This window comes from Haemaphysalis longicornis, unplaced genomic scaffold (genome assembly GCF_048455015.1).
Source record: "Haemaphysalis longicornis isolate Haplotype H1 unplaced genomic scaffold, Haemaphysalis longicornis Haplotype H1 scaffold_7, whole genome shotgun sequence".
NCBI classification, from domain to species: domain Eukaryota; kingdom Metazoa; phylum Arthropoda; class Arachnida; order Ixodida; family Ixodidae; genus Haemaphysalis; species Haemaphysalis longicornis.
The window spans coordinates 67,875,678-67,976,800 of NW_027526422.1; the positions used below are offsets into that span (position 1 = coordinate 67,875,678).

Genomic DNA, 101,123 nt, shown 5'->3' on the forward strand with positions numbered 1-101,123 from the left:
GACGAACTGAATATGCAAAGAAAAAAAATCCCGGTTAATCGATCGAGAACTGTGCCGAGACGTGAAAGCAACGTTAGACTTGCCCATACAGATCAGTGATGTTCGCGATGTGTTGACGAGCTTTCTGCGCCAGCTACGAAAAACTGAAATTGCATTGAGATTTCTGAATGAGGAAATGGAACAGTTGATTGATATTGGACACTTGAATGAGGAATTCGCAACCAACGTAGAATACGATGATGAAATTACTCATGTTATGATCCGTATATACTATGAATTGAAAGATAAGAAATGTGGCATGAAAGAACAGTGCCAGATCGACGAGATAATGGACTCATCTACAAACTTCAATGAGTTTTATACATTGACATTAAAATTGCATGACCCACGTGATTCACTAAACTCTGAAGACGACTCGATGGCAGAAACTTCGCATGCGTCAGATTTCCAGCCACAGCCACAGCATGAGATTGAGACAGCTTTGTTGGTCACTCGTTACATTCCAACAGAAGCTGCCTAGCTCTCGTATGCATTCGAAGAGTCTGCCGAGATGACCGCAACAAACAAAAGCTGCTCATTGAGTCCCACCGTAACAGCACAATCTCCGTGGGGCGAACGCCTTGTTCGACCTGAAATACTAAAAGTGCAAGATAAAACACAAGCATTTCAACTAAAGAACCAGAACAACCAGAGCGCCAAAGAAACGAATCCGGACGGTTTTCCAACACATCTAAAGATTGACGTTGCATTGACCAGACAACGCAATGTAAAAGGAACAATTCGCGGTAGTCACCGTTCCAAGTACCAGAAGGCCTCTGAAACGATGCTGGAATAATTAAAGTACAGAGCTCCAAAAAAGAAGCGCGAGCTTTCAAGACACAGTTCTCACGCCGCAGGGCAAAATATTGAAGAACTCCTATCCGTGTGCGAGACCGTCGAAGACAGGCTAAAGATTTCAGCGTGGCGACGTGGACTGCAAAGACACACACTACGTGTGCTCAAACGGTGGCCCCAGTGGCGATTTCGCCATATGACTGCCTCACCGGATTGACAAGAACGAACTAACTGTACCAGCTGAACGCGGAATGACCAGGCTTCTTTGTGGCCGGGGAAGATGTTGAAACTTTACCATCATCGCGGCACCGATGAGATTATCATGATCGGTGCCTGCCATCACGCGGGCGCAGATTCCGCTCGAGCTGCTTCGTCATCGACTATCCGCCATCTTGTAAAATATAACCACCATCTTATCACCCCGACGTCGCGGCCTTGGCCTTTCCTCTTTTTTTAAAAGTTATAGTTATGAGATAGACATGGTGAGTCATAGATTGAGTGAAAATTCAAAGTGATGCTACTAGGGCTTGTTGAGTACCAAGGTAAACGTCTCGATGAGAGAAATTGCATGGAATAGATAAGAAAATTCGTCCTCCTTATCATGTGATATAGTCATGGCTAGTCATAGATTAGGTTAAAATTCAAAGTGATGCCGATAGGGCGTGTACGGTATCAAAATATTTTTCTCCGGGAAGGATGGTGGATGGATGCAAACATCGGAAATCATGGCACTGAATAATGACCAGTTCTGCAAAACACTCTTATTCAGTGCCCCATTGATGTCATTGTGCTCGTTAATTGTTGGCACGCCAATTGGAAAGCGTGGTTGGATCGACACATTGTAGCACTCAACAAGCGTCAAGAAGCGTGCGTTCCCATGAAACAGCTTAGGAACTATTGGGCTGATATATTTTTGCAGTTCATAAGGCGTCAGTCACGCCTATGAATGGCTGGCTTGACCATAAATTGCGTTCACGTTCTACACTGTGTGCCCCGTGAAGGCGCAGGTTGTGCCGCTAATGTTGCACCATATATTCTTGACTGATCTGCCACCCTCTCATGATTTTCTGCTGCGTTACGTAAATACAATTCAAACGGCTCCACTGCACCAAATATGCATCAGATGCGGTATAAAAAATATGTGGATAAGGAAAAGAAGCATGTATGTACCACACAACAGACGTTGTCATGTTTCGTCATGTTTTAACAGCGGAGGTGTTTTATAAACCGTAAGTTACAAATTGCAGGAAAGTACACCAAAAGGCCTTTCGCTGTGAGCGCGTGCCTCGTAACGACCGCCGAGCTTCCTCGACTGGCGCAGTATGTCTGGCAAAAAGAAAGAAAACTACAGCGCTGTCTTCAAGCGCTGCGTGCATGTAAAGACAAACCTCCAGGGCTAGTGCTAAATATGAAAAGACACCCTACTTGGGAGAGGTCACCGCGGCCGCCGCATTCTCTAGAAGTCATTATGGATAATTGGAAACTTGTGCCAATGCTTCCCGTGTGCCAATGCTTCCCGAGACGACTTGCAGATCCCGCAACCGCTTCCTCGAGTCGATGACGAAGAGCTGGTCGAAGTGTACAATTCTGAGGAGGAATTTGCATCCACCGCTCACCGCGAAGTAGACGACGACCTCTTCGACGCATATGATGGCGATTAATATCACCGCAACTTAAGAAATACACAATGATAATGAAGCTTAGCCACGTGTCCGGAAATGCTCACCTACAGCAGCTTCACCATTCGAGTCTTGCGGGTGAGCGCAAGCTTACCTGAATTTTTTACTGCAAAGCAGTATATGTCTAACCCCCCAGCTTTCATTTCGGTGTCATCGATTTACTCGGCGCCGCTCCGGGACCGCTCCTCACCACCGCTGACACCTCTTTCACAACTATTTTCCCCCTCGCCTCCCCCGATGCCCCTTTGGCAATTTTCACAGTCGGCAGCTAACGGCAGTACGCAGTTATCAGATTATTGCGAAAAAGAAACAGAAGCACGGATAGGCGTAAAAATGCATTGACGATTACTACACCCCCTAATATGACATTTGTGCGCAGCGCGAGCTGCAGCCTTCTCCGTCATGGCGCATATCTGCTGCGTCTCGGGAAATGTTCGCGTGATCAGCGAACGTACGGCGGCGTGCGCTACTCTGCTGCTACTTCGCAGGGCGCCGCCGCGGCCAGCATGTCGCAAATCGTGTTTGAACCTCCCGCGCAAATGTCACGTGATTTGGATTAGCGGAGAATGGAACAGCATCTGGGGAAAGTGTCATGGGGAGGGCGCTTCTTGGTGGCGACAGATGAAACATGTGTGAGGAAAAGGCAGTGAGAGAGGTGACGCCGTAGCTGCACGTGTCATACTCCACCCTTCGCTAGACGCTCTTCTCCGTTTTCTTTCTTTCGTCGCTGCTCCGTTCGCTCACTCGGTTACGCGGCACAGACGCCGCTCCCGCGATGCCCAGGTAACGGCTGCCAAAGGGCTTCCCCCTAAAACGACCGAAACCCGCCATCGCCGTTTCCGCTCAACATCACTTCGCCAAGTAGCTACGAATCCCTCCAGGCAGAAAAGAAACTTCTCCAGTTGGAAAGTATGCTTGAGCCCATATTTCATTTTCAGCTTGGAAGGCCTTCCTAGCGACAATTTCGCCGGTGTCTTTCAAGCCTATGTGCCATCACCGGTTGCCGGTTTATGCGTGCACGGTTTGCGGGTTATGCTTTCCCGCTATAGCATGATATTTGTAGTGCAGTTTTACTTGCTTGGGATAAGACGGGGACTGTATAGTCTGTAAAGTTAATAAGGAGGTTTTGTTTCGTTTTTATTGTAATGTTTCCTATGTGTATTCTTGATCTGTAAAATGTGCATAGGCTTTTTAAATGTTTCTGTTTTTTCTTCAGCGCGCCTAAGGTTTCCCCTGCACAATTGTGTTAACATGTACGAACTTTCCACCATGATAGCAAATTTTAATCATTTGTAACTATTCTTCATTGATGCTGTTGTGGTTGTAGTGTTCTTAGCAACAGTACAATGTCCATGAGCAGATATTATCTTAAACACAATAAAATAAACGTGAAATAAAACGATGCCCAATGTGCTGAAAAAAAAAAACGACGCCACCAGAAATGTGGTGACGTAGAAAAGCTACGGATACCTATGTTTAGGCATTTACATGGGAGACCTGATACCGTCACTTCGTTATAGAGGGACCATTTTGAAATAGAGTTGCGGTATTCACCATCCATGCTGTCCAAGTGCTGCTTGCGAGGTAAGAGAGTGAGACTAGCAGCAACTGTATTATAGGCACCCTGCACTGAGCTGAGGCCGCTGAGAGCACCCCACTGAAATGCAGGCAAGCTAGACCTTCAGTAAACAAGCTGAAGTTTCATGTCAAGTTATGCCCCAGTGTATGAAGCACTGAGCCAGTGTTTTGCCCCGCACGCACTAAATTCTTTTCTAAGGTTTGTAAAAGCTGCATGTATGTCTCATTTTCCTTTTTTATTGCTTACAGCTTGATTGGCTGGGTGCAAAACCCGCTATTGCCTCCTTCTGATGTTCGCCACTTAAGGAAACCTCCGTTTAATCGCGGTTTTAGTTATCACGCCGTTAATCTATATGCCTTATTTTTTCAGGGAAGGGAAGGGGGTTAGTGCGTTGACACCTGAGAAACTTTTCTCAATACAGGATAGAGACAGCGACGAGCACCTGATCTGTCGTAGCACAAATTACGACCCCCATAACCATGATGTGTACTAAGCTGTTGCGGCTCAGGCGGCAAACATCAGTGCAACGGACCTATCCGGCGCCGCCCACGATAACAATGACTCATCGGCGCGAGCACCGACAGGGGAAAACTAACTTCACTGTGCGGGTGCGCCGCTTAGTACAGTTTTGAGGTGTGACAATTTTTCTAGGGTTCAGTTATACTTGAAATTGTCCGGGTCATATGAATTGTAGAAAAAAGGGGTCTATTAAATCAATATTCCAATTATAATTTTTCAAACTTAGTCCCAGGAAGCCACTAAACAAAGTAATTTTATCTGATGTCCGCCTCATATCTGTCAGAAAAAAAACAAATAAAATTTGTTAAAACGAGTTACGGGATAATTTAATGCGGAACTCTTAATCGTGGGCTAGAAGTGGTAAGGTACTTGTGATTAAATCTTGCTCTAAGATATGAGTAGAATTAATGGACGTCCCCATCCATACGCAGTGTTTCACCAACACGGGTTAGTGTTATGTCGACCCCCTGGTATGGTGGGACAGTTTGATCATTTCAACTAGTGACTGGTAATATGGACACTTGCCTTTGGAATGTCTGAACTTGACTAGCATTGCGGCGCGCAAATGCCAAGCTAGAAACCGCGTTTCTTGTTCAGTTTTGGGGGTTTAACGCGCCGAAGCTGCACTTGGGCTTTGAGGGCCGCAGTAGTACAGGTATCCTGATTAATTTTGACCTTTTTGGGATCTTTAACGTGCACCAAAATCTCGGCACACGGGCGATTTCGCTTTTCGCCTCCACCTAAATGACAGCCGTCATAGGCTGGGGTAAAGGGATAGTTAAAAAGCACAGAAAATCTTAAAGGGGGTTTGTCACTGTGGTTGCGATCGTCGCCCGCAAAGCACACGAGACATGCAGTAAGCTGGCGTCGTGTTGCTTCCAAAAGACGAACCTCAACGGTAACTCGTGGAGCGACGAGGCGAACTAGTGAAGGGTTGGGAAGTAAAGTGATGCAGGGCAAATGCTCAAGCAGATGGGCGGGTGCCTTGTGTGACGCCCTTCCTGGATAACTTGCAGTGATTTCGCACACTTTTTACAAATTTTTATCCCGTCTGTGTACCCACGAGCCCTATTTGGGTCTTCTATAGTTCCTGGTCTCTCAATATTTTCATCGCTGCAGCGGTGTGTAGTGGACCAAACGCTTTTTTTTTGGATTTGTAAAGGCCAGAATGGGGTGTTATATTCGGCAAATTTCTTCTTTATTAGCTTAATGACATTGCGTCTGGAAGGAATAGAGACAGCAACGCCAAGACCCACAAGAGTGCGGTCATTCAGATGGTGACCCCGCGTAAAGTTATGGCTCTTTCCTGGGTGACGAAACTGTGAAAAGGAAAAGAATTTCTCCACTGCGTGGACCGATTACTTCATCGGCCAACTTCAGTAACTAGTAACAAACGACTTTTGGCTTTGAGAGACCATTACCTATCGTCATCGGAGGCAAAAAAATGTGTACCACGTCCTATTTTTATTCTGCAATATGTTAAAGAGATGTTTTTAGTTCACAAGAAAACGTATTTTGAAGCACTCCTAGCGGTGCGTTCTGGACCAGCGCTGCTTGATTGAACAGAGTACAAATTTCTGCACGTCCTTTTTCTTTAATCTTCTTTTGCGTGACGGGCCACAGGAACGGGCTGCCCAGGTCCAGCGGTTGCTGAAATATTAAAATAAGAACACGATTGTATCACAGACATGTCTTCTGCGCCCACTTGTTCAAGTCTAAAATGAAATAGCTGTTGCTTTTCGATTCCAGACTTCTCAATTGGTTCTACAGCTGAGAGAATCGACATGGATAAATGTAAGAAAATTGACGAGCACAGCGACATTGAATGCGACAAGGCGAGAACAGATAGTTGTGTAAGATGGGTATTACATTTGCGTGTTACAAAAGAGTGGAAAAATAATAAAGACCACTGTACTGTTATAATCATGAAGGCCCGCGGTTAACTACACCTGAATTTTAGTACGCCTTACTCCGCAATACATAGAATTAAAAAATATTGTAGAAAGAAAAACTACAAGAAAGGAAGCAAGTAAAACAGAAATAAAGCAAAAGAGAAAGGAACAAAGAAAGAAACGTGGGAAAGACTTCTCAACCTGAACCCACGACTTTCGGAATGCGCGTCCGATGACGTACCAAATAGGCCATTCGCCGCGAGATCGACATGTAGGTGGCGACAGCGTCGCGCTGATAGTGTGGATGCTCCACTGAGCGGCCCGGGAGAATGCACACTGTGGGCGCGCTTCGTGCCTTTTTCGCGCGTATGTGCGCACGAAAGATGCAAACAAGAGTGGTATGCGGTAGTTCGGTTCTTCACGTGCAATGTATGGCATAATAGCGGCAATAAGTTTTCATTATACGACAAAAAACGGCGACCCATCGGGAATCTCAGAACGGCCGCAATAATTACAATGATCGTTTACGCCGTGGCTCGTAGGAAGCTCGATCTTTCCAGGCTATGGCTTTGAGCGTTCAATAAAACCATAAATAGAAACAAATCATGAAGCCTCAATCTCTGGAATTCAGTTTTCAACAGCAATTTCAATCACTTTCACTCGTAGCATGACGCATTCTTGCATTTAAGGGATGCCCTCAAATGGTAACACCACTTAACTGCCCCGATATTCTTTCTAAGAGCTTACGATATTATTTGTGGGTTCGAAAGGCCACACAAAATTACTGAATTTTAACCAGCGCAGGAATACAAATGCAACCGTTCTAACGGGTCTATCGCGCGCAGCTTTATTTAATGAAAATTTTGACGACTCTGTAGGCAGGTTTGATGAATAACGGTGTTGGATCACTTATTTACGGCTTTCGTAGCAAGTTAACTTGCGAATTAAATTGCCAACGCGCGCAGTACAACCAACATCTCATGTTTAGTTACACTTGCAAAGTACCAAGCAGGTTTACAGTGTGTGAACCAAGCTTCTGGGACCTCACAGTGAGCACAGATTTTCTGTTACGGCTGCGCTGTTGACCATTTGCGTGCCTTTTAAAATCTAACATGGGCCTAGAACAGTGAGATGTGTTTGAATTCTTGTGTAATGTCACTTGCGAACCATAAATATGGCAAATGAAGTGGCCCTGTTGCAAAAAAAAAAAATGCTGTAAAACGTACGTTCTTTTTATTCTCGTTACGAAACAGCGCAACGGGTTCCCGGTAGCTATATTGTTTTGTAAACTGAATCTCGTTTTTGTCCTGGCATTTAATTCTTGAGGATTGGTTAAATGAAAAATGGCAAAGATGAAAGTTTTCTGTGCATTTTGTGTTTTATCTGGGCGGGGAAGGGGGAGGGGGGTTCTGCCAACGTTCCAAGAGCAGCGAGAAGAGAACGCGTATAACGCGAAAATCGAAACGTTGGTTATCAGTATTACTTGCAATCGAAAGCACGCTAGGTGTCGTGTTCCATAGCGGTGAAAAAGCAGTACTTCAACAAGTAGAAACCAGTATTCTTAAAACTGATTAACCCCACTTTTGGTCCGAGATTGTCCAGGAAATTTGGGTCACCTTTTTCGAAACGGTATTGAAAGCAAGCATTTTGGGAAAATAAAAAAAAATCCAGCTCGTCATGGCACACACCCTGCACACATGTGGGCAACAACGTGCATTATATTGCGCGATGTTTTCTCTTTCTTTAAACTTAGTTCCACCTTAAGGCATTAATACGGGACCATATAGGGCATTTGGTTATGCTGAGTGAAACACATTCCTGGACAACGTAATTAATGTCGGGATTTGAAAATGGGATATATAAAAATGACACATGTAATGCCACAGGACAGACGCAAACTCGCAACTGCTTAATTTTATCGAGAACTCCTCCCTAAATACTCTTGCGCATCCACAGAAAGGTATTTTAAATAAGGCGTAAAATTAGCAAGACATTATATGCAACGACTATCCAAAAATGGTATTTATTTTCGAAAAGATACCGGAAGAATTTGATCGCACGGGCGCTTGCGGGTGTAGAAATACGTCTCCGGTAATGTATGGGCGATAGCGCACGGGTCGTGCGCAGAGTAATTGTTTTTGTTTGTTTCTTATTTCTATAAGGACACAGCGCAATTTTGCAAGGGTGTGGCAAATGCACGGGTATGCACAGGTCTCGTCGCTTCTTACCCGTTTCGTGTACTAAAATTTTATCCTTTCAATAATGCACACGTCACCTTCAGAAAGCACCCTTTGATGTTCCCGAAACGGCAGACGATTGGGCTAATAAGAAGAGTGCAATGTGTCGAAGCAATGGTTATAACACGTTTCACACTCAACTGGTGACCACGGCGCAGATGTTTCAGGAATTAAACCAGCGCATTAACTCGCAACGGCCGCTGATTATTTCGTTTCTAGAGGGAATTCGCAAGTACAGGTAACTATGTCATTGCTCACTGCCAAACAAGTACACATATTGGTTATTTTATCGTGTGCAATACGCGTCTTGCGCCGCGCGCAATGTGAACGAACAGACGACGCGAGAGCGCCATCCACACTAGGAGCGGTTCGTCGCGCCGCCGCCAGGGGCTGATTGTGTTTGACCTCGTGCGAATAAGGAGCTAGGCTTTCCTCTGCGCTCTTCCGTCAGTCAGGTACGGTCCATTCGTGGGTAGTATTAATGCTGTCAGAACCGAGAGAGAGAGAAGAAACTTTATTTAAGAGTCGTTCGTTGCGAACTCCACACTGGACGGAGGTGGTTCCCTGTTCACGGGAATCCATATGCTGCTCTCGCCGCCTGGCCCCTGGTGACCAGTAGTAGCTGATCCTCCAGGGCGGGGCTGGTCAGCAAGATCCTCCATCTCTCGTTAAAAGGTAGAGTGGGGTTGGTGGGGCGAGACTCGGGTAAGGGGGGCGGGTGCTCCGGGCTAAACTTACACTCTCCTATCATGTGCTGGAGAGTGCCTAGTTTTTTACAGATTGGGCAAGCTTCTTCGAATTGGTTTGGGAACATGCGGTTGAGTAGACGGGGGTGCGGGAAGGACTCTGTCTGGATTTGCCGGTATATAGTTTGCTCCTCCTTGGTGAGTGCTGCGTGGGGTGCTGGTAGCGTCCTCCTGTCGTGCCTGTCCCTCGCTGTGCCCCTCATTCTCAATTTCGATTGCCCCCTACGGCACATGGGTGATTTTTGCAGGGAAGGCTGTATATGGCCAGGGTTTCGCGGATTTATCACCTGCGTGAGCAAAAACTCTCCAGGCTACACGTCTCCAAAGCACGAGGTGTTCCATAGCGCGGGGCGTTCGTGTTTGTGGTTTTTGTTAGCTTGCGTGACTTTGTCTGGGCTCCGTACGTGCTTAACTCGACAAGTTTTCATTCTCCGTTGCGAATTTTCGTTCTTACTCATAAGGGGGAGGGCGGCGTATACACAGTCCGTACTGCCGACGGGCAACGCGCACGCGAAGCGCTACGGCAGGAACAGAGGCAAGAATGAAATCGCCGTCGGCTGGTAGCAAACCGCAATGAAGGTCGTGCAGACAAGGCGAAGCGCACGCGGGAAGTCAGACAAAACCTTTAATTTCGCTCCAGGAAACCCGCCACAACGGCGCAGGTACCATGCTGCTAAATTAGAAAACATTATGGAGCGTGCGCTAAATTTAAAAGGGGCTTTGTGGAGAGACAGCTTGGGTGCAGTTGTACGGTGTGTGATCGACTGTGGATCGAAAAATTTTCCAAGGTCGTCAATGTGCGTGAGACTGAAACGGGGGGCGTGAATTTCAAGCGATTTCAAGCGTTGTCGATTCACATTACGCCAGGGACGTCTAAGATTTGAAAGTGTGCGGAACGTGCGAGGAATCTGGGCCTAAAGGTGCCGGAAAGAAGGTTAAAAACGTCGTATATATATATATATATATATATATATATATATATATATATATATATATATATATATATATATATATATATATATATATATATATCAGACAGACATAAAGTTTGGCAGTCAAGAAAACCTCGGAAACCAAAGGGGAGGATATGATAGGTCAAATTACATTGACATAAATACCCCAGAAAGTGGAGGGGAAAAATAGCTCCGCCGGTAGAGTAGTGGTTATCGCACCAGACCGGTATTCGGGAGGTCCTGGGTTCGGACCCCACCTGGCGGGCATTTTTTCGGCACTTTCTTTCTTTCCAAATTCTTTATCTGTTTCAATGACCGAGTGGTCCGAGTGGTATTCTGGAGGTCGTGGGTTCGGATCCCACCCGCCGGGCATTTTTTCCCCACTTTCTTTCTGACTCGAAAAATTCTTCATCTCTTTCTCTGACCTACCGCATTCACCCCTTTGCTTTCTGAGGTTTTCTTGACTGCCAACCCTTATTCTGTCTTAATTCAACGAGCCCCTCATTTCCCATTTATGATTCGCTATATGCAGAGCGAGGGCCTCTGTTCTGGCAGTCTTGGTGCCAAAGGTAGCTTAAGGGGGTTCAACGCTGGTCGACACCTCTGGACATGTCGTAGACACTCGAGTCATGGCCCGGGGGTTAAAAAGAAGGTCCCCCTTCACCCCGAGTAGTCCGAGTGGTGCTGGCTACCACCCCCAAGTGCAGAAACAACAAATACTTTAACATAAATACCCGAGAAAGTGGTGGGGAAACAGCCACGCCGGTAGCGTAGTGGTTATGGCACCAGACGGGTATTCTGTGGTCGTGGGTTCGGATCCCACCCGCCGGGCATTTTTTCACCACTTGTTTTCTGACTCGAAAAATTCTTCATCTCTTTCTCTGACTTACCACATTTCCCCCTTTGCTTTCCGAGGTTTTCTTGACGGCCAACACTTATTCTGTCTAATTCTTAATTCAACGAGCCCCTCATTTGGCAGTAATATATATATATATATATATATATATATATATATATATATATATATATATATATATATATATATATATATATATATATATATATATATATATATATATATATGATTGATTGTAGGGTTTAACGCGCCGACGCAACGCAGGCGATGAGGCGCGCCGTAGTGGAGGGCTCCGGATTAATTTTGACCACCTGGGGATCTTTATCGTGCGCCGAAATCTCGTACACACGGGCGTTTTTGCTTTTCGCCTCCATCTGAAAAGCGGCCGCCGCGGCCGGAAATCGAACCCGCGACCCTGTGCTCAGCAGCGAAACGCCTTAGCCACATATATATATATATATATATATATATATATATATATATATATATATATATATATATATATATATATATATATATATATAGGGTTTGGAAATGAGGGGCTCGTTAGGAAATACAGAAAGAAAGGCCGGCAGTCTACAACGCCAAAGAAGGCATAAGGGAATGGTTATACCATTTTTTTTTACCGTTAGTGACGTTACATTTTTTATTTGATAATTACGTGAGAAAGAAAGAAAAACACGCGCCCAGAGTGGGGACCGAAAGGCGTGGGTTCGGTCCCCACTCTGGGCGCGTGTTTTTCTTTCTTTCTCACGTAATTAATAAATAAAAAAATGTAACGTCACTAACGGTAAAAAAATGGTATAACCATTCCCTTATGCCATCTTTGACGTTGTAGACTGCCGGCCTTTCTTTCTATATATATATATATATATATATATATATATATATATATATTTGTCGTGGCACGTGCCACCAGGTTGATTGTTTTTTTCCAACCTCACCTTCTATTTTTCTACAAGTTCTGTTTTGTGTTTCGGCACTATTTGATGATTTCCATGCCTACGTTTGGAAGGAATAATTTTTGAGGCGAGAGCAATAGCGCCTATATTCTCCCGATTTCTTCCCAATCCCTACGTCGGTACGCACCAACACTAAGGAATGTAAACTGCCATATTTACTTTTTTTTTAATATCATTGTAGAGAATACCCAAAAAACCCAGCGACGTCCAGGGCAATGGCCGTGACCGTATTGTGTAGGTAAGTCAGAGCCCTTCAAGCCGGCTCCTAGAGAGAGCAGGAGGGGAAAGGGGGAAAGGGTCGCGCGGACACTCACATACGGAGTGGAAAAGTGTACAGCGCACCCCATTAGGGGCAGTGAGTGGAGGAGAATTGGTGTGGGTGGGTGTGCACAAGGAGAGTGCGGTGTGGGTTAGTGTGCGTTTGTAAGAGCCACCACATTTGCGCTGCCGGCGGGGTAAGGGAAGGGTGCGGGGAGCTAGCTTCCTGCAGAGGAGGCGATAATGTTGAGTTCTGTTCCTGTACGTGAGAAGGATCGAGTGGGATATTTCGAGGATACCGTGTGTCGGCGTAAAAGAAACGTGGGCCCGAGATATCAAAGCTTCGGCATGTTGGTGGGCCGTCTCATTACAACCCATGCCGGTGTGGGCCAGAGTCCACAGAGGCATCACGGGAAGGGTTGCCAGGTCTGGCTATTTGTCGCCAAAGTGGCGACTCTTCGAGTCTCGTGGCGACGAAAATTTCGGCGTGGCGACTTGGCTACTTTCCGCCTTCATTGAGGATTGGTGATCTATTTCCGGGCACTTCTGACGTCCCCTATTCAAAAAAGGGTCTTTTATGACCTCTCAGTGCACATAAGCCGTCGAGACAAACTGAACAAACAGGACCGAACAAACTTTTACGCCGTGGACAGTGATCTGGCAAAGTCTAGAATAGGTCCCAATGAATCACTCACTGATACACACCACCGTTCAGATCTACTTACCGGCACAAATCAATATTGGCCTTGTTCTTCATACTATCCGACACCTGGCGTTGTACGAGTAGCGTCAAAGCCTTCCAGAAACGCTGTCGGTTTACAGTGTGGCGCTTCAGCAGCTTACGTGAGCTTGAGATTTCATGCAGGGTGTTGGGAAGTGTGTATGACTGTGTATAATAGATGCAGAAATCCAAAGAGGAGGCAAAAGTGGTAAAGCATGGTGTGCAGCGCAGGCCCGTTTTAAGTTATTCATATTCTTCGTATGCTTTACCCAAACCTGCACATTTAGCTTTTTTGTAGACAGTTGTAAACCACTGCCGCTTTCCCGCACCACAGGAGAAGAATAAAATTTGTGATACGGTATTCTACTTCTCGGAATTTGTGCATTTTTTCCGCGCAGGTAATCCAAAAAATTAGTAGTGGCTTAGCTCGGCTATGCCAGGATATACGTAGCGTGAGCTAAGGTTCAGCTGGGTATTCTTAGGTTTCCAGGTTGTCTAAGAATAGCTGATTATAATGCTTACTGCTGCTAAAAGGGTTTACAATCCAATCAAATTCAATTGAATCCAATCGCGGCGGCGGTGGCTCCGGCGCGCTAGCTGAGCGCCGTGATACGTAACTACGCCTCGCGCATGCGCAGCACGTCTGTCTATGAGCCACGGGAAACTGCTCAACCTCGGCCAGTGTAGCTCACGCTACAAAAGTACTTACTAGCATCGCTTTGCAGAAAATGGTGACTTTTCTGGCTCCTTTTCAAACAATCACTTTACAATGGCGACTGTTTGGCTCCTTTCGGCAATTTCCTGGCGACATTTCCTTTTGAGGGCCTGGAAACCCGTGATTCACGGGATGGGCATTGAGGACAGCAACGGAACCGACGCCCGTTATGTAATTGCGTGTGGCAGTTTGGGAGTCAGATAAGAGAGAGAGAATAAAATATTTTTATTTATCCAGCAGAGGCTGATGTGTGGGCCTCGCCCCGTGGATGGCGTCCCTATTCCGGGATGCCTTGACTTCGGCTGGCTGTCCGTGCTCGGGTCACCAGCTTAAGCTGGATACCAGAATATGGGGAGAAGGTAACAGAGTAAACGCAACGGAAATGGCCGCTTCCTCCGCCGTTACTGAAGAGGTGGTAGCTATTGTAGCTGAGACGAGAGGTGATGGTAGAAAAGCGCCTATTCCAGCGAGTGCGAAGTTAGGGCGTAGTGGGTAAGCTGCTGCCTTTACGTCGAGGGTGTGCTCAGAGGGAGGGTAGCGGGAAAAGTGTGCTTGGGCGCGGGCGCGGTCCGTGGTTGTAGATTGGTGCATATTGCTCGGTATCAAATAAATGTGAATACGTGCGCGGAGTTACATGGTGAGTGTTTTTTATCTCATTTTTGTCGTCCCTGTATATAAAATATTTTTTTTATTCTTTAATTGCTGAGTTCCCAGGACACAATGGACATACGACCGCCCCCCCCCCCCCCCTCGCAAGTGAGAGGGTTTAGTACCTTCCGTTTCACATGAAATAAATATTAATTCCTCCTTCTTGGCTTTACGTAATTGCTTATTTATTGAGTAATTGGGCGATTAAGCTGGAAGAGTTCGTTAGCTGCTGTACAAAGCATTGTTAATACACTTCTGGTGGTATGGCCTTTTCTGGCAGCTGAGCAAGGTTTGAAACAACGGCATATTCATTTTCTCATGGGCGGGTTCCTGGTCATAAAAGGATTAAAAGTAAAGAGCAGGCCAAGAGAATCTCGCGGGAGCGACTTCGTATTCACCAGGAGCAGGACTGTGTACAATCCACTGATTCAGGCGCGGAGGCAAACATCGTCGCAGAGGACGGTACCGCTTTGGCGAAGGCAGAGCGAAAGGCAGTTCTTCAAAACTAAGTGCAGGACCCCAACGCGTTGCCCCTGGATTCAACTATAGGGCAACAATGTGGCTAAGGCACATGAGAACCAGCATGGCGCTTACGCTTAGCATGGCTAAATATTTTTTTCCGGCACGGCAACCCTCAGGACTCTCCGAACTGCCAGACGTGAGATACCGGGGCGCTATGCAGTGCGCTACACCTCCTGTGGGAATGTTCAGCGGTGAATGTTCACAGTGGACGCTGATTCATGAGGACACTTGGCCCGCTACAATTGTCGGACTACACATTTTGGGTCCATCCGCTTGGAGCTTTACCGCACAGAAAGTAACTGCTTGGCACCCTGCTGATCTTGGTCAGCTTCCCTCCTCATACCTAACCATTGACTTGGCGCTCTTTGCCCCAGTTGGCCTTGCGCCATAAAAATCCAACCATCATCATCATCATCTTCATCAGAGGAGCAGCCATTGAGAACTGCTATTATGTCTGTTCTACAGGCTGTTTCAAAGGCATTCTGAAGGACGTTGAACTAATTGTCTATCGAGTGGCCCACTGTAAATACCCAGGCCGCAGTTACGGGCGAGAGTTCAATTGTCAATTGAAAGTTACCGTGTAGCACGGGCATTAGGGGCGCCACTAATACTCATGGTGAGAAATAAACATCCGTTTCTTTCTCACCAAATTGTTCCCCACCCATTACTTCATATCCCATTTCCGACTCTTGATCCAGGCCTTGAGCCATGTCAAGTGGGCGGGTAATTTTCAGATAAACGTATATTGAAAAGCGAAGATTCGAGGCAGCCTTTTATTCAGGCGATCGGGGCCGAATAACACCAAATCACACCATGATGATGACAATATACAAAATGACGAAGTGGCTGAGGCCACTGTGTGATGATGGGGATTTACAGGTGATGCATAGAAATGAGCCCTTGCGAGGGGATTAGCCCTCACACTAGTTCATCTCTCCAAGCGAAGCAGCCGCGTGACTCAATCAGTCCTCACACTATTTCCTCCCTCTGGGTGAAGGCAGGCGCCCGTCGCCAACAGTCCTCGCAATATAATTAATTAATTACTGATAAATTTATACATTCATCAACAAAGTTATGAATTCTGAATGATGTGACTCTAAAGTGCCAGTCTGCAGCGCGACTTATCCAGCCTCATAGGCAATTACCGTGGAGCTTCGATACTTCGTTCCCTTTCACTGTCTCCTTGAAAGCATTTCGAGCATTCACCCACCACGGCCGCTCGATGGAAACTAGTTTCCATCGAGCGGCCGTGCACCCACTCTCGCAGGTGATTTAGGCGGCCTACTTAGCGGTGTCACTATGTAGGTTTTCCGTCGTTCGCGTGGTCGATAGGTCCATCGGCAAATTGGGGGTGGAAAATAACCATTACTGTTGTAATGATCCGGATGTCATAAGGAGCTAAATATCAACCATGCGAACTACCGAGTTGTCTTCGTATACGCATAGTGGATCATTATCGAGAGCAAACATCGTAGTTCTATTTTTTTTCGCTGACGCATGACACTGCCAAGAAGCTCAATATAAACCATTGAATTTATCGCCGTTGATCATGATAACTATACATACCCTCTGCGTTGGCGCAGCAGTTTAGCCAAGCAGCTAACGACTCAAAATTTTGTCTGTAGCCGCCAATGCTAGAGATTAGCGTTTAAGCGAGGTGTAAACCATTATGAATTACGCCTGTTACAACACAAAAGTTGTGCTGGGCTGCTCACAGTTGGCAGTCAATCTCAACTTAAGTCATAGGCAACCACAGTTCTGCAGAAATCGCAACACAGCTTTTTTGATTGCCTACCCACATTACTAATCGACCTGACTCTGCTGCGTTATCAACTATACCAGGCAGCAACCCAAGGAACCTGAATACGAAAAAAAAAAACAAAATGGGTTTTACACCCTCACAGTCCGAGTCTAACACGCGTTTGAATGATTTGTCACCACATATCTGGCATGCTCTAATACACTGAAACTGCCCTTCATTATTACTTTGTTGTCTCTTGCTGAATCTATAAGGGGCACAGCTTGACGCAGCGTCGCATAACGGTGAACTTTCTCTCCGGAAAAAAATTCAGATACCCATTAAATCTACGAAGACAGGATGAAGAAATCATTTCGGGTCAATAAATGCGGACAATTTCACTTATTGCCAGAAAGAAAGTGCTGAAACTACAGCAACAGCATGCCGAAAATGTCAGTTCTGCTTGCCTAGGGCATTGCATAGTTATAAGGGTTGATTTTTTTCCCCGCAAAGCATCTCTTGAACTGATTACCAGCATTCCGCGATGACTCTCAGCCACGAATGTATAAATTGCATGTTTTCGTCACAAGTAGGCCAAGTATAAATTAGGATAAAAAAGAGCAGCTTACGTTGGAGCGTATCATTCAGGGGAGTTTGTGGCGGCTGGACATCAGGTGGGAGGTCCATAGGACCATTTGAATTACCGTCAGTATTAACGGGAGTCTCTTTCTCAGAAGGGTCTTGAATAGATGTCGCAGAAACGGCCATTAGGAATGCAGCAATAATTACAATCATCGCCATTGTATAAACGTAAGTTTGAAGCGAGTACGCAGATTAACGTCTAACAGGCAGTGCCCTCGCAGTCAACAATAAATGTGCGCGGACCGGGGCTGCTTAAACAAACAAAATAGCATAGCTGGCGTGCATCAAGGAGATTGGCTCTTTCTCCTCCGGCCTTTTGTGGAGGCACTTATGGAGGCGTGATAGATTGGCCTGAAGCAACAGTGCAACTGAATGTTACTTTATTTTAGTGCACGTGCCAAAGTGCAGGACATGTCAAGCACTGGCCTATGGGCTTACCGGCGATGGGGGCGAAAAGGCGGTGTCATTAACCGTAAAAGCCATGAGAACGACATTTTCTCAAACAATGCAAATTAAATGCATGACGCAGTCTACAGTAAACTCACAGGGATCAAATACCAGTGTTAATACAGAGATGGGATCCCGGGTCTAGGGTGTAAACCGGCCCTGGAGGCAAGAATGGTGGTATTAAAATGTGAGTGACGGTAATCGGCTATTAAAAAAAAATTACTGACGACGCTTAGAACTTTCTTCAAACGTGTAGGCGAAAGCCAAGTTAGACCTTTTGTTGATATCCTCTTGAACTTTCTATTGAACTTTGCTGCCGCGCCCGTCATCAATTGACCTGGACACCACACTGCAACGCTTGTTCCGTTCGCCCGCCTTCAGCCTGCTGTTAATGTGCGGTTGAACTTTCTGTTGAACTATAGGGCCGTGCACATCGCCATTTGGCCATTCCTCTGAACAGCACCACCGAAAGCTCATTCCACTCACCAACCGTCGCCACGAGCATCTTGTTTGCCCTCGGCAGTGCTTTCGTCCCTCAATGCGGCTCGTGGTGCATGCGCGGTAAACACCTACCCCCCTTTGGCGCAGCTGCTACCCTTACACGCCGGGCGCTGCGTTGCCCATTCTCAGAGCCGTCGTCCTATTTTAAATGCAGAGCATTTCTTAGCCTCGCCTGTTCCTGCGTCGCACGGCGTCCACAGCTCCGCGTCCGCAGCAGGTGCGCGCATGCGTCGTAGTCAGCCCGTTCGCTCCGTCGCGGTATCGGCGTAACAGGTGCGTGATAGCAGCGCGGTGGCGCGTGGAAGGGCGCGCGCTGCTTGCGCATGCGCGCTCTCCCCCCGTACAGCTCTCCCTCTACTGCGCGCGCTGCAAATATAAAGCGGCTAGCGGACGCTCGTGCTTCAGTCACTACGTTGCTCCTTCCTTCCTTGGTTGACGCTCGCTCCCACGTTTACTCGTGTCTGCTACTCCAGCATCACGGAAGAAGCGATGGAAGCAACACTGCCTTCAACCAGTACTGAGGCCCCAATGCTCTGCATTTACTCGTGTTCCCCTCGCGGGAAGGCGCGGGAATTTTTTTTCTTCCGCCCTGCTTTTCCCTTTCCTGGCACGGGATCCCGCTCCCCGGCTTGAACTTTCTCCTGGTGCGTGATCACCGGATCCCACTCACTGGCTCGCGCAACGTTGACTTTTTGAGCCGGCTTGCGCCGTAGGGAAGCGACTTGTTCGCCTCCGTAAATCGCAGTAAGCGAGTGGTACGCTTACGACGAACAAGAGTCAATCGATCGCCTGTTCATTTTGCGCTTCGGCCTCAAAGCGCATGTCATGATGATGTGTTTGTTCGAAACCATTTCTTGATTGTTTTGAAGTTGAAATAAATGTGTGCGTCAAACCGGGTCTCTCGATTCAGGGCGTTGTGTGCTGCTATGCTTGCACTACTGTGCGTACTTAGGTTAAATAATATTTGTACCATGTTTTGTGCGTTTTTCATTCCATGCTGGCGCCGAGTAGTTTGTTAATAGCTGTTTGGGCGCTCGTAAAAGCTATAGGCACAATTCTGGCCTAATAGACAACTCAATTCGGAAAACATTCAACCGATGCCGCATAAGCGTTACCATATTGCGACGGAAAACTGACGACGCGTTCCACTAAAATTCACGTCGCGGTGTCGACGTAGCGGACCGCACAAATTCAGCGTTGCGCGCTGTTACAGGGTGAACTAACAGACGGCGCCACACTGTTAGGCTCAGTCAAAACCACCGTGGTTGGCCGAGTGCATCCAAGTCACGAAAACCCGACTATCCATAACGAGAATCAATATAGCGCCCGTGTCGTCGTTCACGCTGCAGTTGTGCTGTCCGCTTGACGTTTTGTAGGTAAAGTGAAAGGCCGTGCGGCACATTTACACTGTTTTACCACCATCTTACGTCCCGTGCGGCGCCAAGATTGAACTACAGAAAGTGGCAGGTAGCGGAAGTGTAGGCGGGCAAGTTGTTTTGTCCTATCCACAAAATGCGCGACCAATGGCTCCTGCGGCCGCGATGGTTCGCTTGGTAGGTTTTAGTTTTCCTGCTAGACCACACCGCTGCCTTATTCGCTTACGGCAACCGTTGACGTTACGCGAAACGTCGTGAAATGGCGCGAGGAATGAAATGCGATTTTCAATTGCTAATTTCATTGCAATTAAAGCACATTTCACCGCCGAATAAAAGCTGGGAGGGCCTTGGGCCAATTGAACTTTTGTCTGAGCCCAACTTGCTATTTGCCTTCAGTGTCCCTTTAACGCTTTTAGCTGTACGATAAAACAGCAGATAAAACAACAGCTTTTGAAACAACAGATAAAACAACAATGAAATACAGCCTTTCGTATTCTTTCATGCCGTTTTTGAACTACGCATGGAAACCGACGGAACTGTTTGTATACGAACCGAAGTGTCACGTTTGGACACTACATGGCACGACCTTTGAGATTTCAGAACCTTAAGTGTCAAATCAAAATTATTTCCGCCAAGTTATTTGCAAAATTCTCTGTGGTTACGCCACTATATAAAACGCTGGTTTTCATATGAGCGGCAGGACATCTACTCCACAAAAAGTAGTTATCTGTCCCTTCAAAATGAAGAGAAGCGGCATGGTTATGCTTACGCTTTATACGCTTATACTTACGCTTACACTTTCGCAAAAACCCCACGTGAGGTTTTTGCTCGATCGAGCTTGGGTATTCCTGGCCGGGGTCGTTGAGACGCGGAAGCCCAGGGCGGGTCGGAGAGAGGCGACGTAGGCGAGCATGACTCGGTGGGTGGCAACGACGCCTTAGCGGCCATTAATGTCGAGGGTGACAGTCTTGGGGTGCCGCTGGCCGTATGAGGAACGTGCATAGACTTGCTCTTTCTGTTTCCAAAAGCACCAACACTGCCAGTGCAGAGCTACCGTGGGAGATCTTTCCGGAAGTACGATCTCTCTAGCAGTGCAGCGCTATCATGCGGAAAGTATATTTAAAGCCGACTCAATATAGCAGTGTAGCACCATTGTGAGAGGTGCTTCCAGAAGTACCAGCTCCTAGGCAGCGAAGCGCTATTGTGATAGATGTTTCCAGCAGTACCAACTCGTTGGCATAGCAGTGCTATCGTAAGAGACGTTTCGAAAATTGCAGCCTCCCTAGTAGTGCAGTGCTTTCGTGAGAGACGTTTCAAAAGTTATCTTCCCAGGCAGTGGAGCGCTATCCTGAAAGATGTTTGCCTAAATACCAACTTTCTGACAGGGCAGTGCTAGCGTGAGAGATTTTCCAGGAGTACCAACTCCATGGAAGTGCAGCGCTAACGCGAGAACTATTTCAAATACCAACTCTCTGGCTGTGCGGCGATATCGTGAGATATGTTTCCAGAAGTACCAGCTCCATGACAGTTCAGCGCTCTCGTAGAGATGCTTACATAAGTGTCAAGTCCCTGGCAGTACAATGCTAGTATGAGCAGAGTTTCTATTAAAGCCGACTCACTATGGCAGTGCAGTGCTATATACTCGGGAACAAGTTAAGAAGGGCAATAGCTCATGTATGGTACCCGTCCGCCGAGGCGACGGGCCCGGATGACAACGGACGCGTTCGTTTTGAAAGGAAATTGCTATGAATACGTGATATCGTCTGCCTCTCTCGCGTAGTTTGTTCGTCGTCGCTTCAATAATATATAAGAATTTTGTATCCGAACCGAAAAATCACGGAAACGGCTCGTGCAATGTTCAAAATATTCCCAGTAACGCACTATTTGCGCCCCGCGGAGTAACAACCGGCTGCAGGGAGGAGGCACAGCGGCAACTTCCGTTGCCGTTCTTAAGTTTTACCAGAGTGTAGTGCGAGATTTTGGCATAAGTACCAACTCCCTGCCAGGGTTGTACTTTAGTGAGAGATGTTTCCAGAACTTCCAACTTGATGGAACTCCAGCGGTATCCCCAACTCCCTGCCAGTGCAGCACTGTCGTGGGAGATAATTCGAAAACTATCAACTCGGAGGCACTGCGGCACAATCGTTAAAGGTGTTTCCAGAAGGACCAGCTGCTTCGCAGGGCTGCGCTATTGTGAGAGATGTAACGCAAAGAACCAACTCCCTGGCAGTGCAGCGCTATCGCGAGCTAGGTTTTCACTAAAGCCGACACACCACGGTAGTTAAGCGCTAACTTGAAAGAGGTTTCCAGAATAATCAACACCATTGCAGTGCACTGCTACCATGATGAAGGCAACCATTAAAGCCGACTCACTAGGGCAGTGCAGCGCTAATCTCAGCTCCGCTGTTTCTCCAGCCTTGCACCACGAGTGCAAGCTGTGCCAGGTTTTTTTTTTTTTTTTTGCTATTGCTTTATTTTGTGTCAATCGGCTGTGGTTGCAATTTTTTGTTATTTTTGACACTTCTTTGCTTTTGGATTTTGTATTTTTTGTTTAAAAATATTGGCGAAGCTTGCACTAAGTCGCGCAAGGCTTCGAACGTAACGAAGCTGGAGGATTTCTTTCCGTGTAAGCACTGAAGGATGCACCCCGACGCATTGCATTATGTTTTATATTGTTTATTTACACGTTCCGTCGTCTCTTCTCGCTGTGGAAGTAGTAGTAATCGTCATATCCATCTATATTATTCATCTTCTTGTCAGGCGGGCCCGGATCATTTGGTCCGCAGGCTTTCGCATTTCTCCCAAAGTGGAACGCGTCAGCACGTCCTACTACCCGCGGCAACCGGCTTCGCGAACTGGGCGTCAGTAGCGGGAGATATCTTGTGCTTCTCCCTTGAAAAGCGCACGCACGGGAACCGTTTTCTTGTTATTTTTTCGAGAGCCACGCGCAAGCGCTCCTCGTCTAGTGCGTGCTCACGATAGCGCTGCACGGTGGGAGTAACTATGACAATTTTTTTGTATGAAGCTGCACACATTATGGTCAGCAACCATAGCTTCGCTGTCAACATTTTTTAACAGCGAAGCGTTTACCAAACAGTTGTTTTTCGTGTCCGAAGTTAAAAATAGCAAGAAAACGCTGAGCTCACGTGAACGCGTGCCTCGCGGTGACCACCCAGCGTCCCCGCCCCACGTTTGTAAAGCCAAGCACACCAACTTAAAGGGACACTGAAGTGAATTTGTCAAGCTCCCGTTTTTGCTTGCACTGCGTAGACTGGCTCAAATTAGCACACTTTTCATCGTTTATTCGGTTGACAAATCGGTAATTATTTTACAAAGCGCGAAAGAAGAAAAACTACCATGCGTGGTTTGCGGCGGCCGCACCAACTAAAGCTGTGACGTTAGGAGGAGCCGCACCGTGATTGGACGATGTCCAAGGTGAGCAACCAAACAAGTTTCGGTTTCGGTTTCGGTTCTGTAAAACACAACCGTTGGCGTTGTTGGATGGGCATTCTCAATAACTCAGTAATCATCGTACCCCGCTTCTGCCATGTTTTCAGCTGTAAAAATGCATAAAGATAAGCCTCCTAGGACGGATTGGAATCGTAGCATTCACTAGCCGAAACCTACGCAGTGCATGAACGCCCTCCGCGTATCCGCAGACGCCCAAATGTCATGCGCTTTTCCCCCATATTTGGAGCTTGCCTCCCTCATGCCTGTGTCGTAAAAAGCGTGTTCGCACCAGGCCAAGGGTCTGTTCATTCTGGCCTGTGCCCACTGCCTGCAAGCAGTCGGTGCTTATGGCAACAGCACGCCAACGAGAACTCGCTAGCGCGCCAGTGCCAGCCTACGCGCGTTTTGTGAACTAGTTCGTGGAGCCATGAACGTTGCGGACCAAAAAAAGGTGAGCTCAATATAGAAAACATCAGCGGAAAACGAAAAAGTTAACTTAAAAAAAAAAAGCACTTACCCGCGGGGATTCGAACCTGTGACTTGTCAAAGACTTGCGGTGGCACACCTAGCAACCCAGACCGCTCGGCCACGAAGCGGGCTCGGCTGGTACTGGTAATATAGGGTATATATTGTATATCCAGTTTACACTTTTCTTTAGTTTTGACATTTCAAGCAGCTTAGGTGACTATTTGTTGTATTGCGCTCGTGCAGTAAGCGTCGCCCGAGTTTCCACAATAGCTCACGTCTAGCAATTGCATTTCGTAGACGGAAAAGCGTTCGCAGATGTGTAGTCGTGCTGCTGACCGCTGTGCTTGTTCGCCCAGCGCAAAAAAGTGCTTCCCGCACCCTAGTTTTACGCTGTACGGTAAAAATATCAGTTGATATTATTTCCTTAGTACCTATATTGACTTCGCTGACTCTTCTCCCGCCTTCAAGAGGCCTTATATTTTCCTACTGGCATACCAGTCAGCGAAGCGTCGCATGTGCGCTTGTGCAGCGCTTGTGTGAAGCGACCTTGACTTGGAGCTAGATACAGTGTACAAACTAACAAGTAAAGAAAGGCAAATTCTACCATTCACAAACGTGTCCTGGCTTCGTTTCAACTGAGCGAACGAATTGCGACGACCCGTCGGCGGCCGGCGGACGAAACGCTGGGCCGACTGACTCTGTCTGAAGGCCGGGGAGCCGTGCAGTAGCGCGGCCAATTGCCAGCTTATCCCCTCCTGACGTCACACGAAAACGCCGCAGAAAATGGGCGAGCGTAAAGAGAGGAGAACAGCATTTTCGAATTAATTTTTCTACTAAATAAAATCGCGTAAACGCGCCCAGGGTGGTCGAAACATGGCCTGGGGACTCCGGACTACAATTTGCGCAAGTAATCCCGCAATGTTTACATATCACTTCAGTGTCACTTTAAGACGATTGGCCACCATTGCGGCGACCGCCCGGCAGTTAGCGAAACAGAGAAAATTCCGAGCGCTCGCTTACGGAGATTGGACAAGATGGAGGCGACCGCCGGCAGTTAAAAAAACCAAGAAAGTGCCCAGCGCTCGTGAAACGCGTGCGTTGCGGTGACTGCCTAGCACACCGGCGCACGTTTGTCAAGCCAAGCATACCCACTGACGGAAATTGACCAAGGTTTGGAAAAAAAATTAGTGCCCTTCCACTCTGTGAAAACGGATGACCTGCGAAGCTGCACGCCCAACACACCCAACACGGAGTGCATGAAACAAAACAGGTTTGTTTGTAATTTATGACTGAGCATATATCTATACTTGCCAGCCAATTACCTGATTAATATTTGGAAAACCCGGAGCTTTATCCTAACAGACAAACGCAGAGTTGTCTTTGTCTCTGTGGCGTCGTAGGCATCTTACTGTTTGTGTAACACGGCAACACAATCTACTTTCCCACTGAGGACACCGGACCAGTCGCATTGGGCTGTTGACGGCCCCGTGTAAACCTCAAGCCAACACAATGGACATCACACCAGTAAAGCCATGAAACCTTTAGTTGCGCGTGCCCGCTCCCGCTGCTTCCCCCCCCTGCCCCCCTCCCCCCCTCCCCCCTCCTCCTTTTTCCACTTCCAACCGGTGCACGCATAAACTGGCAACCGGTCACGAGCGGGTGCTTAGAAGTGAAAGCCACTGTCGAAAATGTCGCTCCGAAAGCCCTTTCCGCTGAACAACTGATATTGACCAACACCGGCGTTTGAAGCGGGTCAGTTGCTGTTCATCCGAGAAGGGATTCGCAGCTACTCGACCCACTGGAACTTGAGGTGGCAGCGGCATTCCGTTGTTTTCGTGCTCCTTCATGCTTCTGTTCAGGCTGATGCATTCTAGTTTCCGCTGTGCTTCCTCCAAGCGAATGACATGCGCCCGTCCCGTAGCGAGTTAACGCCTGGAAGGCCCCGACCGTTACTCTAGCGGGCACACACGTGGATGTCCCTTTCGTTGGCCTGTCTTAGGCATGCTATTGTCTTTGCAGCATACCAACCTAGACCCAAAGCACTCGATTGCGGAGGACAACTTACAGGTCAAATGGAGGAGATGGTAGTCCCACTTTTAAATCTCCCACCATCACGACGGGTGGTGGCGTTAAATGGCACAACAGTAGCGGCATTAAGCTGCGCTGTGTGTGCACGCCCCATCTCTCCATCATCAACCCATGCATGCCAAAACAGGCAGCTGTGAATGGGGCATAAGTAGGCGTGAAACACACCAGCGAAGGCAGAGAGAAATACCTTATATAGAGAAAGAGAAGCGCTTATATGTGGCCAGAATAAGATGCATTATTGTTCTTCCGCCAGAAGAAATATGATCAGCTTGTCAGCGAGGGACACCGATGCGACAATGCCGCTCGGAATGGCTTTCAAGCTAAAGAAGTATTATGTGTACACGCCGGCGTTCCGACGGGGCAAGTTGCTTTCAACCGGTAGAGGCCTGCAGCTAATGGGCGAGGTGGAATTTGAGGCGGCAACGGGCGCGGCTACAATTTCTGCGGTGGCGGTGGCGGCAGCTTCCGGGCGTTTTTGCACCCATCCTCGCTGGGGTGATTCTCCGCAATCATCTGATAACGGCTCTACGGCCACTGTCAGCCGACTGCGAAACTTGTGAAAGAGGCATCGTTGGGGGCCAGAGGGGGGGGGGGGGGAGGGATAGCCGTTGTGATAATGATTGCGAAAGAGGGGTAAACGGTGTCGAGGAGGAGCCCCGGACTGCACCGGAATAAAAATGGGGTGGGGGGAGACATATAAAAACTCCCGCGTTCGCCGAAACCATAACAACATTTTCTCGGAACATGAAAGACTCCAGCGTTAGCCGTACTCGTCGCAACACTTCCTCGGAACGAGGAAGACACGTCATAGCACACCCCCCTCCAAGTTGATACCCACTGATTTTCGCTTTCAAAAAATGAGGGAGGTTCACACTTTTCCCAGCAATGATGGAGTAAAGGTCATTGCGGTAGTGAAGAATAAGCTAATCGGCTGCAATCGTGGGCTTAAACCGTCGTGGTGGTCGTGAAGGTTGCGTACCGCTCCGCTACTTTCAAGTCTTACGGGTTAGTGTGAGCTTCCTCGGCACTTTTTTCGTCAACTTATCGCCACGCACATATATATAACGGTTAAATGCCATAACTTTGCAAACTATGTAATATTTGACGCTTTGGGGGACATCGGTAGACGCTTTGGTGGACGCCGGAGCTGAATACTCCATCCTCAGTGGTAAGATGTCAACGACTTTAATTAAACCGACGACACCATGGAAAAAACCACAAATTCGTACTGTAGGAGGGTACATTGTTACACCCATTGGAATGTCCACATCCCGTGTCAACATTCATGATTCACGTGCGCCAAATAGAACGGAGAAAATCCCGTCGTTTCTTGGATCGCGGGGTTGTACGCAAAGGTCACGAATGGGAGCACTTCGTCCTAAGTTCGGTGCTCGACGTATGCCTACATGACGATCATATCTGTCATTGTCTTATTAAGGCGCTCTGTAAATCCATTTGTTTGGGGATGGTACGGCGTTGTTCGACGGTGGCTAGTGTTCCTCAAGCGGAGTACGTCCTGCGTCAGTTGCGAGGTGAACGCAAAGCCGCGGTCAGTGATTAACATTTTGGGAGCCGCAAGCGGCAAAATAATTGACCCAATAAAAAATTTCGCTATTTCAGCGCTTGTTTCGAGCGGCAGTGCCTTAGACTCTGTGTAGCGGTTTAAATAATCTGTCGCTATCACAATCCACCGATTGCTTGAGTTCTTTATTCTTTATTCAACGTATACCTGAAGCGCCCGAAGGCGCGTTAGAGCAGGGGGGTTACAGGTTCGAAAAAAACAAGTTTTCATTCACAGCAGACACTTGTACATTTGTGAGCCCATTCCACTCATGTATAGTTTTGACAAAAAATGAATTTGCAAAAATTCTAGTCCTGGGACGGTATTCCCTTGGACGGTATTCCCGGAGTTGGACACGGGAAATGGGCCTAGAAGATCCATGCCAATTTGTTCGAAAGCTGTTAGCGGGGGCTGGATAGGATGTAGAAATACGGCCGGCTTTGTTGGCGACTTCTTCCGCCTCTGGCATTTTCGGCATGTTTGGGTGTAGTGACGGAAGGATTTCAAAAGACGAGGCCAGTAGCAATTTTCTCGTATGCGGGCTAGTGTTCGGCCAAGATGTCCGGTGGCGGGTTGGTCATGAGACGCTTCGATAATTTCGTCGCGAAGGCTGTCTGGCACGACAAGAAGCCACGACCCATTTTTGAGTCAAAGCACTTTTAGATGCGGAGCATCTCTTGCTCGGGGGGATGTCACTTGTCCGTGCCCCGTCCGCAGCGCCTCTGATGATGATTGTGGCAGGATGCCCCTAGGGATTGGCCGACCAAAAAATCTATCACGAGATAGCTTCGCGTTCAACCACCGTCGTCACCTTCCCGTAGGGGAACTGCTGAAGAAGAAGAAGGAGAAGAAGACAAAGGTACGAAGATGAGGGCGTGTACGTTGCTCTCAGCCGGTGCACCAACGTCAACAACGTTTACCTCACCAACGCTTAGATGCGAAGCATCTCTTGCTCGGGGGCGTGCCACTTGTCCGTGTCTCGTCCGCAGCGCCTCTGATGACGGTTGTGGCAGGATGCCCATAGGGATTGGCCAACCAAAGAATCCATCACGAGATAGCTTCGCGTTCAACCACTGTCGTCATCTTCCCGTAGGAGAACCGCTGAAGAAGAAGAAGGAGAAGAAGACAAAGCTGCAGCGAGGAGGGCATGTACGTTGCTCTCAGCCGGTACACCAACGTCAACAACCTTTACCTTACCCACGCTGACGGAGACTACCGATTCTACCACAGAGACGACAACATCGACAAGAACAAACAGACGAGTTTCAGCTCCTCGAGAACCACCACCTACTCACCGTCACACAACAGTACTTGCGTGCCTTTGCCACTGGTGTGGACCCGGACGCGGAATTCCCTCTGGCGCTACTAAACACCAGATCACTGAACATAACGGCAACACAATGGAACCACACGGAACCCCCATGATGTTTCCGATCCTCATCAGGGTTCAGAACGAGAAGATGGTGTAAGTTTTTTTGTAGAGGACGCCCTGTCGAAGATAGAACGAGTAAACGTTACGGGATGAATCTTTGGGAAGTTCAACTTGTTGGCCTTGAAGGTATGCCATAAGTTTTTGAAGGTCGGGGTCCTGTCGTTGCCGCGCTGCCATATCAGAGCCATGTAGTGTTCCCAGAAAGGCGTCGTCATCATCGACTTCCGGCTGAGCGCTTTCCACGGGGCCCCGACACAGGCAGTCCGCATCACTGTGTTTGCGGGCCGACTTGTAAATGATAAAAAAATCAAATTCTTGAAGGCATAGCCTCCACCGAGAAAGTCGTCTGGATGGGTCCCTCAGGTTGGCAAGCCAGCACAGTGAAGGATGATTTATGACTACACGGAATGGATGACCATACAGGTAGGGACGAAACTTCGTAACTGCCCAGATGACTGCAGGACACTCGTGTTCGGTAGATGAATAGTTTTGTTCCGCTTTGGTTAGCGTCATCATCATCATCATCACCAGCCTATCTACGCCCACTGCAGGGCAAAGGCCTCTCCCATTATTCTCCAATTTCCTCGGTCCTGTGCCAACTGTGACCAATTTATCCCCGCAAACTTCTTGATCTCATCTGCCCATCTAACTTTCTGCCGCCCCCTGCAACGCTTGCCTTCTCTAGGGATCCACTCTGTTACCCTTAATGACCAGCGGTTATCTCGCATTCGCATTACATGCCCTGCCCACGTCCATTTCTTCTTCTTAATTTCTACTAATATGTCTTTAACACCAGTTTGCTGTCTGACCCCCTCTGCTCTCTTCTTGTCCTTTAATGTTACGCCTATCATTTTCCGCTCCATTGCCCGCTGAGTCGTTCTCAATTTAAGTTGAACCCTCTTAGTGAGCCTCCAAGTTTCTGCCCCGTAGGTGAGTACCGGTAAGATGCAGCTGTCATACACTTTCTTCTTCAGCGACAATGGTAGGCTGCTGTTCATTATCTGAGAATGTCTGCCATATGCACCCCACCCCATTCTGATCCTTCTAATTATCTCTGCCTCATGGTTGGGATCTGGGGTCACAACTTGGCCTAAGTAGATATATTCGCTCACCACTTCCACTGCCTCGCCACCTATCTCAAACTGCTGTGCTGTCCCGAGGTTATTGATGATTACTTTAGTTTTCTGCATATTAATTTTCAGGCCCACGGTTCTACTCTGTTCGCCCAGTGCGGAAAGCATGCTTTGCAATTCGTCCCCCGAGTTACTTAGCAAGGCAACGTCATCAGCAAATCTGAGGTTACTGAGGTATTCTCCATTAACCCTTACTCCCACCTGTTCCCAATCCAACGTTCTGAATACTTCTTGTAAGCATGCTGTGAATAACATTGGAGAGATTGTGTCTCCTTGTCTGACACCCTTCCTTATAGGTATTTTACTGCTCTCCCTATGGAGGATGATGGTAGCTGTAGACCCACTGTAGATATCCTCTAGTATTCTTACATAATGCTCATCTACCCCCTGGTTCCGTAATGGCTGAATGACTGCTAGGGTTTCGACCGAGTCAAATGCTTTCTCATAATCTATGAAGGCTATATATAGGGGTTCAGTATACTCAGCGCACTTCTCTATCACCTGATTGATCGTGTGAATATGGTCCATTGTTGAATAACCTTTACGGAACACTGCTTGTTCTTTAGGTTGACTGAAATCTAAGGCTGCAGAGATTCGGTTAGCGATTACCTTGGTAAATACCTTGTAGACGACTGACAGTAAGCTGATCGGCCTGTAATTTTTCAAGTCCTTCATGTCGCCTTTCTTATGAATTAGGATGATGTTCGCGTTCTTCCAAGATTCCGGTACCATTGCGGTCATTAGGCATTGCGTATACAGGTTTGCCAGTTTTTCAAGTACAATTTCTCCGCCATCCTTCAAGAGGTCTGCTGTTATCTGATCCTCACCAGGTGCTTTGCCCCCTTTCATTTCTTTCAAAGCCTTCCTTACTTCTTCGGTCGTTACTGGTGGGATGTCTATCTCCTCTGAACTACTGTCTCGTTCGACATTATCCTGTATGTCCCGGCTACTGTACAGATCCCTATAGAACTCCTCGGCCACTGTGACTATTTTATCCCTATTTGTGATGACATTGCCTTGCTTATCCTTAAGTGCATACATCTGATTTTTCCCCACACCAAGACGCCTCTTCACTGCTTTCAGGCTACCTCCGTTCTTTACAGCGTATTCGATCCTCTCCATATTATACTTCCGTATGTCAGCTGTCTTACGCTTATTGATTAACTTCGAGAGCTCGGCTAGCTCTATTCTGTCAGCTGCGGTAGAAATTCTCATGGTTTGCCGTTTCCTGGTTAGATCTTTCGTCTCCTGTGAAAGTTTACCAGTATCCTGTCTAGCCATAGTGCCCCCGACTTCTACTGCACACTCCGTGAGAATGCGTGTAAGGTTGTCGCTGGCTTCCTGTGTCGTAAGCTCGGCTTCCTCGTTAAGGGCGGAATATCGGTTCTGCAGCGCGATCCTGAATTCTTCTACTTTACGTCTTACTGTTTGCTCATTTATCGGCTTCTTTCGTACTAGCTTGTTGCGGTCCCTCCTCAACTCTAGCCTAATTCGAGATCTTACCATACGGTGGTCACTACACCTTACCCTTCCGAGCACTTCCACATCCTGCACGACGCCAGGGTTATCGCATATTATGAAGTCTATTTCATTTTTGTGCTCCCCATTCGGGCTCCTCCAGGTCCACTTCCGGCTCTCCCGTTTACAGAAGAAGGTATTCATTATGCGGAGGTTATTCCGTTCTGCAAACTCAACTAGTAGGTCCCCCCTGCTATTTCTACAGCCCAGACCATAGTTCCCAACTGCCTTGTCTCCAGCCTGATTCTTGCCTACTTTAGCATTGAAGTCCCCCATAACTACGGTATACTGTGTTTTTACTTTAGCCATTGCCGATTCCACATCTTCATAGAAGCGTTCCACTGCTTGGTCGTCGTGGCTGGATGTGGGTGCGTAGCCCTGTACCACCTTGAGCTTGTACCTCTTATTGAGCCTAATTACAAGACCTGCTGCCCGTTCGTTAATGCTATAGTATTTGTCTATGTTGCCAGCTATGCTTTTACTGACTAGAAATCCCACTCCCGGTTCTCTTCTGTCCTCTAGACCACGGTAACAAAGGACATGTCCATTTTTCAGCACCGTAAAGGCTTCGCCTGCCCTCCTAACCTCGCTAAGCCCTATTACATCCCATTTAATGCCCTCTAGTTCCTCGAACAACACCTCGAGACTTGCTTCGCTAGATAAGGTTCGCGCGTTAAACGTTGCCAGGTTCAGATTCCATTGGCGGCCTTTCCGGATCCAGGGATTCTTAGCACCCTCTGCTGCGTCACAGGTCTGACCGCCGCCGTGGTCAGTTGCTTCGCAGCCGCTGGGGACTGAGGGCCGAGGGTTAGTTGGCGTATTCATGGGAGGTTGTGGCCGTTACTACACCAGGGTGGCCAATCCTGCTCTGGTGAGGGAGTGCATTACCGGCAATGGTGGCCGGGGTCAGGCCGCACCCCAAGCCCTTTGTGCAATTCCATCAATACGCGGATATTTTTTTTTTTAAATCCGGTGGGAATTGTCCGGCACCGGGATTCGAACCACGGTCCTTCTGCACGCGAGGCGGGTGTTCTACCTCTACGCCATCGCTGCATCTTGGTTAGCGTATGGCTCCCGTAAGCGATGACTCGCTCAGCGCCATCCTGCATTTGGATAAGCACAGCACCAAGTCCCGCGCTACTTGGGGGGGGGGGCATCGGTATGGAGTTCAGTTTCAGCCTCCTGGTCAAAATGGCTTAAACGGGCATTCTTTGGAGAGCTGATTTCAAATACTCGAATGCGCGATGTTGTTCTTCATTCCACTCGAACGGGAGCCTTTCTTTTGTAAGGTAAGTCAGTGGGGCAGCTATCTGGGAGACGTTCTTGACGAAGCGGCGATAGTAAGCACACAGACCCAGGAAACTTCTCACTGCCGACTTATGAGATGGTGTTGGGAAGGTGCCAACCACGGCTATTTTCGCTGGGTCACCACTTAAACCTGCGCTGCCAACAATGTGGCCTAGGAACTTCAGCTCATGGTACGCGAACCGGCATTTTTTTGGATTGAGCGTAAGGCCGACGGTTCCGAGAGCCTTCTGTACTTCTCCAAGTCATCGTAAGTGTTCGTCGAGAATGTACTTGCAAAAATGATGACGTCATCGAGATAAACGAGGCAAGTCTGCCATTTAAGGCCGGCGAGAACGGTGTCCATTACGCGCTGAAAGTCGCTGGTGCTGCACATAGCCCGAAAGGCATCACTTTGAACCCATAGAGTTAATCTGGGGTAATAAAAACCATCTTTTCTCGATCCCGCTCGTCGACTTCAATCTGCCAGTACCCACTCTTCAGGTCTGTTGACGAGAAGAAGCGGGCATGGCGGAGCCGATCGAGAGTATCATCAATGCGCGGAAGCGGGTATAGTACCTTCTTTGTTATTTTGTTTAACCGCCGATAAACTGCGGAAAACCGCAGTGTGCCATCCTTCTTCTTTAGAAGCACCACTGTCAGACTGGTCAGACTGTCAGACGGTTGGATGATATCGTCCTTAAGCATGTCTTTCACCTGGGTTCGTATTGTCTATCGTTCTTTGAGCGAAACTCGGTACAGCGGTTGGCGAGTTGGATGCGTGGCGTCATCAGTCTAAATCCGGTGCTTAGCAAGGGTGGTTCGGACGGCGTGCAAAACTCCGGACGGCGTAGCAAAACAGTGACGAAATTCGTCGGGCAGTGAAAGCAACTCACTCCTTTGTTGACTCGAAAGTTTTGAGTTCACGTCGAGTTCAAGACTTGCTGACGTTTCCGGCCGTGACGATGTAGCGGCATCGGACACCACGTCAACAGCTGAGATTTCGGCGATACCTTCCCCATGGGCTATGGCCATGCCCTTGGTCAGGTGCTGCGACTCATTTCGAAAATTTGTGACCAGAACTTCTGCGCATCGATTTTGAAGCCGCAGTAGGCCTCTGGCGACCCCGATTCCCTTCTCCATGGAGAAGGGAATCGGGGTCGCCAGAGGCCTACCAGCTTCAGCTTGGGTCGCCAGAGGCCTACCAGCTATCCAGCTTCTTCTGCAGAAGAAGCTGGATACTTCCGTCTGAAAATGCTTCACCGTCAGGGAACGTGTCCACTTGCACCAGCCAGAAAACACTGGCCCGCGGAGGGAGCCTTACGTTGTTCTCTAACACCCCGGCCGAGGCGAAACTTGGCGCGGAGTGGCTCCTTGGTGCATCCGGCATCCGCAGCGTGAGGCTGTTCGAGCTCAGGTCAATGACAGCGCCATACTCGTAGAGGAAGTCTATACCTACAATGATGTCCCGGGAGCATTTCTCCAGAACGACAAACTTCCCAGGGCCTGGCTCTCCGGGGATCTCGATGCGGGCAGTGCACAGTCCAACAGGCGTCACCAGGTGTCCTCCTCCAGTACGTATATCCGGACCATCCCATGCTGTTACCACTTTACGTAGGTGACGGGAAAGCCTACCGCTCAGAAAGGAGTGGTAGGCTTTCGCCAGTGTCAATGAGCGTCGTCACGTCGTAGCCGTCTATAGCGACCGGCAGGTTGTTCGACGGCGCAGCAGTACGGATGAAAGAGTTGCTGGAGTCGGAGTGGGAGCTTCGCGGCGTTTGCGGAGGTTCTTGATGGCTTTCGTCGTCGGCAACACCACCTCCAGGCGTTGCCGTACTTAGTTTTCCCGGCGAGGCACGGGTGAAAGGCTTTCTCGGCGAGACGAGCGAAGAGGCGAAGGTGGGCGACGGGGCGATGGCGAACGAGGTCCACGAGGAACGGCTGGGAGCGGCGGCGTTGAGCGTCGAAGGTATTCTTGGATTTCGCGGGGTTTCGGCCGTAACGTGGGCATGGGTCGCTTGGACTGAACCAGGGAAGTTCAAGCTCACGGTAGGGATAGCGGCGAAAGGTATGGTCTGGCTCCCCACAGTGGAAGCAGAGTGGTCGGTTATCCCGTGTTCGCCAGACATCCGTTTTTCGCGGGCGACGCTGCTATAGCCCCGGTGGTGGTATATTCGGCGACTCACCGGCCACCCGCTGTGGTACCAGGTTTGAGTAAGGAGCGGCGACTGACGAGAGCGTTTGAGAAGCTGGTGCGACGTACGTCACAGAGGGACGTTGGGGGCCAACGTCTACCGGAATTCTGAGTGCAAAGGTCCGCTGCACTTCTCTGACTGCCTCCGCAACCGATACTGAAGCAGGCCGCTCGTGCGTAGGAAACAGCTCTTGTAGCTCCTCTTGGAGCACGCCGCCGATGATCTCTCGGAGACAACTATCATTGGTGCTGTTCAGGTCGAGGGGAGAAGTAGTAGTGCAAGCAGCAATTGTGGGGGAAGCCACTAACCTTTAGTAATGGTTACTCCTCGCCGCTAGCACCTGTTCAATGTTTGTGGCTTCCGTCACAATTTATCAACGATCGTCGGCGGATGGCAAACGAGCCCTAATAATGTCGCTCCTCACGGCTCTCATATTGGCCCGCACCTTGGTTTCCACAGTTGCCAGCGGATCCGCTCGTGTGCTCAATTGCAGAACGTCTTCCACGAAGCTCGTCACGCTTTCGCTAGGGCCTTGGGTCCAGGTTCTTAAGAGTTCTTCGGCCCTTTGACGTCGAAAGCGGTTAGGGAAGGCTCACCGAAGGCCCTCCTTGTGCAGTTTTCTACGCTCTGCGGCACAGGTCTTACGTCCAGCCATTGTGGCGAGCTACACGCTCGTTCTGCTCAATCCAGTCTTCTACGTCCTCGGAGTCTTCGCCATAGAACGGGGCAGGATTACGGGGCGCGATCGGCCACAACATAATCGGAGACCGGAACGCTTCAGTTTGCTGCAACTGCGTCGTCATGCTAACTGCACGTGTCACCTGTGTCCTTTTGGGATCCGCGGTCAACTGCCCGAATTCCGGTGCTTGGCCTTGGAGCCGTCTACTGGTGCGAACACCGGGCTCTTCGACGAAGGCTCGCCGGCCCGGACTCAGTATCGGGCTGCGCTTACGGGACCTTGAGGGGGTACTCAGCATGAACGGGATGTAAACCGCACCTCAACCACAATATCCAATGCCTTCAATATTAAACGCTTTTAACAGCAGAGCTGTTTAAGCTTGATCTTCGTTTGTTGGCATTCGCAGAAAAATGCCAAGAAAAAAACTCCCCCGGCGCGAGGCGCACGGCAAGACCTTCACGCAGTGGCTTTAGCAAAAAGAACACCGAGCGCATGGTAGCGTGCATCTCGTGAGATGTGCCCGGTGCCATTCAGGCTTGCGCCCCGTGAGGAGCTACCACTTTTCTCCTCGTTATCTTCGTGTAGCGACCGGCGCGCCACGGGTCTGTCGCGCCGAAGACGACGACGAATCTGTCAAGCGATCCCTTCACAATCCAATCCTGTCCAGGAAGAAGCTCCTCTTGGGGGTTTGGCCAAGTCTTTGAGTGTTTTTGTGTACGCTTGAGTATCGGAGGCTTGGGTTTTCGTCTTTGAAGGGCGTCTTTTTGTTTCGAGTCTGTGTATTGGTGAGAGAGATGTCTTTCAACTCCCCCGGTCAGTGTTCCTCGACCTCGTCGGCATTCCTCCCCTTGCAGGACGTGTCTGTGGATGTTTTTTTCAAAGGAGGAGTGAGGAACATCCCCGTGGCCTTGGTTCCAACAAACGGGGGAGAAATTCGGCGGAAGAATCCGCAGGCCATACAAGTGGACCTGCAAGGAGTGACCTAACATTTCAAAAGGATCTCGGAGGTGAGACCGTTCAGCAGGGGTGGCATACTCTGCCGGTCATCTGACGCGGCCTGCGTCAGAGATCTTCTGGCTTGTTCGCATTTCTCCTCGCTGCCGGTGAGAAAGTGTATTCCTCCTCATCTTGCATGTTCCAAAGGTATCGTGAAGGGAGTCAGCAGGGACTTCAGTCCACCGGAGGTGCTGAACAGCCTCGCAGCAGCAGGTGCCGTCTCAGTATTACGATGTAGCAGAACGGTCAACGACAGGAAGGTACCCACAGAATCCGTTATCGCGACTTTCGCGGGAATCTCTTGCCCTTCTGAGATTAAAGGATGGCCTTTGCTTTTTCGGGTGGAACCGCTTCAGCCGCCGCCATTCCATGCCACAAATGCTGGAGATACGACCATAGTACCAGAGGTTGCAAATCAAACTGTCGATGTGTGTCATACGGAGAAACTCATGGTGACTCGGAGTGGCAAGGAGCTGTACCTCGATGTTGCCTTTGTCAGGGATCTCACCCTGCTGATTACTCTAACTGTCCAACTCGTACCCAGGAAGTCAGTGTGTTAGAAGTTATAGAGAAGAGAAGGTGTTCGCGTGGTGAAACGGTAGCGGTGGTCAAAGAAAGGGCACGCAGCTATGCTAGTGTGGCCTCGTCAAGATGCTGTCAGCGAAAAGTCAATTTCCACCATGATAAATATTTCGGTCGTCAATTCCATGACTTCTATTGTACAGCCACTGGTAAGTTCATTGTCCGAATGTATGTGTCAAATGCAAGCTATGACTCAGAAAATGGCAGAGTTCCTGCAAATGTTCTCGGCGATTTCCTCGGGCTCTCATCTTCCGTCTGCAGGCTTTGCATCATCACTGAATAGTGTCGGCCTAGCATCAGAAGCACCATCTTCCACAACGTCGGCTCATTTGGCCCCATTGTCGCGTATGGATGCACTCTCGAATGGACCTCGGGGTTTTGAGCCACCTCCTCAGGCACACATGTCTTCTCCTTCTGATGAGAAGGCCGCAGCCAATGAGGTAGAAGGACACTTTCCTTTGCATCCAGATACGCCGTCCGCCAGTGTTTAGGACTCGGACGAGATAGAGTTATGTCTGTCCATCCCAGTGGCACAAAAGCGCAGGCGCTCCCCCACTGAGGAGGAGGTCAGTAAAGTTCCTAAACCAAATAATAATAAAAATACAAAAAATTCGGTACAGTTTTCCAATCAGTCTCATGACATACTACAACACGCCATATCCTCGGCGCAGCTTGGCTAACCATGCCAAGTATACGAGTTCTCCAATGAAATCGCCGCTCTATTTTCTCTGCTTCTCTTGATCTCAATGGGCTCGTGGCTCAACTGCACCCTGACGTTATCCTACTTCAAGAAACTTGGCTTTCGCCACGGAAATCATTTTCCATTCCGAATTTTCAATTTTTTCGTTTGCATAGGAAACGCAGGGGTGGAGATCTGTTTTTAGTATCATTAAAATTCGGCCATAGTGCCCACATGTCCTTTATTTCCCACTCATCTGAGAATGAAATTCTTGCAATTCACTTTCACTTACCAGGAAATGCTTTATTTTCGCTTGTAAATGTATACTTTCCTTATGTGGGGACCTCGACTGCTTCACTGGATGCAGCTGTGGCGGTTTCTAAAAATGTCGTATTCGCAGGGGTTTTCAATTCTCATCATGTTGACTGGGGCTTTCGTACGCTTGCGGAAAGCGCTCATGGGAATGGGCTAGCGACCACTCTCTCTCCTGTATGAAACATACAGTTGCCACATACCTACGCAACCAAAGTAAGTCGGCATTAGACTTGGCTCTTGCAAAACCGGGTCTGGTTTCTGCTTGGTCTACGGTAGACTGTGAAACATCTAGCGATCATCTCCCCGTGGTTTTTAATATCAGTGTAAGGAGAAACCTTATCCGTAGGGCACACTCCTTCATAAATATGCCTCGGTATGCCTAACCTAATGCGTTCAGCCCTGCCTTCGATACCCACTCAAGATAATCAATGTCGCGCCAAGGAGCTTGTATCACTAATGCAGGATTCGGCCACGCGAGCTAAATTTACTATTACTCCAGTCCAAGGGAAGCCTTGCAGTCCATGGTGGAACGATGAATGTACGAGGGACTACTGTCGAAGAAAAGCAGCGTGGAAAAAATTGTGGTATAATCAGTGTCCTAATAATTGGACCAATTTTAAGTATTTTCTCGGTGTGTTTAAACGTACAGTTGCACGGGCAAAAGAGATGTACAACACAAACCGCTTCTATATTCTCTCAAAAGCTTGTAATAGGAGTGCGCTCTTCATCTTCTTGCGGATAAGAAAAAACGGCGTTATTGAACCAAACCTCGACTCCTTCATTCACACACCAACTGCCTTAAAAATTCCTCTTGAAAAATTGGCTTTAGGATTGCAGGCTCGGTTCACTTCTCAATATTCTGTACTGGCCCCCCAGGTGACTGACTCCCCTTACTGAGCACGGCTGTATATTTTGAGGAGGTTACAAGGGGTGAGTTATATGACGTGTTGCAGCGTGTACCAGATGCAGCACCAGGCCCAGATGGAATTACAGTTCCAATGATAAAGGTGTTGTTCAGTGAGTCACCTGACGGCCTCCTGCATATTGTCAACCACTCTTTGCGTGGCTCCTGGATTCCTTTTGATTGGCGTCTGTCTAAAGTTATCCCTTGCCTAAGAAAGCCGGATTAGGATATGCATTGGATAACATAAGACCGGTAAGCTTAACGTCTAACCTTGTCAAAATTATTGAGAGGATTTTATTGGCCAGAATTGAGAACTCTTTAACCAGTTCTAACATACTTAGCCCTCGGAAGGTGGGCTTTAGGCCAGGCCGTTCGATATGGTCGGCGCATATAGACCTAGAGAGCCACCTTCATTTGGCTTGTCGTTCTAAAGAGGTCGCAGCACTGGTGACTTTGGATGGGGCCAAAGCGTATGATTGCCTGGAACATGGCATACTTTTGGAGAAGATGGTGCGATTACCTTTTCCGGAATATATTACTTCCTAGGTCAGGTTGTTTTTCATCATCATCATCATCATCACCAGCCTATCTACGCCCACTGCAGGGCAAAGGCCTCTCCCATTATACTCCAATTACCTCGGTCCTGTGCCAACTGTGACCAATTTATCCCCGCAAACTTCTTGATCTCATCTGCCCATCTAACTTTCTGCCGCCCCCTGCAACGCTTGCCTTCTCTAGGGATCCACTCTGTTACCCTTAATGACCAGCGGTTATCTTGCCTTCGCATTACATGCCCTGCCCACGTCCATTTCTTCTTCTTAATTTCTACTAATATGTCTTTAACCCCAGTTTGCTCCCTGACCCACTCCGCTCTCTTCTTGTCCCTTAATGTTACACCTATCATTTTCCGCTCCATTGCCCGCTGAGTCGTTCTCAATTTAAGTTGAACCCTCTTAGTGAGCCTCCAAGTTTCTGCCCCGTAGGTGAGTACCGGTAAGATGCAGCTGTCATACACTTTCTTCTTCAGCGACAATCGTAGGCTGCTATTCATTATCTGAGAATGTCTGCCATATGCACCCCACCCCATTCTGATCCTTGTTGTTTTTAACAGGTTGTTTTTAACAGGTTGTTTTTAACAGGTCGTAAATTTTTTATTGCCCAGCACGGAGTCACCTCTCCGAGTTACAGTCAATCGCGAGGCCTACCGCAAGGATCCGTCCTGTCTCCCGTGTTATTTAATGTGTTGCTTAGCGAGGTGCCCGTTATTGCGGGAATACAATATTTATATGCGGATGACTTAGCCTTTTTGCATCGTCAAGAAATATACATTCTTTGCTCCAGTCCCTGCAGCTGTATATCTCGTCCTTAGGATGGCTAGACGGGCTCTGCCTGTCCTTAAACGTCAGAAAGTGCGCCTTCTTGTCATTCCGGGTGCAAGACCCAGTTTCAATTTGTCTGACATACCGACAGAAAATAATACCACAGGTTACCTCCCTCAAATATCTAGGAGTGATGTAGGAGAGCAATCTAAATTGGCGTCCTCATATTGATTATACTGCGGCTGAAGCGGGGAGGGCGGTTTCACTGTTAAAAAGATTTTGCAACAAGAAGTCGGGTATGCGTAGGGACATTTCCCTCATTGTCTAGGGCCTGTACGTTCGACCTGTTCTTGAATTCGGCTCCATTCTTTTTTCAAGTTGTCCATTTTATAAGCTACGTCCATTGATTTCACTAGGACGACAAGCTTTGCGCTTGTGTTTGGGATTACCGAAGTACATCCCTATCCGGGTATTATACTGGGAGGCTCGCATACTTCCTCTGATTCCCCGATTCAAACTGTTAACAGTAGAGGCATACCTTCGTGTAATGGAATTGCCTAATTCAAGGTCGCAAATGGTCTTCGTTCACTCCCCATCGTCTTTTTTTGCTCAGCCCGCAGGTGGTGTTTGTACAGTCTCTACTGGCCCCATTAAACTTCAACATTCTCTCGATTCCTTCCTTTGAACCTCGAAATGCGGTGGTGGAAATTGATTTTGATAATATTTTCTCCTCCAATTCCAAATATTTGACGGAGAAGAGGATATCTGTTCTTCTAATCACCCATTTAGAGAAGTTTCCCACCCACGTGGTTGTGGCCACAGATGCATCTGTTCAGGAAAGAAAGGCTGGTATTGGTATATTTTCACCTGCACTTGACTGGGCATTTTTTTTGCGGCTACCCAATTTCACAACAATATTCTTGGCGGAAGATTTGGCGATTGACCTTGCTATTAGAAAACTCAATGAAGACCATTCGAAAGGGCCTATTGTGACAGACTCCCTTTGAGTCAGCTCCACCCTATCTACTCCAAGTTTTACCCATCTTCGCCGAACGCTCTAGATGCTCGTACCACCCTATGTACAAGAAATCCGCCTGGTCTGGTTTCCAGGACACAAGGGTATCCACCTTAATGAAACCGCTGATTATCTGGCAGGTGTGGCATTGAATGGACCGCTGGTTGATGCTGTGCCCCCCTTAGCCCAAGTTGTTGCATCCCGGTTTCGCAGGTACAGTTCGTTGGACAACTTTTCCCCGACAGTATCTCTGGCTGCCCCGAAATTGAGCACCTCTGGTATTCGTGGAAGAGTAACGTTGTGCAGTCGCGATTGTGCGAGGTCACATTGACCAGCTTTCACTGCCGAGTGCCCAATTTGAATTTCTACCTTCACCGCGCACGCATAGCGCCTTCCGCCATATGCGAGTTTTATCAAGAAGAGCAGACAATTAAACATTTCCTGTTGTCTTGCCGGTGGTTCTCCTCTCTCCGAAATCGATTCCTGGAGGTTCCCCTCCGGCTCCTGGGTCTTTCCTTGTCGGTTTCGAATTTACTGTCATATGGGGCATCGGGTTTAGGTTTCTGCCACGGGGATGTTTGCCGCGCCTTCACGCCTTTATTTCACAATCAGGTCGCCTACCCTGTTAATACTCTCTTTTTCTGGTACGTGTAGTATCGATTTTTGCGTCAGTATGTTATAGTTTTTTTTTCCTGGGATCTCAAAATCGTTAAAGGAGCCATGAAGAGAAAACAAAAGTTTGTTTTATTCGAAAGATTAGGTGTTTCATAGTACCCCAAGCGCTTTCCCGGAAGCAAATGATGCTTTATTCACTGAGAAATAAGGCAATTTAAGCCAAAATTTTATATCTCCCGCTAAAATGGAACATTCCGTGACGTGTACAATGGCGTCATAGATCCGGTCCATGAAACAGATACTTGGTATGTCGACTCCATATGGCACCCACACGCGGGAGTCGATCGAGACGGCGGCCATTTTAAAAATACTAGTAAAACCTAGTGCACCCGCAGCCCTAGTCATGGAATCGCCTGATCCGGAGAACAAAACTCTCGCCGAGGAGCTCGGGCTTGTATTTAACAGCCTCACACCACAAAAACGCTCAATGCTTCTAAGTGCACGAGCGGCAAGAGTTGTGGGATACGCGGTGGACGGGAAAGCGACCATTCCGCGATAGCCACAACAGACGAACGCTCAGCCGTCGGTACCGCTGCCTCGTCAGCCCCGTCGCGACGGACGAATATAGACTGGTACGTATGTGCCGTATTTTGATTACGGTTAATAATAGTTCAATTTCAGTAGCAGTATCACTTATGCCAGTTGGCCGGTGTCGTGTATGGAAAGCCGTTCGCGCGAGCTCTCTGCTTCGACCAGAAAGATACGAGCGTCAATACGCGGTGTTTACGGCATTTTTTCCCCAAGGTCAGAGCGATTTGACGAAGTCGGCGACGAGCGCCAGCATGTCCCAGGAGTAAGCTAACCTAAGGGTCCCTGCCGTAACTGAACAAACTGAAGTTTTCAGTGGTTGTAAACTGGAAACGAGCTCGTAACGACAGCAGTAAGCCAACACCATTCGAAACTTCTGCGACGACTGGCACTATCTCGTCGCTTCTTGCTGTTCCTTACTCCCCTCGTTTCTATTTTTACCTTTGCTGGTTGGTGATATGACGGCCAACCTCCTGTGAAGGGATTACGATACGAAGCAAGGTCGCGGCTGTGCGTGCTGGAACGGTTCGTTGGCCCCGAAGAGCCTCGAACCCGAAAATTCGTCTGCGCGACGGCGAGATGTCGAGCTCGGCCGGCGCTAGTTTCGTACGCATTGGCGCACACGCTTGCGAGTTCGTTCGGACCTTTAACCGTTTACTCCACCGTTCTTTGTCATAAAAAGAATGTGCAGTATGTTTCACGGGCATTTAGCTCGCTATACAAGCTGTAAGCCCTGGCTAACATGCGTTTGCTTTTGCCGGCGTCCGCCAATCACAGAGCATTCCCAAGTGACATCACAGGTTCTGTTGCGGAAAATGAGCTGGTGGGTCGCATGGTCATTTCCTTTTTTCCTAATTATGTAGCTTATTTGAGCGACGTTTGCGTTATAAGTGGTGTCGTTATGGTTCTAACGAGGCAATCTTTCGAATGAACCAAACTTGTGTTTTCTCTTCATGGCTCCTTTAACATCATGTCTTTCACATTCTCCACAGCTCTATTTTACCCTTAGTTCGAATTCTTGACCATTTCAAAAAATCTGACTTGGCCAATCCCCCAGATTGCGTACGGGCCATTGTTTTTTGCTACCAACCAACCAACACACTAAACTTTTTTACACCCTTTTAGCGAGAAAAGGGTGTAGCATAAGTGAAAAAAGGGTGTTGGGAGGGCTTTACACCCTTTTTCTTGAATCTCAACACCCTTTTCCTAGCTCTACGCCCTTTTTGTGTGAAAAAAAGGGGGTGGATCAACTTCAACACCCTTGGTTTTTCTTAGGGTGTTGAAAGGATGGGGAAAAGGTGCTCAGCTGTTCATTTAATAAGGCCATGTTTGGATGCATAATAGCTCTGTAAAGAAGAAGACATCCCCTCATATACTCCTCTGCTAGCAAAAAGTTTTCGAACACAAAAAATAAAAAAAATAATTGCTCGTATGCAATGATCGCTCGTTTAAATAGGCGGTGCACCTCATGCCCCCAAGTTTAGCTTTGGCACGGGAAACACCAATTTGAACCTTCAAAATTAAAAAAAGGCTATAGTTGTGCCGCGAAAAGGGTGCTTACCAACTGCAACGCGCTTGGCTTAATGTAGGTTGTTGAAACGGTGTGAAATAGGTGTTCAGCTGCAAAGAAAGAACAGCGAAGCTGAGGGTTGACCTATTTTCTTCCGGTGTTGCTAAGTTTTGTTATGTTTGCTAAGCTTTTCAATGTTCTTGCTAAGTAGGATGACCGCTGAGGGGTGAGGCCAAGTTTAAACGGATTTTACAAGGCTGTTCCAGTGCCCCCCCCATACTTCCAGGGGATCCAAGGGAGAAGCAAGCTAGGTTGGCCCCAGCTATAGTTTCTCCAGCCTTGCACCACTACTGCAAGCTGCGCCATTTTTTTTGCCTTTTAGAATCCAAAAAGGACTAGTACCTTTGAAATGGTATAGTAAGAGGTGCGCATACGCATACGCCCCTTGTGCTCAGGCTCTAACAAGATCAAAAGCCGACTTCACTGTTATATTGCCCTATCTGCGGTGGTGCACCCTTTACAGGTGCCGCAGTTCTTTTTCTTTGTATTTTTTTGCTAACACCACCGAAACCAGCTCAAGCTTAAAGAGCTGCACTGGTAATAAATTATGCCAATTCATATTTCTTTAAAGGAGCCATGAATACAAAATACAAGTTGGGTTTTTTAGAAAGACTGCTTAGTCCCGATAACAATGATACCAATATCATCGCAATCTTCGAACAAATAACGGAAATATTAAAGAAAACGTGTGAAGCAGTCGCGACCCCCTAGCCAATTTCTCACGACTTTTCTATGACGTCACGGAACCTTGTTTGTGCGATTGGCGGCCGCCTAAGAGACCTGTCGCGACGACACATGACTGGACGTCTGTAATGGGGCCTCTAGTTCCATTTGACCGCATCACTTGAATGCTAACGTGCAGTTAACGCACTGAAAATTTTGTTTTATTGTTGGCCCGTATGACGTCATTCTTGCTCATAACACGTCACTGTGGCGCAAAATTTGAAAGTTTTCAAATACTTCTTGCTTTTTTTCGTTAAAAAACATCTTTTGTGGCTGTAATGGAGCTGAGTGAGATACTGAATCCTCGTTCTTTCAAATTAAACGAAGTTGTATTTTCTCTTCATGGCTCCTTTAAGCATCGTGAGGTACAAAACTCTCCCCCCCCCCCCCCGCTTGTAGAAAATGTTCAGTCCACCCGTGTAAACAGGTACAAAATGCCTCCAAAGTTGTAGGTCTCTTCACTTTTTTCTTAGTTGGCGGTCTTTTCTTACGCCCTTTTCCTTCCACCCTTTTTTCTTTACGCCCTTTTTCTTAGTTTCGAACACCCTAATTTGTAGCTTTACGCCCTTCTGGAAAAAAGGGTGTTGAAATAGCGAACACCCTTTCTGAAGGGTGTTGAGGTGGCAGGGAAGATTTGTTTGGTATTTAATAAAATTCTATAAGTTATGAAACACAAAAACCACGTCGTAATTAAAAAGCTTTTGCAAATCTGGGTATTGATTTGTGTAGTCTCATAGTAAAATCCATACTTCCAAAATTAGCGCTAAAATATCTGTTTTTTGCGACAAGCCCACCGACTCGATTAGGGGTTTTTTCTCTGCTGGATATAAAAGCAAGAACAGCACATGTACTACCAAGTAAGTACGGTCTCCTGTACCGCTTGCATCCCGTTGGGTTTCTTGCTCAATTCATTTGTGTTCCAACTGTAACTTGTGCGTATGGATTGTTTCTGTTGAATGCTGCGCGCTTCGCCGATTCACATTGTCACTGCGCATGCCGGATGCTCAACACCCTTTTTTTAGGGTGTTGAGCATCCTCAACACCCTTTAACGGTGTTGAGATCAACACCCTTTTTTTGCCAAAACACCTTTTAAGGGTGTTAGCCATGGGACAAGATTTTTACACCCTTTTCGGCCAAAAAGGGTGTAAAAAAGTTTAGTGTGAACCACACGTGGAGACGGCAATCGGACCAGCTGACGAAGAAGTGGAGGTCTACCGAGGTGAGGACGCGCTAAATTTGCCCTACGCGGCTGTGCTGTCGGAAGACGACGACGAAAGGGACGACGGTGACTGCTACTGAATAAGACACTGTCCATACTTTAATGTTCTTTGATTCACATTGCCTGCCATCCAAAACGGCTTTGCACGTCGGGGGTTCGGCTGTTCCCTCTCTCCTGTTATCCGCTGCCGGTGTGAAGCGAAGCTAGATCAAACTCCAGCACTGCTGCTTCTCAAGCCTTGCCCCACTAGTGCAAGCTGCGCCAATTTTTTTCTTCTTCTGTCATGAGCAGTATGGCGCACTGCGTGTAATCTTCGTGCAGCAACTGGTGGTAGACTCCATTTAAAGCTAAGTCCTGTGCCTCGATCACCGCCGTAGTGGCCTCCCGGTACGCGCAGGCGACTGCCGCAGTCGCCTCTCTCTACTTGACTCTTGACCCTTCGGCGATGTTATCGAGCTTGACGACACGCGCACGCACGAAACCTACTGAGGAAAATCGGGCTTGCAAGAAGTTAAGAACCATTTGGTGCTTCGGAATGTTATATTGCTTTTGTGCTTCTTCAAGCAGGCACTTCTTTTTTTTTGTCGGAATCAGGATCGTTGGGACCTCGATGGTCACGACGTAACCGCCGAGATCATATACGGGTTCTCACCGAGCTGAGGCCGCAGGCTTGGAGTGACGTGGTGAGGTGTGTTGCAGTGCACTTAGGATGCTCGTTCACAGCGGGCACCAATCAGCATATCTGACACGTGCCAAATGTGATCAGTTCTCGTTGCCGTGGGATTTCAGAATGGGTCGACTCATGCCGATCGGGATCCTGAAATGTGAAGCAGCGCTTCTTGAACAATGATCGTGCTTGCAGAGGTTGCTCCCGGAGCTTTCTCGGAGGCGTTTAGGTGCGATTATTGAAGGTGGCTGGTTGCTACTCTGGAGTTTCCTGCTACCGGGTTTGGTGGTGCGTGTGAGATGAGTGTCTAGTGCGGTGCGTCGACCGGAGTCGAAAACCTTTGCAAGCGACACCAGTGCTCTGAACGGTATGGCGACTGCTTCATATATGGTCACGGGGCCTGCTCGCGATGTTCGTTGGAGGGTTTCATTAGCAGAGACCGCTCACGAGTGGAAGCGACGCCCGGAATTTTGGTGGACACCTAGCTGGTTAGGTCTGGGCCAACTGAAACATAATGTGTCGTGATCACGCAGTTGCTGGCGAAAACTGCATGATGGCCATCCGCGAGGATGACGAAGTCGGTGCTAGAGGTGACCGTGGTTGGTGCTCGAGGGCACCTACCACGTGTGCTCTCGACTTGCGCTCTGGAGCACTCGGTGATCGAGAGCACAAAGTCGGTGCTCGAGGTGAACCGACGCGTGCTCCGAGATTTAGTCCGTGAGAACAGAATCCTCGCGAACGGTCAAGACAGTTGAGGCACGTACAGAGGTCTCACGCGCGATTCCACGTCCGCCACATCACCATTATCCGAGGTCATCTTGCGGTCCCGCGATACAGCAGTGAAGACGTGGTCAGGGCTCAGCGCCATTGGGTCCGCAGGAACGACACGGGGGAGGGGGGGGGGGGGTAACCTTCGCGTTGTGCTCGTAATTGGCGCTCCCGTCCACGTCAAATTCGTCACCGTCATGTCCTTCTGAATGCTTTAATTACTTTGCAAATGATGCTCACGAGCATCAGCTGCATACAAAGCTTGATAGTTGATCTGTCCTGATCTGAGAGGAAGGAGCAAATCTTTCGTGCGCCTTTTTAATGGCAGTACTCACAAAATTACAGCGGCCGTACCTTGTTCATTAATGGCGCTAGTTTGATGATTGCTTGTTATTTGCAACCACCAACAAATATTTCTATTTCCGCTCCAATAGCCGCACATGCGGATAATCGGTTGCGAAGCTACTGCCAGTTGTTTCCCACAAGCGGCAGAACGGCTGCGTCCTAGCACTTAAAGCAGTGACCCTGAAAGGCAGTAGCGTTAAATAAACCATGACGATATAGTAAATCGGCGTTTAATTTGAAAGAATAAAACCACTTTTGGAAACTCATGCCAGCGTGCAACAACCTCGAAAGACGTTTTTAACGAAAGGTGTTAACTTTTTCTCGTGTGCTGGCGCATTTGTATTGTGGCGCTATCCCGGTGCGGCGTGCTTTTTTGTAAAACCGCCACGGGAGATGTTTCCATTGAGTCAGGCAGCTCGAATCCGATGTGCGTTCAGAAATTCCCAGCTCAGGTCGTTGCTCCAAGCGATAGTCACCCTTGGTCGTTAATCCAAAGGGGCTCCAATAAACTTTATTTTCCCACCCCCTCTCCCTCCCTCCCTCCCTCCCTCCCTCCCTCCCTCCCTCCCTCCCTCCCTCCCTTTCTCCCTCCCTCCCCCCTCTCTCTCTCCTTCTCTCTCTCTCTCTCTCACTGCTGTAGGGCGTACGTTCTATTCTGATTAACACTTTGGAGTGTGAACCATCTGCGTTACAGGGGAGGCTTGTCTCACGCTGGTCTACTCACCTTTTTTGGAAGAACTAATTTATTCATGAATGACGTGCAATACGTTTTCACGTTTATGCTGGACCCATAGCGAAAGGATACAGCCGTGTACATCCTGACAGGTAAATAGAATTCCAATGAGGCGAGTGGAGACGAACACGTCTCGCGTCAATAACGAAAATTCCAAGAGTGGCATCACCGATTAATAATGAATTCCTTAATAATTAGTAATGGTAAGTAGATACGTACCGACTCATCAACTAATATTGTTGCGAGAAGATGCTGCACGGTTGGTGTACAATTAGTTTAATGAGGCGAGCTTGTGGTCACACAATGAGAGAGAGAGGGAGAGAGAAAGAGAGAAAGAGAGAGAGAAAGTCAGAGAGAGAGAGAGAGAAAGAGAAATAGAGAATAAGATTTATTTGGAGGAATATCACTGATGATGCATGTTCAAAGCGATGCTGGTGGTTAGGTCGCGTTGATGGTTGTCAGCGGGAACTGATCTGCGACCTCGGAAACCGTGACAACCAAACGGGCCTGTAGGTCCAGGTCCGAGCTGCGCAGCGCGGCCTCCCAACGGTAACCCGGACCCGACGCAACTAAGTGGTCGTACGGCAAAGATACGTTAAGAATTGGTTTTCAGGGCGGGAAAACAAAATGTAGAGACCACTTACAGACATCTGGCCGCTGGAGAAAGGCCACCTTTGTGCTATGCTTGTCGATAATGGGACGGTGTTTTCTAAATGGCTGAATACCAATACGGTTGTGTTTTAAGATGTATTACAAAAGACGAATGGAGCAACTGGTTCTGATAAATAGCGATGTTCCGTCAGCTTTTTCGCAATAAGGTAGTATTGGCACTGAAGCAGTTGTAGTGTTTTCCGTGTGTGTTCGTCTGAAGTAGGTTCCGCTGGGCATGCAGCGTCGATGTGGGCCAACAAGTATTTCAGGAATTCTTGCAAGCTTCGGAGGACACTGTTCTCTCGTGGGTCGATTGTTAGTTTGGTGATCATTAATTCTAGATTTAATCTTCATTGTTGCAAGACAAATAATATTGGCGTATATATTGTCATTTTAAGGTCGCATATCACTACGTTATCTGATAGTATTATCCAAATCTGTTTGTCATTCGCCAATAGCGATGATTTTTTTCCCTAGGTGGCGGCGACGAAGGAGTACCGCCAGTTTACAAACCGACGGCGAACCGATAGCGGACGAAGTGGTGCAGCTGCCCCAGGTATATGGAATTTCTGGAGGAAGGAGGGGTTGCGGGGGGTAGTGCAAGCAGCATTAACGCCTAGGGGATTTCCGGTACGTTAACTTTATTGGGGTAGCCCCCCCCCCCCCTTCCCCACCAAATTTTAAAGTTACGGGCCCTCTGCGCGATTGCTTGGCCGTCTAGAGCATGCGTGAGCGAGAGGCTTCCGTGCTATCGGTGTCTTAATGTTTGGAACTTGCTATGCTAATTTTTATACTGGGTCCACTGATCATGAGATTATTTCGAAATTCGAATTTATTGTCGAATACGCAGCTCTGCGTGCCCCGTGTATGACGTGTGATAAATGTGCTTTTGAGTTGCTTAGGTGTGTATTCATGAATTTGCTTAATATCAAACTAGTTACGAGGCGAAGCTCGAGTTATTTTTCGTGTTTTTCCTGTGTATAATTTAAATTCGCGTATTGCATGCACTGTCAGGCTTTTTCTCAACAAGACATTTTAGTTAACTATTTTTCCGCTTCTACGCTAGCGACGATTAACCCTCGGCGAAACATCCGCGTACTTACGCGGCTCATCAGTGCTTGCGATTATTGAGGCAACTTTATTCTTCAATAAAACGTATACTGTCCTCTAATAAACAGAAGAAGTAAAACCAGAGGTACATTTAATTATTATTTTAATGAAAAACCAAAGAATTTGTTTAATTTCTTACACCAATAGGATGCACCTGAGTGCTGTTTTCCTGTGGCTTCGGAAGGCATTCTCCATTAACGCAAATACCATGGTTCGTGCCAGCTTCGCTACGTTCCACAGGAGTTCCTGGGAGAGCTGTGGTGGTTGTGTTCTGCGGAAGCTAAGTTTGAACAAAAAGGGAAAGGCCATGAAGCATGCGAATGTCACTCAATCAATATATAAAAATATAAAGAAGCTAAAGAAGAAATCACTCGCTTTCTTAAAAATTATCAATAAACATAACAGACTTTCAAATATATCGGCTATATGGTTCCACATTTTTAGCTGCGTTTCTTAAAAATAAATGTTTATGCATAACGGAGCATTAATAGTAATTCTTGGCATTAAAAAAATGTTTTGGAAGTAAATACATACCTTGAAAAAAACTCATTATATATATTCCCTCGTTCTCTCGTTTTCATGGTTTTCTCCCGTTCAGTTAGGTTTTATTTAACTAACTGAACTCGTCTTTTGAGCCAGACCAGTGCGCCATACACCACTCTGTTCTCATCGATTAATAAACGGATATGGCGAAGCTTTTCGACGGTTACAGTTTTAAAAACCAACTAAACGACTGCTGCGCCAATATTGCGACTGCGTCTAACAAAGGCGTCAGTCACGCGCACTGTTGTGATGCAATGCCTCTTGCTGCTTTATCCAGCTTCTTTATTGCATTGAGTAAAGAGTACGTAGCAGGGTACCTAAAATGAACCTAATAGTGCGAAAGAAGAGTACTTTCAGGGATGGCGCTCATACATATGTAAGACTCCATGGCTTTGTAACATATTAACACGTAGTCAAGTGGTCTTCAAGGAAAACAAGTTTATTGGAGCGAACTTGTGCTCCCCTAACAACTCAAAGAATACACAGGCGGCGAAGCAGCAGTCAACAAAGTGACTTGCGCAGGCGAGCGGCGACGATTCGAATGCCGCGGCGTCTGCTTAGCGGTCATTTATCTCTCAGCGCGCGCGCAATCATGGAATTGCAGTTGGGGCATGGGGTGCGGCGTGACCTCGGCGACCATTGCCGGTAACGCACTCCCTCACCAGAGTAGGATTGGCCACCTTGGCGTAGTAACGGCCACACCCTCCCCTGAATACGTCTATTAACCCACGGCCCTCAGTCTCCAGTGGCTGCGAAGCAACTGACCACGGCGGCGGTCAGACCTGTGACACAGCAGGGGGTGCTAAGAATACCTGGACCCTGAAAGGCAGCCATTGGAATCTGAACCTGGCAACGTTTAACACGAGAACCTTATCTGGTGAAGCGAGTCTAGAGGTGCTGTTCTAGGAATTAAAGGGCATCAAATGGGATGTCACAGGGCTTAGTGAGGTTAGGAGAACAGGTGAAGCCTTTATGGTGGTGAAAAATGGACACGTCCTATGTTACCGTGGTCTAGAGGACAGAACAGAACTGGGAGTGGGATTTATAGTCAATAAAAGCATAGCTGGCAACATAGAAGAATACTATAGCATTAACGAAAGGGCAGCAGGTCTTGTAATTAGGCTCAATAAGAGGCACAAGCTCAAGGTGATACAGGGCTATGCCCCCACATCCAGCCATGACGACCAGGTAGTGGAACGCTTCTATGAAGATGTGGAATCGGCAATGGCTAAAGTAAAAACACAGTATACTGTAGTTATGGGAGACTTCAATGCTAAAGTAGACAAGAATCAGGCTGCAGACAAGGCAGTTGGGAGCTATGGTCCGGGCTGTAGAAATAGCAGGGGGGACCTACTAGTGGAGTTTGCAGAACGGAATAGCCTACGCATAATGAATACCTTCTGTAAACGGGAGAGCCGGAAGTGGACGTGGAGGAGCCCGAATGGGGACCATAAAAATGAAATAGACTTCATATTATGCGATAACCCTGGCGTCATGAAGGATGTGGAAGTGCTCGGAAGGGTAAGGTGTAGTGACCATCGTATGGTAAGATTTCGAATTAAGCAAGATTTGAGGAGGGACCGTAACAAGCTAGTACGAAAGAAGCCGATTAAAGAGCTAACAGTAAGGCGTAAAGTAGAAAATTCAGGATCGCGCTGCAGAACCGATATTCAGCTCTTACCGAGGAAGCCGAGCATACGACACAGTAAGACAGCGACAACCTTGCACGCATTATCACGGAGTGTGCAGTAGAAGTCGGGGTCACGATGGCTAGACAGGATACTGGTAACCTTTCACAGGAGACGAAATATTGTCACAAACTCCTCCCCCGGATAATTGCGTCCGCTTGCAAATACCAAAAAAAGGGCGCGAGACAACAGTTATTTGTATTTTAGCAGGGTGGTCGGCCCGTGAGTTTTCACGTGTGCCGAGATTGCTGGGGTGAATGAAATCACAACGGAGATGCTCGACTACGTTTTGAACTATATAGGTTTGAACTATATAAGCTTGCGCGGGGTGGCAGGGTAACGTGATCGTCAGCGATCCTTGCAGCAGCACGGTGATCGGGGTTCAGTGGCGGCGTCGTGGAGTGATCGCAGGAAAACGTTCTCGACTTGGTCTGCAGATCAATTATTGCGCCGTTGTCCGTTAAAAAGTCCATTCCGAGAATTACGTCGCGGGAGCAGTTAGGCAAGATGACGAACGCGGCAGGGTACGTCGTGCCGTCTATGGTGACACGGGATGTGCACGTTCCACTTAGCGTCACGAGGTGTCCTCCCGCTGTGAGTATGTGCGGACCGTCCCATCTGGTCATAACTTTCTTCAGCTTAGACGCAAATGGTCCGCTCATTACGGAGTAGTCGGCTCCCGTGTCTACGAGGGCGACTACATCAAAGCCGTCGATGGACACCTTGACGTCGGATGCCGCCTTCCTCGAGTTCCGGGTGCGTCGGGGCGTCGCATCTCGGCTTGTGCGTGTTGACGGTCGGGCACTGTGCGTCGTCGTTGTCGTCGTCTTCGCAGCGGACGTCTCGGTCAGGTCGGGTACGCGTCGCGCCGTATAGCTGTCGGCGTGTTCGGGAGTCTCGTCAGGGCTAGGTCGGGTCGTTGGGATGAGGGCATGTCGTAAGTCACAGTCTTCGGCGCGTCCTTGCGTCGTTGGAGGGTTTCCGGTTTTTCGCCGTAGAGCAACTTCACCTCCAGAAATTGCTGCTTTTAGTTTCCCCCGCATGGGCTGGGGGACCTCCCACGGGCGAAGTCAGCATTGCTACGGCGGTTGGACGTATCGTATGGGTAAGGGCAACGGCGAACGGCTGAAACGGGCTGGACCACGGCTGGTGTTGGACAGGTATTCCTCGATCTCAGATTGGCGCTGGCCGGGTCGGGGGCGAGGGGCGTCGACGGAGAACCCTCGCAAACCGAGCCTCTTCTAAGGGCAGCGGTGGCAGATGTGGTCGGCTTCTCCGCAGTGGTAGGTAGGACAGCGGACGATTATCGGGAGTTCGCCACACGTCCGTCTTCCTCGGCGTGTGGTTTTGGACCACAGGGGGTCGGGCGGGCGAAGTGGGCGGCGGTACGGCGGGGCCTCTTGACGACGAGTGGGAGCAAGGCGGGGTTGACGAACAGCTTCGGCGTAGGCCCTAGCTTGTGGCTCACGGGGTGCTTCCGACGGCATGGAAGTACTCAGTGCGTGTTGAACTTCTTCGATAACGTCGGCCATGGAAGCGACTTGGGGTTGCGGCGTTGTTGGGAAAAGTTTCCTCAGTTCTTCGCGAACGACAGCGCGGCTTGTTTCCCAGTCGCGAATCGAGGAGCGTTGACGGGGTTCGCTAAAACGCGTTGTGTGGTCGATCGTACTGCCTCGGTCACAAACTCAGCGATGGTTCTTGGGGGGTTGCGAATTAGGCCAGCGAAGAGCTTATGCTTTAGGCCCCTCCCCGCATGAGAAAGCGTAGCTTCTTCTCCTCCGCAATTACGGGGTCACCTCGTCGGAACAGCATCTTCATCTCCTCAAAGAACACTACAACGCCTTCGTTGGGGTGTTGGATTCGCGTCTTCAACAATAGGTCAGCTCGTTCTTTGCGCACGACAGTTGTGAACGTTTTCAAAAATTCTGTTTTTAAGATGCTCCATGATGTTAGCGAGCTCTCGTGATTTTCAAACCAGACTCCAGCCGAGTCTCTGAGGTAGAAAAACACTTGCCTCAAGGTTTCTTCGTCATCCCATCGGTTGAAATTTCGGACGCGCTCCAGCTTCGCCAACCACACTTCGGGGTCTTCCCCAGGAGATCCTCGGAATGATGGGGGTTCCCGAGGTTGCTGCAGAACGACGAGAGGATTTGATTGGTTGACCATGGCGTTGGCAGAGACGTCTTCCTTCTTCACTTTCGCCGGCAGTAGACTGAGCTCGGGTGGTAAACCTTGCAGGCCGCGACTGGCTCTTGTTGGACTGGCTTGACGGCTTCCAGAGATTGTAGGGAGCATAAAGGGTGCGTAACCTGCACCTCCACCAGATGTCACGTAGTCAAAGACGACGCTGTGGCCTTCGAGGAAAACAAGTTTATTGGAGCGAACTTGTGCTCCCCTAAGAACTCAAAGAATACACAGGCAGCGAAGCAGCAGTAAACAAAATGACTTGCGCAGGCGAGCGGCGACGATTCGAATGCCGCGGCGTCTGCTTAGCGGTCATTTATCTCTCGGCGCGAGGGCTTCTCGAACAGTCGAATCGCATCCAAAACACTCTAGATCAACGAAGATTATTCTAGGCTGTCCATGTTAGTTCGGAACGCTCTGCCTATCAGAAGCGATAGCACATGCGGCACAGAAAGAAAGAACGGAACACGCTCCTGCCTTCCCCCACAGACAACACCGATAACGCATACGGGCGCAGACGGGCGCCAAAAGCAACCTGTATCACCTTGAGCTTGTGCCTCTTATTGAGCCTAATTACAAGACCTGCTGCCCTTTCGTTAATGCTATAGTATTCTTCTATGTTGCCAGCTATGCTTTTATTGACTATAAATCCCACTCCCAGTTCTGTTCTGTCCTCTAGACCACGGTAACATAGGACGTGTCCATTTTTCACCACCATAAAGGCTTCACCTGTTCTCCTAACCCAATGCATGGTTCGCGGCAATACATACTTTGAAACCAAATAATATTGCGAGCTCAGTTTTCTAGTATTAAGGGCGTAGGCATATAGATTTGCGGCTAATAAGCGTCCCGATGTCGACCTTGAGCCGTAGGGTCACAAAAAATTTCGGGCCCTAAGTTCAACGTCATATTCAAATTACACAATTTTCCAGAATAGTCGCGCCAAAAAATAAAGGTTTCACAATGCGTGTTTTGCTCTATATATATTGGGATTACTATTGCCCATCTGCTGCATAAGTGTGGCAATTTTGATAAATTGCGAAATAATTATTTGAGAAATGTATCAGCTCAATAAGTCACTTCTCCAACCGCTCCGGTGGCTTAGAGGCTAAGGCGTTGTGCTTCTGAGCACGAGGATGCGGGCTCGATTCCCGGCCGCGGCGGCCGCTTTTCTTATGGAGGCGAAAAGCAAAAACGCCCGTGTGCACTAGATTTCGCCGCACGTTAAAGATCCGCAGGGGGTCAAAATTGTTCCTGAGCCCTCCTCAACGGCACGCCTCATCGCCTGCGTTGCGTCTTCGCGTTAAACCCTACAATCAATCAGTTACTTATCCAGGCATGCACATAAGTTGTGTTTGTAATATATTGGTATGTATATTATGTACAGCCGTGACCCCAAACAAGTCAGATTTAAAAAACGGCTCATCCTGTTGGGACTGGGCCATCCCACCGCAGCCACCACTGATGAGAATAGCCATCCGAGCGCGGTCACCGGTGTATCGACGTTTCCTCGCTCCGTCTGCTATCGACGCGGCGCAGAGCAAAGTGATGAAGTTCTCGAGCCGACAAAGAGTTGAAGCAACATTTATTAGAGCATGTACAAGGGTAACAAAAGCATTACATGGCTCGCGCAAAGGCGATAGCAAGTCTCAACGTGGTGCCTCGGAAAAGTGCCGCGCTCGCTGTGCTTCCGGGGGGGGGGGGGTTATACCGCCGGGGATCAGTTTCAGCCGCGAGCGGTTTGAATCGCTCCAATCAGGACTCTCGCTGGCCGGAGATTTAATCTGACGAATGGAGGCGAAGTGGCTGCGTAAGCCGAGCCGCCAGACGGGGAAAGGGAAGGCCACTCAGCGGCACCGTCTTTAGGCATGTCGCTGCGCGTCTACCGCAGGCCGCTCGTCCGAGGCATGATTCGGCCCAGTCGTTGAGAAGGGAAAGGAGAGGCGACTCTGCGGCGCCTGCAAGTTGGGGCACGCCTGCCGCGGGCGGTTTGGCAAAGGCGCGAATCGGCTCCGCTGTCGGCGCGTCGCCCGGTTCAGCGAAGTTGGGCTGGGGCGCTGGCACAACACTTTTCTAAGCCCCTGTATAATGATACGGCATAATGGGCAAGATTACCCACCTTAATGAGGACGTGGTCGAGTATGAACCCCTTGAATGCTTTACCATATGTACGCTCTGCGTGTGAGCAGTGTTGTGTTCATTTTGGGAAAGAAGACGGACAATAAGGATAAGGTGCGATTGCGTCGCAGGAGAAGAACGACGCATGCAGAATAATTCCGGCTATGTGGAAATTCATTGGGCCGCCGTTGTTCTGCGGTGGTCGCCAGACATCCAGAGGGCAGTCTGCCGAACTGATGCCACTGTTCCCACTACCTTATAAACACCAAGCTTACACCGATAAGCTTGCACCCTGGGTCTTTATATTTTGATATGGGATGGCTTATACTGCCCCTGGAAAAATGTCTTACAAACGGTGAATTTTTTGCAAAGCAGGACATATCGCACGCCCCGCCCCCCTACCCCCCTCCCAGTTTTTATTCCATTGAAGCAGATTTACTCGGCGCCGCTCTGTGGCTCCTCCTCGCCACCGCCGACCTCTCTTTTACTACGGTTATCACAACGATTATTCCCCTGGCCACCACTGATGCCTCCTTCACAAATTGCGCAGTCGGCTGACAGTAGCCTTAATCAACACCAGCGCGAATGGGTGTAAAGACGCCCGAAAGCCAACCGGCACGCCGGCGCCGAGAATGTAGCCGCGGCCATTGCCGCTTCAAATTCCACTTCGGCCACTAGCTGCGCGCCCCTTCCGGTTGAAAGCAACTCGCACCGGTGAAACGACGGCGGGAGAACATTATTATTCTTTAGCTTGAAAACCACTTGAAACAGTTGTGTCGGCGGCCCACGTTGACCAGCTGGCCATAGTTCTTCTGGCGGAAGAATAATAATAGCTCTTAGTCTGGTCACATATAAAGTCTTTCTCGCTCCATTCGCGCCTATCCCCCGTGTCCAGTGTAGGCGTGCACGGGTTGGCGGTGAAGGGAGGGGGCATGCATTCACAGGAAGGCTTAGTGCTGCTACCGATGACATACCCGTTGTGGTGTTGGGAGATTTAAACGTGACAGTCTCATGGCTCAATGCGCCCAGTCAGCTGTCCTCCGCAATCGAGCGGTTTCGGTCTGGGTTAGTGTGTTGCACAGCCAATGTGATGCCCATGGCTGGGCAGTGAACGGGACACCCACGTGTGTGTCCAGTAGTATAGGGGCCGAAGCGCTCGATGTGTTAACTATATCTATGGGACGGACGCATGTCGCTCGCTTGGAGGAAGAAGAGCGGAAACTTAAAAAGCGTCAGCCCGAACAGAAACGTGAATGGGTGCGAAAACCACGGAAAGCCGCTTACATGCTTATCGTTGGCTCCCGCCTCGACTGCTATTTTGACCGGTAATTTCCAGTTATCGCGGCAAAAGCTATACCACGAGGATCGCTACATCACGCAGATCACCTGGACACCACCTACGAGAGGATCCGTGCTTCTACAGGTCAGCAATAACCCCTTGAACATCAGACCACGCCGCTCACTTCACTAGGCCTATCACGCCTGTAGCTCGCAAGCCCCAGGTGCGTCGCTCTCTTGGCATGCGCTCTGCTCCTGGCAGTTGCGCCGGCAGCACATCTAGCGCCACGTATGCAGCCTCTTTCAAGAACTATGACGCCAGCATCCGACGTAGCAGCATTTGACCCCCTGAGCGGACGGTCGTTGCCACGCGACGACCCCTGGAGACAAGTACTGCGCCCAAGACACGCCGTTAGAACCCCAACCCTTCGAGTACGCCTCAAGTAAGCCCTGAATGCAACATTCACCCTACCGCTATCCGTGCACTGACTGCTCTTCGACTGCCTGCCACAGACTACAAGATCATTATTCGCCCGCGCTCGGGCCTTCGGGTCGGAGCTTGGACCACCAACCAAATAACCAACAGCCTGCAAGTCGCCAGGAACATACCAGCCGCACAGTTCTACTCCCAAGTCACTGTACTACTCCAAGCCCAAAGAAACCTCATTGCGGTATGCAGTCCAAATGAAGCCGTCGTTGACGCCCTCCGTTTCCTCACCGCTATCCAACTCCGCACGGGCAGTCGCATGCAGCACTTATTACTTTCGAAGGACCTCACGTTCCATTCTGTGCGAGGGCGTACAGTGCATTTACTCGCTGTCGCCCTTATCGCAATACGTATGAGTGCTGTGCTCAGTGCGGCGAACTTGGTCACCGTCAAGACATCTGCCCCGATCTCCACAGAGATCCCCCTTTTACCTTTTGGCCGAAACTACCGCAGAAAACGTCCTGAAAATGGAAAATTCACCGCACGGAACACCACTGAAGCAGAGCAGCAATCAGAGCACGCAATAGGCAGTACGGCGGCAGAGCACCCCGCGCTCCTCAACTGCGCAATTCCCGCCACTGCGCAGGAACTGCGCTTGAACCAAAATAAATTGCATGACAGGGGTGATTAAACAACTCTCAATAAACTAATTGCCCTCTAAAATCCACGCCCCAGTCCACGACGCTAGTGCTCCGACAATTAACCGGTCTTCAAATGGCCGAGAGCGGATACTTTCCCAGGGCGTCAAAAGAGGGCGTGGCCTTCGACCTGCTCCTAGTTATTCCTTCGACGTTTCTTTGTTTTAATTTGCAAAGGTTGTCACAAATTTATGCATTTGAACACGCATTCCGCACGGCGTTAGTCCGTTCTGGTAAACTTGATGTGGGGAACAGTCTACTCACATTTTCTTTTTCAACAAACAGCAATGACGAAGCTGTGTTCACGTACTTTATTGATGCGAAAAAAAGTAACAACATTTTTTTCGCAAGGAGTACTAAAAACACAAAAGAAATCCTGCGAGTACAAATACAGAGTACCATCGTGTAAGTTTACTTACCAGGCATGTTTCATTTCTTATCAATGCCACTGCTTCATCCCTCCCGCACACAAAGGTGCATCTCTCATGTACACGTTCCTGTGATAAAAAGATAAAAACGCTTAGCTTTAAGGTTTTACATTAGAAGTTTTACATTTTCAGTTAACACGTTTTACATCAGCACACTAGCGTTAATGTTTTACATTAGCAGCAAATCACAATAGATACATTACATTTGCATTGCGTTAGATAGTAGGCTTTAAGCCTAAACAGCGACACATATGAAGCATAATTGCGCAAATCAGCTCAACAGCTTCGAACTTGTCTCTAACTGACATCCCTTCCGCAAAACTCACAACCACCTCACCAAATAGTACTGTTGCGTTTTAAATGGATGGTTTCACGGTGAAGTAGGCGGAAGCTTCGTCATCGCATTTGGCGTAGTATAACCCGAGGCCGCAAACAGATGCTTCATTTTGTGAAGCCCGCAGTTTGATCCTCAGAAATGACCACACAGGCAAACCCGGGTGCGTCAATATAAGCCGGAAGCGTTTTTACTGGGGTATGCGAGTCAGACAACTCTTGAGGGCGAACCAACACGATGTTTGAGTGGTTATCAGAATAGTGGCTGCCGCCACAACACTATCTCCGCGCAAGATTCTCGAAATTCCCACATGTCAAGTGATCCGGCAGCCGTCGTTCAACGGCACTTCTCTTCAACGTAAGCGCTTTAGGCGCTGATTGACGCTGTTGTTATTTCATGCGTGTGCGGCTATTTAAAGTCTTCTGTCGGAGGCGCAATAGTAACCAATTTAGATGTGTGAGACAGTTCCATTTCAGGTCGGGTGCCTGACTGACTGGTCCATCCAGGTTGGAATAGTCACAAGGAGTGAGCGTGCACAGACCTCAGTTTGTCCCCCCCCCCCCCTTCCCGAAAATATGAGGACGGCTACAAAGTCATCACTTCACGTCGCGGCTCACTGTACCCACCCACACATAGCCAACCATGACGAATACTCGGGGTTGACCGGTGCTTTTATGAGTCAGACTTTTCATTATCTCACCCCTTACAACCACGTCGTTTCGAGTGTGTGGCTGTAGTAACAACAGCCACATCCGTAGTTTTCTTCAGAAAAATAATACTGCAGGCGTCGTCGTGAACGTGTGAGGTGTCATCTGGTAAAAGGTTTTCAGAGTCTTGAAACCGTATAAGCAGTGCTATCTTGCTAGAGGGCAATGAGCTCTCGGCTGCTTCGTTAGTCTTACGATGATAAAAAAGGTTAGTCTGCGCTTCACACCATCCATTTAAGGAAGTCTTCAAACTACTTAGAACAAAACTTTGGTCAATTGTCTGTTATAACTTCCAAACGAAGATCAAGTGCCCCAAGAGAAGATAGCCGAAGTTACACCCATGGGCCTAATTTAAACCGATTAAAGTAGACATCGCTCGCAGTAAAAAAAAAAAACATTTTCGACTGTTTCTTCGCAAAATCGAAATGCACTGTCTTCCGGGGATTTGAGAACGTTATCCATGATTTCAACTGTAGAGACTGTGCTGCACGGTGAACAGTTTAGCACAGTTTCTCCTTACCCGCAGGCTAAGACGCTGCTCATACCCGCCCACCGTGCAATTTAACTTGCTGCAGCTTTCGTTCTGGTTACTCCTAGGCACTGTCCATGTAGAAAACCTGAGGCAACACTGGGAAAGGACTGTAGGACGACCACACTGTTTGTCCCCACAATGAACCCGTTACCTATAACGAGCTCGAATAGGCGCTCGCAGAAAAAACTGCTGGGGCACACGCAAGTTTTTCTAACCGGGCTATATCCTTTCGTGAGGAACTCACAATTTGTGTCGTCCAGTTTCTCGCTCATTGTATTTTGCTGTCTGAGAAACTTATTCAGTTACGAAAAATAAAAAAATAGGTTCATAGTGGTGGTCCGTGTCTTAAGCACCAAGCGCGATGACACGTTCGCATGGCTTAGAGTTGACCCTCGCTTAAGCTTCATCCTGTCAGGATAGCTAGCCACAAAAGAGAGGCATTAATTTTCTTTTGCCGTGGAAACAGCGCTTCCATATTGCTTAGGAACTTAAAGAATTGTGACGGATTGGTGGTCGTTCAACACGTTGAAAGCTTACCCGTAAAACTTTTTTACAGGCAAAAACTAGCCACTGCACTCTGTGAAGGTGAATAACAAGTGAAGATGTATAAAAATGCTAGGGCAACTAGCACCCCTTTTGATGTAGTGAATTCGGGGCATTAGTGTTGAAGTGTTGGAGTGATGCTGCAATAATTAACAGCATGACAATGAACAAGAACAACAAAGACTACAGAAAAAGGGCTAACTTCCACCTGAATTTAACGTGAAAAACTTGCACCTTATATACGCCACCACCGTAACAACTGCAGGAAAAAAATTTAGTGCCTTTTCACTCTGGGAAGAAGGTTGACCTGCAAAGCAGCTCGGCCTCCACGGAGTGCACAGAAAAACAGAGGTTTGTAATTTACGACTGAACCTACTTTCTAGCCAATTGCCTTAAGGAAATTTGGAAAAGACCTGAGTTTTATCCTATCGGACAATCGTAGAGCTGTCTTTTTCACTCCCGCGTCGTAGACATCTTACTGTTTGTGTAACGCACCAACATAATCCACTCTACCACAGACGACACCGGACCGGTCGCATTGGGCTGTTTGACGGGCAGGTTTAAACATCACGCTATCACAACGGACATGTCATCCGTAACGGCATGAAACCTTTAGCTGTGCGTGCCCCCCCCCCCCTCCCCCTCTCACTCCAATCCCAACCCGTGCACGCATAAACCAGCAATCGGTCATGAGCGGGTGCTTAGAAGTGAAAGACACTGTCGAACATGTCGCTCCGAAAGCCCTTTAACCTGAACGAGTGATATTGGCCCACGTCGGCGTTTGAAGCGGGTCAGTTGCTGTTCATCCGAGAAGGGATTCACGCTTCTATTCGGGCTGACGCTTCTTAAGTTCTGCACCTCCGCCAACCCCGCCACCACCGGAGGACCGCGGAACACATCCTTCACAATGATCCGAGGACTGATAACTCCGCGGCTGGGACTTGAGCTGCAGAATACAGTTTGATCTCTCTCTATCTCTCTCTTAAGTTTCCGCTATTCTTCCTCCAAGCGGGCGACCTGCGTCCGTCCCATAGCGATTTAACTCCTCGAGGGCTTCGACCTCTATACTACTGGACACACACGTGGGTGTCCCTTTCACTGCCCAGTCGTAGGCATCTCATTATCTGCGCAACACACCAACCCAGACCGAAACCGCTCGATTGGGGAGGACAGCTGACTGGGCGCATCGAGCCGTGAGGCTGCCACGTCTAAATCTCCCACCACCAGAACGGGTATGTCATCGGTAGCGGCATTAAGACCTGTTGCGCATGCATGCTTCTTCCCTTCACCCTTAACCCGTGCAGGTAAAATCCACTGGCGAATGGACTTAGAAAAACTTTATAGGCGACCAGACTAACATGTATTATTATTATTCAGCCAGAAGAACTATGACCAGCTCGTCAACGAGGGCCGCCGACGCGACAATGTTGCTCGGAATGGCTTTCAAGTTAAAGAAGAAGAATGCGCTCACGCCGGCGCTCACCCGGGTGAGTTGCTTTCAACCGGCATGGGCGCGTAGCTAATGGGTGAGGTGGAACTTTAAGCTGCAACGGCCGCGTCTACATTCTCGGCGGCGGCGACGGTGGTGGCGGCTTTCGGGAGTCTTTACACCCAGTCGGGCTGGTGCACGGCCGGACTGGAGGAGCGGCGAACGCGCACTTTGAAACTGCGCGCCCGCCGCTCCTCCAGCCCGGCCGTGGCTGGTGTTGATTCTCCGCAATCATCTGATAACGGCGCTACGGCCGCTGTCAGGCCGCTGCGAAACTTGTGAAATAGGCATCAGTGGTGGCGAGGGGAATAAATGTTGTGATAACCATTATGAAAGAGGGGTCAGCGTGGCGAGGAGGAGCCCCGAAGCGGCGCAAAGTAAATCTGCTTCACCGGAATTAAAACTAGGGGGGTGAGACATATACTCCTTCGCACTAATAAATAAATAAATAAATAAATAAATAAATAAATAAATACTGCATGACTCGCTGCCAGAAGCCAGATGCGGGAGGCGATCAGGAGGGCAGCTCAGCATGGCGGTTATCGACACAGACGGAGAGGGTATGGAAGCAGGCAGCAAGCCTGTCCAAGGAGAGTGGGCCAGCGAGACCAACGACGATTTTATACGACTGAATCGACGGCAATCTCGCACCTCGCTGCATGGAAATCGAAATGATTTCTGAAATACTTAAACTTGCCACTCAAACCGATTGATTGATTGAATAATTAAAGCATTGATTGGAATAGTGTATTTCATAGCTACCTTCAAAACGGATAACGGAAATGAAATTTTTAAGGTTTCGCTCCTGAACAAAATAATAAATAACGGTACGTTTTATTTTTCGTTTTTTTTTTTTTGTAGGATCGTGTTTTTGTTTTGTTCCGACACCCTGGTATTGGGTATCGAGGTTTGCTCTGTACCAGAAATGGCGTAAGGCATTCGACCAGTTTTCGTGAGCCTGAAGTGTTCGATTTGCCTGACTTTGGGCTCCTAGACGAGTTCCTCCCAAATGTTATGCACACCTATGTGAAGCTATTAGGGGCTGGGGATTTCGGCGTCTCCTGTCGTAATCGTCGTAGTAATCGTCGTAATCGTCGTTTCATGTAGCTTGTACTAAAACACCCGGAAACTTGTTTACTCCTCGCGCTAGAACGTAACGCGTGCTAAAAAAACACCGGGACACTCGTTCACGCCTCGAGGTAGACAGCTTCGTGCTTCAAAGACAAGAGACTTTTACCGCAATGCTGTATACCTCTAACCCCTTACGGTTTCATCTACGTTGGCAAAAACACCAAGCCTCCAAAACTAGTGATACAGTGTGTTGCGACGATAATTGGAACACTTTAAAACATATTCCTGGGTGAACCACCGGTCTGTTCGCGCTCAAACTTGCCACGAAGGTCGCATTTTGTGGTCTATTTTGCTTGATTCCGGGGACAACGGCGGTACTTACCTGTGTATTCTGAAAATAAATAAAAACGATTTTTGCCTATAAATGGCGGCTTATTTGGACGTGCGAGCCAGCGCAAGTTGATGTCGGAACCACCTCGGGTATGCAGAGCGAAACGCACGTTTGGGATCCACGGTAGGAAGGAGCCAAATGGTGCAGCAGACGATCAGAATATTCCCCTATAAATAACCTAGCAGACGATCAGAAAACCTGGTTTTCGGGCTCGCACGTCCAAATCGCCGCCATTTTCCCATAGGCGAAAATCGTTTCTATTTATTTTCAGAATAAAAAGGTAAGTACCGTCATTGTTCCCGATGTCAAACAAAATAGACCACAAAATGCGACCTTCGTGTGAAGTTTGAGGGCGAACAAAGCGGCGGTTCGCTCACGAATTTTTTTTTAAATGTTCCAATTATCGTCGCAACACCCTGTACACTGCATGCTTCACCCCTCCGCCGGTTTCACGTTAGTGAAGATGGCCCGGAATTTTGATTTCTCAGTAGACCCATCGCCAATTTTAGATTTGCCTAATCCGAATGTTCAGTCTCTTTGTTTTGGCATTTTTGAGGCCTAAGGATGGTGTGTCACAGGGCGCTTGGATAATAATTAAACGGACTGCGCAACAATTTTTTTCCACTTTTTTTAAAATTCGAAATACTTCTAGAAAATGATCAAGCAGCGCATCCAGTACTCATAAAAGCGGGTCACAAAGTACGGAGCAAAAAATTGCGACCATCAGAAATCTTTGGATCTTGCTTAACATACTTTTCTTGTTGTCAAGAATTTTTCATTGTTTTCGCAGCCGAAGGACGCGGGTTCGATTCCCGGCCGCGGCGGCCGCTTTTCTGATGGAGGCGAAAAGCCAAACCGCCTGTGTGTTCGATATTTGGGCGAACGTTAAAGATCCCCAGGTGGTCAATATTAATCCGGAGCCCTCCAATATGGCGCGCCTCATCGCCTGTGTAGTGTCGGCGGGTTAACCCGCATGGCCATTGTTTTCGTGCTTGTATGTTGTCATTCGAGTGATTTCGCGGATATTGGCCGGCCTCTTTTCAGGTGCACCAATGAACGCATTCGACAACTATTTTTAAAAAAGCCACAAAAAAACAAAATCGAAACTGGAAGAGGTACCTGCTGCGACGAGCAAATAACGGAGAGCCGTCTGGGATGGCAATAACTGTACCATTTACAGGGCTTCTAGTAATGATGGAAAGAGTGAAAGGAAGAGTGAAGAGCTTTTATCGGAAGTGTTGCAGGGCCCTTTTAATGCTTGAGGCGATGTAATTCGACCTAATTCCTTTAGTCCGTGGTTGCTGCTCGTTACTTTCTTGACCGCGTGGGTTAATTGGGTGATGATGCTCTGGAAGTTTTGTAGTGTAGCTGCACGTGCTCCGTCCATTTGGCGGGTCTATCCTAATATTCGACGTGTCTCGCCCATTTGGGATACACACGCCATTAAGTCTCATCTTCGGATCAGGTGTTTCAGGAGGTGGTGTGCCTCATGTCCACTTTATCATTACGAGAACTTCAACTTTTTCCGAGGTGCTAGAGTTTACAAAGCTTAAGGTACGCCTCGGTGCAGTTTACGGCTTCCTGTGGGCAATTCTGTTTGTTAACTGTTGGCGCTCTGGTGGTCGATGAAGTCCATGTCATCTGCGTAGATCAAGCTTCCCGAGAAGCTAAATGCCATCCCTGGCATTTAGCTTCTCGGGAAGCTTGATCATCGCGATGTTCAAGCTGACATGGTGCACGGCCGGATGCTAAAACGTACCGGGAAAATGACCGAACCCTGGGGAGAACCGTTTACTGGAACCTTGAATTTCTCACACCGTAACTTTCCGATATATACTGTGGCCGTTCGAGACGAGCGGAAGCCCCGGACATAGATGTAAGCCCTCTCTACTCAAAGAAGTCTGGTAAGTTGTTGAGAATGGCCTCGTGTGATACATCATTGAATGCTCGTTTGACCTCCAGCGCCAGGGTGGCGCTGGAGTTTGTCAGTGACCTCTCTGACCTGTCGCAGGATGTCTTGGTTAGATCAGCACAGCCGCAAACAATACCTAGTGTCCGGTAACCTCCTTTTGTTGTTGCTGTCCTATTTGGGGGGGTTAGGCGATCCAGAACCATGTGTTCCATTAATTTTCCACCGTATTAAGGTAAAAGAAATCGGCTCCGACTAGATATGTCGCTGGGTGTTTGGGGCTTTGGGATCATTGTGATGTCAGCATGTTTTCATGGTGCAGGTATCGTACCACTCTTCCATATTTTGTTTGTTCGGTCAAGGAGATACTCCTTGTCCTTTAATATTACGAAGCATTTTGTTTTTAATCTTAAAACAGTGTTTTTCGTCAGCTTGGCCAGTGCCGCATCCAGTTCGGTCGTGGTAACAGGGCAGTTGAGGTGAGGGTTTGGGAGTCGCTGAGAACTAATTTTTTTTCAAGGCAATCTCTTGATTCATTAGTTGTATACCCAGTACCGTGAGAGCCTGGGGTGCGGTGGTACGTTTTAACTCGCTTCAGTCACAGCGCGCATAAAAACGCTGCGTAAATTTCGCAGGATGGTATACTTCAGGTAGCTTTATTGCAGTACCCATAAAGGACTGCTCTGCACATGGAGAACTCACTTTTTCAGAGAAACCTTTGCTTAATATGGTAGTTTTCCCATTATTTTAGGAGTTGCTAGGAATGAGTATGCTTCCGCAGATCCTCCCAAGCTTGTCCCCAGCCGTAAACGAGCTGGACGGTTGATCATGAAAGTGCGGTGAAGGTGTTTTGGTCTAAGCATTTTTCTTCTTTTAGGTACGGTCTGCACACATATACAGGCTGATAAAAATTAAGTCGACAGGTTTTTTTAAAATTAGGTGCTCACATTTACGTAAAAACCACCGTTACAGTGAGTTTATGCGCCCTGGGGGACACATAATTACGTGTTAATTACTGACGTCGGTGGCCTAATTACCTAAAATTGAATAATTACTTTTAGGGGCTGCAGTAAGCAGGCATGTTTGTATTGAAAAGTTATACGCAATTGTCTTCCTACGCAGTTTCATTTGGCAGAATTCTTTAACGCATACGTACTCCGAGGTATCGAACTGCGAAGTTTAATTGCCCTTCGCATGATTACGAATGCTAGACAGCGAATACCGGCGCAAAGCTCCTCCCCTTTGTTCTGTGTTTTGATAGCGGTTCCGAGTACTGCAGATTTGGATAATGCCAGCTAAGACTGAAAGGGTGCCAGTTATCACTTTGCTCATGTCTCCACCCCGTTGTCAAACTAAAGACGGTACACAGCAGGCACGCCACAAAAGGGAGGAGCTTTGCGGTGGTCTTCACGGTCTTGCATGCTTAATCATGCGAACGGCAATTAAACTTCGCAGTTCGATATCTAGGAGTACGGATGCGCAAGAAGAATTCTGCTAAATTAAACTGCGTGGAAACACGATTGCGTCCAAATTTTCAATACAAACATGCCTGCCTACTGCAGCTACCAAAAAGTTCATTATTCAATTTTAGTTAATGAAGCCACCGGCATCAATTATTACCACCTAATTCTGTGTCCTTCTGGGCACCAAACGTTACTGTAGAGGTGTTTTTCCTGTAAATCTGAGTGCCTAATTAAAAAAAAAAACTGTCGACTTAACTTTGATCACCCAGTATTTTGAAGGCAATACTGAAAAAAATTGAAGCCGTTCCGCTCAATCTGAAGGCTGTCGGAAGTGCAGGGCAGTGATTCGCCATAATGGGCTGTGGCGCCATTATCCGCTTACTCTTACCACCCCTCACGCTCTTCGCCTCACTGTCTCACTCCTGTCTTGATCAGTAGAACGGAGGTTTGCCCAATACAATTAAAATTTACCGCCTTCGAGTTGCTCACGTGCCCCCTGCCTGGAACAGCGCGAGCGGTAATTTTGTTCTTTTAAGTGCAGAACACTTTAGGGCCCCGCCTTGTCGTCGTAGCACGTTCGCTGTCCCGCTGTCTAGCCACCGCAGCAATGAGGCCGCATGGCGACGTAACGGAGAGGCCCACGGCGTGTCGGTGTGACAGAGACAAACAGGGGATTCGAAAAACAAGCGGTTTATATAGTCATTACTTCTCGAAACTCCTGAACCGCTGGTGCTTGTCATATATTTCCCAATTGTTTAGCGGAAAGAAAGCTGCAAGTACATTTGAGGCAAAATCTGTGTAAATAAGCGGCAACCACCACATCCATTTAGTTAGGAAAGACCGTTGGGTTGGTTTTTGAGATAGTAAGCGAAAAAAGTGGCCGCCACAAACGACGCTTTCTAAGTAAGGCTCTGGCGCGTGGAATACGAAAGCACGCGCAAAAAGAACACAACTCCCGCCCGTGCAGCTCTAGGCAGAGGGCGCGGTAGAACTACGAAGGCGGGAAATTGCAATTGCATTGGACAAAACCACGGTTCAATTCATCGAGAGGAGGGAGACAGGAAGTGGAGAGCGTAAGGGGTGTTAGCGATGAGCGGATAATGGTACCACAGCCCCGCTGATGGATTAATCACTGCTCTGCACTGCCGACCGCTTTCACGTTGAATTGAACTGCTCTAATTTTTGCGCTCAATTTGCTTTCATCTCAACAAGCATGGCACGGAACACACATCGACCACAATCCCAATCCCGAACACAGAGTCTGCAGAGGAAATCGGCATCCGCCCTCGCGGGCTCAGACAACCTCACTGTCATCTCAGACTGCCCTAAACCCCAGACACCTCTACCCACCACCCTCCCAACCCCCCACCCCCACTCCACGAGCGATGGGAGACCTTGCTGGCCAGCCCCGCCCTGCCGACTCAACTCGTGCTAGCGGCCAGGGGCCAGGAGCTGTTGGCAGCATACGGGTCCCGTGAACAGGGAACCGCCCCGTCCGGCACTTAAAGGTGCCGCCGCCTTTTCGGGCTTCAATAAAGTTTACTACTACTACTCCAAAACCACCGGTCGGAATTACCAACTAGGTCGTGTTTCTGCTCAAGCCGTTCGCATCCTGAACACTCTACAAAGCCCCCCTGAACTCCACATAGTGTGAACGCCGGGCCACGCATCCCTCGAGGGGAATGATGCGGCCCACGCCACTGCCAGCGAGCATACCTTCCGGGCCTTCCCCTTGTTGGAAGACTGATTGATGACCTCCAGCCACGACATTCCAAGAGCCACGGATGTCTTCGCCCATTACCGACTGCATCGCCGCATCTACACCCCCCCCCCCCCCCACCGCCCACCACACCCCAAGATGACCAGAGAGGACTCCATTACCCTCAGACAGCTGCAAACTAGCACCTACCCTCATGGAACACTACTCCATGCCATGTATACCCAACAACATACACGGTGACTTGTCAACACTGCCCCAACCCAACACTCTTTACCATATGGTCTGGGAGTGCCGCCAATCACTGTCATTAACCCCCGTACCAAACCCCACCCTGGAGCAGTGGGAGGACAAGCTGACCTGCTCACGCCCTCAAGACCAGCAACGACTGGAGGACAGGGCCCGCCGTGCGCCAAGGACCAAGGCTTCTTGGACTAAGGAGGCCTCCCACAACGGAACTCATACAGTTGAATAAATTGTAATCCTTGCTTTCATCTCGCATGTGCCGGAGCCTTACTCTGCAGGTTTGACTGTGTCATTTTTTGTATTCTGCGGCCAGTTTTTTTCGCTTACTATGGTAAAAAACAACCCAAGGAGCACTCCTAACTGAATGGACGGGGGGACTTCCTGTTAATTACACATATTTTGCCTGAAATATGCCTGCAGTTTTCTTCGCGCTAACTAACGAGAACTGACAGGACCAGTGCCGGGTATTCCAGGAGTTTTGAACAGTTCTGCTCATGTACACCTCTTGTTCATGTCTCTTAACTGCTGGCCGGAAGGCTGAATCGAGGGGCAAGCGGGTATATTTTCGAAGCCTCTGTTTGGGTGCCCGACGCCGCTTGACAGCAGAGCTACAACGTGACAGCAGACGAGCTACGACGACAAGCCGGGCCCGCGAAGCCACGGTACTCTTTTTGAGCCCATTACGTCGCTTAGCTGCGGTGGCTAGATAGCGTGACAGGGTGCTACTACGACACGCTAGGCTAATAGTGCTCTGCGCTTGAAACTTAATCATGGCTGGGACCGCGGCGCAATCGATTGTCTCAAGCGTCGTATTGTAAAGCGAAGTTTTCAGCCTCTCACTGATGTCGTCTGTAGTCCACCAGAAACTCACTGCAGGAAAGCCAACTTTCTCAGACGACAATGATGATCGTGAGTGATGTGAAGAAAAATTAAAACGCTTCCCATGGTTGCAATCGAACCTGCTGGGTCACTCGCGCCTATCCGACTGCGCCATTTCGGCGCGGTCGAAACAGTTTGGAAATTGGAGAGGGGCGCATGGGCATGCAAAGTTAGACAGAAAAATCATGCACCCGTCTGTCTAATGACGACGATGGTCGAACACTAGGAAAAGCCATAGAATTCCCGTTCCAGTAAAGCACTAAAGAGCACAATCATCACCTGCTCACTTCTGGGTTGGTTCATTTGGTGTTTGACTTGACTTTGGGAAACTTGGCCTTCCCCCATCATTGCGGTTCGACACAGGGGCAGTTGATTTTTTTCTATTAAATATCGATTTAAGTAGGTAGTTTAGTGGGTCTATTAAGATAATCTACAGCAGTGAACGCACGTGCTCTAGCTCTTACTTCCCAGGCCACTGTTTCTCGTACACCCCTACACGGGCCTCCCGGCTCCCGTGGACGAGACCTCCGAGCCTCTCCTCTATTTGAGGGAAATTACCCTCTATTACTGCCGCCACTGCCCTTGTCTCCCACCATCACACCCACACCTATCTACCGAAGCTGCCCACGTGTGGCGGATACTACACGCACACACCGTCCAACGTCGTACTTAACTAATACACACATCCACATCAATTCCACAGACCATACTGCCCCAAATGCGGTCAGTTGGACACACGTTGGACACAACGAGAGATAAACTGCGGTTATTCGAAGATGTTTATTTATACTTCCTGATAACATAAAGAAATCGTGACTTATTTCCATTTGTAAAGGTGAATTACGAGCGAAGCTGAGGCGACACTGAATTTTTAACATAGGTACGAGCTCTGGGCGACAGTGACGTATCCAAGTGGTTATAAGGTGCTGGTAAGAATTCAAAAAAATAAAAAAATAAGGGCCTTTCGCGGAGAAAACGTCTTAGTAATTTTCTGCTTTAATAAAGCGAGTAAGTTAGACGCCTCGTTCACAGGAAAATCAACAAAAAAAGTAAGAGAGCGCACAGGACTACCAGGAACAAGTTTTGTCACCAAACTGACACTGCTCTCGCAGTTTCTTTTTTAATGTACGGAAGCGGTGAGTAATTAGCATAGGCTAACAAAAGCTGCGAGGAGGGGGGGGGGGGGGGGGGGGCGTAGCGGGGATACAGTACTCAGCAAATTTCGTGGTGTGTTCTCTGACCCAGGAACACTCCCCCTGGCTACACCCCTGTGGGGCGACGATACATTTTTTTTCCTGCTGCTGGAGCTGCAGCCGTAAAACAACCGGCTCAGCCGTCGTCGTGTGGTCGGCCAACTGTTTAGGGGATGTTAAGATCGACCGGCAGAGATTTTTCCTGCCCCGTTGGAGACCATTTCGCGGTCGTGCGGAAGCCTCCTTAGGGAGCAGCCGCCTAAAAGCGAGCAAACACGCAAACAAATAAACAAGCAGATAAGAGACCAATGCACCTACACGAACGCCTCATTCTTATTAGCACGTGGGACATTGAACTTGAAGCCCAGCGTGGACGGCTACTGCAACTTTGAGGGAGCCGAAAAAAAAACTATACGCAGACGTAATTGGAGCGCAGATAGGAAGAGGGAGCACTGAGTTTTTGACGCAAAACAAGAATGCACGAAATGCAGCCATAAGCAGCTTCGCTGTACAGGAACAAGCAACTCGACGGCAGTAAAGAAGGCAATGTAATGCATACAAATACGAACCTTAAATCTGTCCCAGTCTGTTACATTGCAGTCGGGATTGTCGTCGACTGGTGGGGGCGGCTGTTCAGATGTCGGTGGTTCGGACACTGTTTTATTTGGGAGCAAAATCAGTATTGGTTATTGTTTTGTTTCAGTGTGGTGATTTACTACCTGTAGAGCGTAAGAATACATCATGCTGGCAGTTGTGATTGACAAGACTTTTGTTAGCATTAACACTCGCGAAGAAGACAAAAATCCACGGGTGGTCATCTCAAAGAGACGCGACCTTATACTGCGAAAACCCTTGATTTAAGGCTATTGAATGAAGCTGATACTCGAGTCACACAGTGCATCTTAAAGATGTTGGTTTAACACAAAGAAAACCAAAAGCGTGAGCATTTGTCATGCGGGCAAACAGGGTATTAGCCTGGGACAATAATACAGATGTATAAGAAAGCTTTTGGCATTGTCATTGCTGGTCGGTCCCCTGGCAGCAACAGCATGTATTTTCGGGCGTTGAAATTTCCAGTTGGGGCGAAATCTACAAGCGGTGGTCAACTCTTTTTCCGTTCTCTGGCCCTTGGAACAGCCTACCAAACTAGAATACTACAAATGAAGTGCTATTTCTGGCAGGTTGATACAGCCTTAGTCAGAAATTGAACTGCGTGATCGAAGACCAAGCGGAATAGGGTGGGGCCTTTTTTCTGGGAACGTCCTGGACTTTCGTTTTCGTTAGCGCCGTTTAATTCCTAAGTCAGAAAGCAAACTCTAGAAAAGAGGTATCACTTTGTTAAGGAGTATTTAAGTAATAATATATGGCGAGAGGTTTTACTTCAATGAAATAAAGAAAAAAGAAGACTCTTTTCTAAGTGGTCATAATACCGGCATCAGAAGCCAAGAGTCGCGGGTACAATACCAGGAACCTCCGAACTGTTAAACGCATTTTGTTTTTCAGAAATGTGATTTTCTTCGTTTGGCCCCGCTGACAGACTGATGGCAATTCTTACACAGCAACGGACACACAGTCAATTGCACACGGCCCCAAACGAGCGCCGAGAAAAAGTAGCCCTATAAAAAAAACTATTGACTGCTGTCACTGTAAAATCATGCATTACGCAATTTACTAGAGCTAGCTTTCGTGACATGTGGCTGTCTAACAAAACGGTGGTCACGGGCCTTTCCGTAAAGGTGGGCTATCCTGCCCATGGCCGGCTTCAGCCAATTTAGCCAACTTTGTACGGAGTCGGTGCTTCGTATGAATTTTTGCGCTAAGCGTTCTGGCACTACGCGCGGTGTATGCCTGCCCCTGAACCTTGGTGACATAGTAATCAAAGTGCAAGTAATCGCACTATCTGCGCGTGAATCGGTGGCATGTATCCAATGTGAGACAGCTCCGTTTCCTTTCACCAGGTCTTCTCTAGGCCCGGCACACATGGGCCCAACAAAACAGTTCAGTCTGTGGAAAATTCGCGGATCCCACGGGTATGTGGAAATCTATGTAAAGCGAAGCTTTCAATATAGTTTACATAGTTATTCATATCAGTGCCCCTGACTGCATAACAGAGTTCAAGTTCAAGTATAGCTCCATCTGAAATGGTTGCACGGACGTCGTGGGATAACCAGGTTCAGACAAGAGTCAGTGTAGCATTTTTGTTTCCCTTGTCACTCCAGGGCATCGTGGTCACGATGCTCGTCGTCTTTCATTGGGGCCACGCGTCGTTGCTATCACTCGCGTTTTCGAGCCAACATACCCAGTATACACTCGCGGTGTTCGCCACGTTCCGGTGCGCAGCTAAGGCGTCCTTCTTCTGCGTGACGCTTGTTTCGGTCCTGGATGTCCTGAATGCTGAAGAAACGCTTTGTTTAAAATTTGAAGTTTGTTTAAACTTTGAAATTGTTTATTTACATGTTCGGTCGTTGCGTTTCACTGTGGTAGTAGTTGTCATCGTCATATGCATCGATATCCTCGTGTTCATCCTGTCAAGCATTATATGCACGGTTGCGGTTGACGAAAGCCCTGGAGTATTTTTTTTTTGCTAAAGCCACTGCGCGATGCGGGGACTAGGAGTTCGCCGCGAGGCACGTGCTCACGAACGCTCCGCATTTTCTTGGTATTTTTCCCTGCAACATCGAACTTACGGCTTATACAACAGCTCCGTTGTTAATAAATAAAATGTCTTTTCTGTATTGAAAATTACGTGCACATCAGGTTAAATTGGTTTGACATTATATAAAATTGATATAAGCACATAATTTTATTCAATTACCTTACGATAGAAGTAAATTATCCCACTGCTGCCTGCAAAACGGGTATATTCTACAACCCCGGAAAAAAGAAATACCACCTCGTGCATCTTCGGTGCAAGAGAATATTTTGTAACTGCTGAGGATTTGATTCCGTCCAAAGAATTTTGTAGACTGCGAACAAGTTTTCAGTTATGAATATTTGTGGCAAACGTAGAAACTAATAGGTGCATTTGTAGCATTATGTTAGCCAGTTTGTGCAGGAATGTGCAATAGTACAAGTTTCTTACATGTAGTGGAAGTAGCAGACGTAGGTTCCGCCGAAGCAGCAGGCGTGTCTTTAAAAGTAGTTGGGGAAGTAACTTCAGTAGTGATAGTAGAAGCGGGTTCGGTAGGGGTAGTAGAACTTTCCTCTAAAAAAGAAGCGCAAGCATTCTGGTCAATATAATACGAAGGCATGTTTGAAGCGATGGTTTGTCTTTGCTACTAAATTTCAGAAGTTTCGTGATAAACAATGAAATTTCACAGACCACACTGGCCTGAACAGTAAAAAGTAACTCCAAGAGTCATGAGATCTGTCTGCTAATTCATAAACACTCTTACACCGCTTCTCAGGTTCCCAAATTTTACGTTTTTGGTGGCATTCCAGAAAGACGTCCGCGTGATTGGCAAACCTGGGGTTCTATTCTCGACTGCACAAATTTTCAGGGAAACTGGAAATTTGCCGGAAGTCTTTTCTGATTGGCGTTCAGTTTCGGTCACGTGCTTCCGGTTTACAAAGCAGTTGTGAGGGCCATCGTCATTTTGACGTTTTATGATTTTTACGGGCACCGGTTCTAATGTTTCTCTTATTTCTCTTTACTGAAAGCGCATGATTCGTTGCAGGCAATGAAAAACTACACTAAATGCACCGGACGTGACAACGTCGGCCTGTGCTTGCAATTCAACAACAATAATGCCTGTAATACACGCCCTCTCTGTGATTGGCTGAGAAGGCCTGGCGTCATTTATACAGTTCGCGGGAACGAACACGTCACACATTGGCAGCTTCAGCCTGCGTAAAAGTGACGTAATGTTACGTAACAGCTTGAAAATGGCGGCTGCTTGAGCCGCGAAATAGGGAAAAAAATTTCCCCGGACCTCGGCGCCGCGAAATGCCCTGGAATTTGCAGCAGGCGCACTTTCGCATGCACGCGGTTTAAAGTATGTTTTCTACCGAAACAAATTATAGTGTCAACTGTTTCCAAGTCAGCGATTGCGGAGCATCCAAATAACGTGCAGTATTTTGCTTTTATGTTTGGTTTTAGTATTTTGCTTTTATGTGCGTGTGTGTGTGTGTGTGTGTGTGTGTGTGTGTGTGTGTGTGTGTGTGTGTGTGTGTGTGTGTGTGAGCGTGCGTGCGTGCGTGTGTGTGTGTGCGTGTGTGCGTGCGTGCGTGCGTGTGTGTGTGTGTGTGTGCGTGCGTGCGTGCGTTCGCGCGCGCGTGTGTGCGTGCGTGTGTGTGTGTTTGTGTGTGTGTGTGTGTGTGTGTGTGTGTGTGTGTGTGTCTGAGAGAGAGTGAGTGAGTGAGTGAGTGAGTGAGTGAGTGAGTGAGTGAGTGAGTGAGTGAGTGAGTGAGTGAGTGAGTGAGTGAGTGAGTGAGTGAGTGAGTGAGTGAGTGAGTGAACTACATTTACCCAGTTTTGCTGGAAATTGCGGTCCCCAGCTTTACCTAAACGACGGCTAGGTATACCTACCCGGGAATCTCCGGAGGCGCCTTAGGCGAAATTCGACTAGTGGCGCAGTGCTGCTGTCGTCGCCTTTGAAAGGGTTCTTTTTTAATCCCTGAAATTTGGCAGTGTCTTTGGCCAGCTTCACCAAAGCAAGCTGGGCGTTTTTATTACTGTTTCGGAGTGCGGTCTTCCATTCAAGATGATCTTTAATTAATAAAGATCTTGTTGGTTGATGTGTGCAACGCCACATTATGAGTAATAGTGTGGCCGACGTCTCACAAGAGGAGCATTAAGTAATTATAGCTCGCGTCGTCATCCCATCGGAGCACGCGCCCAGCGGCCCAGCGACCCAGCGACCGAGCGTCGGGACACAACGTGGTCGTTCCAACACGAGCGTTGGTGCGTCGGCTTCATGCACGAACGCAGCGCAAGGTCTCCTGCGAGCAAAGCCGCGCAAATGCTTTACCGCACAAGACGGCCTCTGTCTTCTGCACTCGTGACTCGCGAATATGGGGCCCTATTTTCGACTTCGTGAATTTCTGTGAATTCGCAATGTTTTTTGCGTAGGCGAAACGTACAGGTGCCATCAAAAGTAATTGGAACCCGGTCTCGTAAATTTACAGGAATTTTTCCTTCCGGAAACTGCCTGGCTGCATTAGTGTGCGTTCAAAGGAGTCCACAGTAATTGGAAAAAGCTTCCTGTAAACCGGGAATTGCTGTCATAAAGAAGGTAAGACAAATATTTTGTGATATTCACAAATACTTGTTCCAATTACTTATGACGGCACCTGTACGGAATCAGTGACGTGTGCACGCATAGCTCTTACGACATGCAGTGTAATTTGACGTGCAGTTGGCAAAATCATAACCAAGCTGTCAGATATGGCGCATAAAAAACGTAGAAACACTTACTGGGCATTGTAGAAATTTGTGAGGCAGCTGACCGGCGCAAGGAATACATTTTTTAAGGTTAAAATTGGCGTCAGCCCCACAACGCGATCAAGTAACGTTGATTTCAAAGCAAGCGAAAGGCATGTGTTAAGCTTAAGAACACAAGACAATTTTTATTCCGTATTTATTTATTCTTTTCAATCACTTTTAGTAACTTAGTTGAGCTCTTGCTTCAATGTTAACTTGCAAGATGTTTGTGCGTTATCTCCTTCCCAGCCGTCATCGCTGTCCCGGTAGCTCCGGCTTCTCTGTTACAAGTTTATGGCGAGATCACAGAAAAAGACGAACGTAACGCGGTAAGGACTTCGAAACGCTACGCCTGGCAATGGCCGAGAGTACTGACGCCACCGATTTCCTTATTCGGCAAGCTCGATCTCAATCATCGCAGTAATGAATAAAGCGCTGTTTTCTTTGTTATTTTTCTCCTGAATTCCATCATGTGACCAACCAGCTTATAGGAGGAGTGTGGATAAGTGCCATATGTTGGGTTCGTTGCAATAGAAAGGCTTGTACTGCCCTCTTAAGTTGCTGTTACGCCAAGCAAATAGAGCTCTTATGTTGCTCTAGCACCAAACAAATAGTTTATATTTTATTGCCAAACATAAAACCAAAATACGGGACGTTATTTTTGTGCTCCGTTGTCGGTGACTTGGAAAAAAATCCAGACTATCATTTCTTTTTACAGGAAAGAGATTTTAAACCACCCGTCATGCTAAACAGCGCTTGTTACAAGTTCGCAGGTATTATACGGCACCCAAAGTCGGTGAATTATTTTGCCTTATTTCACGGCATTTCACCCGCAATTCGCGAGCTGTTACGTAAAATCATGTTACTTTTACTCAGGTGGAAGGTGGAAGTTACCAATGTCTGACGTATACGATCCAGAAACCTGTTTAATAACATCACGTCTTATTAGCCAATCGCAGACAGGGCATGGCCCACAATCCATATTCTTGTCGAATAGAAAAATCAGGCCTACATTGTCATGTCTGTTGCATTTCGTCTAGCTTTTCAATGCCAGCCAAGAATTATGTAGCGAGAAAAAAGAAAACTTTACAACTGGGACCAATAAACGTCACGAAACGTCAAAATGATGAAAGCGCACGCAGCCACTTCGTCAGCCGGAAGCAAGTGACAAAAATAAAAGCCAATAACACAAAGCTTTCAGCTAATTCACGAATTCGCGGAGACTTCACGCAACCTGCTGGAGAGAACGAAGACAGAAGCACTCGCCACTGGCACCCTGGACCTAGAATTTTACACATGAACTCCACCCCTTTCTATCCTTATCGTCTTCACCTCTTCCTTTTCATTGCACGGCACTTTAGGGGCCCCGCCCGTCATCGTAACTCGTGCGCGGTCACGCTATCTAGCCACCGAAGTATCGCGATGTCACGCACCCGAACAGAGTCCCACAGTGACACGCTCAGAGACTTCCAAGAGATACCTGCTTGTCCCTCGGTTCAGCCTTCCGGACAAAAGTTAAAAGGACACTTGAACAAAAGGTTCATATACGCAGAACCATTCGAAACTCCGGGAACCGTAGGGATTTGTCATACATGCCCCTTATATAACGCAAAGAAAAGTGCGGGCATTTTCGAGGCAAAATATATGTGATTGACTGGCAGCCCCGCGTCCATTCAGTTAGTAATGTTCAATGGGTTGGTTTTAGATGCGAAAGCATCTTATGGTCTCGGCATGTCCCGCGTCGGCGTCCGCACTCACACTGCTCATGCGCAACTCTCCTCCTTACACTCACAGCTGCGCGATACTACACTATAAAAAAAAGAAATAGCTAGCGGCGCCCGGTTTCGATCCCACGACTCTCTGGCCGCAGCGGGAGGTACGCGGCGCTCTTCCCACTACGCTACAAATCCCTTTTTTTTATTGCCATATTGTTACACAGCACGTGAACCAAAGAAAGAAAACACAACAATGATAAAAACTGCTAGCCGAAACCCCGCTAGCAGAAAACGGCTAAAATTGATTGAGGTCCGTTAGAGCCTCCATCACGGACAGCCACTCCGGAGGGTCCGGTTGAGCCCTCCAGACTTCGATCATAATTCGCATAGAATCAGCAAAATACCCTTTCGAGCGTTTAGCATCAATGTCACGATGACGAATCGCCATACTAGACTTCCAAATGCCGTGCAGGGCCAGGACCATGACGAGGTCGTATGGTACCCCATTGTCACTCTCAATGGGAAGAAACCTGATCCCATGTGCGTCCAGGGGGAAGTCCTTTTTCAAGGTCCGCTGAAGCACGTCCCAGAAAAAAACTCCGTCCCAACACTCGAGGAACACATGTTCTACTGTCTCGGGTTTTTTACACGGGTAGCAGTCAACCCCCCATGGAATGTACAAACCCTTCTGTTTCTGCCACGTTTTTACTGGAAGCACGCACACGTGAAGTTTAAAAAAGAAAGACGTCACCCAAAGCGGCACTACCATACGTTTTACACGTTTCAGCACGTCCTGCCCAGGCCCTGCACGATACATTGTCCTGTACAATGGCACAAGTAGCACAAAGTCAACCAAATCACGGTACAACTTTTTCCGCGTAACGCTTGATAAGTACTCTAAACTGAAACGTGCACGCAAAAACTGGGTCGCTTGAACCACTTCACGGAAGTAGCCCTTGATTGCTCCCACAGAAATATGTGCAGATGTAACAACAAATTCAGGCAATGCCCTGGATAACTTCAGCTGACAATCAGTGCGCAAGAAAGGGTCGTTCACATCACGAAAGAACAAAAAGCGATTGGCCACTTGCCGCAAAAACAAATGGGACAAAGAAAGGCCCCCCTCACGCACGCACCGGTAGAGGTTCGTGCGGCTTGTTCTTTCCCAGGCCGATTCCCAGATAAGTACTGCGAACACCCGGTGCAAGGCCTGTACATTCGCCCGCGAACAATGCAGCACCTGAAGCACATACCATATTTTGCTCATTAGAAAGACGTTGCACACTGATGCCCGTGCGAACATGGACAGGCCAGCGCCTTTCCATTTCTCTGCTTTTTCGCGTAGTTCAGCAGTCTGTCTGCGCCAATAGGGGTCTGTATCTTCATAATAATCTAGGGGCACTCCCAAGTACTTAGCTGGCGTCGTCTGCCAGCTGATACATTCGAACACACTTGGCGTACAATCCCAGTCCCCGTGCCAGAACCCCAAGCTTTTTTCCAATTGACTCCGCTGGCACTATATTTACAAAACCTTTTCAAGATGTTTAAAGCAACACGTATGCTGCTCCTGTCGACGCAACAAATGGCTATGTCGTCAGCATAGGCGAGCACTCGCACTTCAGAGGACTCTAACCGAAAACCGTCGATTCTCTCACTTCTTATGGTACTTAAACAAAGAGCCTACATGTAGAAACAAAAAAGCAACGGTGACAATGGACACCCTGACGCACAGCTCGTTGAACTTGAATGGATTTGCTTACCGTTTTGTTTAGAACAAGGTGAGTACAACACCCATTGTACGCCATGCGCACTCCGTCGCGAACAACACAACCTACGTTCACATGCTGTAGCATATCTAAAAGAAGCTCATGGGATACTTGGTCAAATGCTTTTGCCAGGTCTATCTGTAGCATGGCCAAAGCACCCTGCATACTGTCACAGCATTCGAGAACACTTCTGGCAGTATGAGTATTTGTCACTATTGACCGCCCCTTTATTCCGCGCGTTTGGTGCGGTCCCACAATATCTTTTATTACAGTCTGCAAACGACTAGCTAATATTTTCATTAACACCTTGTAATCGACGTTTGTCAAACTGATGGGGCGATACGCGGAGATATGCCTCAGTTTGTTTTCGTCCTCTGATTTGGGTATAAACACTGTATGTGACACAAGAAAGGAAGGTGGTAGCACTCCTGTTTTGTACGACTCGGCGTAGACGTTCCGTAGAACAGGGCTAATGTCATCCTTAAACTTTTTATAAAAAGCTGCGGTCAGTCCATCAGGACCCGGCGTCTTCCCTGGGCTCAGCTCGTCAATAGCCCTCCTTACTTCGTCGACTGTAATATCACTTTCTATGCTTGCTGTTTTTTCTTCGCTCAGGCGTGGCAACAAACACATAAACTCGTTTTCAAACTGCACTGCATCAATAGACTGACGAGCAAACAACTTCTCATAGTAGTCACAGAAGCTACGTTCGATGCTTGCCTGGTCGTTACACAGTGCGCCATCATGTTCGATTTCCACTATCATGTTTTTATGTGCATATTTTTTCTCAGAGCTGAGCGCCCTTTTAGTCGGCGCTTCACCAATCAGGAACCGTTCAGCTCTCGCGCGTACAAACGCGCCATGATACTTCTCTTTATCCAATTCCTCGAGCTGCGGCTTCAGTGTTTGAATATCATCCTTGAACGCCCCGAGCGACTTGCATTCTTCCTTGACACAAACCTCAAGGCTACTTCGTAGCTGAGCTTCTTTACGTTTGCCCTCCTTGTTAAATGCGCCCGATCTTTCCAGGGCTTTCATTTTTACCTCTTGTTTAAAAAGCTCCCATTTAAAGATAATGTTCGTGTCGCCTTCGCCGCTAAAAATATTTTGTCCGCATGTGGTAACTGCCTCCGCAAATACTTCGTCTTCCAGTAACTTATTATTCATTTCCCACAAGCCCCAACAAAATGCCTTTTCCACTTTGCGATCCTGGCTAACGGTAATGATACGAGGCAGTGATCGCTAAACGAGACAGAAGTCACTTTATAATTTTCACACTGCGGCAGAAGATCAAGAGATAAATACACCCTATCTAGTCACGCGTGGCTATTGCCTTGGAAGTGTGTATATCAAACGGAACCAGCATTACTGATGCTATCACCTACATCTTCCAGTGCAAAGTCGGCGACTATATCGCTTAGCACAACCGTACTTCCGTCCCTAAAAGTGGACGAGCTACTTTTGTCGCGTGCGGAACACACGCAGTTAAAGTCACCCATTAAAATAACTAGCCTTTCTATATTACACCACTTACGGATTACCTCAAAAAACAATTTCCTTTCGGCGACTTTGGTGCGGGCGTATACAAAAATAACGCGCCATTCATTTGAACTAAACTCGAAGTCACATACAACAAACCGTCCTGACTCCGACGCGGTGACGGTCTTTGCTGTCGCCCCTACACTTCGCCGTATTAGGAGCGCACAACCCCCAGATAAACCCACCGCGTGCGAGACACAGACGTCGTAGCGCGACATAAATGGCCGCACCATACGGTCCGTCTGATCCTCCCTCTCAACCTTCGTCTCTTGCAAAGCAACTTTGTCTAGATCCTCATCTGTCACGAGACGGTACAACTGGTTTTGACGCCTTCTATAAGCAAGCTCCCTGACATTAAGCGTGGCTATGCGCATAGGCTTGCCTTGATAAACCATATTATATGAAGAATCAGACTTCTCGCGCAACAATTACATTCAACCCATCAAAAAAGTACATTTTGCACACTCTGAACATTCCATACACACCCCCAAACACCCCCCCCCCCCCAAAAAAAAACACACACACTATACCCCTGGAACCGCCCTTCTGTCACGGACTCTAGGGCCACCCATCCCGTCCCGCGTAACGCCCACCCCGCCCGCGCAGCCTGCATCAACGCCCTCCGGAACAGTAAACGCCACCACGAAATTAATATTCACACCCACGCAAGCATAGGTCATCCACTAGTTGGCGCCGCATGGACATCACCTGATCTCCCCTCCATCCAAGGCAAACGAACCCTTTATATTCCATGTGCTACCATCCTGGAAGCGGAACTCCATGCCAGCATTTAAGCCACCGACTTCCTCATGTTCGACTTCCCTCCTCGGTCCCTTCACAAATACGCATCCTGACGGACTCATTCGAAGCTCTAAAGATTCTAAAAAGTCCCACATCCACCAATCCCATTGCCAACAAAATCCTGAATCGGATCTCCATCCTAAAATCTAGCACCATCCACCTTCGCATCGACTGGTCGCCTGGACACGAGGAGTCATACCCGGGGAACCAGGCAGCCCACTCAGCTGCACGGCAGTGTATAACCTCCAGTCCTCCGCTGCTAGCCGACTTGGCTCCTTCGCCTCCTGAGTCATGACCGGCAGCCATACAGATTCTACGGTACAAAAAAACGACCACCTCAAGACCCTCACTCCAACCGGCTTTTTATCGGCTCTGGCCCCGCTCCCAAGATCAGCCGAAATTTTTATGAACAAATATTTTGCCAATGCTAGCTTAACCCCAGAGACATTCCGTAAATGGTACACCCTATCCCTGCCGCCTCGATGTCCCTTCTGCGCCTCCCTCACACCCGCCAATCTCCAGCACCTAATTTGGCACTGTCCGAAATTTACGCGTTACAGAACCTTCAAACCTCCTCCAAATGCCTCCTCCTCATACATCGGCCCTCGAACACTAGAACCCTCCACGCTGAATATAATTGCGCCCTACTCTCTAGGAAGCGGTCTAGCGCGAGCAGTTTAGAGTTGTGAGCCTGCTCTCCTCACCCCACGTGGACTCTTCCGCCTTCGTAAAGATCCAACCAGCTTCAACTTGAATGGTTTATTTGCAAGATGTCCAAAGCTACGAACATCCCCCCCCCCCCTCTACTCCAGCTTTCCCCACTTGACCTAGCGTCTTCCTGATGTAATAAAGGCTATCTCCTCCTTACTGCAGGTTTTCACAGCGAAGCTGCTGAGCAAATCGTTTGTGTATGGTGTCCGTAGTTTTTATTGTTGTTGTTGTTGTTGTTGTTGTTGTTCCTGGTGACTTGGCACATACCCACGTGGGGGATTGGCAAGGAATCGGGGGTGAGGAGGGCTAATGCGCCGCTTAAAACACCGAAACAATATCCCCAGGCCTTTTCTCTTCCCTCCTTTGTTAATAAATCACCGAAACATTATGAACCGGGCGATTTGTACGCCGAAAAAAAAATAATTGGTTGAAAGTTGAAAGTAGAGTTTGGGATAGAACAAATGAGCTTTTTGGGCCGCAAAAAGTACATTCAAGAATCAAAGCTAACTGGGGAGGTGCCTCATCTCAGAAACGTGTGCATGAATGGCAGCAGCCACCCCTCGGTGACAATATCCCAGAGATGTGGCCCCCAAAAATAGTAGTACGGGCATGGAAATAGGAATACTCATTCGTCGCAATTGCATGACAAGATGACGTTGCCTCATCAGTGAAAAACAGCGACAATGCAATAGGAAGTGCTTTAAAGTCTTCTGATCACCGCAGACAGCACATCTGAAGGAAGGGGAGAAACCAGTCTGGTGCATATAAAAGTTGAGTTAGGGGACTCGACATCTGAAGCTTGTTAATCTGACCTCGAATTGACGAGATTAACCCAGCGCTCGTGCACGCGTGCCTCGAGCGTACGTTCGTCAAGCCAAGCATACCCACTTAGGGAGATTGGCCAACACTGGCCCCATAAAAACTCCAGCGTTGGTCGTATCGTAATACCACTTGCTCGGAACGAGAAATACGCGTCATAGAGCACGCCCCTCGTTCGTTCATCCTCGTGTCGTCGTGCACATGTGCTCTGTACCATAGAAGAGCTGCGACTTGAATGTCGAAGCTGCTTTAAATGATCATTGACTTCGCATGGCCCGGCCGCGGATAGTTCGCACGGCCGGGAGGAGGAGGATGAGGCCGCGCTTCGAGAGGCTCGGTGTACGAAGCATCCGCGTGAGACAATACATCGCGCTTGCCAAATGGCATAAGAAAACGTCGACAATAAACGGCGAGCTCACGCTGGCCTTGCTCAACATAAGGTCATTGAAATGCCATGTCACCGACGCCAACCACGACATTACAATGATACTAAAACCAGAGAGCATTGAAGGACTCTGCTAAAACTCAACTTTGTGTCCGTGAATGATCAACTACAACAGCTTCACCATTGAAGTCTTGCGCATGGATGGGCGCTTCCTGAATTCTTTCTAGTAGCGCCGCATGACAGCGCTACTGTTGTGCGTAAAGCAAACAGATTTAAGAAAAAAATGTGCTTGGATACTCGTCTAATTACGACTTCTGTATCTGAGTGTTCAAATTGATTTCACTATGTTCAAGGAAGACCAGGACCAAAAGCTGTTGAAACCGCTTGTAAGCCCTGCATGTCCTTAACACCCATTTTTTAGTCGAGGGTCACAATCATTGGCAAGATCTATAACTAATCAGCCTGAATACTCGAGCCGTCGTGACGTTAAAAAATAGTGCTCGTCAAAAAAATTGATACTTTGGGTTTGGTTCCTATTAAAACCATACTGTACCCACTTTTAAAATCTCAACAACTGTTCCGAGCATTATTCGTCCTGCTTTTCATCTTCTTGGCGGCGTCGACCTTTTAGTGTGCCATCTCTCGTTTACAACACCACAGAAAATAATGTAATGTCTTCAGATTAACAAACTTAACGACACCAAGCACAAATGTTGGTTATTAGGATGATATGGTGAGCGTACACACACACAAGCACATACACGCACACATCCACGCACGCGCTTGCGCTTGCGCGTGCACACGCACACATACAGAAACATTATTCAATTAAAGCGGTGTTGACGTCCCACGTGCTTTGCAAGGCCTTCGTACGGGCCACCCGCTTCTCCCTGTTAAAATCCTCATCCACATTCCATTTAAGCCGCCATATTCCCGTCAATAAAAGAGGGTGTAGTTAACTGTGACAAAAAAGTCTTGTTACTTTTCATTAATTAAATGGAGCCACCGTCTTCTTGAATACTTCTGACAGCTTAAACATTACTTACTATGACAGCTGAAACAAAGGTTATTCATCTATATTTATCTGACATTTTTCTGTGCATGAACTCGTGTTTTTTTATTAGACATGTTCAAGGGCGCCTTTATTTAGGTCCAATGGTACACTAATCAGGTTGCCTTCTGATTAACTAATCAAACAAGCCGTGCAAACATTTCAAACACATATTCCGCACTCGATAATTTTCCTTATTCTAACAGCGCGAAAACCCGGCCAGACCGCCGGCAGAGAAAGGGTCAGCAACCAGTCGCGGTTTTTTTCTGTTCGCATTTTAGAATACCAGCTATATAGTGAACCTACTCTTTCCGGATACGTTTCTTGAAGATAACTTTCTCCTTGCATCATGCCAACCCGGTGTAATTAAATTATTGTCTTCCGAGATGCAGACCCTTTTCGCCTCGTGGATGGCAGTTTTCTTACTGGCTACTTTTTGGATCCCTGAAAAGCACTAAATCTTGCCTTCCATGAACTAATTTGCATGGAGATTCGAAAATAAATGTTCACTGTTATATTCTGACTTAGATTGACAATGTGCTTTTAACCAGTCAGTTTTTAATCGGTAGATATTTAGACTCCACTTACTGCTCAATCACCTCTGGAGTGCACGAATAATTAATACGCAGCCATCTTTTATTTCCGACGGTATAAGTGTGCTGGAAGCTTCTGTGCACAATATTGTACGCTGATAACTTGAAAGAGCAACATGGAAGTAAGCCCACACAACCCTCCCCTTATCTTGGGATAATTAAAAATGGTAATCAGTCCCTTCGGTAACTACGACGTCACTTCTTTATAGCACCTTCAGGTTTAAAATTGCTAATTCACAAAACGCAATTCATCTTAAACAGCGTGGCCTTAATTTTACTAATAAACTAATATTTGTAAAAAACCGCAGTGGAAGCTTGATCTGAGCTTATTACTCTCGCACGTGTAGGGTCGAATCCAGAAGGCTGATACAGTTGAACCTCGATTTAATGAAGTCACCGGCACCCACAAAATATTTCGTTAAATCGTGAACTTCGTAAAATCGACAGAACGGCAAATTTCGTTAGAGAGAATGACAAATATATTGCCTCGAGAAAAAGCTTGTGATTTTCGCCTGCGCGCCCTTTGGAAGCAGCGTGAGCACACACTTCTCGTAGCTAGCCAGTGAAGTCAACGCGTCCTCAGCTTCCTCGTGGACCCCAGAAAACCGCCTCAGAAGGTCGACGACTTCCATCACCTTGCTTCGAGTGGGCACGGCAGGTTCGACAGTATCCGGATCATTCGCATCTTCCGGCTCCGCTTGTACGCTGGAAACAAGTTGCTCTCTCCTCGCCGTCGAGAACTTCTGTTGTGTCAGTGTGCACGTCTGCGTCGGCGTTCGCGAAGTCGTCAAAGTTCTGATGTGAAGCCACCTCGTCACGGCGACGAAGCTTTTCCCAAAAATTGGGCGATGCCTCTTCCTTCGTAAAAGCATTAAAGTTCGTAAAAGTTCGTAAAAAGTTCGTAAAATCATTAATCCTGTGGGCGACTGCGCGGGGAATCCGAATTTGTTCGTTAAATCGGGAAATTCGTAAAATATGGTTGCGTAAAATTGATCTCCAACTGTATTTAATCTAACCGGCCTTTCTTTGCGCAGAGAAATGACCTTACTAAATATCCTGAGCAAAATATACGATCTTAATCTCTTTCTGAAAAAAAAAGCCATGTACTTTCCAGAACGCCTTAGACACTACCCCGCACCAATATAAAGGTTTAGCTTAGCGTGTTACCGTGTTACCGTATCGTTTCCTGTTGCACCGGCACCCTACCACGCATGTGCGCGCGGGCACGGCGAAGTGGAGCGCCCGTCCACAGAACTAAGCCACCTTACTGGAACAAGTGCACACATGACCTGTCGGGTCCCGTAGAACGGAAACGGTACTGGTTGTTTTCCCGAGAGATCAGACTGGTGTATCCCGTCGACATGTTTGATTTTGACGAAAATGTTATACAGTGAACTCCCGTTAAGACGAACTCGGTTAAGACGTATTTTCCCTTATGCCGAAGATCGCGGGAACATTCGTTTGGTTTTCCGAACAGCCTTGCACGTATTCTTCGGTTAAGACGAACAACTTCCGGAGTGACCACCATTGCTGGCGATTGTAGGCAGCGAACATGGCAGTCTGCTGGTGCGGCGGGGCATTCCCGCGACCAGCGGGAAAGAAAAGTAAAAGAAAACACAGTGCGAAGCGAATTCGCGGCAAGGAGGAAGGGAGAGAGCGAGAAAAAAATACACGTGGCTAAAGCTACCACTTCTGGAGCCATACCAGTTTATGTGGTTCAGACGGTTTAATTTGAAAAGCACTCTACTGCAGCTAGATAACGCATTGGGGTATATTTTGAAGGCCAATTAAAAACAAGGAAAGCTTGGATTTTTTTCGCACTTTTGCAAATTAAACCCAAGGTTGCTCTTTATCACCTACGTCAAAAGCTTGTTGCATTGTTCTTGTTGTTTTGCAACTACAAAGCGCCAAAAATGGCGTTGTTAACAGTATTGCCGTGACATACTCCAATAATTTGTAAGAAGCTTATGAGCGCAAGGTAAGTCGAGAAATGGCCGTTACAAAGAGAAAATCATTCAATAAACATTGCGGTAAGTATGCTTTTTTGAAATTGAATGTGTATCGAGTGCATTGCACCTATATCTCATCTTGAAGCTCTTGCTTCCGAGCCCATGTTTAGTCCTGTATATAATAATCCACTGCTCACGTTTCAACCGCGCGATTTGAGAACTGGCGAAATTTTTTTAAACCGCTGGGCTTTAAATGATTTCAGTAACATTTTGGATGAAACACAATGGAGCCATGGGGTGATGCGAAAATGCCTTTTGTTACATTTTCAAACTTTTTGTTGCTTTTTGGTTCTTTTTGTTGAAACTATATGCATTTCAACTGTATGATCTGGTACTCGCGCTCTCTTCAAACTTTGGAGATAGCACCCATGTGCAATAGCACCCGTGTGCACCATTTGCTACTGCAAAGGACATTAGCACCGACGAGGCCATACGTCATTACTGTCCTTCTTTTGAGCATGAAGCAGGAGGGCATAGAGGCTGATCCGAGTGGTCAATAACGGGTTAGCGGCAACCAAAGCGTTTTAGATGCTAACAATACCAGGGTGGCAGCTGTCTGGTGACCTTCAAGACAGGCCAAAATGTACGTGCTGGTTAGTCGGCTCAAGTGGGTCTTTTGTTCCGATATCCAGATCTTTCACGCTACAAGGCAATTTTTTTATGCCGTCTCCAGCAATCAGCACAAACCACGCGCTCCTCACTACTCTTGGGGAATTGAGCCTCCTGGGGCTCGTCGTTGCGCTTGAATCGCAGCAGGCGGTGATCATGACTCTTCCTACCTGAGCGGTTTTTTCATGCCGCCTCCTGCTATCGCTCACAGTGGCTAAGGTCATGATTATATGTTTTGTTTGATATTTCTAGTTTTACTGCGAATTATGCGATCATATCTTGTTAAAATTAGGCAGGAAGTTCAGCCGCCGTGCATCAGTACCTGTTCATTTTCGCCGGAACGCATCTTACCATCTCGGTATATGCTAGTGGGCCTGTAAAGCGTGCGCACAAAACAGTGAACAGTGCATGAAAAGCTGCATCCATAAGAGCGAGTGCGTTAGCTTGAACTATCCACCTGGGGTGCTTTCTTACATCTTGTTAAAATGCTCGGTACTTTGGTAACCCTTAATTTCAACAAGGCATGCTCACCACAATGTTTCTTGAATGATTTTATTTTTGTACCAGCCATTTCTCTCTCTCTGCATTGCGGTCGTAAGCTTCTTACAAACCACTTGAGTATGTCACCGTAATACTGCTAACAAAGCCATTTTATGGCGCTTTGTAGCTGCAAAATAACGAAAATATTACTATATATTTTTGATGTAGGCGATAGAGAGCAACCATGGCTTTAATTCGTGAAAGTTTGAAAAATATTGACGATGACCTTTTTTTTAATTTGCTTTAAAAATATACCAAAGTGCGCTACCTAGCTGCAGTAGAGTGCTTTTTTTTATTGAACCTTCTTTACCTCATGAAGTAATAGTGGCGCGAAAATTGAAAAGGAATAGAAGAATAACGCTCAAAAATTTGAGCTACGTAGCTTGCTAAGGTGGAGAGGAAAATGGCCCCCATTTGGGAAATTCGAGATAATTTTCAATTTGGAAATTTTTATTAATAAAACGTCGCTCTGCTCGCCAAACAAGGATACGGTAAATCAATTGGGAGTACGCAAAGTCTTTACATAAAAAAAAAACTAGGGCGATAGCTGCAGTAGTTTTTGTTTTACAGTGGTAGAAGATTCATATTTTCCGCGAGCTGCTCAGCGCGCCAAGCGATGCGCGCGCATTTAGATTTGCGGCTAAAGCTAGTTTCTTTCTTAGTAACTAACTTTTCTTGCTCACAGTGTATTTGCGTATATTCTATAATTTCTGCAAGCTTCATCTGCTATCCATAGCACAATTGCGTAGAAGACCGGTTTCACGGAAGCCTCCAACCAAGCGGGAGTAAGTTACCGCGAAGAGAAAATTTTACATCCCATTGGAATGTGACTGTAATGTTACCGAGGAAAGCATTACTGCTTGCTTAGACATTTCGCAGTTGAAAAAAATCTCCATCATGCCGAATGTTATGTTCCAACGGCAAAGTTTCTGAGAAAGCTGTAGGACTGCATTTTAACCGTGCGGCTGAATTCAGACAGGTATCAAATTTTCACTTGACAACCTAACTTTATGTACTGGGTAACCTCTGATCCCTTCCTTGTGTTGCATGTAAGCCGGATGTTTCTTATAGAATACCTATTTTTCGTTGGGTGCTATTTATTTTTACGGCTGCCCGAAGCACTGAAAATACTCAAGCAATTATAAATGCATGAAAAAATATATATTAGAAATGACTACAAAGTAGTGAATGACTAAATAAACTATACAATTTTCAGGCGCCAAATATTTAGAGAATGGACTAAAAGGACAGAGGCATGCGCTACAGACATGCGCTACAGACATGCGCTAGAGACAGAGACACTTCCGTCCTTTTCGTACCCTGTCTAAATATGCGGCGCTTGAAAATAATTAACGGATTAAAAACTAGCTAGAACCCACACGTTGACTAAATAAACCTCTTTGTGTTGGAAACTACCCGCACGTCTGAGCAAGTTGGCCATTCATTAGACAAACACCGCCAAAACAGATATTTCTGTTTCTTATTTAGTTGTAAAAGGGTTCCCTGACACTGCTGTCTGTCAAGAAAGTCAATTATAAAATCCCTGAATTACAGAAATCTCTTCTGTATTTTCGGTGCAAGTGAATATGTCAGAGGTGTTCAGGATTAGTTTCAGCACAGATCATTTTTTGTCTGGTAACGAGCTTTCAGTGGGGAAGCTTTGTCCCAAACGTAGAAAAAAATTAATATGTTTTTCGCTGTACTGCGATCAGTTATTACAACAAGATTCAAAGTCCCATGTTTCTTACCTATAGTGGGATGGTGAGAAGTAGCATCGGCCGAAGTAGCGGACCGGTTGTCTGAAGAAGGTGACGACGCATGTACAGTACCAACAGCAGAAGCAGTTTCAACGGGCGTAGTCAAACTTGTCTTTAGAAAGACAGCGATGAGTATTGTGGTCCACATTGTACGAAAGCGCACTTGAAGGGATGAGTTGGCTTTAGTACTAAGAAGCAGGGAGCTCGCAATGGGCAATAAATGTGCCCTAACCTCACTTACGTGAGCAGAAAAATCACAGCTTCCGTGGGTCAACTAGATTGGCTAAATCTCTGTCGACATATTTTGGCTTCGGTTGTTGTGCGTAGCGTCTTGTGAAAAGAAAAAGGCACTAGAAGTTGTTTAAGTTTGATATGTTTCACCACCCCAAAAACGCGAAATGCTAGCTGCCGTCAGTAGCGCGCTTACACACAAAAAATCACGCCCTTTAAAGGTAGCAACAAAAGTTTTGGTATTCGTTTAGAAAAGCGAATAAAGTTCGGGGTGCCAACAAAACAAAAAACAAAGGGCAAAAGGAGCGACGAAAAACTGTGCTCGGAAGACCATGAATTCAACCTATATTGCTGATCTCGAGATCACTACTATTGGGATGTCAGCGGACCTGTGCGAAGAACGGCAAACTCAAAATGTTGCCTTCAACGGAAACACTGCGTGTCCGACCATTATAAGAGCAGCGTTATCTCTGGCCTACTGGTTGCAGCGCAACATTTTTGGGTCTGCAGTCGTATAGTAGTATGATTAGGGCAGGAATAATTGTAAAATTTTGTGTAGGTGGGTGACCTAGCTGTAGTTTAGTTGCTGAGTGCTTGTAGACGTTGGCCTGTTTTTTATTAAGGGAAAACAGTAGCCACGGCAATTTTAGAGCTTGATGCAGTACTACACATGGTACTGCAGGTGGTAATGGAGACCTGTGAATTGGCTATAATTCCGTCTGACTTAATAAACTGCTTTTATTGCAAACGAAAAAAAAAAACGTAACGTGAAATAATTTTCCAAACTATATTACGAAACTACGGATGGAATGGTTAGGAGGTTTATGGGGAGCCGCTGAATGAGGTTTTACGGTTGCTTTTTATCAACTGGGGAAGCTGGGTGGCCTCACGGCCATGATTGTTTTAATGACTGTGTCTGTGTAAACACCTAGAAAGTTCTACGCGTTTACGAAGGTTTTGGATTGATTATATATGACCTCTTCGAGGAAAAGGTTGCTATACAGCCACGAACGTTTTTATTCATAGAACTGACATTATCGTATGTGACTGAGTTGATTACTGTACATCTGGTTAGTATGTTATTCAAGAGTGATTGCATTGACAAAGTTACAAATAAATCGGTAGGTCTAATAACCGCTTTTGTCATGCCCAAAAGACGGCACACAAAATGACCGACAGATGACCAACGAAACGACTGACGGATATCCTTTAAAGTGACCGACGGCGAAAATCGCAAAAAACAGGTCGCTCAATGGTTGTATCGACGCCAAATTTCTCAAGGAAGCTTGTGTAAACAAGTAAGGTCATAAGTTTAAAAAAGTGCGAAAAACTTGAAAACGCGAAACAAGAACGTATCTCTACTATCACGGCAGCCTTGTGTGTTTAGTAGACTACAGGGGGATCCAGTGAACATGTGGTTGCCTACGATTTAGAAAAGTGGATTACCCTATGTATTGGGGCCTACATAAGTAACTGAAACATGTTAATTAGAGAAATAGCAGTTAGTCCAGTAGCCAAGCACGTTTCCTGAAATGTACGCCTTTCTTGGCGTACAACAATGCCACCGTCATGCAAAATTACTCACACCTGCGATCGTATAGCGCTGACCGAACAGATGGCGCGTGAACCGTGCAAAGACGGGGTATGTCCCATCGGAACGTGGGGCTGACGTTATGCTTTGATCTCTGTGGTCGTCATCCGGTCCGCGGAGGTTGAAGTACATATAGTTTGTCGTTTCTTGTCCCGTAGTAAGCTTCAGCTTTAAGGTTAGACCTACATCGTCGGCTTTAAGGTTAGGCTTTCAATGATAGTAGCGGAAAGAAAAAAAAATGCTTTCTAAGCCTCGTTGATGGCGACGTTGCCCCAAAACACACAACAGGAAAGCCAAGTTTCTCTGACGAAGATGCTCATCGTGGGTGAAGGGAAAGGCTGTTGAAACGCGAAGCTTTCTCTGGTCGGAAGCCAATGTCTTCAAAGTCAGAGTGCAAATAGCTGCGCCCAAAACGCACTGCAGGAAAGCCAACTTACACAATGGTTTTCCACAAGGGCACATAAAGCTCCTCAAAAGAAAATAAATCACCTCCCGTGGTCGGAATACAACCTCAGTGATTCAATTAATCTAGTAAGTAATGCACAATTACCAGCAGCGGGTTGGGATCCCAATCATAATAGCAGTCCTTACTAAAATGAGTTCCGAGACGTGAAGATGACGAAAATGTCGCATTGTCGTGTCGTAGTTTCGTACGGACGAAACTTTGTTCAGAACCTATCCCACATCATGCTCTATAATATAGCGCACATCCCCCGTGCGCCTTCTAACGCATTATACTGCGGTCACGAAGGACCATGCAGGTCAGATACAGCAGCACATATAGCAATACATATAATACATTTCAATGACATAAACAGCGGGAAGATGTAGAAGAGAAATAGATGGTAATTCAACCCGTAAACCCTATTTTCACTCAAACTCTATCTTTACTCTCGCTCACTGCCGAATTAAACCAGCATTCATGGCTACGAAAGGGCCGCGTGTGGATTAGGTGCACCCATCAACCCTTAAAAAACAGTCGTGGGCGTCTGAATTTCCCGCCTGTACCCTCGCAGGTGGCGTGGGATAAACACAATGCATGATGCCTGACATGTTGCATGCACTCTGGAATGAATTTGGGTATTCCTTTGAATATTGCCGCTGTAATATAAACCTGGCGCCCACAAAAATCTGCATATGGTCGGAGAATTGTCTACTAATTCGTAGTATTCTTACGCAATTTGTCTGCACTGTGAGTTCCTTACATCCAGCTTTCGCGATGAGTAGCCAAATACGTTGGGTTATTTTATTGCTTTTTAAGTTTTATTTTGGTTCTCTACACCAATGATGTAAATTTAAATATTTAGAGTGATTAAGTCCCTTTACTTTGCGAATTATGTATTTGTCTGCACATGCAAGGTGTAGAGAAGGATTGGTCAGTTTTCGCGATTTCTTTATTCCCGTGTCCAGTGTTTTTCCCGCGCTTCTTTTATTTAGCCTTTATTTTTTGGCACAGGTCTATAAGATGCATATTTTTGATTTCGTCAGTTCATTATTGTAATTTTTTTTTATTTTTCTGTTTCTGTTTGTCTTTTTGAAATTCCATCTGTTGAAAAAACCTCCCTTTGCTCTATTCCAGTCAAACGCCTGTATAACGAAGCGTATAGGACAACGAAATTGTTCGTTATACACGTCACTTCGTTGTATGCATCGCGCACTTCACTGACTCCCTGTAGAGCAGATAAGCATGCAGAGAAAAAAACATCATATTTAAACTGCAATCGACAAAAAAAAGTCAACAATTATCTTCCGCACACTAGTATGACACACTGAATGCGCAACCACCGCCAACCTGATGCTGTCAAGGTTCACGGCGCGCTGCGGCGAGAGGTCAGGGACCGACGAGATATATACCAGCAGCGTGTCAGATGCTGCTACCCCTCTGCAAGCTCTTAACCACTGCTCTCCTGATCATTTTTGGGGTCCCTTTTCTCTTCGATGGCCTCCACCATATCTTCAGTTGTCAGGTCAGAGCAAACCAGGACATGGTCATCCACCGAGACGCAATCGTCGGCCGTCACAACCGATGCTCCACCGCAGCACGCATTGTGTGTATCGATTCCTGCTGCTCCGTGGCTTATCTGGATGACTCACGGACGTCGTCATACCTATCAGCTGCGCGATACCAGGTGTGCGGCCAGGCGTATTCGTTATCAAACAACAATTCAGCGAGTGGGACTGCATGAATTTCTTCGTTAAATAGGCAAATTCGCTGTAGTGGTCTTCGCTGTAGTGGTCTTCGCTTCACGTGGGTTGTGCGGCCGTCGCAGAGTGCCCATGCATCTCCGGTCGTGTTGGCGCCAAAAAAAGACGGCAGTGTGCGTCTCTGCGTGGACTACCGTCGTCTCAACGACGTAACTGTGAGAGATGCTTATCCTTTTCCTGCCTTAGAATCCATCATTTCCTAGCTTGGTGGTGCACGCGTGTTTACCACTCTAGATTGCTCACGCGGCTTTTTGCAAATTGAAATGCACCCGGATGATATTCCTAAAACAGCCTTCACGTGCTACAGGGGTCTTTTCGAGTTCGTGCGCATGCCGTTTGAGCTGAAGAACTCCCCGAGCTCGTTTCAAAGATTAATGGACATCGTCCTTGACGATGTACGTTATAAGTACGCGATGACCTATAGGGATGACGTCGTCGTTTTTTCGCGTACCTTTGAGGAGCATCTCGTGCATCTTAGAGATGTGCTTGACCGCATGAAACGCGCACGTCTCACCATCAATCCCAAAAAGGTTCAACTGGCGTCAAGCAAGGTTGACTTGCTCGGCTTTGTTATAGACAACGGAGAGCTTCGTCCTAACGGTGCCAAACTGAAGGCAATCACAGAGTATCCTTGCCCGCGTGACGTAAAGAGCTTGCAGCGCTTCTTGGGCGTGATCGCCTTTTACCGTAGCTTCATCCCTCATTGTGCAGAGCTGTCACGTCCGCTCAACCAGCAACTACGCAAAGGCGTGAAATGGCAATGGGAGGAGGCTGAACAGCAAGCTTTTGAAGCACTGTCTCGTGAAATCGCGGAAACAGCGGCTTTAAGGATACCGGACCTTAACAAACAATTTGTTTTGTAGACCGATGCTAGCGACTATGGACTGGGTGCAGTGCTGATGCAGGAGTTTGGGGGCGTTCTCCGTCCGGTCGCATTCGTTAGCCATACGCTCACTCCGGCTGAGCGCAATTACACGGTCACAGAACGTGAGTGTCTAGCAATCGTGTTTGCACTGAAGAAATTTGACATGTATCTAGACGGTGCCTCTTTCACGATTCAGACAGATCACATGGCATTAACGTGGCTGCGGCGTTTGCAGAACCCTGCTGGTCGTCTTGCGCGCTGGGTGCTTGCGCTTCAGCGCTACGATTTTACCGTCCAGCACAGGAAGGGTTCGCAGAACCAAGTCGCTGACGCGCTATCACTTGCGCCCCTGCCGTCATCTTCGGACGCGGAAGCGCCGGCGCTGGTGGCTGCAGTGGATGCTGACGCACGGTGGGGTACGCTGGTGAGCAGGGCAGATCTTCTCACCGCGCAACGTGCCGACGGACTCTGCCGTAAGATCATTGAGCACCTCGGGCCACAGGGCGCTGCTCCCACCAGCAACAGCGGTGAGTTTGATTTATATGTGCTGGCGGAGGACGGTCTCCTGCTGCGGTATGTTCCGCAGGAAGACGACGAAGCTAATTCACCATTCCGCGCTGTTGTACCTCGTAAGCTTCGGAGGGCCTTCGTTCGTTACTTTCATGATTCCGCACTGGCTGGACACAGCTCCGGCAGCAAAACTTATGAGTAGTTATGTCGGACTGTCACGTGGCCGGGGATGAGGCAGGATGTGCTGAGGTATGCCAGGAGCTGTCACGTGTGTCAGACAGCGAAACCCCGAGTTAGTCACCCGCCCGGATTAATGCAGTCTGTTGAGAGTAAGAGTCCCTGGCAAATCGTTGCTTGCGATATCATGGGTCCTTACCCCCGCAGCCCTCGTGGTAATTCATATTTGTTTGTGGTGATGGACCATTTCACAAAGTGGGTAGAGCTGTTCCCACTACGTACCGTCAATACACCGAATGTATGGAGGTGCTTAATGGAAGTGTTTTCGCGCTTTGGGTTCCCCGCACAGCTCATAACGGATGATGCTACGTATTTCACGAGCAAGTTGTTTGAGGACAACTGCCGAGCTGTAGGAGTGAAACACAAACGTACGACCACATATCACCCTCAGGCAAACATAACTGAGCGTGTGAATCGCAATTTCAAGGCAATGTTAATTGCCCACACGGACCAACATAAGGATTGGGACGCTAAGCTGCCTGAGATTGCTGTAGGCGGCCGATGAGGCGGTGCGGCCGAGCCCACGTTTATTTTGGTTGAGTTGGCAGTGCCATGGTCGGAACGAGGCGCATAGAACGAGGGGGCCCTTCCTAGACCGGGTGCTGAGTACTGCGTGTCCTTCGTGCCCTGTTGGCCCATCTGCTGATGATGATGGTCGCGCTGAAGAAGATGATAGCGGCACTACAGGGCTCCCCCCCCTAGCGCGTAGCGCGTTATGAGAAATGCGTGAAAACGATGTACTATGTACAGGTATGTACAATTTGTCCGTAGTCAGGAAGAGAGTCCGTGGGCAGTCAGTGGTCTAGTGGCCGGGGTTGAGTAAAGGGCACGGTCCTGGTCGTCGGCGAGGTAGCGTTCGGGTAAGGGGCAACCTTTGGTGGTCGAGGCTGGGAGTGCGGCCACGGACGCATTGCGGGGTGCGAAGCGGCTGCTTTCATTGATGGTAGAGCGAGCGGCAGGCGTAACTGGAAGGACAGCGACAAGGTGAAGCGTGGTGCAGCAGAATGACGAGCGGAGTGCGGGCTTGACTGTGCTGTCGTGTGAGCTCTGGGGATGTGTTGCTGTCTGGGCAATGTGCGCATGCGCCGTGCGAGACGGAGCAGCGGAGGGCGCCAACGACAAGCGTCTCTCGACCTAGCGGTGGGTCGGGTGTGTGTTGAGAAATAAAGAAGCGCAGGCAGGGGGCGACAGTAGAAGAAGAGGAAGAGGAGGATCGGGGGTGGGCACTGCCTCGCTAATTGACTCCATCACCGTATCGGAAGCCAGACGCTGGTCCTCTTTCGTTACACATTTTCTGGTCCCCTCCGATCCTCCTCTTCCTCTTCTCCTACTGTCGCCCCCTGCCTGCGCTTCTTTATTTCTCAACATACTCCCGCCGCCGCCAAGTTGGTCAGGAGCTAGCTGGCAGCGGCACTGTCAGTGGCGATGTCTGGGCGCCACTACGACCAGTTTTTCGACTTCCATAGCGGCGCATGATTTCTTAGCAGCGATGCTTGTAGGCTGGCTGGGCGATCTAATGGAGCCTTCGGCTGGGTGTCTCGGTGCCGTCGATCTCGGTAAACGGCCTTGTCATTCGAGCGAGGCAGTACAGGTCCATCAGCAAAGGAAGGTCTGGGAGGGCGGGGAACGTTCTTCGCGTACCGTCGTCCGCGTTCTGGCTGGGGAACCAGCGTTGCGAAGCCATGGCGAAGCCGCTCGTCCGGGTCACCAAATTGTAGGCGGCCGATGAGGCGGTGCGGCCGAGCCCACGTTTATTGTGGTTGAGTTGGCAGTGCCATGGTCGGAACGAGGCGCATAGAACGAGGGGGCCCTTCCGAGACCGGGTGCTGAGTATTGCGTGTCCTTCGTGCCCCGTTGGCCCATCTGCTGCTGATGATGGTCGCGCTGAAGAAGATGATAGCGGCGCTACATTGCATTTACCACTCGCACCACGGTGAATCGTTCAACCGGGTTCACGCCGGCATATTTGACTTATGGTCGGGAGATGCCATTTCCTCTTGACAGGACACTTCCAGAAACGGAGGCTGGTTCTGGTCTGTCGCCCCATGCTGTGGCCGTCCGCCAGCGCCTGCGTGACGGGATACAGGCTGCCCGAGAGCAGCTTGACGTTGCTCGTCTCCAGCAGGCGGAGCAGTACAACCGGAGCCGTCGGGATGTTCAGTTTGCGGTTGGCGACATGGTTCTCCGGCGCACTCATCCACTGAGCGATGCCTCACGCAAGTTTGCCGCGTCGCTAGCCCCTAAAGGCACATTCCCACTGGCGATTTGTCTCGTCGCGCGACGGCGCGCGTCGCGCGATGAGGCGTTGAGGTGGTGTTCGCACTTGCGATGAGCGATGATGCGACTGCGTTCAGCGCAGCTGCTTCCCGACTTGTACATACGACCTCATTGGTGCGTCAGCCATTTGAAGTCAAAGAATACGCGACAAAAGCAGGTAGAAATCAAACTAAAACACATGCTACTAACCTGGAGCAATGCCGAAAGCATTTGCGGGTTGCGGGAGGAGCAGAAAATAACAAACTCACGAAGGCTCTTTTCAACATATTATTGCACGAAGAAATGCACACGCTTGCTTTCACGCCACAACACCCGCATCACGGCCCACAAATGTCGCTTCTTTTCACATGCGCAACGTTCTGACGCCTCCGAACTCTACCCGTGTTTACCAGTCGCCGATAGACGAAGAGGCTGCAAGTCAACCTACCGTCTCGCTGTCCACCTAGCTCTATTTACAATCCATACACGCTTCTCCACACTGATGAGTTCCACGCTATTCGTTGATTAGTGCACGCGCACACTGAAGCCACTGACCAAAGAACCGATGCACACGGGAAGTTGCTTGCCGGCCCGACCCGGCGGGTACAGCGATAGCGGGCCGAGCGCCTGGCCGCCTGAGCCAGCCGAGCGAGCCAGCGGCGGTGGCGGCGGCGGCTCGTCCTCGCCCGCCCGCAGCGTTTGCATACCGGATGTAAAGAAACGTTTCGTTTCCGGCTACGTCAGCCTACTCCGCGGCCATGATTGGCTTACCGGTTTTGCGGGGCCGTCGAGCGATCGGCTCCGCCATCGCAAAACGCCGAAAAGCGACGGCCGGCTCGTCGCTTTGCGACGTCGCTTTTAGTCGCGCGACGAGGCGCATCGCCAGTGGGAATGTGCCTTAAATGGGAGGGCCCTTTTATCGTAAGCGAGAAGCTGTCTTCCATAACGTATCTTTTACGCAACAACCGGACAGGTGAACATGCAGGCCCGGTTAGTATAGCAGACATAAAACAGTACCATGGGGACTGATCTGGTTTTGGCCGAAACACCTGTCCTTTATCATTAACGACTGCGCACCCGCCATGTTAACTTCCAACCGGATGGTTCTACAGCATCCTTTTAGTTATTTGTTTGGTTTCGGTTAACCTTTTCCTGGCCCTGAATTTGATATTTGATCAGTTCCACGTGATGCGCTTTATTTTTTTTTTTATTTTTATTTCCCGCTAGAATTTTGTTTCCG

The 101,123-nt window shown here is 48.1% G+C and overlaps 1 long non-coding RNA gene across 1 annotated transcript; it reads right to left on the reverse strand.

The window, feature by feature from the left end:
- Positions 1–50,563: 50,563 nt before the first annotated feature.
- On the reverse strand, positions 50,564–92,306 carry LOC144144429 (uncharacterized). The gene is made up of 5 exons (XR_013317255.1): positions 91,980–92,306; positions 75,354–75,476; positions 72,841–72,926; positions 59,789–59,866; positions 50,564–50,713 (listed from the first exon to the last, which is right to left on the reverse strand). It is a non-coding gene; the product is annotated as an uncharacterized LOC144144429 (long non-coding RNA).
- Positions 92,307–101,123: the final 8,817 nt, after the last annotated feature.